This window comes from Cygnus olor, chromosome 4 (genome assembly GCF_009769625.2).
Source record: "Cygnus olor isolate bCygOlo1 chromosome 4, bCygOlo1.pri.v2, whole genome shotgun sequence".
Lineage (NCBI taxonomy): Eukaryota > Metazoa > Chordata > Aves > Anseriformes > Anatidae > Cygnus > Cygnus olor.
In genome coordinates this window covers 47567975-47681749 of record NC_049172.1, presented here as the reverse complement: position 1 = coordinate 47681749, position 113775 = coordinate 47567975, and the positions used below count along the sequence as shown (strand labels likewise).

The 113775-nt window shown below is 41.3% G+C and overlaps 5 protein-coding genes and 1 long non-coding RNA gene across 19 annotated transcripts; 5 read left to right on the top strand and 1 right to left on the bottom strand.

Annotated features, from left to right (window-relative positions):
* The first annotated feature begins 685 nt into the window (after positions 1 to 685).
* On the top strand, positions 686 to 11708 carry LOC121069336 (alpha fetoprotein). The gene is given in 13 exon segments (XM_040555435.1): positions 686 to 1085; positions 1773 to 2266; positions 2808 to 2955; positions 3873 to 3970; positions 4668 to 4797; positions 5387 to 5601; positions 6485 to 6617; positions 7573 to 7670; positions 8534 to 8672; positions 9458 to 9520; positions 9522 to 9682; positions 10333 to 10465; positions 11439 to 11708. Coding segments are annotated over 13 exon segments (1989 nt in total). The 5' UTR covers positions 686 to 953; the 3' UTR covers positions 11484 to 11708.
* A 2244-nt stretch (positions 11709 to 13952) lies between these two features.
* On the bottom strand, positions 13953 to 107710 carry RASSF6 (Ras association domain family member 6). Of its 13 annotated transcripts, none has more exons than XM_040557061.1 (14): positions 107579 to 107710; positions 47155 to 47253; positions 41609 to 41757; positions 29448 to 29537; positions 28585 to 28656; positions 23506 to 23584; positions 22515 to 22666; positions 20438 to 20529; positions 19818 to 20002; positions 19343 to 19444; positions 18441 to 18492; positions 17314 to 17432; positions 17129 to 17226; positions 13953 to 16274 (listed from the first exon to the last, which is right to left on the bottom strand). In XM_040557061.1, the coding sequence occupies exons 4-14, from the start codon at positions 29516 to 29518 to the stop codon at positions 16199 to 16201; spliced, it is 1098 nt and encodes a 365-aa protein (XP_040412995.1). In that variant the 5' UTR covers positions 29519 to 29537; positions 41609 to 41757; positions 47155 to 47253; positions 107579 to 107710; the 3' UTR covers positions 13953 to 16198. The 13 variants fall into 13 exon arrangements, with proteins under 13 accessions (XP_040412995.1, XP_040412989.1, XP_040412988.1 ...); XM_040557055.1 differs by lacking the exon at positions 107579 to 107710 and adding an exon at positions 57623 to 58120; XM_040557054.1 differs by lacking the exon at positions 107579 to 107710 and adding an exon at positions 57821 to 58023.
* On the top strand, positions 63419 to 66551 carry LOC121070226 (interleukin-8-like). The gene is made up of 4 exons (XM_040557068.1): positions 63419 to 63569; positions 64008 to 64143; positions 64950 to 65033; positions 65756 to 66551. The coding sequence occupies exons 1-4, from the start codon at positions 63506 to 63508 to the stop codon at positions 65784 to 65786; spliced, it is 315 nt and encodes a 104-aa protein (XP_040413002.1). The 5' UTR covers positions 63419 to 63505; the 3' UTR covers positions 65787 to 66551.
* Positions 68329 to 75077, top strand: LOC121070229. The gene is made up of 3 exons (XR_005819952.1): positions 68329 to 68562; positions 71284 to 71539; positions 74213 to 75077. It is a non-coding gene; the product is annotated as an uncharacterized LOC121070229 (long non-coding RNA).
* On the top strand, positions 78444 to 81669 carry LOC121070228 (interleukin-8). The gene is made up of 4 exons (XM_040557069.1): positions 78444 to 78608; positions 79443 to 79578; positions 80177 to 80260; positions 80810 to 81669. Exons 1-4 carry the CDS (start codon positions 78548 to 78550, stop codon positions 80838 to 80840), a joined length of 312 nt encoding a protein of 103 aa, XP_040413003.1. The 5' UTR covers positions 78444 to 78547; the 3' UTR covers positions 80841 to 81669.
* Positions 107711 to 111642: 3932 nt separating the features above from the next.
* LOC121070224 (growth-regulated alpha protein-like) lies at positions 111643 to 113092 on the top strand. Of its 2 annotated transcripts, none has more exons than XM_040557052.1 (4): positions 111643 to 111800; positions 111910 to 112031; positions 112121 to 112204; positions 112288 to 113092. In XM_040557052.1, exons 1-4 carry the CDS (start codon positions 111731 to 111733, stop codon positions 112360 to 112362), a joined length of 351 nt encoding a protein of 116 aa, XP_040412986.1. In that variant the 5' UTR covers positions 111643 to 111730; the 3' UTR covers positions 112363 to 113092. The 2 variants fall into 2 exon arrangements, with proteins under 2 accessions (XP_040412986.1, XP_040412987.1); XM_040557053.1 differs by having other exon boundaries at positions 111910 to 112036.
* The last annotated feature ends 683 nt before the right edge of the window (positions 113093 to 113775 follow it).

Below are 113775 nucleotides of genomic sequence, written 5' to 3'. Positions count from 1 at the left end.
AATCTCTGAAAATATTCTCTAATGAACGAGGAACTCAAGAAATTATTGGGTTTAGGTTTCGCCATTAATAAATAATCCACTGACAAAAGAAAAACATTTGCACATAATCTTCAGGTAGATTGAGCACACTTGTTTTCCACTGGGCCATGTGCAGAGCTTGTACAGAAGGATGTGGCTGTGTGAATTTTTGTGGAGCTTTGCCTACCAATGTAGCCCTCAATTTATTCCATGCTTTCTACATAGAGAAGCCTTTATCTGCAGCGAAACAGTTGTCAAGTACACCCTTAAATAGCTAAAATAAAGCTAAAAGGTATTTTCTAAGGAGTGTAATCATGTGACTTGCATCATCTAAGTAGCTGAACACCTTCTAGGTTTCAGCATATTTCCCCCACAACACTTGAATGAGGCAGGGGAACTATATTGGCCCTGTAGTTCAAAAACAAATTCACATCATACATAAGTTGAATAGGTAATATGAGCTTATGCCTTCCAAACCTAGTGCTACTACCTCAGACTACCTCAGCCACTGAATTATGTTTTTCTGAAACTCCAGTGTATATATATATATATATATTAAAAAAAAGCATTTGAAGAATTCACTTAACATTTTTTTTTATTCAAAGACCAATTATCTTGTTTTTCAGAGGAAAAAAACAGCATTGGCCAGCGTTTTTCTCAGCTGCAGGAGAATAATTTTAAAGCCATGTAAGTTGTCCAGATAAAGAGTCTACTTGCAAATTTGCTGCCAATGAACATCCCTGTGGTATTTTGTGTCATTTGCAAATGAACACATACTGTGAGTCAAACACTCACCTCTTCCACCAGCCCATGCAAACTCAGTCTGTGATGACAGAAATCATAGAATATGATCATCTTACTGTCTCACACTAAAAGTAATGTGGAGTTTTTAGGTAGGCAGCAACATCTTTATCACTCTGTGTTCTTGTAGTGCCATGATCATGTTTGCTCAGTATGTGCAAGGAAGCACATTCACCAAAGCAGTTAAAATGGCTGAAGCTGTAACGGACCTTGCCAAAAGGTGCGCTGCTGCAGATGGAGACAACCCAGATTGTCTGAAGCCTTTGGTAAGCATGTCCATTCTTCTAATATGGCACAGACCTTCAAAAGTGACTTATAATTTCAGAGTACTGGTACGTATTTCTTCCAAAAAGGAACACGTTATTAGGAGATGTGACTTCTTTGTGTATAGATTTGCTTTTACCGACGTTTTTCCCTCTCCATGCTCTCACCTATAAGGCATCTCAAGATGAATGGAGGAAAACAAAGTTCCACCCCCCCCATATATCACAGTAACTTTTTAATTACTTCATCTCTATCTTTCTAAAAGACGTTTGGAAAGTTGTGCTTTTATGGCTGCTGTAAAAAAAAAATCAGTAGAGCCTAATTAGATGTTTCCAGCAAATATGATGCTTATAGATGTTTGTTCCACTCCATTAACTCACACTGCTAGTTTTTGATGGTGTCTGCTCCAACCCACTTTTGGAGCTGGCAGACTGAATCACAAAACAAGAATATCCATCTGTGTTATGACACATTTCTATTTGTTAAACTTGGGTCTGAAGCAAACCCTGAATAAAAACAGTTCCCAGCTGATACATGACTAACAGCTGAACCTGAGCATTGCTATTTTATGAACAAGAAACAAGAGACTCATCATTGTACAAAGCTGACTTTAATTAGAAAAGAATAGATCCTGCTATGTTAGAAACAACACTATACAAATCTGAACTATCATCTCAAATGTGATCAAGAAACAAGGGTCTGAATGTTGGTTTAAGTTCAGTGAAAGCTGGACAGTGTGTTCCAAAACCATTTCACTTCAAAGTCTATCTTGGCATAATAGTAGCTATCAGAGAATGACATATCATTTATGTTTTAGAGGTCAGTCTGACATTCATTGCAGTCAAAGCAGGAGGAAAGAAAAAGAGAGAAACTATACATTTATGCAAGTGAGGGCTTGTTGGGTTAACAAGTCTCCCCAGAAAGCTCACAAGAGTAAAATGGAATGCTCACATGCATCACCTTTTTTTAATTTTTCACAGGACAAGATTTTCCTCGATACGATATGCCAGGAGGAAAATCTTCCCAGGTTTACTGACTGCTGTGCTAAAAAGGACCCTGAAAGAAATGATTGCTTCCTCTCCCTTAAAAATTCATCAAGAGCATTCATTTCTCCTTTTGAAAGGCCAAATGCTGAAGCTGCCTGCAAAAATTATTCACAGAATCAACATTCGTTAACAGGATAGTAAGTAAATAAATCATAGATTCGTTGCCTGGATATGATAATAACAAGCCTAGAGACCACAAATGCAGTACCAAACAAAAGTTCAATATGAGACTCTCGGTAATGCTATCCTCTTTTCCTTCTTAATGAGAAACATTTGTATAATTCAGCCAGCTCTGATTGTCCTTATGTGAACCCTGATCTGCCACCTCCTGCTTTGAATATAGGTCCAAATGATAAACAATCTGACCTATTTCATTGCAGTTTATGCAGAGGACTCATCTGGAAACCAAGGACCTCCCTTCAGTCCTAAAAAGGCAAGCAGATGTTTTGCGACCTCTAGGCCAGGACAATAGGGTTTGAGCCCTTCATTTCTAGGAAAATGCTAGCCCCATCAGACTTTTTCCAGGATAAACACTGCACTATACAGCTTATAGTTTGACAGGAAAACAGTCACTTTTAGTAGCTATTATTTTAATGTACTGGCAGATGCTACAATAACACTGCAGTCCCCTGTATGTGGGGGCTTATTCTGAAAGTAAAGACATTGCTCTCGTTTTAGTTTCATCTACGAGGTTTCCAGAAGGCATCCTTTCCTCTATGCCCCAACAATCCTTTCTGTTGCTATCCATTATGATGAGATGATGAAGGACTGCTGTAGAAGTGCCGAAAACCCCATTCATAACCTGGAGGAATGCTTTCGGAGACAGGTATTACGTTGCAGGGGTTTAGTTTAATAACGTGTGAGCAGTGGCTTTCCCATAGCTAAACAAATGCTGAAGCAGGGCCATTGTCTGTTTCTTTTTCAGCATCTGCATCTGATGTTAGAATTCACCTTGTTAAGGATGGGCTGAAATCAGACTTAAATGCTCTCTGAAATTATAGTTTAATTTTTTAAACGATAATACCTGATTTGGGATGTTGGGTAGATGTATATGGAGCCAAGGGCAGTCCCCACACCTGCCATGGTATCAATTCTGACTCTATGTACACAGTGTTTGTTGTAAGGATGCCTGGAGAGAGGAAGTGGTAGTATGCAGAGTGCAGAAATCTGTGGTGTGGTGTTTTTTTTTTTTTTTCCCCTGTTTATAGCCCCATAACGATAGTGCATCACCTGCTTGGCCAAGTGTTTGCACTGTAGAGGTATGCCCCACATGTAACTATAGTCAGAAATTCACAGCAACTTACCTGTAACAGTGGAAAATAAGCATGGGGAACCTGCCCTTGCTGAATATGCCTTTCTTACACTTTGGCTGGGCTGCAAGAGATGGCAGCTAATACCACTAACAAATAACAACTAACATTAGCTAACAGTAACACAAAGGCAGTCCTGTAGCTTCCAGGTGAAGATTTCTTCCCCACCCTAAAAATAGTAAGCTATTGTCTAGACAGGTTCTAGTTTCCTTTCACAGAACACTTATTTAATACATGCTGATGAGTAAATAGCAGGCACAACACTTAGTTCAGATTGTAGCTTGGACAGTAAAAGTCTTTCTTTCACTATTTAAAAATCCCTCCTAAAAAAAAAAAAAAAAGAAAAAGAAAAAAAAAGTTGTCAGTAGTTTTACCCTAAAGCATTGTCTTGTCTTTTGTTCTGTTTTCATGGCCTTTAACTTCTTCCTACCAGGCGCCAAAGGTAGTGAAGCCAGTCAGAGAAGATGGCCTGAGGCAGGAACACACATGTGGAATTCTGAAGAAGTTTGGAGAAAGGACCATAAAGGCTCTGTAAGTCTTCCCCCTGCTTGCCAAACAAGGCTTGGGTTTGTTTGCTTTGGCTACAGAACAGCCAAATTCATCACCAAGATGCAACGCTTTGCTACAGACACTCATTGCAATCCTTCCCGACTGCTTCTGTAAGCTCCATTTGGCACGCATATATTAAAATAAAGCATGGATGTCACATGCTAGCTTAAAAGTGGATCCACACCTGCACACAGTACAATGACCCTGAATACTGGCCACATCATTTTTGTTTGCAGCTCACTAGTGGCATCTAACAAGGCATACAGTTTAAGAATACAAATTTATGCATGACAGTAATCACTGTTTCCCTAAAAGCTGCCAGTAGCTTTCAAAAATTGAAAAACAAAGTTTGAAATGAACCAAGCTCTTTGTGATGAAAGGGTGATCGTGAGCGCAGTACAGCCCAGCTCTAAAATCATAAGGTTATTCCTGTAATTTTATGTTCACCTACCACGTCTTTGTTATCTCACACTGAATTTCACCCAGCATCCTCAGATAACTTCAAGTACCTCAGCTACCGGCTTCAAGGGACATTTTTTTTTTTTTTTTTTGTCACCTTCAGCGGGAGCAGGAGCCGACCGTTTCTGACCAGTTTGCATAACGCCCTCTACAGGAAAATGGTGCGAACTCTCAGTCTCGCATTGTTAATATAAGCAGTATGTATTGTTTTTCATTCCAGGAAACTTGCTCAGATAAGCCAGAAATTTCCTAAAGCTGATTTTGTTACTGTTAGCAAACTTGTGATGGATATTGCTAACATGCACAAGGACTGCTGTCGTGGAGATATGCTGGAGTGTATGCATGATAGGGTAAAATTCATTTAATTTTTATATGGTTGGAAAAATTAAATGCCTTTTTTCTTGTTTTCATTTTTTTCCTCATGTGAGGTTGTGGTTGCTTGACAAACCTGGAGTTTGTTTCTTCAGTCTAAAAATCTGCTTGACTCTCCCATTTGACTTTTTTCAGCATCAAATCATCCAAAAGGGCAGAGAGAACCACTTTGTGACTAAAATGTCCTAACACTGCTTCAGTGCCATATATTTTCCACGCAACTTTCAGCAAAACATAATATCTGCCTGTCCTCTGTTCTTTCTTTTCTTCTAACAACCAAATCCGCTTATCTCACTACTTGTCTGTGCCGTCTAGCTAGAGAGTTAACTTCTCTGTTTAGGTAGTTACCTAGCACCTATCAAATGGCAAGCAAGAAGCTTCAGCAAATAGAGCAAGAGGACTTCAGTCTTCCTTGTTCTGCTAGGTGACTGTTGCACAGCATTGGCCAGCCACCTCCTTTCTTTGGGTTTCGCCTTCTCTGTCTGTAAAACAGAGATAAGAATACTGATCAAAAAATAGAGACCAAAATGTGATAACATTTCTTTCCTTTCTTTCTTTACCTTTCAGGAAGAGATTCTACACTATGTCTGCACCAACCAAGACATCATATCAAGTAAAATTAAAAAGTGCTGTGAAAAGCCACTGTTACAAAGAAGTGAATGCATAATTAATGCAGAAAATGACGACAAACCTGCAAACTTGTCCCCCCATGTCAGGGAGTTTATAGAAGACAAAGGAACATGTGAACGCTTTGCTCAGGAAAAAGATACCCACTTAGCCAGGTAACACATCTTCCTCTACTCTTCAATTTTGCTGTTTTGCTACTTGGGTCTAAAGGAGCCAGTTTGAAAGTTAAAGTTCAGCTTATTAGTCTCAGATGTCTGCTCTGTGAGCATGTGGGCATGCGGTACCGTACAAGTTTATCTGAGTAAAATACCACTCAAACCTGGAGGATATGGAATGGGAACAAATGCTGAACAGGGCACAATGGTTATTTCAGAGAAAACTGAAGAAAAGCATGTGAAAATTAGGCACTATCAGTTCTGATCTCAGAGTCAAAATATAGCTTTGATCCACTCTTAAATGAGAATTAAAAAACATTTATCTAAATCAGGCTCATGTCTTGATCCAAACAGGTTTCATCTATTTCTGTTCCAGCCATGTTCCTTTGTGTGATGATGCCCGATCCTATTAGTATTAAACTTGGGCAAAAAATGGCTGCAACAGAAACAGTATAAAGTCCCCAAGAAATAGATTAAGCACAACTACTCCAGGTGAGGTGACTGCTTTTAGTAGAGTTATTTTTTTTTCTCTCTCATTGATAAATGGCTTTGTTACTGGAAATTATTTCATTATCATTTAGATAGGATTTAAAGAAAAACAAAAATACAAACCATACAAAGTTGTAAGCTACACTTGACTCAAGCTGGCACTAAACTGGGAGCGTTACATGCACAGGACTTGCTCAGGCAATGCTGTGCTCAGTCAGTCAGGTTTTGTTTTAGTTGAATCCCAGCCTGTGATTCTGTGAAATTCTCCCCGTTACATGCAAGGTCAGATGAGACCATCCCAAAAGCACCCTGCTGTCCTTACCATCCCTGATCTCTTGAGGGCAGTTTTGTTTTATTTCTAATATCCGCTACATACATACTCTGCATATTGCAGGTTTCTCTATGAATATTCCAGAAGACACCCTGAATTTTCTGCTCAAATGCTTTTAAGAATCGGTAAAGGATATGAGGACCTACTGGATGAGTGCTGCAAAACTGGTTCTCCACAAGACTGCTGCAGCAGAGGGGTGGGTGCCATCATGCTTCACACAATATGTTGATGGTTACAGGCACATGACCATAGGACTGGTTCTGGCTAAATTGTGACTATCCCTACTCCAGGTATAGAGCAAGTACCCACAGTTCCTGTAACCAAAATTGTGAGTCCCAAATGATTGCTGTACAGAAAAGCATCAACAGAGCCATCACAGCCTTCAGTTACTGGAGGCAGACGAGGGTTGCTGGGGAAATGAACACGGCATTGCAGAGAGTGGGAGCAGGACGCACCCCTGCAGCAGCACCTGGAGGGACTGGGTTCCTCAGGCAGCCCTCTGCTTTCCTCCCTGGTATTAACCTCACACTGGGGAGAAGGCTGGAAATCAAAAGAGCTGGTAGGTGAGAAAGACTTCAGGCCCTCTGGGTCAAGACGACTTTTTTTCTGTGGACAGGACAAGAACCAACCTCTCTTGTTGCAAACATCAGCTCAGAGGTACCCAACCTCCTCTCCCTGCAGATGTTTTGTAAGAGACTGCATTGGTGCTACAGTGGTACGCCAGTAATTTATCAGAAATAGACAGACATGCTGGGGAGATGGGTGGAGCTGGCATTTCTGTGAGCCACTACCTACTCTTTTAGGCACCCTTGCAGTGCCAGTTGCCCTCTTGCAAATGTGAAAGACGCTTGTGGTTATTGTCTCAGATACAGACATTTAGCATTGTACTTGTCTGAAGTTTGGAGCCACCCTGAGTTTCAGACCTAGCCTTCCGTCCATTATACAAAATTAAATGAAGATGTTTCAATTGGACGTTAGTCACATTCAGGCAGTTTAGAGGTTTTAGACAGATAAAGACTTCTCATGAAATTAAATCGGTGGTATGTATCAGGCGAGGGGCAGCCTTGGATATCAAGACCTCATCAGCAGGCAGTAGGGCATTCTGCATTCCCCCTGAAAAGTGACTCCTTAAACTAATTTCTTTTCCTCAGGAAGAAGAGCTGAAGAAACACATTTATGAAACGGAAAGTGTGATGAAAACAAGCTGTGACATTTACAAGGAAAAAGGAGACTACTATTTCCAAAACGAGTATTCCTTGTTTTTATTTTATGCTTATATTATTCCCGTACCAGCTGGCACAACTCGGGCCAGAGTAAATCCATGTATGGCAAAAAAGCTAGGCTAAATGACACCACTAGAATGTTTGGTCCAATACGTTAATTACTTTTAAGATTATTTTTTCTTTTCCAAGACAGTGTTCTTGCTTCTTATGGGTTCTGTCCTTATCCAAACTCCTGAGGCAGTGAAATGACAATTTGTTCTATCTCTCACCTATGTTTTCCTATGATTTTTTTTGCTTTATAGTTGCATTTTGAGCTATGAGCTCCAACTTAAGAGTCGTAATTTTGGCCAAAAGGCAGTTGCTGCATCTTTTGCAAAAGACTTTGCTCTATCTCCTGCAGCAGATGTAAATATTAACAATTGTAACAAGATTTAACTACACTAGACAGAACAAAACCTGAGTAGATTAAATGTATGCTACGCTTAAATGCAACATGCAGGCACAAGCCTCTTGGAGGAACTCTGGCCCTGATTTGCAAGGTTAATGAGCACATGCCTAACGAAGTATGTAAGCAATCTCAATGAAATCTGTAAACTGCTTGCATACTTAAAGTTAGGCTTTTGCTGTCTTACTCTGGGGAGATAGAGTAGGCTTTTTGTACTCCTGGGCATGTCTGATCTTTAAAAGACCTTAGGAGTTCCAGGTTTCCAATAAATCTGGTATGCTACTTCTGCCTGTTTTAACAGTTGCTATGCCTCCGTGCTGCCCTTGTATGAATGAATGTTCTTCTGTGGGGTTTGGCTGGAGCTTTACATATGTGAAGGCAGTGGCTTGCTCACTGCTGCCTAGTGGAACAAAAGCACCAATATCAAATCAATTATCATTTCAGGCTTCTCATGAGCTTCACCAAGAAGATGCCTCAGCTAACATCTGCAGAGCTAATAAAATTCACCAAACAAATGACTACAATTGGCTCCAAATGCTGCCAGTTAAGCCAGGACAAGCTATTGCCTTGTGCTGAAGAAAACGTGAGTAATTTTTTCCCCCTCATCTTTGTCTTACTTTTTCTGTGACAATTCCTGCTACTAGCAGGGTCCAAGAACTTAGAGTACCAGTAAATGAGCAAAATGTTGACTCAACTACTGAGCTGCACTGAAGATGTACTACCACGTACACACCTGAAGTAAGCATAATGCAGTGTCATTGAAGTTAATGCTTGAATGATGCTCTGTGAGAATCAGGAAATTGTCATGCCAGTGCTAGGCACTTAACAGTTATGCAGTACAGGCAACCTGACCCTGTTCTTTCTGAAGCTAATGATCTCATCTGAGAGATGGTTTTTCTAGAGGGATCATCCTTTCTAGATGCCTGAAGCCATACTGCTCTGTGAAAGCGATACATTTTGTGCAGCTCTTCCACAGAGTTCTCCAAGCCCATAAGTCAAAACATGTAAGCTTCAGCCTGTACCCAGCCATCATTTGTGAAACATTATGTTTACGAGAACAGTAGAACATACCCACAAAACCTGCTGATCAATACAATCAAAAGGAAGCACCATTTTATGAAGAAATCACATAATATCTATGCACAAAGAACAGTCTCTAAAACTGCATATATATATTCTGATAAATCTGAACCATTTTTGCACTAACAAAAGCCAGCATTCAGTAGAAAAATAAACTTATCTTATAGACAAAGCTTAATTAAATTCTTGGTTATTATTTACAACTTTACTAAGAGCTGCATCTTTCAGGGGAAATAGAAAATCAAGCAATAACATGAGATTGTTTTTTTTTCACCTCTTTTGGTAAAGCTGGATCTTGTGCTTGGAGAAATATGTAGAAGACACCTAACCAACCCAATAAACCCTGGTGTTTTGCCACTGCTGTAGTAGCTCCTACGCTCTTAGGAGGCCATGCATGGGGAAACTAGAAATTGATGAGAATTATGTGCCCTTATCATTGACTCCTGGTCTGTTCACTTTCCACGAAGACTTGTGTACGACAGAAGAAGAAAAGTTACAGCACAAGAAGCAGGAGTAAGACATGCCTGTTTTACTGTTCCCCCTGTTTCTTACTCTCATCCTGGCAATGCTCACCAACATGTTTTCCAAACTGATTTGCTTTCCTCTCGTGTTTATTGTGGTTTCTTTTGCTCTCTAGTTCAACCTATATTTACCTGCCTTTGATTAGAAGAAAGTCATTTTCAGAGGTGGGAATCTGCACTGGTGTATACACCACCAGAATGGAAGCAACAGGTGCCTAAAATTAGTTCCTTGCACCATCCTTTACAGGAGCTGCACAAGACACAGTGTAAAAACATAAAAAAAAAAAAAAGCTCTTTGAGCTCAGCTTGCGCTATGGCAATCCCATACTGCCTTGGACCCTCTGGAATGGTACACAACACAAACCAACTGTATGTATTCATAGGCATTCACGGTGGAACACATCCAAAAATGAGCATTGCCACTTTTTTTTTCCACAGGAGAATGAGGCACATATTGACTCCCCACTGCAAATACCTACCCGAGTAGTGGAAAAAAAAAAAAAAAAAAGAAAAAGAAAAAGCTATAGAAAGCAAGTGGGCAATAAGAAAGACAAGATTTTGCAGGAGTAGTGTTTGAGAAGTGGTCCTAATCCGTGTGCCTACCCTTCCAGGTTCACAGTGCTTGCTTTGCTTTTCTTGCAGAATGCTCATCAACCTCATCAAATACAAGCCCCAGATCACACAGGAACAGCTGACCTCCGTCACTGCGGCTTTTACTGCCATGAGGGAACAGTGCTGCAAAGAAGAAAACCATGAAGCATGTTTTGAGAAAGAGGTATTGTTTCTGTTTTCACCTTTATATTCTCATTCGAAATGAAAATATGCACAAGAGTGTAAATTTCTCCATTAAGCAACAAAAGCAAAGCCTGACTAACCAGAATTCCTTTGGTTCTATTTCCAAAGACCACCTTTATTGCCTGCACAGGTAGATAGGCATGTCAGTTTAGCTGTGAACGACTGCTAGAGAACATATCTAGTTATCCTTGTGTTTCTGTGTAGCAATTTATAGACACAGAACTCAGCTACATCTATTGCTACTGGGGAATCACTGGGACTTGGCACTGTCGAAGGATATATGCAAAGTTCTTCCCCTTGCTAACAGTACTTAACTGAATTTCCTTTTAAAAGTTTCTTTGCAATAGGGAGGGAAAAATATTCCAAACTTTAGGTCAAAACATTTTCTGTATTTATTTGCCCTATTTCTGCTTTTCTCTTGTCTTTCCTATGTTATTTTAGCTTATTGACCTTCGTAACTCAGAGCTACTTTGGTTTCTCTCTACCTTTCAGTAAACCTGCTTTTCCTTCTCATCTCTCTGATATATTTCTTAAGATAAACTGAAATTTAACATGTTTCCCACAACCCTTGAGCCTTACTCCTTCTTTTCTAAGTCTTTGCATTACTTTGCTTCAAATGATCAAGTACAGAAAAATCTTACTTATGTTGAAAGTTTCCACCTTTATGTCCACCCACAAAGAATCATCCTTCTACCTAATAAAGCTGTATTTCAGTATTTTTCTAACAAATGCCAAACGATCTAAGGCAACCTGAGCTGAAGAGTAAAAACAAAATGTATATTAAACAGTGTCATATGTATATACACACTGTATATACAGTGTTTGTACACAACTTGCAGAGGTTATAAAACATTAATGAATTGACTTCCTGCTGTTGTACACATGTAACTTGTTCACAAGTACATTACCTTCCCAATTTTGTTGCTAATAGAAGTTTTGCTTTTTTTTTTCAGGGTCCGGAACTTATAAAAAGAAGTGAAAAAATGTTGTCAGCATAAAGAGCTCACAAAGCATATTGGAAGGTATTTGCTGAAGGTTATGGAGTCACACAAATTTAACCGTGAGCATATCTTTTCTAAATATTCATGAGGTATAAACAGGAACATAGGAGTAGTTATAGTGGAGAATACCATGTTGTGGCTCTTTACTCACAAACCTAACAAAGTCATGATAACTTAGACCTGCTACAGTTCTGCCACTGTTTGATTTTCCACAGTGAACAAGAAAAAGGGTGCCTCAAGTAAAATATCAAATTTCAGAAAGAATATGATGAGATATAAAACTGTAAATCTCATCCGCCTGCAGAGCTCAGCTTAAGTGAAAATAAGTAGTAAGTATATAAATTTTATTCAGATGGGGGAGAAATTCCTCTTTAAACTTCATATCTGGCTCATACACTTTGATTCAAAATAATCAAGGTTATGTAAAACCAAAACAAGTAAATTAAAACTACTTTAAGTCTAAAAAGAAGCGTCATGTTAAAGAAATTTACTAAAAGTTAACTGGATGGAAATTGAGGTTTTAAATTACACCATCATCCTACGCTAAAGGATACTATTTTTCTTGTATGAAATAGTAACAGGAAAAAAAAGACAAGGTTTCAAATCTTACACAGCATAAAGACAAAAGTTTGAGAAAATCTGTAACCGTTTTTAAACTGTCTGTGAACCACAAAATAATTGTTTTGGCATTTTAAAAGCAATGTCTTTGAAATACAACACATTCATTCATTAACACTGCTGTATGGGAGTTGTAAAATTGCTTTTAAGCACAAAAATATTATCTTGGGCATCTCAAACAGAAAGGAAGAGGACAGATGAGCAAAAAGTCATGGAAAAAGAACATGAAATGCTGAAACTTGGTCAGCAGACAAGTACTTAGAGAAAGCACTGGAAGAATGAAAAATTTGCGTTTGAGGTGATTTTACACTCAAACAGCATTTGAGTTTTTACTTTCCTTTTGCTTAAAAAGAAATAAGAGAGCATGTTAAAATCCAATGTCAAAACAGTATTAAAAGAAAGAAATTTTTCTGGAAGCCTTGGTCTTGAAGCAAGAGATTACCATATAGCAGATCCTTTTCGTGAACAAAAGAATTAGAAGTAGTTACCCAATGAGCATCGGAAAAGATTAGTAAGATAAAGAAACATTCACCAAACAAATCTTTTTTAAAATGCAAACCTAAAGTGCAGAGATTGACCAAATGATGTCCCATCAGAATCCATCCTATATATACTCTAGGCATATTTTCCTTAATGACAAAAAAGGAAAAACTAATCGTTTAATTTGTGTCTGACAACAGGGTGTACAGAGAGAGTTGCAAATCCCTTTGCAGTGTTTTTCATGTCAAAATCATCTTGGCAAATTACAGCAATAGCCTAGAAAAATAACAGTTATGTTCTATGAGGACAAATTTACCGTGACAAAAGTATGATTAAGCAACCACACTAGCACAGAATAGCACAGAACAGGTGAAATACACGTTAGGGATTTGCATGGATAACAATGCAGTTAACAACAAATCACAAGCTGACCAAGAGACACTGATATCTTGCTGCTAACTGAAGTCTAATGTTGTCTAATGTTGTGCTTGCACAGTAGGAGCATAAACAATAACAACAGATAGAACAGACAAATAAGATACATAACATACACATTGTATTTCTGCTTTCCTCACCTTTGATAAGGACTTTGCTGGAGTATTAGAACAAGTCTTGGGTCTCTCACTTGTAGACAGAATTTCACTGTAAAGAAAATAATGGTTAGCAGTCAAGATCTGGAAAGAATGGAAAAAGAAAGCCAGAATAGACTGGAGTTGTGTAGTTTAATAAGAAAGACTGCAAGAACTTGAAAAATACATCGAAAAATGCAGGTCCTGGGACAAAGAAAAGCCAGTCATCAGCACCCACTAAGGAGAACAAATATAACTGACATTCTGAGAAAAGTTGGAAGCTCCAAAGGAAAGAGACACACTTAACACAGACAATCCAAGTGCCAGTGATGTCTTCAGTCAGAAAAAAAAAAAGGAAACAAAAGACAACAAAAAAATAGATATAGACAACCATCTGAAGTTTCTCTTAGTGTAGTTTTCTCAGGAGTTAATGTTCTGATAAAGATCAGTTCTGGAATTTGGGGGGGGGGGGGAGGCTTTGGGTGGTTTTGTTTTCCTCCTCAAGGACTGGACTTATTCACTGACTTAGATCCAGTGATGACTTAGGATTTTTCTCACTGGATAGCTTAGTAGTACTAAAATCACATCAAATTTTTATTCTATTGTCCTTTTTGATAATGTCTTAGACCCCGAATTAAACATAAAACCACACGCATATTTCCTCCATCATCTGTTTCTCATGCTGTTACCTTGAATATCCAGTATTGCTTGGAATAAATTCTTCTGCTGTTCTTGTCTGTGTTGTCAGAAACAATTCATTAAAATGGACACAGTATTCACAAAACTCACACCCACTTCAAATGTAACAGCTTTATTTTACTAGTGCTTAAAATCCAATAATTTACAGGTAATCTGTGCTAGGTTCCATTGTTATTTTTCCAGTATCTTTTAGTCCCAATTCAGCAATACAAGCAACCCAATGGGATCATAGTATTTAACACCAGATGACTGCAAAAATGGTTCCATTTAGGAACTGTGTACATACAGACAGGGTTGGAGAATCTGTTCGCAAACACTTTTCCGCATGGTCAGTGCACTGATCCTATTTTATTTTTTTCACATCTCAGACCAAGTAGTTACATTCATAAAACTACAAGCATTTACCAAGTGAAACACCTAACAAATAGCCTATTTACATAAAACCTAAATACTTTTTTTTTGATTAAAATGATGAGCAGGTACAGCAGTGCAGGCAGAGGGGTCTGCATCACTCCCCAGTTTCATGAGTGCAGGCTAGACTTCCCTGCCCATGAATTTGAGCTACCTGAATATTGCTCTGTATGTGATTTCTGACTTGTTCCTTAGAGTAAGTTAGGTAGAACAAAGCCTGAAATCCAGACCAAGAGGTCTGCTTCTGTGCTGACTTTGGCACCATTGCTAGTGTTCTCAGTATGGCCAGCTGGTGCCAAAATATACCAAAAACACCTCAGTGCATGACTCCGGTTCAAGCGGCCAACATCTGCTTGGTTTTGGATGAGAACAATACTTGACTGTGGACTAGTTTAGATGTCATTGAAATTTGAGCTTACCTTGCAAGTCCAACTTGTGATGTTTTATGGTGAGTTTCCTATCTCCTATAATTTGGCTAATCGATATTTGAATGGTTTGCTTGGGTAATTTCAGTGACATTTGTGTATATACATCTGTTGCTTCAGGTAACTGACATTTGGCACAACTAGGGCAACTCTTAATACCATGCATCTTGACTACTGAATTATTTTTATTTCTCCTCTCGATCATTTTTCTGGGCAGGATTATAATAGATTGTACATTAAAGTAAGTACCTGCCCCAAGCACAACAGCTTAATTAGCAAATTGACATCTCATTTTTGACTTATCATCCAAAGTAACATCACCTCAAGGGGAGTACAGCTTTTCATTCTTGATTTATTCCACATGATTTCTAGACAACACATTCTGCACACCAATTCTCTCAAGTGTTTATGCTGTTATCTGCATAAGCCCAGAACTGCTGATGTAAAACACAGACACCACATAAGAAAAGAAACTACTACAGGAAGGCACTTAATTGTGCACAAATTGGATTTTATTTACACCTCTACAATTTGAACTTTACCATTCAGCATGACTCGAACAGACAGGACCAACAGGTGACTGCTGTATGCTTGAGCAACAACCAGACAGTCCACAGATTGCATCTGCAGAAAGATGCAACCCCAGCCTATCATAGCTATGACATTCAGCCTCTCTCACTGAACTCTTTTCCTTTCTATCTTTGAACCAAAACACAGGAAATAACATGGAATAATTTGTCTCATCAAAAAAAAAACGCTAGGGTACATTCCAGCACCCAGTCAAGCAGATACCACAGCACTTAGTGAGAGTTCTTACTCTGCAGCTTAAGATGGACACCAGAGATACATTCACCCATACATTTAAGAGCTGAGTACCAATAAATTGGGAGAGCTTCTCTTTGTATTTTTAAAACTTGTGCTCAAAGGTTATGAGTTAGGAATCTACCAATCTGAAGCCAGGGGACTATCAGGTCTCTCTTGTGTAGGTGTTTTTGTAAGCTGTGAAATGCCTAGCTGCAATCTTGGATACATAAATACCTTTTGCCATTTAACTCTACTGAACGGCTTCCTCCTAATAAAATTTAACATTTCTGTAATAGAAGGAAAGCCATTTTAATTTTTCACTATTTTCATTTTTTTCTTTTTTTTTTTTGTTATGATTAGCAGATTAGTTACTGCAACACTTTGCATATATACTAGACTCTCAGCAATGGTTTGGAATTACTAGGTGGTAAAGCCTTGTGCTTTCCAGGATGGGATTTTTTCCCTATCTGAAGTTTCAAGTTAGATTCAGCATTTGCCTTTTGGACAATTTAGTGCATCTTGAGTGGTTCCCAACTTGTATTCCAGAGCCATACTGGAGCATATGCAGTTTCAGTTGCATGATTGTCTAAAGAAACACTGCACACCCGTGTGCTCTGTGTCTTCTTCAGTCATGGCACATTCAAGAAAGCACACAGACTTTCCTTTGCCAACAGCAGTGGGTGGTATTCGCAATACGCCACGCACATCAAACAGTAGTCTCTGTTTTTTTAACAGTTCGATTTTGAAGGTGCTGTCTTATCAATTGCTTCTCTTTAAGGTATCTGGGGGGGGAGAGAGAGAGAAAGAATGCATTTACTGACAGAATGCTTCAAGAATTAAACCCCAATTTTAACATGCTAGTTGAACGGGTGAAAAATGTTGGAATGAAAGCATTTCTGATAAAAAAATGGCAATTGCTATCTATTTTTTTTCTTTTCATTCCCTAGCGATTTTGATTCAAAATGATTTGATGGTCATTTGATAACAGATCCACAGCTGGTAGACTCGCATTACTTTTGACCTCTGGTCTCATATGTTTAGAAGTACTGGTATATTTCCAACCCATACCCATTGTGAATTTTGAGCTACCGTCAGAAGAACTCATACCATTTTTTGGAAATTCAGTTCTAGACAGACATTAAGAGTTACACACCTATCTGAAGTGAATGCTGTACCACTTAAAGAGTACCGCAGTATTTGCTGCATTTATACATTCCAGAGAACTACACAGCAGCAAGTAGAAACTGAAGAACTAGTCTAAGGCTCAGAAGACAGAATCACAGAATCATCTAGGTTGGAAGAGACCTCCAAGATCACACAAGTCCTCCACTAAACCACATCCCTAAGACATATCACAAAATACAACAGAAGCGACCCTGGGGCTCCTAATTTTCTGGAAAGCTCCAACCTTCTACATATAGTCTGGTATACACTCTAGAAACTTCAACAGCAACAGCTCATTTAGGGATGCAGGATACAGAAACAATTATAATTCTCACAAAGTTTTGTGTAAGCAGTCAGAGCACAGCGTTCTGACTGCACACTGCTACATAAATGCATTTGTCTATTGAGCCAACCCATGATTGTAAATATTCTCCTGGACTTAAAGTGACCCTCTAATTTTACTTCTGTTTACTTTGCAATTGTTTGTTGAATTTCCTGTTCTTCTTCTTCATTTATTCTGTGCAGGATTGATTCCAAAAATGGAAGATGAAATTGAATATACTGAGCAACCTATCAAGAAGATGACAAGAAATGCACATTAGTGAGTATGCTATTGGGGAAAAATATTGTGAACTGTTGGAATGGTGATATACGTACATCGCCGCTGACCTCTTCCACATCCCTGTCCATGAGAAAAAACTTGGCAATCTTCTCCGAGGGCCCCTGCAGAAGTCTGTGCACTAAGGGAACGTCTCCACTCCTCAGCTGCTTCTTCTCTGGGATTTAAAGGTAATGCGATGATGTACAGAACATACAACAGTGCTTCTAAATACCTCATGCCATCAGAAGTCTTCTTTCTTGGCAAAGATCCTATCTTTGTCTGATGTGCAATTACTACAGATACAGCAAGTCTCTAACATTTTCAAGAGGATGTGGTAACTAAATTTGAACTACGCATTTTGAAAGATGTTGGCACATACAACACTAAGGAGTTGCAACTTACGTAGCCAAGTACACATTTAAGAGACTGGCTCCAGCTTGTCAATGACTCATGAATAAAATCTACTTCATAATTTTCAAATATCCTTTCAAATTTCTATTTTGACATTTAAGGCACATGCCCCTCAGTTGTCTCTCCCATTCTTTCAGGTATTGCTTTTAAGAAAAAAATCCTTTTTATTAAGAAATAGAGTTGGACTACATTGTATAAGTGTATATTTTCCAATAAATTTTGAGTACTTTCAGTTAGGCATTTGGGGGAACCAAGACTATGTTTCAAAATTGTGAAGCCCAAATGAATTATGTTTAGCCAGTCTGATTTTCATCGGGTTAACATTTCAAAGACAGCAGCATTTTCAAAGACAGTATCTCCTAGCACTCTCTAAAAGCCTTGTACCATTTTTTCAATTAAAATATCGCCTAACACTGCCAGCTGGAGCCTGGCATCCCAAGGCTGCCATGCAGCCATACAGAACAGAAGTTACAGCAGAAGAGCATCCTAAACAGTCTTTAATTACAGGAAAACCTAAGGCCTATTTAGCTGAAACAGTCATACTTGCAGTACTCTGAAAGCACTCAGGACACAATTATTCAGGTTTTCCTCTCCATCAGAGAAGCGCACATATCTAAGGGTTCCCAAGAAAAGCCAAAATGCCACACTTCCTGGGCACTCTGAGCAAAGACAGTTGCCTGTGATGGATCTTGTTGCTCCAAGATCAGCAGCCCCCACACATATGCAGAGGATAATTAAAGATGAAATGATCACACAGTGATGCCTGGCTTACCTCCGGATGCATGGATAATATAAAGTGCAAATTCATGCGGACTGTTTTCTATCTGTAAACACAAAACCAAAGGCTATTCAGATTGACCAATGTATCTCCTGAGCACTGCATCAGCAGCAGATATAGCCTGCTTCTCAACTCAGATGTTTAAATCAAAGCCTGTAATTAGGACACTGTCTATGGATGAGTTAAAAGGTACTGGATTTGGGTAAGAACTAAAGTTAGGCTGCATTTTCTTTGTCCCTGTACCCCTGCTACCTTATCTTTACTAACACTACCATATTGCCCAAAGCAGCAACATAGCATCTTAGAAAACAAAAGATCTTTCCAGAGTTTCCTTGGAGCATCTGTAACTTTTTAGTTTTTAAAAATTACAAGGAAAATAAATAAATAAATAAATCAGACAAACTGGCCTTGAGTATTATTTTTAACTGTGGCATTTTGGAGCTTTGTATGTGCCTGGGTCCAATATAACGTGTATTCCAGGCACTCGAGCTAAATGAAAGCTCTCTTTTCTTCTAAGAAAAATCTAATTACTAGAGCCCGTCACTAGAGGGAAGCACAGCCATGTCCATTAAACATCCTTTGTGCTGGGTAATGCTGAAGGTGCAGCAGCATTTTCCCCTCCAACGCAAGAAGGTATAAAGAAGACATCCCCCAGTTCTTTCTTCACTGCAAACTGTATACCTGATATGCCTTTTCTAGATGAAAAGCCACGAAGCATTTGGAAAATAAAAGCAACTTTCTCCTTAAAAATTGTACATGTATTTTTTCTAAGCTGTTTCATACACTGTACTTCCAGTTATTTCCTGCCTGTCACACAGCGCTGGTGGGTCACCACTCAAGTGAATTAACATTTCTAGAACATAGCTGTAGTGGCTTCTGCAAGCACGCAGAGTTACCTTGAACTTTCGAAGCAATTGTTCTATTACTTCTCTTGTTCTCATATAGCTGTTAATTCGTATTTTGGTTTCTGATCCAAAAGCTGGAGTAAAAACTGATGTCTAGGAAACAAAACCAACAGCAAAGGGCGTGAATTTGAGGACTTCTGTACTTAGTGGCTGGGATTCCAGAAGATCTAAAACAGCACAGCTCTGGGATAAAGCAAGCTGTCAGGTATGTTGCCACTGTTACTGTAAAGCAAAGGGCACACGGTATCCCCGGGAGAAGGGAAGGCCTCCCCCGGGGAGGAAGGACCACTGCGACCCTCCAAAGCCCAAAGCCCAGTGACAGAGGCCTGGCCACACACAGGAGACCAAGGGGGGAGTGCCTCTCTTTGCTCAGGGGGTGCAGGAGAGGTCCAGAAGCTCGCTGGAGGCTTTATTCTGCTCCAGTACCCAACTTCAGGTGAAGAAAGATGAGCATCTACATTTGTACCTCATAGTTGTAGAAGTGGCCATTAATAGAAAACCTGTGCGTTTCCACTTCTGTTCTTGCTATCATGGGGAACTTGGTCCTCTTCCTTACAGCTGCAGCATCGCTGACCGCCCTGGGCAGGGTAGTACAGTCATGTTCCTGCTCGCTCTTGGACTTCAGAGTGCTGCTTTCGTAACATGAATAACCTGGACAAAATGAAACAAGTGAAACCGCATCAGCATATTGTACAGCTGCACCACCCTCCTTGCCAACACCAACACAGGAAGAAGGTTAGTGGTGGAGGAATTTATTTTATTTTATATTTTTGCGGGAGAGTTGGGCATGGGCACATGACAAAAAGCAGTAGGCTGCCTGCAGTGGACACAGGCAAGAGTTTGCTATTTTGCTTACTTCTTGAGAATTTTTTCTTTTGTGAAAAGACAACCTGTAAGCACCAGTCATTTAAAAATTTATTTGTACATCCATGCTTTCACTAAGCAATCATGTCACTATTTCACTAGCATCTAATAGATGGAGGTGACAGAGACGGAGAAGCATTTCCCTTTACTAAGAGGGAAGACCTAGTATATCAAATTATTATTGCAAAATTTCTTAGTGAATATTAGAGCACAGACACTAACTTTTCTCAGGGTTCAGCTTTTCTTCATTAGATTTCAATGTCTCCCCACTAATACGATGTAGATCATCAAATTCTCCCCAACGTGTCATTCCGCTAAAACACAAAACATATTTACAATTAATTATTCCTCATTAACTCAGTGAATTCAATTTATCTTGTAGCCAGGCTTCATGTAATACATTTCTATCCCTGTTGAAAACCTTACAGAACACGATTGCAGTCTTCAACGTGGAATACAGAGCAAGTAATTTTAGTTCATGTCCTAATAAATTACTGCTCATAAAATGTGGCATGACTAGGGATCCCAAACATAACAAAACCCCATTTAGAGCCTGATGAATGTTGAGCATGATGTCCTTTAAAACAGGTAAAGGATTACTGCAAATAATGCACAGCAATGCCGTGGATTGATCACAGGTAGGAAAACACACAGGCATACAGAAAAAACACTAATTTAAATAGTCACAGGACATGTAATTTCTGTTACACAGACAGGGACAGGAAAGATTATAGTAGCATATACATACACCGCCCTCTTGAGCTTTCCAAACCATTTGTGTAGGCGGAGCAGGGAATTCAACCCAACTCCTGAGATGAATGCCTATTTTAAAGCCAACTTTATGCATAACATTAATTGCATAATTCATTGAATAAAATCTCTAGCCAGTTACTGCTCTGACCAAGAATAAACCAATTTGTAGGAAAACAGTAAAAAAAAGAAATGATTTCCTATATACAGTCACAACAATATTCTTCTAACTCCAATGAGCATGCCAAACAACTATTTCAGCTTTGTTCCATGTGTTTAGAAGGTTCATTTAAGATCAAACAGTCAAGCTGTTCTGCATACCTTAAAGCATGTCAGGGCAGTTTCACATTTGTGTGATCATGAATTAATATTTACCTTAAGATTCACATCTGCTACCAGTCGTATATTTTTGAAGGAATAAAAGGCAAAGAGAAATTGAACTGCCAGACTGGACCATATCACACAGGCCACATGCACCGACCATCAGCAGAGCTACTGAATATCAACCAAGAGAACCAGATCTGCCTCAGACTCAAGTTCCTTGCTGGTTACTCCTTGTTAGGTTACCCATTAATTTCAACAGCAAGAGATAGGGAGAAGACTGTCCCTGGTTTTATCAGGGCTACACAGCTGCAACAACGGGAGAATTAAAACCACAATTCAAACATGTACCACATGCAAACTACGATGACAAATAACTAAGAAAAGGAGCTCTTAAATACAGAATTTATCAGGGATTCAATCATGGTAAACATTGGCTCAGCCTCCATATTGCAGATTGCTCAGCTTTAGTTTGTCAGATGTAATTCCAAATTCACCAATCAAAGCTCTGGAAATCGTCTTAAACAGGAAAAAAATATTCTAAGCACCTAAACCAATTATAAAGATCTGGGCAGTCTAGCAGGACTCAGATCAACACAGAATACTCTGATATAAAAATCTCATAGGCAGCTGCCTGAAGGCACAACTCGTCTGTGTATATTTCTAATGTGTTTTAACATGAGATTTTACACGGAGTAAGTATTTTGTTTCCTGAATTTAACTTAGCCATGAGAAGCAATGATGACAGACTTGAAGTATCTGGTAAGATACCCTAGGACAGACAACCACTTGGCACTAACTTTCCATCTTTTTGCTTCATGCTGTAGAATGTGTACCAACAGGAGATCTTTCAAGAGCTGCATGTTATTGGGTGTACATATGTATATGTGCATACTTTTTTTTTTGAATGATTTCCGATGTACATAATTTTCCCGGTACTTTCACGGGAATTATCAGTATAGACAGGAGCAGCCTCCTCCTTGACTATTCTTAAGCTAGAAGCCAGACAAAGATATGTCAAAGATGCTAGAAAGATTAATCTTTCTGCCCAACAGAAGCTGGTGAAAGGCCTGATCAGTTACACCTGACACTGATTATTGCTGTGCAATCGACCACCACAGCCTTTAGGGAATTTGGGATATGAAATCAGCTACAGCCATTGAAGCTACGTAAATGAGGTGTCTTGAAATGTCAGCCTGTCTCCTTCTTACGGAATTTAATACATTACCTTCTACCAGGGAACAAACCCACATTCTCTGTTGACTTTAAGGTTACAAAAGAGGGTATCTGCTTCTCATCATGAATTTTTAATCGGATAGGATGTCGGAGTCCCCAAAATATTGACAAGATTCCTTCAATAAATGGTACGCTTCCTTCTCGCTGGGAAAAAAAAAAAGAAAAATTAATGCTGCTCAATAATCAAGGTGGAGAAGCAAGTTCCCCTCAAAGAAACAGGAATATACTGAAATCACTGAGGCTTGCACAGTCCTGGAACAGGTGGTGGAATCGCTCTCCTTAGTGATTTCCAAAACTCGGCTAAAGCCACAGCTGACCTGGTCTTGTGTCAGCATTATTTCAAATTTAAACAGGAGGCTGGACTACATGACCCCTCCAGAGGCCCTTCCCTACCAACGTTTCCATAATTTCATGCAATTAGAAACCAAATCCTATTTGTTCTGCCTTGGATGACTAGCTCTTCTGGAACCAGGGTGCCAAGAAGCAGTAAAGGGGAAGAACAAGCACTGGCAAGGAAGGAAGGCAAAGTTAATGAAGTCATCCTCACTAACACATGGCACTGCATCAGTCCAAAACATGTTACCAGAGCCCATTCTTGGGGACATCAAATTTGGTCACTAGGCCTTTGTCCCAGCAGAAAGAGCTGGGAAAGACAGCTGAAAACTGTCCGTTTTCAGACCATTTCTACCCAGAATTACTCTATGTCCTTTCAGTCCTGATATAGGTAAAACAACAGAAACACAGCTTGTGAAGCTTAAGAACATTCAGACTGCTAAACCAGGGACTCTGGTATCAGAGGCATGACTCAGGCCCTCATCAGTCCTTCAGCCATGTGGGCTCTTCTGGTCTCCACAGAAGGGGCATTCCTGGTCTGTGGTTACAAGCACGTTCTCTGTACTAAAGGTTCACGTTCAAGGAGACCCATTAGTGCTTTTCCTGCTATTACTTTATGCTCTTTGTGTTACATTTGCACAGATTCTTACCTGATTAAGTGACAGTTGCAGATTTTCTTGATCAGAATAGTAAGAGTTATAGGTCTTCAGGAGAGAACTGAGCTGCTCTCTAGAATAAAAGATCCCAAACAAAAAAAATCATTTTTAAACATGTATATTGCTGTAAAATCCAGGGCTTAGGTGTGAGAATAACACCCTGTATCTGTGTTACCCACTGAATCTGTAAAGGTCTGTTAATAATGCACCATTTTCCACAAGTAAAATTCCATCAGAAGACTGGGTTGTCCATAAGTTACTTCTTTAAAGACCTGATACACAGAGGAAATGAGTTAGACTTAAGTGACATTAATAACACTGCCGTAGAATAACTTGTACTTTGGACTTCTGTTAGAGCTGCGAGGGGAAAGCAAACAGGAACAGCACTCCCATACACAAGAGTTGCAGAAGATTTCATTTAGGTTACAATTCGTTTCCTCCATGAGATAGTTTTCAATGTTTTTTTTTTTTGTTGTTGTTTCTACACTTCTTCTGACTTCAAAATGTCTACAGTGTGCCTAGACAAAACAGTTTCCTTCCGCGTGCAACATTACAGCTTTGTGTTAAATCTTTGCTCAGAAGAGAAAGGATGGATATGAAGAGAACATCTGCCAACAAGCAAGAATTAATAACAAGCCCATCATCTCAGATTTCAAACAGAAATCCACACTGCAATTAAAAAAAAAAAGCAGCATAACCTTCTGCTGTGAAAAAACTGCACAGAAGGCAATGTGAGGCCCACTGGTGCTAATGAGCCTTGGAGTTTAATATTAAGAAAAACCTTTGCAGAAAATGCCTGTCTCCATCCTTGATAACTTCACAATGCTGCAGAAGAGGGATTCAGAAAACTTCTCAAATTTGATAGCTTTTCAAAGCAATGAAATTAGAACTGCTGAACATCCAAATTTCTAGGCCTAAGCCACCTCCTGCTCCCTTTTGGGACTTGGTCTGTAAAGAAATAACTCCAGCTACTGGATTTTAAGTATGTGCTCTCTAAAGTACAGGGCAGGGGCAATGCCAGCTCTACGCTGACATCTGGTGCAAAAGCTGCTCCCACCTGTGCTGACAGCAGCCACTCAGCAGACAACCCACATCACTGATGCTGCTGCCCATAGGGCCTTGCAAGCAGGGAAGAAACAATAAATGCCACACTGCACAAACATAGCACGGGGTGCAATTGCTTGGGCACTAGCAATCTGGAAAAGCACCTTCTGGTCACTGGTAAGCACCAGTGGGTCTCAAGGGCACAATGCCATGCTGCTGGGTAAAAAGTAACCACCGCACAGCAGGTGCTCATGGGAACACCCTCATCAGAGCAAATTTGCTTGAATTACAGCTCAAGGTTGAGTTTGGTTAAGGTACTCTGCTTTTTAGCACAGCTTTTGAAGAAGGATACACACCACACTGACAAGAGTCCAAAGGAGAACAGGTGGAGTGATAAGTGGTATGAGCCAATATCATCAAGAAATAAGCACTCTTCCCCACACCAATTCCAATTAAAGATTATTTAGACTATAATTCAAGGACGTAATTTCCATCAGCATGAGTAATTAAGCATGGGAAACAATTGCATGGAAAGGTACAAATTCTGTCTCACTGATAATCTTTAAGAACTAAATGAGATCACTAACAATCAAGATAGCTTAAAGGACTGTCTTTCAGTCATAAGTGAAGACACCAAGTTTATTTCCTACTAGAGTCTAGTATTTCCATGTTTTGTTTAATACGAAATATTATGACAGCCCAACCATCAGCAAAACAAATGGCATCTGAAAGCTCATCTCACAGTGAAGTCCCACAGAGACTTAGAGAAATTATTCAAGACCCATGTACTGACAGAAGTGCTGTTACAACTCCTACACCAATTTTGAGTGTAAGTAGAAAAACTACAGAACTGACTTACAGCGGTGTCACTGAAACATATCACACACTGGAACGATGCATAGTAGAAATTGCATTTTAAGTATTGTGACAGTCACAGAGTTCACCAAGAAAATCAAACAAAGGAACCTTCCAGGTGCAGGACTACACTGACAGAGACCTTATGCAAAGCATTAAACACCTGCTTGTGTGAGAAATACATTTAAGGAGGGAATTAACAATACAACCTTGGGGAATAGGAAACACTGGCACAAAGAGTTTCAGGAGAATTTTTAATGTTTGTTTTCCTGTATCGGTCACAGCACACCCACGTCCCAGAATACACAGGGACGTTATCAATGGTGACAGCAGCGCCCTTATCAGAGATGACAAGCCTAAGAGTGATCCCTCCTAGGAGTGTGCCCAGCCTCTCAGTCATTGCAAGGCAGTTAGGAAGGCCATTTTCAGGGATCAAATGAGTATTAGTTCATAGCATCTCTATGATCAGATTGTGACATCAATAAGTGCAATAAAAGACAGCATTGCTCAGGGTATTGCACCTAAGAATGTAAGAAATCCAAGAAATCAGTACAAGAAAATAGAAGAATAATGGATTATACAAAGAAATACATGCAGGTAGAAACTGGTGCATATGATTTTAAGTGACAACAATTAGACAACAAAAGCATCTTCTCCTGCAGCTCCATCATACAGTCTGACTACAAGGGCATACATCACCCTCTTCTGTGGCTTGTGACACCTGCCCTCTTCTTCCGTCTTCAGCCTCTGCTGTCCACAGTCTCCCTGAGAGCTCAAAGCAGCTGCCTCGTGTCTCAGTCACCTCTCACCACTTGTGTATCCAAAACATCCGGCCAAGAGTGTCTCTGAACAGCACGACGTGGAGCTCTATTGCAGTGCCCACACGGGGCACAGACCTGTAGCACCTGCCTCTCCCTTCAGTGGATGGGGCAGTGCTCGCACAGATAAACTCCTGACACTTACTGAAGCAGAGCGCTGGTGGTGGGACCAATACATGCCACTGGGGAGCATGGCCTTCCCCAGCCAGACTGCTGAATCACAGCACGGTTTGGGCTGGAAGGGACCTTAGATCATCCAATTCCACCCCCCTGCCATGGGCAGGGATGCCTCCCATTAGGCCAGGCTGCTAACACACCGCAGAGCAAGCTGGGGGGAGCAGGGGAAATGGTTAATGTGTGTGTGTTTGGAATGGGGCAGCAAGCATGTGAGTATCTTTCCCTGTTATAGCTTATCTCCTGCTTGCTCCACTTAATAAATTGAACTTGGCTGTGCCCTGCTGCTTGGTGATCCTTTTCCATCCCTGTGAGAGGGAGGGAAAGGGAAAAGAGAAACAGGGCTTTTATTCAGCAGGTCATATGAGGGCAAGGTCTGCACCACTGAACTCAGCAAGGTTAACTGCATTCCCTTCTGAGACTGGATGTAAATTATTTACTTCATTAACTTACTACAACTTCCAAAATATATTTTGAAGTGGCGTTATCAACCCTGTTGGCCCCTAAAGCAGCATTTTCAACATCTTCAAGTCACTTCAATTTTAAATCCTATAAATACGGGTGGTGAAAGACCTTCTTTCCATTGTGTTGGAACAACTCATTCCTCGTTCCGTGAGCCGTGGGGGATTATATTCATGTCATCCCTCCGAAATGGAAAGTTGCCACACACTTCGATATGAATCAGGTACAAGCAAAATTCTCCTCACACTGGCTAGAGGTAAGCAAGATTAAGCACATCTTGGCCTCATACACAGGCAGAATCCAGATGCAACGCAAGACAAAGGTCCAAGTATGAGATCCATATTTTTGATTGACAGATGTTGTGATAGATCTGCTGATCCTGCTTTCAAGATGCTGAAAACTTAAATCTTTTTATACTTCACAGCCTAATATCTTGGGCAATCATTTCTCTGACAGCTGTTATTTAGCAAGCTTTTTCCAAGTGGAAAGTTGTATAAGTCAGTTCCCCAAGGACAGACGAGGGAAAAGCTAAGGGCTTGAGTCTGCCTCTGAGGCCCATCTCATAGGCCATGTCAGCTGCAAAGGCAAAGTCCCAGGCTAAAAGCAGAGTGATGTGGTAAGGGTAATCTGTGGGACAGGCTCTGTTCAACCTTTAGCAGAGAGAGCTCTGAGATTTTTTGTTTCTTGCCTTCCTATTAACTTCCACAGAAGTTTGCATAAACAAATCTTCCGGGTTTCACTCTTGCATTAGTGCAACAGACAGTGACAAACCAGGCAAGCCATTAGAAAAGCCCCGAGGGAGAGATTTGACAGTAACCCACACAGACCTCTTTGTCCTTGTGTAATAGAGAGACAAGGATATTTTCTTCTTTTAGCCCCAGAAAGAATTAACACACCTACCAGTCTGCTAGTTCCACAGTGAGTCTCAGTGTAGCCCATCTTCACTAAGCAGGCCCCAGGACTGCCCTAATGGAGGCAGATGGCCATCTCCTCAGAGTTACACTGCCAGAAAAATCAGTGGCTCCCTTGTGTTGCAATACTGCTCCTCAGAGCATGCCTTCGTGACAATAGCCAAACACAGCGATTAATGAAGCCAAAGCTAAGTAACTGGAAAAACTACTTACTGCCAAACTCCCAAAAGGTGGCATTTACTGCAGCCTCACCAGTTTCTTCAGTAATGAAGGCAGGATACAAGGGAGCAGTAAGGTCAAGCGCCCTTGTGGTAAACCACAAGAGAAAGCATCACATGTTCACTCCAAACACTAATCCCGGACAGTTCACTTGTGTCCTCCTCTCACCTGAGACCTATGCATTTACCCCTGGATATTTATAGCAGTTGTGCTCAGACACATGATGTTTTAGCCAGCCAAGCCTTGGTCTCCCTTTTGATCCAGCCATTCTGCAATCCTCAAACAGCAGGCCTGCCACATCAGCATGATTTCCATGGTACAGCTGGAAGAGAGGTTGCATGAAAGCCAGTTCAAGGTGGAGAAGGACAAGAGTCTGCAAATTGTGATGGAAGGGAGTTTGAAGTTTGAGCGTGCACGGAATACCTAGAGATATGAAGACACTGCTTCATCTGGAACACATCCAAATGCTTTTGTATACCAAGCACATGAATATTAACACAGACTAATTACCTCTGACATGAAACCACCATGTGCCAAAGCAGTAGCAGCATAAAGGGAACAAGCATTTAGGAGAAACAGGCTGCACTTACTGCCTGCGTGCTTTGGGCAGAGCTCTGATGACCTTCTTTAAAAAGGGAGAAATCAACAGCACTTCACATAACCTGTATAAGAGTATCAAAGTTCAGATAAAAATATTTAGTGCAGTTAGAGAAATTCTACCACGGGCCCCATCCCTGGGTGCATTTAATTAGCTTCTCCCATGCTCCCACAGTAATGTCAAGAGGGATAGAAATGATGTGAGAAAACTGCCATTTATTCCAGCTCCTGTGCTCTGGACAACAGGGGAAAAAGCCATTCCCTAACAAGGTGATGGAACCATACACCAGGAGGCTCAGGGTATATGGGAACATTAGGAAAAATTCCTAACAGACAGATTTAACTGTGGAAAAGTATCCCATGAAATACAGTTCGTGTACAGTTCCAAGCCTTTTCTAAATAGTTTCAAGAACTTCTGCTCGCCACAGAACAGAACTGGCAGCCTGATACATCTTTCTCTGCAAAGAAACCTTGCCATCGGGGGCTCGAAACCAAGCCCCATGCTTCAAACTAGTAGAACTCACATTAAACACTGGAATCCACGTTCCGTTTCAATAAATTTCCAAGACAGGAAGGTCGTCTTCCCTAATTTGAAATTTTATTTCAGTACCTTTGAAAGTGCTGTTCTACCTAATAAACATAGTCCACAGACCAAAAGATTTAGTGCTCTGTTTTTTGGAATCAGTATAAAAGGCCACTTTGTTCTATAGACACTTCACAGGAAGCAAGCTGCAGGCATTGCTGCTGGAGCTGCCCATAGGCTCAGCTCTCTACAGAATCCTGTTAATGAATTAATATAGAGTAACTTGAGTAGAGCGAAGTCATTACTTTATTACTATTTTTTTTAGTAATTTACCTGGTTATAAACTTCTCCTCATTGATGGCAACAGAAGGTAGATGCTGTGCTTTCATAGTCACTTTCTTCATTTATTCAGAGGAGATGAAACTAAACAAAAGGAAAAAAAATTACATCCACCAATGTCACTAAGACTGAATGGTAAACACAACAACGAAGCCTTAGCTTGCAAAGCAAAACAGACCCAGACTCTCAAGCTATGGGCTTAAATATACATATTTCGGCTGCTTTGTATTTATCCTTAATATCCAAATATTTTCCACTCCTTAGTAGACTAAAACCCATTTACTGCTTAGGATTCATTTGTTAATTATGGATAGAGCATTGCCCAGGGTCACCAAAAAAAAAGTGACTCAGCAAGCCATGCTTAACCAGGTTTGTAGGACTAGGCAAGAGAAGAAGTGTTGCTCACTGGCAGCATCCTGCAGCACACAAAGAAGCCAGCTGCAATATTAAAGCAAGAACAAGGCTATAATTAAAGTGATGTAGCAATACAATTTACAGATCTCCGCGCAGCGATTTCAGCATATTGTGTAGGCAAAAAGCCAGGCTCATGAGACTCCAACAGTACATTCTTGAATACGCTTAATTATGGAGTCTTGGCTGCTTTCATCCACCCTCAGGTATTAGAAGAAAAGGCAGACAGAGCAAAGGAACCAAAGAGACTCAGAGACTCAAGATTGACAACTGGTACTGCACTGAAAAAATCAGCCCTAGAAGTGGCAAACAGGGAAAAGTGAATCACATCACAAGCAGTAGAAACCCCAAGGACTGCGCTGCAAGTCAATTACTCCACTTTTATTTCTCTCTTACTCAGGCGCTGTGACAGAGGAATTTGTCCAGCAGCACTTGATGTCCATTTGCACTTATGCCAGGAGATGGGCTTAAGTCTGGTGTTAGACTGCACAGGGCAGCCCAGTAAAAGCCATCTGAAAATCCGTTCATTGTCAACAGTACCAATGACAAGTAGCATCCAGGAAATCCATTTAGAAAGGAAATTAAAGCTTAAGAAGATCACAGCTAGCTGAAAAAGGGAATAGTTTATGTAAAAAAGATTCTACACCAGTGCGCTGCTTTTTTGAAGTTACATGTCAAAGTTGCCATAGTCAAAGATGCATGACTTCTGAAAAAAATGTGGACAAATGACATGTTCTGCATAAAAATACATTGTCTTCCACCTACAAAACATATAGAAGAGTGCTGTCAGAAGCTATTTCACAACCCCTAAAATCCAAGTGCACTACTGAAATGAGCCTTACACGAGCAGATGGGGGTTCAAACAGTGCTTGAGCAAAGGCTCATTGAAAACAGTGCGACGGTCCCCATAAACCCACTGCGCTTTGGGTGACATCCACATAAAGGTGAAATTCATCTGACTACTGAGCGGGCCCAAGGACTTTTGTCCAGAGATGCCTTTGTATATACAGAAAAGATTGCTGCACCCCAGACTAATAATGTTGTTTCTTGGCCTCTCAAGTGAGTGCAGTAACCACTGGCCACACCTTGAAATCTGCTTTTACACGATTTACTAATACCTCTAGCTGAATCAACTGCCCATGCCAACCTCATTTCAAAATGGGTTTAAAAGATGCAGAGGAGTTTGTGTACATTGGCACCTGAATAACTGGATATAGGCTCGAGCGTCCTGCCATCTGTCAGGAAGCAACTTGTGAAGAAGAGCAGGTAGCCAGGTGGCTAGTGGCCAGAGCAGTGACTCCGGCGAGCTCCACTGCTCAGAGCTGCATACTTCTGGGTAGAAATTTGACCATAAAATGATTCATATGAAGGAAAAAGCTTATCTCTATGGACTGAGAGGAGTCATCTTTACACAAAAAGGAGATTATTGCTGAACTACCTATTCTGCTCAGTAGTGCCAGGTTCTTAACTAAATTTGCCTCAGGAATCATTGAGCATACCTTAAGTCTGCTGGTTGCCACTGAAGCACTGACACTGAAACCAAAGTGGATTTGGTGATGGCAATGGCCCCTCACCAACGCCTCCCCCTTTTCCTTCCCTCACTGGACAATTGCCATGGACAAAACCAGGCCTCTTCCCAATAACTGGTGCAGAAGCCCAGCAAACACTCGTTCCACCTTCCTCACTCTTCTGACCACTGCTGCTCATCAGGATGGTCCAACACATTTCTACCTGCACACCCTAGAGCTAACACACTTCCCCCCCACGTGCCCTTCCCACCAGTGTGTTTTGGCTGGCGCTTAGAAGTTGAATGACGCGGAGACTCCAAACCAGGAGCTCACCCCTGGTGCTGGCTCCTTGGCAGCAGCAGGATCGAAGGGACAGCCCTGCCCAAAAAGCCAGGGGGCTTCCCTGGCAGCTGAATGAATTCATGCATTGCCCTCGGAGTTACATGTGACACGCTCCTGTCACAGAGAAGGAGTTCCCCAAGGGATCAGCATGTGTCCACGAGCTATGTTTATTCACTTGGTGTTTCATGCAAGGTATTAACACCATTTAAGCAAATAAATGTCATTAAAACATCCTACGGCCCTGATTTGTAATTATCCCAGAAACCTGTGGCTTGAGAGCGTGCAGTGACTTCCCCAGCACAGTTACATGGCACTGCAGCTGACAGCATATTTAGACTTGCACTTCCTAAATCCACAGGGCTGTCACATTTTCTGTCACTGCCTGGTATTTTGTTGTTTTTCTTACATGTCACTTCCCTGCAGCTATTTGAGGAAGCAAGCTGAAGAGATGAGGGGGATTTTTTTTTCCATTGTTCCCTTCAATATGAAATAATCAAAAATTGCTGATTTTCCAGCTCTTCCAACAGTGTAAGACCATGGCCATCTATCCAACCATATCTCCTGACTTGCTTCGTATCAAACAGGTCTCCACATTATGTTAAATTGGACTAGAACCACAAGATCCCCTCAGATAGGCAAGGCCTTGTTGTCAGACCCTGTCTGGGCCAACCTCATGGCCTGAGACTTAACTAAGAAGAAATTTCACACGTGGAGGAAGAATGAAACCTAAAATACAACTGGAAGGAAATGAAAGAAACAGAGGGAAAACAGGAGTGAGAGGTGAGGCAGATGCAAAATGAGACATCAAAGATTGCCACTATCAGAGAAATCTAGGTAAATAAGGAAAATCAGGCTGCTACACAATTCCAAAGTTATGAGAGGATCAACAGCCACATCAGGGTACACGACAAATCTAACAACCGTATGGGATTTTCCTTTGGTATAAGATTTCTCTCACTTGAAATGTTTCTTCCCAAGAAAAAGTCCAACTGTTAGTGGAAGGGAAGATGACAGGTCTTGTTTCGTGTTATTAAATGCAGTGATTCTAAAGTCTTTTGCTTCAGGGGACAGCACAGGGACAGGACAGTGGTTCAGTGACAAAGCAAACGTAAGAGCAAGCATCCACACAGATTTTTACACAAGGATAAAAGGAGGTGGCTGCAGCAGGAGGGCTGGTAGGAGAGGGCCACCCAACCCCCAGAGTTAAGCCAAGGAGGAGCAGCAAAGCAGCATTTGAATTTGTATGTAACAGCCTAGGGAAGAGGCTGGATGCTCCTGCCTGGATGTGCTTTTTGGCACATCTATATATTAAGATGGGGACTGCAGAGCCATCAGTGTGCTATACAGCGCTCCTACCAGTGTTAAAAAAAAGTAAACCCACAAAAACATCTGAAGATTTCTATGTCTTTTGACCCTGTGCTTCCCAAAGCCATTCCAAGAATACAGGATATCAGGATGGTGTGAGCACTCTCACTTTCTCATATAGAAACCACAAGGCTCAGCTTTCTATTTACTTAGCTATCAGCCAAACATACATATAGCATTTTGTACGGCACAACCTTTGCACTGCAGGCATGACGGCACATACAAATACCTAAGTCATCTTCTACACTCGGTGGTGCCTGTTACTTAGCATATTTTTGAACCATTATTTCTAAAAAAATATGAGTTTAGGGCTTATTCATGTACATAAGACATTCAGTATCAGCAGAATAAGGTCTTTACCTAGCCACAACTCTAATTCTACGAGCCTTTATGCTTTTGAGTTTTTTTTTTTTCTGAAATTATATGGCTTTACCCCAAAGCAAAGGTCTAATCAAAAATAACTTATTCCCAACACTTGCATTTTTCCCAGCTGAAGATAAGTTTTTTTTTTAATATTCCAGACTTCTTTACACTTCAGTTAAAAAAATGTACTGTTACAGCACAGAACCCTGCACCACTCGAACACACAAAACAGTGCAAGCCCTCTGCTCAGGCACTCTCAGAACTGGCTTGGATTACTGAAACCCAAAGTCAGTCGTTGTTTATCGGGGAACGCGGCCCCTCAGCATTCAGAGGGAAAGATAACACAGGCTCCCTCCCTTTGCACCAGCAATGATTACACAGCTGGGCTTGCACCAAACGGATTTCAAACATGAAGCACCCGTTACTACGAAGTTACTTGCTATTTCAGGTCACTTAGGAAAGGTAGCTTCTACTCACTATAAAGAGCAGACAAGGTGACCGCCGTAACCTTTACAGTCCCTCTGGCGACTGAGCGACGGGCAGCGAAGGCTCGTGCCCACATATGCAGCGAGCAGCAGCACTGCCTATTATCCGCCTATTTTATCACAAGTGACTCATGCCTTGAGATTTCGGAACTTTTTATGAGAATTTCTGACTGACTGAACATTTCTCCTTCCCTCCGGCACCCTAATTACCTGAAAGGAATTTGACTCGAGTTCTGGATGACTGCGAAGGACCTTGCTTTCTACTGACGCTGCAGGTTACACAGCGAGCAGAACAGCTCCAGCCTCACGTTTCACTTACCTGCGCGTGTGAGCAGAAGAGAAGCAGAGGGGTTTCACGTACCTTGCGCTGAGCCCTGGGAGAGGCATGACAGCACGGCACTAGCTGACAGCTGCCTCTGTACCTTATGGAACCCACAGAGCTGGTAATTACTATTTTGCTCAACAAACTGAGAGTGCTGGTAACCCAGGACACTCCCCGCACCTCGGTGCATGTCGGGAGCATTTACCTACCCACTTTCCTTCCTCCCAGCCTCTGACAGGAGCACTCCCTGAGTCACGGTTACACCTACAGGGAGGCTCCGGTTAACGCTTTAATCACTAACTTTGTAATGAGAGGCAACCTGCTGACTCTTAGCAATTATTTGCTGACAGAGTTCACCCTGAAACATCCTGTGCTGAAAGCACTGTCATGCTTTAAACTCTTGTCATGTCAGTTTTCTAATCCATTGGATAAAGTGGTTGTTCCTTCTCTGGATATGCTTAAGTCTCTAGTGTTTAGTGGAGTAACAAAAGCATACAATCAGGTGATGTCTAAGTACATGGGTTTATAACATTATGACAAAAATTGTGTCAACATAGCTTGATCACTTAATCATGCTCAGCTATAAACTCAATTTCTTGCTTAAGATACCTTACATTATTCACTGGGCAAGAGTTGAGTCTGTAGGAGAGAAAGCACCGCTACTCAGCTTAATTGCTAAGCAGCTAATCATATAAACAGATGTTTGAGCTGTAAAAAAAAAAAAAAAAAAAAGAACACAGACCTTTGAAACTCCCACTGTTTGCCCATCCATTTTTAGCAAGCAATTTATTCAAAGGATCAAGCCTAAAACTGAATATCACTGGGCCACAGAGAGAAGAGCATGACAAATACTGAACCTTAATTTGTCTTCATACCAGTCCTACTATACCGTGAGTAACATCGAGTTACTTCTGGCTTGTATCATCTCATGTTAGAGACAGGCAGAACAGACCCATTAATATTTGATCTCTGCTCATATCCTTATCCTCTGGTGTACTCCTCTCAAGAGCTAGACTCACAGCTATACATGCAACAAAATGGACTTAATATTTGGGATTATAGTCTATGCTGTAGAGCTTCTAGCCCTACACCCGGAATAAAATGTTTAAATAAGAATTTTATTGGTTTGTATAATAGAAAGAAGTTTCTCAAAACACACGAATGGGTGAACATACAGGGATTTTTGCTCAATTCACAACAGCAAAGCAGCTCCATGTTGCAGTGAGCTTGGCACTTCACATCAAGCTCCACTTCTGGAGCTGCTCCAGCTTTTCCTCAATGACTGAGCACAAACCTGTACAACTTCAACTTGTTTAAATCCAGAAGTGTGATTTTTTTTTTTCCTGTCAACAGCTTGAGACACCTGAGCACTCTCCCTGACAGTCCCAGATTAGAGCAGAGAGAAAGCACAGCCTCCTTTCAAATTCCTAAAACAAGATGAAGTCAAATCGATCTGTAGCTGACAACTATGCCACCCTGCTGGACACTGACATCATGAAGCTGGCCAGTGCCAAGAGTTAACCACGTATTTTGGGAGCTGAGGGCCAGGTCAGCAGCTTATAATTGAGCAATGTGAGGTTACCCGTTTGGTGTTCATCCTGATAACCAATATTTAAAGTGTTTGGTGGCAGTGTTTTCTTTTTAATGAAAAGGATTCATATAAATGAGCAGGGGGGTTGAAACTAGATGATCTTTAAGGTCCTCTTCAACCCCAGCCATTCTATGAAATTGTTATAGATATGTTAACATTTACAAGTAAGTTTTGAAAACCCTATGTAGTAATTACTTAGGTTCATGCAAAAAATGTCTGTAATATACTAAAGCCATAATAGAAAATGTTGTAATAAAGGGCTATAGTCCTCACTTCCACTTAAACCAGATGGATTGATTTTCATATTGGATTGGTGAACGTGTCTCAGGCTTGCGTCTAGTTTTTATTCTCACACTTAGCTACTTGCACCCATGTCCCACTTCTGATCTCATTACATGCAATTAAGTGCTAACTACTTTGTGGAGACTCATCAGTGCAGGCTGGGAATAAGTGTTACATAGGAAAAAGATGTCTTTAGGACCACAAAGCAATGGTTAGCTTACAGTCAATTACAAGAAGGAGAGAATGTTCCTATTCCTCTCAGGAGAAATAAGTCAGCTCATGCAGAGCAAGCATCGTTGCTCATCCCTCTTAGTAACTGTAGTTCATGTGCCTTGGATAACTAAGAATGTCATAACTTGATAATATTATTTCAGCCCTTAAATCAAAGGGTAACCATGATTTTTCTTCCAAACAGGCAGATAATACAGTGATCCTTGAGTCCTTAGGGCTGTGGTACTTTTCTGGTTCCTTGCATGATTAATGTAAATCATTTTAAGTTAGTAAATAATTGGAGGTTGGAGTTCCAGCTGTCTTATAACCTGGCCTCAGATCATTAACTGTCCAACTGCTAGAACTAGAAGAATATTTCCAACAGTGGGAAAAAAAAAAGAGTTTCTTCTCCTGCTTTTACAGGATGCAATCAGAGTAAACAAGCTGGCCATGGCAAGATCATACAGCTATGCTGGACTTCAGTGACAGTGTTCTGAAAACACAATAGGATATGCATGAGATCACAAGAGATTTCTCTGCTTCACAATGAAAAAGAAAATCACCTGTATCATTTGCTAACAGCTGTTCCTGGACAACTTCAGACCAACATTGATCCCAGTTGGGGAAAATGCTGCTTGGACCTCTTGAGCCAGACACTACAAGGCAAAGATGCAGCTTCCAATGACAAGATCAGAATTTCACGTGAATCAACAGGTATCAGTTCACAAATGCTTTGCTTCACATTACAGAAATTACCATGAGGATTGCACTGATAATAGCAATAAACCAAGGAATTCAGAACAAGTGGATTTGCCCTGCAAAGGGCCTCCTGTTTTTTAACAATATTATCTTCTGTCATCACACCCTACTGCCAACAGCAATATTCCTGTGCCAGGACATGTCTCGCTGGCACAGCTGATAAGCATGGCCCAGAGCAGAAACTAGGAAACAGATGATTAGCTCAAATCACTAAATACGCAAAACACACATCCACTACAAGGCTATCTCCTGTGGGCCATAATCCCTTCTACATACCATTATATGACTTTTGAGGGCCAGAAGTTCTTAATTTCAAAAATAGTACAGAGAAGGAAGAGCAGACCTGCTGTTTGTGGTAGTACATGTACCAACAGTGATGGCTTTCTACCCAGATAAGAAAGCAGGAATGTTTCAGGCACTAATCTTTCTATGAGTAAAAAGCTACCTGCCTTTGCCCTCATGAGCCAGGGCAGGTCCAACTTCAGAGACTAAAACAGCTTTAGTCATGCATCATAACTTGATCCTATATCCCATGAAGTCATCCATTTGATAACACAGTCTCATAAAGCCATACACACATTCTCACTGCCTAGAGCTAAACAATATTGTTAAGGGCAGAGGACAACCTGCCACACAAAAGAGCAGCAGTCACACAGCTTCTCACTACATTACAGCCCACTGGGAGAAAAACCCCAACCCACTCTCACAGTGCTTCCAAACTCAATTCTTTACTCTCAAGATTTCCAGATCTAAACCAAAGTCAACTACAGAGTTTTCTATAAAACACTACTTCCTCTGATTTGTTCTTAAGTATCTTTCTATCTATGAATGTCTTCTGCCTTCAAAATAAGACCCTCAAAGTCTGCCTTCCTCCACCACCCACCCCTTTAGTTCTATAATCAAGACCTTACATATTCCCCAACCCTTAAAACAATACCAACTCTTCCTCACATGCCCCTTATAGGATGTTTTTATGCTCTGGTCACTCCTCTGTAACGATCATTTGAGGGTCATCTGACTATAGCACCTGACTGCCATTTCCAATATGCTAATAATTTTCCTTTAGTTACTTCTTTGTTAAAGAAGCTGAGTCATAATGTGGACTGTCCCCTCTTTTCTGCTCATTTTAAAAATACCCTGAGCACACGCAGGTCTCTGGCAAATTTCACAGAAAAGCTCAGCAGCAAGGTTGTTTTTTTTTTTTCTCTGTAAAATGCAAGATATATTTGAAAGTAAACTGCATTTCAGGAGTGTCACTACTGTACGCTGTACTACCAAGATATAGTGCAGCATACTACTAAAATAAGATAAATATTGCTGCTTCATAGTGATTGAAGCTGAACCATACTTATGAATCAAAAAACCTCCTAATGTTAAATTAGTTTAATGTTAGGTTGGATATGGGTGAGATAATATTCATGTAAACACCTCATCATCATTTATGTAAACACTTTAGTGGTTAAAAAAAGTAGTCCAGATTTCTAGGCATCATTCCGTTCATACTTGTCAACAGAAAATACGTTTTCTTCAGACATTCTGCATAGGGACACCAAGTGGAAGCAACATGAACAAAGACTGACAACCTTGCTACCCAGCATTATAAGAACTTACAAACTTCAAGAAAATCATAGAATCATAGAAACATGGGGTTGGAAAGGACCTACAAGATCATCTAGTCCAACCATCCTCCTATCACCAATACTACCCACTAAGCTACTAAATCATATCTCGTAGCACCTTGTCCAGGCGCTTGTTGAACACCATGAGGGACGGTGACTCCGCCACCTCCCTGGGCAGGCCATTCATGTGCCTGACCACTCTTTGAGAGAAAAGGCTTTTCCTGATATCTAATCTAAATCTCCCCAGGCGCAACTTGAGGCCATTCCTCTTGTGCTATTACTAGTTATCTGGTAAGGACAAAACAAGATGGGGAAACTGCAGATGTTTTACTGAGATTATAAATTAATTTTATTAAAAAGCATGTGATATAAAGGTATTTGTTATCTCCTCCATATTTTACATGACTGTAATTTACTCAACCAAATCTCCTGATGGCATAAAATGATGAAACTTCATCAATACTGAGGGAAAATAACCTCTTAGTAGACACAGTGTCACTAGGAGATCTAGGAGATTGAACCACAAGTCACCTAGAAAGAGATCAGCTACCCCATTGTCTTCTCAGGTCAGGTACCCCGATAAAAAGTATGAAGAACATGCTGACACTTCTAAGTCATTTGTTCAAGCACCTGTTCTAAAAACAAGTCAGATTTTCTTAAAGAGCCATTACACACCACAGCTCCTCCTGTACAGATGAGGACAGAGTTTGCTGTTGCAGCAAAGCGCACTGAAAGAAGTTTCATATAGCCTAATATACATAATAACACCTTGTGCAATGAAAGTGTCCAGGTTGAAAAGGAATAGCATGGCAAGTAGCTCTCTCACATGGAGGGAATGCACAGCAATTGCAGCCCGCCTCTGTGTCTGAGCAGCCCACGCTCCCTTGCTCAGTGCTGCTGTGCAGCACAGACATTCTTCACATTGCGTCCTGGGGTCTCTGCACAGTGCACAGTTCTTCGTTGTGTGCCGCTAAGCACGAGTAACTTGAATGATACACCAAGCTGCTGGGAAGGTACCACGTGAAATGTGAGACTTAAAAGCTTTCATTTTCGTACTGACTATTGACTTCATAATCCCTGAAGTACACCATAAAAAGCGTTTGGAGAAAGAACCAACTTTTTACCTGTTGTACCGCATTAGATATCTAAACAGACAGTAAAACAGATGAACTATAAGCATCTGTCACCTTTATTTATTATTTCACTCTTTAAAATCTCACATGAGCACAGAGAGCACTGTGAAGGGCAGAGTGCAAAGCAAAACAGATGGGGCTGACTCCGTGAAGTTCTGGCTCATGTCTGGTGGCCTGAAGAGACCTCTGTGACTTTTCAGTTCTCTTTAAGAAAATCTTCCCTCTGACACTAAGACATTCCTCACCTTTACTCACTCTTCTTGCAGAAAATCACCTCGTAGACACCATAACTGCTTGTTAGGAATCCCTTCTGTCCTTCTGTCCTTGCACAATTCTGCTTTTTGATTACAATACCAAATAACCATTCTAGCATCCTTTGCAAAGAATAAATACATTTACATACTTACTGTGTCATTTCTTATTCTTCCAAGTGTTTGACGTTATGGATCACATTTTTCTTCTCGTTCAGCTATCCAGGGCCCAAACTCTTCTAAGTAGGGTCCTGGAGCACAGTGAGTGCTGTGTGCTATGGCAGTGCAGCTCTACAGCAGAGGCAGTGGCATTTCGGTGGTGTTGGATGACACAATAGTGTTTCTATCTCTGAAGTGCTAGATCTTCTCTCGGTGCATGGCTAATATGTTTACAACCCATGCTAGAGTTTCACAGGAATTAACAAGGCTAAAATTTGATCTCATTGTTGAGAACATGTGAATATCTTCCTGGTTGAGAGGTGCTTTGGAACAATAAAGCCAGATGACAACGGAGGCAGATGGAATACAGCAGCATGTAAAATTACTGTCTGATTTGGACTATGAACTATGCTCCTGTGTAAAGCAACATAAACAAATCAATAGCTGTTCAGGAAATGCTGAAATTCTGGAAAGATTCTTCCCTATGCAGTTGTTCAGAGGGTGTGTCTTCCAGTCTGGAATTTGATCCATCTGGAACTGTCACGCAGCCCTGAGGGCGATCCCTTGCTTCCAGCCCATACACATGTCCCTGCAAGTGAAAAATCTGAACAAGCTGCCCACTGGAAATGCAAATTCAGACTCTGGGACTGTGCTGTCCCAGCTTCCACTGTGCACTCCACACCAGGAAAATGTACCACGCTTGCAGGAGGCAGTTCTCACCTCAGGAAACCATGGGCTGGTGGGGGACACAGGCAGTGCCTTACTAGAGAAAGTTCAAACAGCTAGAGAGAAAAATCAAAAAGCTATAGAGAAACGGGAGTGTCTTTAGGACTGTAAGTTGCATGGTATACTCCCCCTGCTTTGTGCAGAAAGCACAGGTTCAAACAGGTGCAGGAATTGAAGCAATTTCAGGCGTGAAATTTTATGCAAAAGATATTGAAGAAACGGGAACCGCATCTGAGCGGTAAATGTCCAGCATTACCGGAGGCATGTAAATGGGAAGCAGAATGCTTCCAGAGCACCCTGTAGCTGCACAGATCCTCTTGGGTCCCTGTGTTCTTCTGTTGCAGTCAGTCTGGCAGTGCGGTAGGAGCTGGCACTAAGTTTTTATGCTTTCGCTTTACAGCAATAAATGTCAGAATTTCAGAGACCTTTGTGAGAAATAAAGGAATATCTACTAAAATACCCTGAAACTGAGGACTCCCAGACCACTGGTCCTTTCTACAATAGTCACCTGGACATTCAGCCCGGTATGACTGTCTTGGCATAGGACATCATCAATTTGCACTTAAATAACAACAGTATTTTTGAAAAGGGACGGCGCTCTGCTGTTCACAGACAGCTGCCTTTGTTACCTGAAATGCCATTAGTGGTGATATTCTTCTGGGGCTGGATCCTTCTGCTTTGTCTACTCCACAGCAACGGGCAAGGCCCTGCCTGGTTCAGAATATACTTTTTGCCAGCATAATGGACTCTGCACAGCAAACACATGCATAACTCCATGCTGCAAAATGAAAAGCATGATCTCGTTCAGTATTAGGGCTCTAACAGCAACAATTGGCCTTAATGACCCTGATCTGCCTTACCTGGGATCTCCCCACCCCTGATCCCTGACCATTGGTCCAAGACCCTATTTAAGATCAAATTGAGGGGCCTTTGTTCTTTTTGCTGAGCTGTGTTATAGGAGGGTTTGTCTCTGTCTTGGTGGTAGTAATGTTTGTATTTAGTTGTGGATCCTATTGATAGTGATATGTCGACTGATTTCCTTTGATGTTGTTGTAGACTTAAGTGGGCAATTGCTATGTGACCTGATTTTGATCTGTGTGGATTTTTCAGACCTGCATCATCACTGTAATCTTGCCTGGTAACTGGATGTGTGGTTCAACATGGCTACAATCTGTGGTTCTGCCTGGCTTGTTATGCTAAGGTACAAGGGGACTTGCTTTGCAGCTGGGGTGACCAAGAGGTGTTGTGAGCCCAAATCAGTGTCAGGGAAGCAGTGGGGCAGAGTGTCTGCTACTGTTAGCTGGGCTTTTGCTGCAGGCAACCTGCAGCCCCATAGGGTGAGCTTGCACTGGCCTCTTGTGGTTTCTACAACAAAATGTGCACCTGGGATTTGCATGACTCATTGCTCTTGCTCTGCTCCATCTTCCAGAGTGACTGGGACTGCAATGCTGGACATAACATCTATAGTGTATTCATTTAAAGGACTTCACTTTACCTGTGCTTTTTGCCTTCTTATCACAAAACACAAGCATAGCATCAAATGTAACTTAAAATGGTTGAGCTAAGACACTCAAATCAAGGAATTTCAAGTTCTTTGTACCCTGGAGCTTAAATCTGTGGTCATTGTGCACATACCTGCAACACTTATATAAACTGATGGGGCTCTGCATTACAGTATAATAGTAATTTTGATCATTTGCTGTAAAAGCATGTTCAGAAGGGATTTTTTATTTTTTGGTCTGAATGTAGTATCCATGCAAACATATCTTTGGAATTAAAATGTTTGAACTTAAAATTTCTTTTGTAAAATGAATACAAGTGTAATGTAGCAGCCAGATGAAAAAAAGACTTTTTTGTCAGAGGTTTTCGTGAAATTCAAACTTTGTCAGTTCTCACTTAGGTTGTTTACCCTGCTGCTTTCTGATTTTTTTCTATTTTCATTCAAGTCCATTTTGAGAAAAATATCTTACTGCAAGCCTTCTTTGATATATTAACTCAGAAAATGGTATTGAATTCAAAAGATTAATCTAAGTGCTATATGTTAACAAAAATAACGTGATATGTTAACTACTTTCCTACATTGGGCTTGTTTCTTATTTCTTCATTTTATTCACTCTTTAGATGATGAAAGCTCCTGATTATACATTTGAGCCTTTGTGCTGGTCTCTAAAGAAACAGAAATGCCATTCCAATATAAGTACTAATACTAACCGTCTTATCTAATTTCTGTCAACAAAATAACACAGGTAAACACCTATGAGCTTTTGAGTAATACCTGCCCTGTAACCCTTGGTTAATAAAGATGCAGTGGAGTAAAAACACCACGAGGTGGTGTGGCCCCAAGGATGCTACTTGGCTGATGGAGTTACTCTTGACAGAAGCTTGTATTTCACTTGGCAAAGCTGGAATAAAATTGTTCTCCTGCTGGTTGAGGGGATGTCAGGCCTGTCAGCATCTGTGTATCAGAGTAAAAGGCACTGCTGAGAATGCTCTAGTGGCTCTTTGTAGTTCAGGGAAAAACAAGTTGTTTGTGTTGGGAAGATGTTTTAAAAGCCTGTGTAATTAAACTGCTAATGAGGCTATTAGACCTTTCTAAAAGTAGCTTTCAAAATTTAAAGAAACATCAAATACAGAAAAGATGAAAGGAATATGGAGTTTGGTATATGAAATGTGTAGATACAACCCCAGATGCCAAACCCCTCACTTAAACCTGTCTTGGTACCACACTTGAAAATGGCAGCTGGAAGCCCATTTTGAAAGCTAAGTCTTCTGTGAGTCTGGGAAATTACAGACCATTAAGTCATTTGCCTGGATGAGGCAAATTAGTAGAAAAGAATGAAGATGAGTCAGTGAATTGGGGGCTAAACCTATAACATGGGCAAAGGGTTAACAAAGCTTTTGTCTGGGAAAGCTGTGGATTGGGACCTCCTCGGGTGTCAGCATGAATTGGTGGGTGGGCAGGCAGAGGACCCAGGTGATATGGGTACTTTTTCTGATATTTTCCTGGAGGAAATCAGTGTCCACCACATGTTCCTCAGTAAAGGAGAGGAGAAAGGGCTGATGTAGAAGAATAAAATATTAGAAACAGAAGGCAGGATGCAGTAGTCTCTTTTCTTACCAAAGAGCTGGTCTGAGTCCCACAGCTCTACTTGGGGGCATGTGCTCTTTGAATAAGGAAAACAAAAACTTCCAGTTCAAGAAGCTAAGTTACATGCTGTAAGTACTTTACAGCATGTATCAATTAAGTCTCCCATCAGTGGCCTTTTGAGGATATAGGATCAGATCTAATAACAGTAATGTGATGACAGCTGGGGATAATGGTGGGGCACAACTACAGTCACAACAGCCATAGCTTTCGGGGCAAGAGCAAAATCTTGCACACAAATAATGGTCAGGTAGAATGAACTCAACATGCTAGAAAAGTGCATGGCTAGACTAAGATTTTGGACTTGGTGTTGGACTGCTTCTTACCGTTAAGGTCAAGCTCTGAATGTCACTGACAAGAGGCTGCTGTGTCTGACTTCGCCTCAAGGTGGAACTGTGGGCCTGCCTGGACCCACAGGGAGGGTAAAGGAACCACGGAAAGGGCTACCCGCGTTTCTCCTGCGGTGTAAGGGTCTGCAGTCACTACGACAGAGCTGGGAATTGCTTACCTTGCTTTTATTCGACCAAAGAAACGGTGGGAGGCAAAACTTTGAGTGGGTTTCTGGGAGCAGGGTGTTCCCGGCTAAAATATCTGTGGGGGAAAAATTTGACTTCCTAATGAGGTCCTAAAATTTGAACCTAATGAGGTTCCTAAAATTTGACTTCCTAATGAGGTCCTAAAATTTGAACCTAATGAGGTTCCTAAAATTTGACTTCCTAATGAGGTTGCTTTAAGAAGTCCTATAATTACACTTATTGTGCTGTATTTTATTGGGGTGACTGGGCCAGAGAAGAGGGCAGGAGAGGAGACTTGGATACATGGGTCATAAGCTCTCCCCAGCACTCCAGTAGCCAGCTGGCTGCACCTGAAGACCTATACTTAACACTTCCCTACCAAAGGGGTACCTGTGTTGAGTTTGAGGCTGGGGGAGCTGATGCGGATAGGAGGCCGTAGTCAAGGACATCAGGAGATCTTCATGGGCAAGAAATAATAGCAGAGTAAGGCCATGAGATGTTCACCTTCAGTTACAAGCTCTACCGTGGTTCCAGTGACAAAAATAAATAAATGGTCATGTACAAAGCTAAATGATACTACAGTCTATGAAGCACTTGCAAAGAGAAATCAAAATATTCCTAGTAAGGCCAAGTACTACTAAAGCAAATAATCTGGAGTAAAAATGTTGAGGCCCGAAGAAATAATGTTCATTGTAGGCTTTTCTGTCAGAAATGCACAAAGCTGCTTCTGCCATTGTTGTGAATAGGTAAATATCCTTTCTTTGAGCTTTCAGATGAACGAGTGGCTTGACTGCTAAGAGGCTAAACATCCTCCCATCAGATGCTGCAGTCGTATAGAAACACAAGGTTGGAGAGGACCTACAGGATCATCTAGTCCAACCGTCCTCGTATCACCAATACTACCCACAAAGCTACTAAATCATATCTTGTAGCACCTTGTCCAGGCGCTTCTTGAACACAGTGAGGGACGGTGACTCCACCACCTCCCTGGGCAGGCTCTTCCAGTGCCTGACCACTCTTCGAGAGAGAGAGTTTTTCCTGATATCTAATCTAAACCTCCCTAGGCACAACTTGTGGCCATTTCCTTGAGTCCTATCATTAGTTATCTGAGAGAAGAGGCCAACTCCTTCCTCATCACAACCTCCCTTCAGGAAGTTGTAGAGTGCAATGAGGTCTCTCCTGAGCTTCCTCTTCTCCAGACTAAACAATCCCAGCTCCCTCAGCCGCTCCTCATAAGACTTGTGCTCCAGACCCCTTACCAGTTTTGTTGCCCTACTCTGGGCACACTCCAGGGTCTCGATGTCCTTCATGTAGTGAGGGGCCCAAGACTGAACGCAGTACTCGAGGTGTGGCCTCACCAGAGCCAAGTACAGGGGGACGATCACCTCCCTGTTCCTGCTGGCTACACTATTCCTGATACAGGCCAGGATGCAATTGGCCTTGTTGGCCACCTGAGCACACTGCCAGATCATGTTCAGCCGAGCATTGGTCAACATTCCCAGGTCCCTTTCCTCTTCACAGTCTTCTAGCTGCTCTGCCCCAAGCCTATAGCGCTGCATGGGGTTATTGTGGCCAAAGTGCAAGACCTGGCACTTGGCCTTGTTAAACCTCAGCCCAGCAGTCCAGCCTATCCAGATCCCTCTGAAGGGCCACCCTACCCTCAGGCAGATCGACACTACCTCCCAACTTGGTGTCATCTACAAAGTTACTGAGGGTACACTCAATCCCCTCATCTAGGTCATCAATAAAGATATTAAACAAGATAGGTCCCAGTACTGTATGTAGCACTGAGCTCTTGCCTGCTGGATCTATGAGCACAAAATGATTGAGATAGTGGTGTGCTGCAGTCCTTAGGAGGCTTGCCAGCATGGGATCACCTGCTAGAGGTTTAGATGTGGTGAGATCTTCCCAATTATACGCTAGTCACTGAGGCTGATGTGTGACGTGTCTCTCTAGTAAACGTAAGCTTCTTACTGGTTATGACCCGTAAGGATAATCTGAACTTCCAGGACCAGGTGGATGTGCCTGAAACTGACACAGCAAAAACACTGCATGCACGAACTCCAGAACAGGCTTTACAATACAATGGAGCACCTGTGTGGAAAAGAGAACTCTCAACAGCTTGCTATTTCCTGGGTGGTTTGTCTATGCGTGCAGTAACTTGTCGCTGCTTATTGCTTTCAATATTGTATCATAAATGATGATATTTCTCATAAAATAGAATGTGAGCACCTCTTTGTCACGTTGTGAAAATCACATGGACATCGGATCATTCTCTACTTTGGTTCAAAGCAATCCTAAAGAAACCAATTTAGTCCTTGTATTGGGACAGACCCTTAAAATAGGTTGCAAAGCTTTTAAACATACAATTGAAAATCTCCAGGGGAAGTGGGATCATATTTCAGGCATTCTACATTTTTCATTTTTCACATTCATTTAATTGACGACACTTTTGGTGTTATCAAAATGTCTTGCTAATGTACTGTTGTGTCTTGCTCAAAAATAAATATCTTACCAAATGTGGGGAAAAATGCTTCATCTCTTTCTGCATCATGTCTCGGGGCACATGCTTCAGCATTTTTTCTTTTCTGCTACAACAGTAGAAGCCATTGACCTAGAAAAAAAAGAAGTGAGCAATGGTTATTAGTGCTAACAAGCTGCCTCTAGGTAACACCTCTCATTGGGCAATGTGAATAAATTCAGTCTAAAACCTCATGACTAGTGGCACTTTTGAGCTTTCAGCAAAACCAAAGGCATCCGCAGCCAACAACTAGACCATGAAACAGCTCTAGGAAGTTTTGCCACTGCTGACAAGCTGACAAAGGACACAAGATCAAGCCCATAGAAAGCACTTGTGATTAAAAATCCCTTCAACATCTGGCACTGGGCAGGTATCCTCACAGAGTAAAGGACTGTTTACACTGAGAGGTGTGTACTGGATACAATTCAAATAAAGCAATATATCTACAGCTTGCCTGCTGTTTGAAGATGGGAGGCAAAGAGATTCTGAGAGGTCTTTACTGGTGTGCCAGAACTGGAAGAAAAACCTCTGTAGTTTTCCCTTGCTTTTCAGAAATGATTTAGTTTGAATTTTATTTCTGTTTATTAGACCGGGGAAGAAAGCAAGCCTTCAGGAAAAGCACAGAGGTCCCTTCTAAAGCTGAAACTTGAAGGAAGAAATGCTGTTGATTATTTTTTTGTTCCTTCAGAAGATTTGCTCCTTCAGTATTTCCAGCTGAGTCCTTCAAGAACCTCATGAAACCCCTCTAACAATGACTAGCAGGCCAAAACAGCTTTTCTAGCATTAGTGATCTCATTGCACCACGGATTGCCTGCTCTCGGGGGCTCTGAGGGTGCCAGTGATCTTGGAGGTCTATTCCAAACCTTAATGATTCTATGATTTTAATTGGCCTTAATAGCCTTGACTGGCCCCATCTGCAGCCTCCTCCATACACACCCCCATGCCCAGGGGCCCTGAAGCTCATTTAAGCTCTGGCTTTGGTGCTTTAGCTTTTTCCTGGTAGGTGTCTTGTTCAGCATCATCTGTGGACCTGTATGGTCAAGGACTGTGTTGTTCTGCTCCCCTGTGCTGTGAACTGACTTTCCCCTTTGACCTTGGACTTAGTTTATTGCCATGATCTCGACTCTGGGTTGAACCTGGCTGTGATCTCTGGGCCTGCCTGGCTCACCTTGTTCAGTTATGGTGGGATGGGGTCTGGGCAGTGAGGCTCCTGCCCTGCCTGCTGGGTTCTTGTACTTGGCTCCATGTTCCCTGGGGAGCAGCTGGCTCTCGGGGCCTTATATCAATGTGTTGTTGACTTGCTTTACTACATTTAAGCCCTGATTCCTGATGCTAGTGTCTGGTTGCAGTTTCAAGATAGATATTAACTGGAAAAAGAAGATATTTATATATTGGAATTCAAATAATAACCGGGAAGACTCTTTACTTTGCAATCCATGTTTATATAAAGAAACACTCAAGTGGATTCTGTTTATTTCCAGTGTTACTAATAATTTCCTTCAGTCAATACCATCCTAAAACATTTCTTTAATGATGTCTACTTCTGTAGAGCATGATCTCAGGCTTTTTGAAGTAAAAGATTACAGTGGAATATAATGCTCCTTTCACAGCTGGACCCCTGTTATGTTTGCTTATCTTACACGCTCTGAGAGAGAACAATAAAAACTTCAAAAGGACCGCTGAGTCACATGTATTTAAAAGGAATTTGATGCTGTAGAAATGGCAGTGGTGGTAGGACTTATGCAAGGCTACAGGGTAGTCATAAATATCTTTAATGACTATGCATTTGAAATGTGCACCAAGTCACATACCGGCCCAAAATCCTTTTCGTATTTTTAACTTAAATGATATTGTTAAGGCATGTGAGACAAAGGAAAAAAATCTTAGATTTCACAAGTGAATACTGCAGTAGGGAAACCATCCCAGTGACTTCAGTGGGATGAATAAGACCCTTGTAATCTCCAATCATGGATCAGGTCAAGTAATGCAAAAGAGAAATAAGTCATCGAAATCCTACATTTGACCTGATTCAGTTTCTAGAAGGAAATTCAGCTTCCATCTAGTGTCTATCACTGCCATTACTGTGAAGACAAAACAGGTTGCAATGAAGAACAGGGTGTCAGCTGTAGCTAAATTTTCTTGCTCTAAGGTGTGGAGCAAAACCATAATCCAACATAAATATTATTTTTTTGTGTTAGTTTATTAAATGCAGTGAGGGTGAAAGGTATTGCTGGAATCCTTCCTAGAGGATTGTAAGGTAGATAGATTGTAGAAAGCAAGAAAGCAAGCTTTTACATTACTAAATCCCATATTCAGCTTCAATTTGAAAATGTTCAAGTGCCTAAAGTGTTAAAGTTAAGCTCATACTGTTAAGCTGCCTATTTTTAAGCACAACAGATAGAATGAGGGTGGTGTTTTTCAAAGGTCTTCCAGAAGTCTTAAATTCTACTTGATAACTCACAAATCCTATGCCTGCAAAAAGAAAACCTAGATTTACTTGCCTTGTCTGAAGTCTGTACCTGTTATGTCTAAGAACTTTGTTAATCATTCATTTAATCATGTAACCTACAGCAATCCCCTCTTCCCATTTTTAAAGGTGCACACATTTCGCTAAAATAAAAACATTAATCGTTGAATTCTCATGGCCTTTAAACTAACATTTCTTCATGCTGTAAGCCTTAGAGTGTTTCTTTTTCTGAACCTCTGGAAAAGAACTGTGGTAACTCAAATTCATGTCCTGGGAGACAGGCAGCTTCTAGCTATGCAGCTAGGTAATCTTACAGTGGGGAAGTCAGGCACAAAGAAATAAAGCCTAAATCTTCAAATATAATTAATTTGCTCTGGAATCACCTTAGAGGATGACAGTTGCATCTTTGCAGATCCTACCCTGACCGATAATCCCAGTCTCAAAACTCTCCAGTGAAGCCAAGAGGTGGACTGAAATCTCCTGAGTTCCAGGTTAGCGCTTTAAGCACGATTGTCTTTCCTCTGACTTGATCAATGTTTCACATCATGTAAATGCAATAAATGTAATTGAAGTGCTCATTTTGTCCTGGGTGGCTCTTAACATTTTTATTTCATGAGGGACTTGCCTTAACCTGAAAATTTTTAATAGGCCCATGTTCTTACATGGGCACTCCTTAAGCAAGGTACTTAAATTGTCTTGATTACTACTGTTACAGATATCCAGTAACTTGAGCAGCAATTATAAACGCAGAGCAGATGTGAAAATTAGGTCATTTGTCTAAGTATCCATATGCAGATTCAAGTGTATGACTTCAAATATCAAAGGGTTACCTTGCATGTAGAATGTTAACCCATACCAGATATGGACTAGACAGAAAATACACATGCCCATGTTCTCTTTTCACAAAGCCATTTTGGGTCTTCGGAGGGAATTTCAGACAATTTCTCCAGTCAAACACCGACGCTGGAACGGGAGCTTCAGGTTCTGGTCTTGGTGTTGTGGTTCTGGCTTCTTCGTTGATGCTTAGGACCATGGCCATTAGCAGCTGATTGTGCAAGAGTGCTGAAGGGTGTGGAAAGGCTCCGTGGACTTGGAAGAGCTGTGGCTCTGCAAGCGGGCAGCGTGCAGAGCACGCTGAGTCACTGCCAGCATTATTCATCCCTGCTGTGGCAGTGTGCAAAAGCCCTGCTGTTGGTAAGGGGATGCTGTTCTTGATACTCCTCAAGAGCTAGGAAAATGGGATGCTTGCGGTCAGGTGCTAGAGTTTTGCAACCTGCGGTAAGCCCTGCACTAAACGCTCTCAGATGGCATCTGGTAAGAGCACAAGTGCTGTCAGAAACCGTGTATATGTCCCCTCTCTGCTGTTCCTGACTTGTGGGTTTATGCTGAAAGAGAGGATCTAATGCAGCCTCTTACAGGGCCAGAAAATTATTCTGAACTTGCTAATGAACTACACCGGGACCTTAGGTAGAAAGGTGGCAAAATGCTGTGTTCTCAGAAGAAAAGCACTCTCAACGAACAGAAATGTTAAAATACTGATTACAGCTCCTAGGCAGGAAGCTGCCCTGCTGTCCTTGAGGAGGGACCACCACCGCTGTTTCAAAATGATGGCGTCCTTGTTTGCGTGCCATTAGTGCAGAAGTGACTTCTTACACAGGATGGCCAGGATGACACCATGTAACACAAAGATTGCAACAGGATGTGGTATGGGTTTATTGTCTTGCTGGAAGTCATTACAAAGTTCCTCTCTCGAAGTAAAATGACATGACAATGGCCGGTGGATGTCCCCACAAGGAATGATTCACTTTGAAACAAGCCATGGCTGGCACATCTGCCTGAGGACAGGACCCAGCAAAACTGCCAAAATGCAATTTTGCTGCTCTGCCTTTTGCAGATAAACATCACTGGGAGACATATTCACGATCTGAAAGATGTGAGGCACCTGTTGCTTGCCTTACGCAACTGCTCTTCTGCCTCCAGCCCGCTTGTTTTCTTTTTCTCCTACAGAAGCCACATGCGGCCCAGTGCTCCGGCTGTAATGAGATAGTTGTGATAGTCTTTGTAAACGAGAAGTAATAACAGTATGATCTGACTGCTTCCTGAGCAGTGCTGCGTGCCTGATGTCCTCATTGGTTTCTGTCAGGGTTAAGGGATTGAGCATAGTTGTAGAGATGCCCAACACTTGCTTAATTTACGCCCATGGCTGCTAGCAGGAAAAGCTAACATGACTGAACTTGCCAAGAAATGAGGTGATCTACATGTTAATGTATACGGCTTAATAAAAATAGCTTTCCTGCTGCAATAAAAATGTCATGATGTCTTATAATTCTGCTGTCTTACCACTTACTTGATGGCACCTTAGTTCTTTAAGGCTTTAGAGCAATTGTTGCTAATCCTTCAGATGTTATCTGCCTGCCTGTGCAGCATGCCTGATGTGTCAAACCATGGATTACAGTAAGTAATTTTCTAGGCCACGTTACTACCACTTAAGATGTAGTTTGAGGCATACAACTTTGGGGAAGCCAAAAGAAGACATTCCTATGCCTTTCTTAGCCCTGATCTCTTGTTCATGGTGCTGCAGCATAGCTCTTGGACTGCCTTCTTGGTTATTTCACTGCCACTGTCATCGAGGCACAAGATAAAATGGGACTCCGTCAAAAAATAGGAATCACCCTAAAGATAAAATGACCAGCACTACAGCAGGGAGAGAAAAAAAACAAAACAAAACAAAACACAAACCTCTCTATAATAATGAGCACCTTGGAAATCTCAACCCTTTCTATTTCCAGATCTCAAAATAAGTTCCAGAAGTCCTTCATGGAAACCCGAATTTGACTGCATGTTAATGAGAAATACTGTTCCTTCCTGGATTAATCTGTCCAAAACATAATAAAACAGTATTGTAGGTGTGGATTATTGGGAAATATCTTTGATTCAGAGAAGAAATAAGGAGAGGATAATAAAGGAGTGGGAGGAACTCATCATGGTATGATATGACTTGCCTTAATGTTCTGCTTGAACAATAAAGTATAATTTTGATTGTTTTCAGAAGGCAAGCAACTCATTAGTTGTCTTAACTTGTGCCACCCTGTTCACACTTTGTATTGGCATCAAATCACATTCTCAAACACATACTCAAAAATCAATATGAAAAACTTATTTGCTCTTATTCTTTCTGTAACAGATAAATGCTTTTCATCTGGAATTTCTTTTGGTGAATGATTGCAATAATGTTTGGCATTTCCTTTCGGAATGGATTGTGAAAAGAGTAGGATACGTACTGGCTGATATGGGATAACAAGCATTCCTTTCAGAATGCACTATGTTGATTTTAAGGGATGACACAATTTTTATTTCAAAAGATCTTTAGAAAGAAAAACACTGAACAGTGTCCCAAAACACGGATTTTAAAAACAAGAACTACTGTGGCACAAAGCTTTGGACTTCTTCTTATTTATCATGGCTGAAGTATTTATGCCAGGGCAACAAAATATATCAGCTTTTTCATTTTGAGTGGACCTTTCAGTACACTGTGCTTCAACGCTCAATGATAAATTGAGCCCTATCTTAAACTGGGCATAAAAGCCTAAAAATTTGGATGAGGCTGCACATATGTACTCCTGAAGTCATTTTTTTCCTTCCTTTCCAATTCTATACCTTGAAGTTTAAGCCTTATTAATTAATTTTAATAACGAGGGCTATGAGTGCAAGTGTAATCTGTTGCTATCCCCTTTCACACACTTCTATAGTGTACTTCAAAAACTTACATGAAAAGTGACGTTCAAGTCAACAAGTGCACATCCTGCTCATTTTGCAACATTAGCTGGAAGGAAATTGTAGTTCAGTAACCATTCCTGGTCAAAAATACAACTAAGTTTTTACATCTCCCTTACTAAAGAGCAGAAGAAATGCTTGCAAACCATTAATTACAAAGAGTTTTACTTGTAAGCACTAACTGTAGGAAATGAGACAAAGCATTTGAGCCCCCCTTGCTGCTCCTGGTACATTGACTAGACAATTTTATCATCTGTGATAGTTGCCAAAGTGACTCTCGTTTCACGGAGAAAAGCATTTGAAATTGCAGCAATAGAGCTGAGAGGTGCAGTGTGGTTATGGGATGTTTGCAGCTCCAGAAGTGTAAATTAAAGCTTTCTCCAAAGCTGGCTCCAAATTAACACCATGGTAATAAGTATGAGCTTATTTCAGCCGGACAGCCAAAGGGCGTTGAATACAGTATGAGGTAATCATTCTTTGAGATGCTACAACCTGATTTTTTTTTTTTTTTATGTCATCTGTATTAATTTGCTAGGCCTTCAGTGCTCATGAAGGGTGCTGCCACTCTTCAAACACTCACCACCTGAGGTCAGTACCAAACTTGTGGTCAACCCACAAGTATCAATAACACCTGCGTGCAGTAAGTAGCAGAAGCGTTAAAGCAGCCATGTTGATGTGCTGTAACATCCCGATCTTGTAACATAAGATTTCACACATAAGGTTCCAGCTTCCAATGTCATACGTTGGAGAAGTAACTGTTGTCACTTAACTGCTTTGCCAGCAGCAATGAATCACCCCTTGTTACAGGTGAAACTGAGTCATGGAGTCAGGTTCTGGCAAAACTTGACTGGATCATTTGTAATGGTGTTCCTTACAGGTCTGGGAAATGATGCTATCCCTCTGTTACCCCATCAAAATAATCAGGTTATTTTTATTCCTTTCCATTTCTATACTTTGAAGTCCATAAGGTTGGCTCTATCAGACCTCCTGGGTAATGGCAAAGTCAGAGCTACTTTTGGATCATCAGAAAGATTTTATGGAAGGACGCACTAAGCCGAAGCATGAAGGAGAAAAATTTGTCTCAAAGTATCCGAAGTCCTTAAAGACTGGCAAATTTATAGTGGTTTCAGTGTAACAGATCTCAGCCAAATGCCTTGACCAGAACAGTAAAACCAGAATACATGAGATTGTTCTCGTGTATCTGGGAGAGAACCTTTAAAATCTCACCAAAGCCAAAAAGTAGATGCAAACATGAAGGCTAGCCAGGAAGATGGGGCCCTAAGATCTCTTGAATTTCTCATTTACTCTCTGACAGTCTGTGAGAACCTGCCTGAGATCATCATTCTACCCAAGGAAGTTTTGTCTGCCAAAATTGCAGAAATCACGGAGATTTTGCAGAATCCAGGGAAATGTTTTCTGAAGAATTCATGTGATTAGCAGGATGAACCTTATAAAGACTGTCAGCCAGTGAGCGGTCACGCATACTGCTTGAGAAACGAAATGATAAATGAGATGCTGGAATCAAATTTATAATGACTCTTAACAGGATCCAGACTCTCCAGCGATTATTGCACTTCAGAAGAATGGGGAAGGTGTAGGGTTTTGTGTGGGTGGTAAAATCTTCAGCAGTGACTATTTCTAGTGCATGCCTTACAGTCATAATTGTTTCCTGGTTAACTGTACTGGGACTGGATATCTCAACAGGTAGGACTTAATGAACAGGTATTAGCAGACCTCCAGGAAAGTGCTGACCAAATCAAACCCCTGGCTGCATATTTATGTCCTTGATCCACATTTAAGATTCAGACATTTTTCCTGGTTCAGGTCTGGAACACACCACTAATGGTCCATGTCAACACACAGTTTAAGATAAATTGCAAATGGGTCGATTCTTGTGTTCTAGTTACGTTAATTTATATGACACTAAATTAGGTCTGGGCTAGAAGTAAGAGAAACAATGGTACGTAAAAGTAATTTTTACACCTTGCATTGAATTCCAGTGACAAATATTTTCCCTAAAACAAATAGGCAAAGAAGACTTTTATTCAAAGAACTTGTTCATTAACAGCCATGACTGGAAGCTGGATTCTGTCAGCAAGAACAGCTGTAGCCATCTTTTGCGAAGGGCTGTTTGCTTACACTGTTGCAGTTAAAGGTTGGGCTTGACGATGTCGTAGGTCTTTTCCTACCCAGAGGATGCCCTGATTTCTGCATATCGCAAGGAGGTTCTTGGAACTTGACTGCTACTTCAGTGGCGAAGCACTGTTGCTCTGTGGATTCCTGTGCACAGCTGCACATCCAAGAATCCAAGACCAGAAGGACAAACACTGAAGAACAGTATGAAATTTGTACTCGGCTCTGGTGAGGCTGCACCTCGAGTACTGTGTTCAGTTTTGGGCCCCTCACTACAAGAAGGACATGGAGGTGCTCGAGAGAGTCCAGAGAAGGGCAACGAAGCTGGTGAGGGGTCTGGAGAACAAGTCTCACGAGGAGCGGCTGAGGGAGCTGGGATTGTTCAGCCTGGAAAAGAGGAGGCTCAGGGGCAACCTTATCGCTCTCTACAGGTACCTTAAAGGAGGCTGTAGCGAGGTAGGGGTTGGTCTATTTTCCCACGTGCCTGGTGACAGGGCAAGGGGGAATGGCCTCAAGTTGTGCCAGGGGAGGTTTAGGTTGTGTATTAGGAAGAACTTCTTTACTGAAAGGGTTGTTAGGTATTGGAATGGGCTGCCCAGGGAAGTGGTTGAGTCACCATCCCTGGAGGTCTTTAAGAGACGTTTAGATGTAGAGCTTAGTGATATGGTTTAGTGGAGGGCTTGTTGGTGTTGGGTCAGAGGTTGGACTAGGGGATCTTGGAGGTCTCTTCCAACCTAGACGATTCTGTGATTCTGTGAAAGAGAGGGCAGAGGGAGAATGGCAGAGGGAGAGGGCTTTCAGAAGCTCAGGATGCAATTTAGTAAATGAAAAAGGCATAAAACCACTAGCAATTGTAACTGTGACCATACAGGCTAAGTCAGATCTTGGTTGATGGTGGTCTGGAAAACATCAGACCCACAGTCATACTTTACCAGTCATACAGAGGCAGGATCTGCCTTGGGTTAAAAGTGATCTGCGTTGGAGGTGTTTCGATCAGATTACAAAATGACTACTTTCAATTGTCACTTTATTTCGATGAGTTAAAGAATAGCTTCACCACTTTCCCCAGAGCACCAGGGTGAATTGCAAATGCACAAGAATCATAGGATGTGAGGAGATATGATTCAGAGCATAACTAATCCAGGGTGGTTAGACATATATTTATACTGCTGAACAATGGTCTTTTTAATGTCAGCTTCACAAAATCTGAGATGTTTTACATGCAAAAGGAGTTACTTTTCCAAAAGCAGGCAAACTACAGGGCTTAAAACCCACAAATTCTGTCTTCTTATCACTGGGCTTTAAAAAAACTAGGGAGCTACTTGTGCAAAAATCAAGGTGCAAATTCACAAACTCCTGCCTTCGCAGAAGTTCTGGTCTGCTATTACATGTCTATGAGCAGTGGGAGAAGGTAAAACAGGTCATAACTAAAGCATTCGTTCAACCTGCTGCTGAATGTATTGTTTCTATCTTGTTTCACATCTTTGGTCTGCCATTAGGAATACTCAACTGTTACTCACCCATTGTTGATTTTGAGGCAATAGGCAGTAAAAATGTTGATCCATGGGAGTTAAAATAATCTCTACAGCAGGAGTTGCCAAGAAGTCAGAATAATCAATTTGTTATAGGAATAAAATTATGACATAAGATGAAGAAAAGAAGAAGTAAAGCCAGTGGCAAGAAAAATGAGTTTGGTTCCCCTGAAAAACATAACCTTCCAGCACTGTCTTAGTAATCTAAAAAAGCAAATGCCTTTGTTCTTTTTTCTTGAAGAGCAGGGCTGGGTGGGAAGAGACAGCAGTCGGGGTCTGTTCCCATCTCTGCTGACTTTCCTGACTCCTGCCCAGTGTCTGTAACAACTGCAGAAGCCATTGGAATACCCAAGTGCAACTGCAGTGCAAATCCTTATTTTTAAATATTAATAGGGGAAACCAGCCTCTTCCACAGCAAATACTGAAAATCAACATACCATAGAGCAGAACAAATACAAATTGTTAGTCTGCCTAAACGGATGCCACGCACCCAGTAAGGCAAATATTTAAGCAGAACCTGTACATAAACCAGCAGAATCTATTCCTCAGAAGTTACCTGCCTGGAGTCAGCTAAGGTTTCTGCAGTGTCCTACCAGCAGGGCTGCACCAGGAGCAGTTTCCGTAGGATGCATTTGTTCCAATTTAGCCTCCAGTTTGGCTCTTGGTCAGGAGCATTTTCTCTCAGCTCCAGTGCTAAAGGTCTTTGTTTAAGGAGCTAAAAACTCTGTCTTGGTTTCACATGATGTATACATACAGTCTGCTTAATGAAGATCAGTCCCACGAAGAGCCAGCTAGCTTCCCACGCAGTGGGGATGGGCCCTCATGGATAAAATGCAGACTGCAGTCCCCTTCCTCTCCACGTTCCTCTGTTTTCACCCCTTGCTCTGGTGCAGGCAGGAAGAATATACGTAAGCTCTGTCTCTCTTGTTCAAACTGATTTTTCCTCCATGCAGCTGAAACTTTGGAAAGAAAAAATGCCATGATGATTCACACAGGAATGTGAGGCCAACGCACCCTCTTCTGTCTCCTGGTAGCTGTCATGCTTCACATCATCCCACTGCATCTGAGCTCAGGACCTTGCTCTTTTTGTAATCTGATCTGATGCAGAAGCGTGACTCTGTTGATTTTCACTTATTCCTGATTTACACCAGTAGGCAGATGGTTAGAATTGCAATACCCAGCTAGGATGAGGTTGTTGATTCTGCTTTGCTTTGCAATTTTAACTGGCAGTAGGCTTGAAAATAACTTCAGGAAAACTACCATCATTTTATTCTCCTCCCTCAAGTAGATCAGGGCTGCCTAGAAAACAGATACTAGTTTTGCCAATAGCACAGGTGATAGAAACTTTCAAAGGGGAGGCCAGGAAGTGAGTGAATTTGTGTGAGAACAAGAGCAAGTGGTACTCATACATATTTTATGGTCTCTTTCTTTACTCTTAACTACTGTTTCTGCTTAGTCTGGAAGTCTTGGCTTTGTCACACTCATTAAAATATTTGTTTGAAAAACTCTTTGGTTCGTGTATTATGATTGGTTTTCAGTTACTTAAGGCAATTAATGAAAAAAGGTATTTATTTAATAGGAAAGACAACATATGATGATACTGACTGAAATTCTGGAAAGCCCCTGAGTAATGCTACTGAAATGTTTATTTTTTAGTAATGTAACTAAAGCATGGCGATCACTTTTGTTTTGAAAAATTAGCTGTGAGTAGCATGAATAGCTTGATCACTCTTCAGGCAGCATCCTATCCATTTTTTTATTTTTTACTTTTTTTTTTTCAATACTACTTCCCTTTCTGGAGATGACTTCATTTCCTATGCAGTTACTACATACACGGGGAAACCCCAGGAATATACAAAGACAGATATTTTCCATCAAAACCGACCCTTTAATGGCTTTTGATTGTATTGTGAATAGGTCATAGGGCACAGAAAGGAAGGACTGCAATTTTGGATTCCTTTGGACTACTGAGAACTGTGAATAAAGTTCTGAGTCAACAATAAAAGCTCTGACTGAGGCTCAGGGACTTTGCTGAAGTAATGCTTGACGTTGTCACCAATGAATTTTTGAAGCCAAGCTGCAAGGGTGGAGTAATAAATGCATTGGACTAGGATCCAGAACAGCTAGCAAGATGAGCAAAAAGGGAAACTAAGCCAGCTAGCAGAAACTGCAGGAGAGGGAGAGAGAGAGCAAAGAAGATGATTTTTATTTGCAGAGCAAGAAGTGACAGTGATGGGTTTAGATGTGTTAGATAGGCATCTATTGCTGGAGCACTTGCTTGTGCTGCAAGGAGATCCACATGCTAGGTTCTCTTGAGACAAAACTCAAAAGCTCTTCTCCTGCCTCCAAAACAGAGCTTTCATTATCAGCATAGGTGGAAAAAACAATTCACCAACATAGGTGTTGCAACTGTACTTCTCTGCAGCAAGAATCACCAGACTGCGTGGAAAATCCAGGAACAGGGATGGTCGCCTCCTGCGTGGTGAGGAAGTGGTGCTGTGGGACAGCAGAGCTTGTGCTCTCATACTTGTTCTCAAAAGGCTTAGTGCAACTTCATGCATTGATGCTCATTTGTTAAATCACTTGCACAGTGACCTTTGTGACACATGCCCAGTCGAGGACTGATTTAGGAAACGCACTTCACTCCATGCCCAGCACTTCTAGAAACAAATGAATGCGATTTCTGTTTGTGTTAATGGTGTTAAATATCAAGCATAAACAGCTTCAGGAAGAGGGGCACAGACAGCCACACAAATTTCAGTAAGCCTTTTCTGAGAAGGAGGACTCATCCAAATGCGTTAATCTTTCAGAATTGCATATTACCTAAACAAAAGAGAAAGAGTATTTTGGCAGAGGGCTGATCCAGACACTGCTGAAGCTTATCGGGAAGATAGGTACCAAACATGTATCTCTTGGTTGCATTTAGTCCACATTTTTCATGTGAAAATCATTCAGTGGGACAGCTGGCAAACTTAAAATCTTGTTGTTTGTTTGTTTTTGTCACTACCTAATTAAGACATGGTTAGGGGGAAAAGACATATCCCTATGGTATAGGTAACTATAAGTAAATTCTCTGTTTGGCCCTCTCAAGTCAGTCAAGTTGCCCCAGGTAAAGTTCACAGCAGAGACTGTCTTACAGCCCAGAGAAACTACAGATGACACAAAAGATGCGGACTGCCAGACAAAGATGCAAAGAAGATGAGACATTTTCCCTTTGCAGATCAAAAGTATGCATAGGTTTTGCATACAGGATCACAGAAGTACAAGAAAACACAGGGAAGAATTTCCCTGAAGGAAATCTACAGCTCAAGCAGGGCTACGTTTTCTTGCTGAACCTAATATTCTTTTAAGGAAGAACAGAAATTGTCACATTCACTGACTCACTTATTCAGCTGTTTCTAAATGATCTTTTAAATGTTTGGATCTAAAATTGCAGACCTAGAGGCAGGATTTGTAAAGACACCAGTGAGGAACCACTGGGGGAGATGAGGTCAAAGCAGTGCTAGAGGAACCCCAGGGGAAAAAAATCCCCCACTGCTCACAGGAACATAAGGAAATGTAAAGTTCCAGGTCACTCACCAGTCGGGGTAAGCTGGGGAGAAGCACACAGAAAATAATCTGAGAAACTCCTTTTTTTCACTCAAGTGCTTTCCTGCCTTTTGCTGTGTCATAGCAAAACTGATGAGAAAGCCTCCACTAGCAGAATTAGCTAATTTTAGGCCTCCAGTAGCACCTACAGATTGATTCAAAATACTCTAACGTGTGCCAGTTTGCGATGTGACTTGGGCAGGGACTTCTGTACCACACATCAATGTCAAAAGTCAGATGCAGGATATTAGATAGTCTCTAGCCAGCATTCAGGGGTGTCATATTGCTGACAAGTCCATCATTTCTCAGAAACCTTATCACCAATAAATGATAAAACTTATGATAACAAAAACGGTTCTGCAGCTGGAGGCTGCCATATGTTGTTTATGATAGTCATATTTAAGGCTTGGGAAGTATTCTTTTCGGTCAGAGACTGTATGCTTTAAAAATTCAGTAGCTTTTAGTTCATGTCATTACCTGCCTCCCATCTTCCAGACTAGAAGCTTGTAAATCAATTTAAACAGCAACTCCTCTCTTGCACCCAAATCATGAAAGTTTACAATAAAACATGTGATGTTTTCATTTATGGTTCATCTTTTCTGACTTCTCTCTGTAACCACAAAAGAAATTTTACATTTGTTGGTTGTGGGTTTTTGAAGGGTGAGTCTCTGCTCACTACTTCTTGCTTTTCTGTCTTTTAAAAGATAATTTTTTTAAACTTTTAAACTTTTAAAACTTTTTAAAAGAAGATTTTTAAATTGCAAGTCAAAACACAGGCTCCAGAACTCTCTGCTCAGTTGCTCTCATTGCTTCATATCAAACTTGTTGACCTGTAGTCATTGCATCAGATGTAAGGCATCTAAGCCCTTTCTTTGTGTTTGACTAGTAATGAGGTACAATAGCCACAAACAAATTGTCTATCTAAATCAAGAAAGCAGAAATACTGTTTCCTTAAAACACAACAGGCAGTAAGCTTTACACAAAGGATATCACCTTCATTCCATACGCAGTACAGAAGCAATAAATTTATCTCTGAGTTAATGAAAAACTTTAATGAAATTAAAGACAAAGAATAGTTTCTTGGGTTTCTTTGGAAAAGGTCTGCACGCCACAGGCAATGTCATTCTTACTTCCATGTTCTCTCTGTGTGTAGGCCAGAAGACATTTCCATTGATACCTGAGTTTACATTTCTGTAGACTGTTTGCTGCTCACGGAAATAGTGTGTTGGGGGGTGAAAAAGTCCAGATAAGGGAATGAGCAACCCAACAGGACAACAATTTGTATCGAGATCATCTGGAGGAGATGTGATAGAGGTCTATAGAATTAAGAAGATGGAAATGAACAATAAGGATCAATTCCTAACTCCTGTTTTCCCATCAAATGAAACCAGGCACAGCATGGGACAGTACTAGGGATAAGTCTCAAACACACCTAACCTTTTCTTACATGTTCCCAGACACCTGCTGATAGCCACAGTTGAAGAGAGGATACTCGTCAGGCAGACTTCTGGTTTCACAAAGAAAGGCTGTTATTAAGTGCTTAGATGCTCACATTACCTAATCCAGCTACGTTCACTGCAAGATAAAAGTTTACGGGAAAAACAGGTGCTTAATTCCATGTCTACACATCTTATTTGGCTATTAATCAGAACACATCCTCTATTTATATAGCTTTGTACAACTACAGATGCTGATACTTATGGTAATATTAAGTGGAATTCAACCTGGCATACATAAATCTCTGTGTCCTTCATGATGAGTCAGAGAACAAGAAACATATTCATTCATATTTGGTCCTATGTTTTGTTCTTTTGATTGTCTCCTTTAACTGACAGAAAAACAATAAAAAGATTCCTTAATCCTTTAAAAAACAAAAATCTCATGCTTGTATTTGTGTTATTTTCTATTGTTAATAAAAATGGTTGTACATATCTGACTTTATCTGAATAATCCTCTTTCATGATCCCATTACCAGTTTTTCTTTAGTTTTATCATAATAGAAGAACTCTTTTCTTTGCAGGACCAAATTTGAATTTACAAAAATATCTCAATTAATGCCAGAACCAGAATACCACAGCAGCTTTTGGAATTTTCCTCTGCCCAAATTCAAAATTCAACATTCTCAGTAGCCCTCCAAAGTCATTCTGTATTTTGTTGCTTATTTCAGTGATGCTAGGTATTAATGTATTCAAAAGTACCATAAGTAATCTCAGAAAATATTTTTTTTTAAATGTAATTGCATATCAGTAGGAGAGCTCATTAAAATCCAGTTCTAGTACCCAGCATTTCTAAAAAACAGTAGTCTCTGGTTCCATCATTTCTTCTAATAATGATAGTATTTAAAACACACATACACAAAGCCCATAGACACACAGGTGCAAAGTCACAGATCAAATGTCCTCCTCTAGAAGGGAAAGTCACAACAAGTAACACAATAATAACAGCAAAAGTATGCAGGTACAGAAGAAAATAATCACAAGAAAATGAGTATTACACAAAATATACTGATTACACAAAGCTAAGTAAAGGGCTATTTTGTATATACTCTATGTTTTATCTTGTTTTAATTAGCAAAGTGTTTTCTATTGATGAAAAGCAATTTTGTGGTCATTGAGGGAAGGGGGTTTACACGTGCCACTGTGACTCATTCTACAACAGCATCTTACAGGTTCAGGAGTTTCCATGTGTATGACCCACACATGACGCTAGAGGACACGGGGGGGCCAGGGCAGTATATAACCAGGGCACGTACCAGAGCACAGACATTGGCCACCCTCAGGGCTATAGGAGCTCTCCTCACCTCACCACACGACCAGACGCCGGTGACACCAGGGAGAAACACTCTCTCATCATGATGGGCAAGGTTGTGGCTGCTGGCATGGCTCTTCTCCTGATCTCAGTGATCGGAACCGAAGGTAAAGAAATCCTTCCCAACACTCTCATAAGTAATTGCTAGTGTGAATGCCGGTAAGGGAGATATTTTGTGTCTTAAAAGTGCAGAGAATAACTCTGTGTGGAGCTAGATCATGTTCTCAGATACAAGGTGTAACTCCACGTATAATCTGATGTAGCCAGGTGCAGAGATAAGCCAAATAAAAGCCCAGTGTTAAAACTGCCGGTGCTCAGTCATTATCATTTTCCATTTCCTTATACCACTGGTTGCTGCAACAGCAGTTTTTGGATAGCTAAAAGCTTAAGCAGCTTAAAAGAATGGGTGAAAGCAAATTTTTCAAGTCCTCAGGCTCCTAAAGAGAATTATTTCTAATACTCTAAGCAAAAAGAATATGTTGTGTTTCCTGCATAAATAGTGAAACAGTCCATACAATACCTCTTTTTTTCTTCTTGTCTTACAGGTATGGCCCTGGCCCGTTCAGGGATTGAACTCCGGTGCCAGTGCATAGACACCCACTCCAAGTTCATCCACCCCAAGTTTATCCAGAACGTGAACCTCACCCCCAGCGGACCTCACTGCAAGAATGTCGAAGTCATGTAAGTGCTTATGCAAAATCCTCCCTGTTACTTAACAAGAAGGAAACAGATTTTACATTAAGGGTGATGTAAGGGTTCTGTGAAAGATGTAACAAGCCAGCAGGCGTGGCTACTCAGAATCCAAGAGAGCAATGCGTGATGCTCCTACGAATGTTCTACTATGTGTCATCTGTTGCATCTTAGTTCTGCAAATCTCTGCTTCATAAACACTCCTTGCAGTATTTTAACTTAAACCTGCAGCCATCAAACAAGCAAATAAATTTCTAAACCTCAGAATTTCACCAGCATAAGAAAAGAGAATTAAAGCCGTTGAGCTGTAGTGAGCAAATTATCAAAATATAAATTTTAATGGCTAGGTCAAAAATATGGTCGTACCTCTACTAAAGTCAATGAAAAAAACACCATTAGCACAGAAGTCATATAATGCAGTCACAATTCCAGAAATCTTACTGTGACAAAATTCCTATGGACTACCCAGTTCAGTTTCTAAACCAAGATGGAAAGATTCAGCTCCTCAGTTAAACAACATCACAAATACAAATGAGGCAATGTGAAAAAAGAAGCAATTTTGAAAACAGTGAGTCTATGTAATAATTTGATGCATTCAAATAAAGAGATGTGAGATGATAAGAACCAGTATAAAAAAAACAACTATGTATTAGACTACAGCTTCAAATGATATGGTTTAAAGGAGATCGTGCGTGTCAGTGTATATCTAGAAAACTCTGATGTTACAAGAGGAAAGAGAAATTGCCTTGGAATTCACTAAATAGACCTTTTCCCTTCCTTTTTTCTCTGTTTTGCAGAGCTACTCTGAAAGACGGCAGAGAAGTGTGCCTGGACCCAACTGCTCCCTGGGTAAAGCTGATCATCAAGGCAATTTTGGACAAGTGAGTCATTTGTTCTCAATGAGCACAGTTTATTGAAAAGCAGTGTTTTAAATAAGCTAGCAAACATTCACTGCATAAATAGTTCAAAAACTCTGTCTCTTCAGACAGTTGCTACCATTTCAGTTCACTAACTGGGACAAATATTGTGACTGCTTTGTGGTTTAAGTATGGTGTTAGGTTCAGTTCCTTGCAGTGACATGCCACCCACGCAGATATTAGCTACATCTCTCATAAGGCACAAACATATTGAAAAACTAAGCTCAAGAGCTCAGTCCTCTGGAAATTCAGGCATTAACTGACTGGTTTTCTTTTGCTTGCAATGGTAGAAAGCACCAATACTTTTTCAGAACTAATGGCATTTAGATAAGTGGGGGAAAATCAGTCCCAAAAGGTATTAAGTGAAGCATCAAAATATGGAAGCCCATGGAGTTACTGAATACTTGTGAAAAGGTGACTACAGACCAGCGTCCCTTAGCATCTTATATAACAGCTTTTAAGGGACTTAGACACAGAAGCACAAACCCTTAGTGGCTGACTTCATGTGATTCCAGCAAGGGGTACCCAGTCTGGTGGGAGGTGTCCCTGCCCATGGCAGGGGGGTTGGAATTAGATGGTCCTTAAGGTCCCTTCCAACCCAAACCATTCTATCATTGTGTGATTCTATGATACTTGTTCCATGGACTACATTTAATTTTCTCCTTTTCCATTTTATTTCCTTCTAGGGCAAACACCAAGCCCGAGAACGTGTCCTAAAGCAAAGAACAAAACTGTCTTACCTCCTCCAGGAAGGCAAAAATGGGAGATGCCACCGCACAGCTTCTGGCAGCTCATTTCCTCCTGCCTCCTACGTTCACATTTTTATCAGCATCTAGAGAGTAGGGATTCCCTGATTGTGTAGTTAGTTGACAACAGTACTCTAAGTCTTTTAAAGAGGTCTCAGACAGGAGAGAAACCACTGAAATCAGAAAAAGCAGGCAGAAAAAACAGCTTGTGAAAAGTGATGGAGATGATTCTGGAGTCATTTTTACTAGCCACAGCTGGACCAGTGCAGTTCACTCTCATCAGAACCTTCTCTAAAGGACATCTTCCCTTTTCGCTAATTGTTTAGGAGCTGACCAACAGCTCCTTTTCTCCAGGAATGCACTGACAGGGAGCAACAACTGTGCCTAGGTCACTGCCACTTGCAGTGGGCTGCTGACCATAAGGGGGGGGAGGGGACTTTCAAAATTAAAAAGCTACAATTCTGAGGTACCATTTTGTGCCATCATTTTCAAGGTATTATTTATTGTGAATTATTGCTGTGAAGCTATAAGCATCTATTTTAAAGACATATTTCAGTTAGAAAAAAGCACCTTATTTATTTATTTGAATTATGTTAGACTTTTGATATTGTTTCTATAAGTAATTACTTAATTTATATTTTGGCATGAGAATGTAGTTGGTCTTCATGCTTTCATTATTTATTTTTTTATGGAAAATACTGAAGTTTATGTACCTAATAAATGCTTGTTGAAATGTTTTTATTTCAATATTGTGTTATTAATTTCCTTATTTAAATACAGAACTGAAAAAGAGGATGCGTCTACTTTCACTGTGTATCACTTAAAGGGTTCTTACAAGGGCGAATGGTAGCTGAGTTGTGGGGACAGCTGATTAAAACAGCAAATGCTTGCTTCCAGTGAGCGCAGATGATTTCCAGTAGGAAGAAATATTAAAGCCATCTTCGTGTTTTCAGAGGCCTGCGTGCTAAAAGCCACAGACAGAAACTAAAGAACAAACAGTGATGAGTCAAAGAAATTCCAGGGTCACAGCAGTGGTGGTGCTCAGACAGCATGTCAGCTGCAGATCTGGCACAAAACAAGGTTTCTCATTAACCTACAGTTATCAGGGATACCTGATAAACTTTAAGGAAGTCTGTGAACACCCTCCCAAATTCCAGTGAGGAGGGAGGACTACATCAGGAGCAATCCTGAAGAACGCGCTCCAGTTGGGCAGCCACGTCTTTCTGTGACACAGTGATTTACACAGAAATGGCTGTAATACCAGCAGTGAGCACTTGAGAAAGTGGGAAAGTTGAGCAAATGTTTTGATTTTGATTCTTCTCTGGTCTTTTCCAACAAGGAGCCACTCCATATTCTGCACAAACAGTGTATGTTTGCTTATGGTGCAAGGAGATAAAAAGGGAATTTCTGTTGCTGTTTGAGCAAGCTCTTGTGCAACAATCCCAACCACGCTTTGTCTTCATCCCTATCTCTGCTCCTGTCCCTGTGCACTACAAAGACTGCTAGACTTCATCCTCAGGATATAAAGAGGAGAAAATTTCTCATGGGACCAGGTTTTGTTCAGACTCATCTTACAACAGTAAGACTTCTGGCTTCTGAAGGATCTTTACAAGCTGGCTTCCTTCAGATCTCCAATTTGGAGGCAAGCATGTCTGAAATACTAGCCAAAAAGTGGCAGCAGTGCAGAAGAAAGATTTTATATGCACACCCATAATAGCATGCATGTATCCTAAAGGTTTGGCACCCATTTTACTGCTCCACAAATATTTACAGTAAGCGCACAAGCTCTATCACCAGTCAAATTCCAGTCACGTTACCAGCAGCTGAGTCATGGCAAGGAACGTCTCTTCTCATCAGTGCTTCTGTCCAAAATGTCAGCAATTGCTTACGCCCAGGAGCCCGGGCAGGCTATCTACATAGAAGCTTAACCATATCTCTTCTTTATCCATAGGTGAAAAGTGAGTCAGAGGCTGGCTAGAAATGATAAAATATTGAATTTCTGTTCAGCAAGTAATCACAAGATACCTTTCTTATGAACATAACAATATGCAGAGTCAATTTCAAGCTGGTATGTGGTTAGGACACAGAACTGTCCTGATAACAAATTCTAGTGTGTGCATAATGCTCAGCCACTTTCCATCCTACTAAATTTCACTTGTTTTTCCTCTGGTTACTATAGCCTGCATCCACCTAAAACATAGGCTGGGCTTTTGCTAAACATCTGAACGTTCAGGTCTTCTTCAGATACAGATGGCACATAGACATCTTGTTAGAGCGTTATCAGGGTAAACTGCTTATCAGGACTGTGAATTAAAATGACTTTACAGTACAAGGCTATCTCACTGTCTGTAATCAGCTACCATCAGATCAAGTGAAATACCTTTGAGCAGGGAGTGCCCCAGCAGGCACTGTTAAACCCTAATGGCCTTGATCAGCCTCACCTGGGGCCTCTAACTATTCACCTACCCATAGGCCCAGGAGCCTCATTTAAGCTTAGCATGGGCTGTTTGCTTTTTTTCCTAGCTGTATTGCACAAGCATTGCTCTTCAGCTTAGTTATTGTTGTGCTTGGTCCTAACCATGAACCCTACTGATCCAGACAATGACTTGAGGACTTTTGGCTTGGTCTTGTGTCTGCATTGCCACCATGGGCCTCTGTGGCAGTCTCTTAAGTACATCCTGTTCCTGACCTGTGGATTGACTTGCAGACCTGATCTTGGACCTGTCTCATCATCAGGAACATGGCTGGTGAGCTTAATTCCTCATTGAGTTTGGATGTCATCTTTGGGTGGATTCTGCTTGTCCTGCTCGGGTGGTGTGGGATGAGCCCTGGCTGTTGTGTATTCTGCCCTGGTGGATGTGGTGTCCCTTTTTTTTCCCCTGACCTTTAAGGAGCAGGTGTTCACTGCTGTTCTCTGTCTTAAATCATCATTCTAGTCTAGGAGTTTAGAGAATAATTCTATCAAGAATGTCTTTTCTCTGGCTGATCACAATTTCTATAACTGACCACTACATAAAGGGAGAAGAAATAATAACCACAGGAGGTAAAGAAAAGGTTACGTTGTCAAGATACAGTATATTTTTTAAGTTATTTTAAATTCATCACGTTGACCTTGGTAAGAAGTTGAGTGATATAGCAAGTGACTGGTGCTCCCTCAAGATGGCGATGCCGATCATCAGACCTGGTCTGGGAACAGTCCTTTTTCCAGCCTGTTCTTTACTCCTGTGGAGTCATCAAGACCAGAGTTAGCTAACTGGTCTACATTTTGCTGTTGTGATGTGGGACTCTGGAAACCAAACAGCTTTACATACCAACTCCAGAATGCAGGGTATGCTTTGCCAGCCTGGTATGCCATTTGACCATCAGGTCTAGCTGAAGTGATTCTCTCCTCATCACTACATTATAAATAGCTGGGGATGTTTACAAGCGCACCTCATAAATAGAGCAGGCTAAGTGATGTGATATGTCCCGACTACAATCGGAGCATCACATGTTGACATATCTGAGCTAGGTTCATGTGAACTAGTTAACGGTCTGAGCTAATATATCCCAAGTGTTGTCCTGCTCCTCAGTGAGCAAAAGCTAGGCACTATGTATGTCCAGGATAAACTATAACCTGTTCTCCACACAGTATCAGGTTTTTCATATAGTCAGTGCCTTCTTTTCCAAAACCCAAGTTGTTTATTAATTTTAGAAAACTAATGAAACTTATTTCAGATGGATGATATATTTTATCAGATCAGTTTTTATCTGGTTACTTTCCTCTAGACCACCATTTCCTCCTTGCTCCCCCCCACCCCCCCCCAAAAAAAAAAGCATATCAATATCCTAGTGAGCAAACAATACGCAGTCAATACTCAAGAGATTTCACTTCTGATGTGTTTTCTTCTTTAAACACCTATTATTATACTAGCTGTGTGGTGTTAGAAAAACAGGTGACTTGCTAGGTGCTTATTTGAATCAGGTGTTATTACAACTCTTAGTGTCAGATAAATCTTTCTTTCATACTCAGAACAAATGACATTTTTGTAAGAGTTTAAGTGCCTTAGGTGGTAATTCTTCAGTCATTTTAAGCTGCTCATCTTTTCCTGCTCAATGCATAGGGAAGCTTTTCAGAACGAAGTGTCTAAATCTCTTTAGCCCAGCTGAAAATGATAGCTGAAATCCTTTCACATAACAATAGGAACTGATTATGTCTTGCCTTCATAATACACTGGCTAAATAACTACACTAGAGCTGTATCTAGAGATAATTCACAACATTTAGGATGAAATCTCCCAGTAACTATGTTGGGTGCAAGTTTTTGTGCAAGGCATTTAAACTCAATGCAGAGAGCTCAACAGAAATCCCAGATTCAGAGAGGGGCAGAAGCCACTTTATTTTGGATTGGGGGGAGGGGGGGGTGGAGGGGGACAGGGATATCCAAATGCAAATGCAATCTTGCTAATTAAAACTAATGTTTCATGAAGTGCAAACAGAATGAGGTAGACAATAATCAAAATGTAACAAAAATAATTAACATACAGCAGCAGAAGTAAGTTATTGAATTTTGAAGTGCTACTGAGCAGATGGCACAGAAATCTGGATTTATTTTGTGATGCTCTTGGGTATTAGGAAGTCTGCATGTACAGAACCCACAGCATGTGTTAACCACTTCGGCTGGTGGGAGCACACCTTTCCAAAAAGCCTGACAGGAAATAGAAGTGCAGCAGGAAGTCTGTCAAGAAGAAAACTTGTGAGTAGTAATGGATAATAAATAATAAATTTTCTTTCAGCAGCAAAAAGTATCACTTCTATCTGCATAGATGCTGGGGGTGGGCTGGGGTGGAATATGCCTCTGCCAGGAAACTAGCTATTTGTATGTCATGTTTTAAGTATGTCAAACCCTAGATTTTAAGCTATGTTTGATTGTCTTAATCAAATCTTTTTTTTAAAAAGATCTTTTTTTCTAATCTTTTTTTTCTAAACATGTCCATGCATGTCTTTTCTGAACAACTTTCTCCTATTTGTGCTTTTATTCTTGGTTGGCAGGATAATGAAGGTGCTTCCTTGATGTAAGAATCATGCATTCTGCGGAAGAGAATAAACAATGGGTAGATGATCATGGCAAAACATAGTAAAGAATATGTGGGCATACTTAATGATGTTCATCCAGTTTGTTCAAGTGCTGTAACTTAATGCGTTTGTGCCTGGCCAGATCCTGCACCTCTGAAAACATAAGTATTTATAATTAGAGAGGTGCATGATCAGTGTTAAATGAATCTGCCTCCCAACAGCTCTGAAATGTCACTGCTGCTGTTGTGCAGACACATGTAAATTTTGTTATCTGCAAGTCCTGAGCAAATCAGCGTGCCTATAAATAACATGAACAGGGGTGATGGGAAAACAATACTGTTTCATTCATAAGATCAAAGAATGAGATGGTTCATTTAAGTAGACGCAGTTCTTATTTACTTATATATTTACAGGTAAGGCCCTGGCAAAAACAGAGGAAAATGGCTTCCAGTGCTCGTGCATGAGCAGTCATTCCAATTTGATCCCTCCCAAGGCAATTCAGCATGTGAAACTAAGCTGAAGAGGACCTCACTGCAAAAAGGTGGAAATCATATAAGTAGCTTTGCCCAAGAGCACCCTGCTCTCTATAAGAGGAAATGACTTCGTGTTTCACACCCTACTTACTTACTTGGAGTGGAATTTTACATCCCCTGCAAAGCCTCCTAGATGGTAAGTATAACGTAAAAGGTTTTCAATGGAAAGTAATGAACTAATTTCCAAACAGTGGTATAAGCCATGTCAGAAAACATTGTAAGAGTTTCTTTATGCTAATATTCTAATTAAGACCAATGGCAGAGGAGAAAATTAGATCCCCATAACACATTGATGGCATGATTAACAATTCTGATGATGAAGAATAAAAGACAAAGTCTTGATCCTGTTGATGGGAATTCGAAGTATTTCCTCTAACCTGGTCTCTAACCATGTGGCAAAAGTTGGAAGTGGCCCATGTTGTTCCTTATGCTGAAAATTGCTTACTGAGCACTTTGTTTTGCATGGAATTTAAATTGAAAAATTCACGTGAGTACCAAGTCAAAGATGTGATGAGCTTCCTATAAGTTGACATCAAGAACTATTTGCATTAATTGAATCAATGCATACACATGAACAGAAGGGGACTTTCGGGTTATGTGGTTTTCATTACAATTTCACCAGCAAACAGTACATGAGTGATTGTACCCTCTCTGCAGTATTTTGTGTCTTCCTCACCAGTAATTGATAATTCAAGCCAAATTTCATTAAAATAAATAAATGAACACTTTGCCAAGGTGAAGAAGTTCCTGAAAGATGTGTTTAACTATGACCAGATAGAGATGAGAAACCCAATAAAAATCCCGCTAATGCTTAAAAAAAACCACTTGCATCATAAGCTTATATAGAGACATAATTCATTATTTAAAAAAAAAAAAACTTTAGTATAGAAAAAGTATAGGAAAACTACTTTTCCATTGTTCTCCGACTACTAGTTGGAAAATATCCAAGAACTTTAACAAACAGAAGTTTGTACCAAGTCCTCCAGACAGTTCATTGCCAAATAGCCAAGAATAAATTTGATCATGTTGGGAGAGCTGGAGAGATCCACCTTGCCTGAACTGCATTGTTTGTTTCTTGGCAGAGCTATGCTGAAAGGTGATGATGAGCATGTCTGGAAGCCACTGCTCCCTGGGTCTGGCTCACCACAAAGGCGATTTGAGCCAACTAAGTTGTTTTCTTTACTAGAACAGCTTCGGTTAAAAGCTATTTTAAAAAAGCAGATTTAAATCTAAATGAAATATATTCACCCTCTTCAGGCGCTGTTAATTCTTTCCAACAATTGTCTCAAAATCAATGTTTTTAAATGCCTGAGGATCAGTGACGGGATTAAAATAGCTTTGTGTAGCTCTGATATAGTCCCTGTGCATTAAGCCAGGCAATAGGCCGTATTTATGATGCACCTAAATGTCTGTTAAAAGATGCCTCAATTCTTGTGTTTTGACACTTACAAAAATCAGATTCATTTCTTCTTTTGGGATATATAAATCTATAGGTGGCATTTCTAAGTTAACTACCTCTTACAGGTGTAATTGGGGGCAGGCAGGTCCCTATTTCACTCAGTTTGGACACACATATGGGAGTCGATTTTATTGGAGCAGTATTTGTGTAAACACAACTTGCACATATTTCAATTGTTTTTTGCAGTAAAAATTGCTCGTTATTGACTTGTAAAAATGAGCATGAATTCTTACCCGTTGCTTTCCTTGTAGCTGGTGATTTTTTTTTTAAATGAATCTTTCAGTTCACTTTATACTTCCTATAATTACAGGGACAGAGACTATAGACTCATCAGTCTAACAGAAGTCAAGGAAAAATGTCATGGATTTTTTTAAGGATGCAAAATGAATGAGTTTTTCAGGAGAATCATAGAATGTCACAACAGAATTCCTTGTATGTTACTACCTTTTTTTCTGAGACTTGCTAATTCCACTTATTTCATTTGTTGTATCTCTAAAACTATATCTGCAATAGACAGAGCAATTCAAGCTTAACAAGAGTTTTTCAGTGTTGTAAGGACAAGAATAAACAAGAGGAAGTGAGTTAGCTTTACATGGCCCTACTGAAAGTAGAAGTATAAAGGATAAAATTGGTAAACATATAACTAAAACATGAATAAACATACTGAGGACAAGTCTACAAAATTTTGTTGAAGGAAATTGTCTTTCATGCACCTCTTCGAGTTGTTGGAAGATGACAACTAGCTTACGGATATGGAAGTTCCCCTAGGTCTAGCCCAACTGTCTTCCTAAAAGGGTTTCACAGCCCTCAACAAGCATTAGAGATAAGACATCAGGGCTAAGAAGTCTTGGATGGGGTAGTTAACAGATGGTTACACAGAAATGAAGGACAAAATTTGGAAGGTCAGTTCTTTGTGATGAAGGGACATGGCTTGGAGATTACTACACCAGCTTTTGTGGGGTCCTGTTTGGGTTTGTATAGCTACAAGTGGTCTGGGAAGGTAATTCTCCATGAGCTGTGGTATTCTCATGCCACTAATTGAAGGGTAGGAAAGACCAAGATCAACTATGAAGAACTACTGAAAGACATAAGGAGACTCATGGAGTAGGCTGGGTGTACCTCCAGCACTCCTGGCAAGGAATGGATAGGCATGGATTCTCTGCTACTGCCAGAAAACTAGCAATCAAACTATGTTCTATGAGATGCTTCATGATGTCTCATCAGCACTTCTAAGCTGCTGTCAGCCTCAGGGTAGCCTAATGACTATGAACTAATGGCTTTTGGAAGGAAGAAGCTAAAATTAGTGATACTAAATTACCTGTTATTTCTGAAGTGATATTTGTGCTCTAGTTTCCACTTATAGATCGGAAGATGCTGACATGCAGCGAGATGGAGGACAAAGGGCTGTGTGGCTACAGCGTGACGAAGCCTAGCACTCCGACCTGTTTGCAAGCTGTTTGGCGAGGCTCGGGCTAAAGTGAGCTGCTCCGACCGCACTGCCAGGAAGCATTCATGCTGATATCTGCAAAGCTACACTGGCTGTAGCTTAAGCAGCCAGTAAATTAACAGCAAGTGACCTTTGAAGAACCAGAGGTGAATGCATGATGTAAATAGTCTACTAACCACTTCTAATTTAATCAGAAATTCCCAGGACAACTTCCTCAAACATCTCATATGTTTCTTCCCATTGCTTCCATATCTTACTTCCACAGTCTGCTGGACAGGAAGAAAATGCTTCCTGCCACAGTCATGAAAGGGAAATGCAACTAAAGGAATAAATGTAGCCTTCATCTAGCAGTTAAAACTTTAGCTGCTTGTCCCTATGAATTCCCTAGTAGGACTTATAATCTCTTCTGTTAATATCAAGTAGATCAAATATATATTTAATTATGAAGATTGGTTAATATTGTGTTAATATTATGACACTAATGTATCATTTACTAGTATTACTAGATATTTAATAGTCAGTGACTTCATATTGAATTGGATCAAATGAAATATTGCATTTAGCCCACAACAATCTTTTAAATGACAACTACAATAAAGAATTGACTGTTTGCAAGCAGAGCTGTAACAGACACTTAAATACATACTTTTATTATTGTATTTCTAAATGTACAAATTAAAAGGCAAATCAATTAAAAAGCTGTCCTGCTATTTTATGATTTCAGAGGGATTTAGGAAAGTCCAATGCGTGTGGTGATCTGGGTACATAATCATCTGTATTTAGACACCTAAGTGGAAAAAAGCTAACAACAAAAAAACAAAAACCACAGTTGACCTAAGTTCTTCTTTTTCCTTGTCATCACTTCCTCACACAACAAGTCAAAAAACAGATGCTCAGCAGACAGTCAGCTCTCTACATATCTGTTCCTGACATGTTGCCTCACCGTTAACTTCCACAAGAGTTTGCACAACATGCCCAGTTTTTCAGCAGCAGAAATGATTATTTCCCAACCCCCAGTATTTGTCCCTTCCGCACTCCACAGTTCAAGTGGAATGACAAGCAAGTGCTAAGCCATTGGCAGGAAAAAGGAGGTGACTTCAGAAGACTGGGATTTTTTCTCTTGGAGAAAAAAGGGAGTAGGCTGGTAGAGAGGGCACACAGGAAACAGTAGTTGGTAGAGCTCACCTTGCATTGGTTGAGCTCTCATTCCAGGGAAACCTTTGGCTCCTGTGCCTTTGGGGTCTGGTATTTGCAACTTTTCAAGTGAGAGTTTTGAATTTGTCTAAAAAAGACAGATTCCTAGTTTTATTGGAGACCGTAACTTTATGAATGCAGAGGTTAAAGCATTCACCTGGGACTGTGGCAATTCAAAACAGCAAGGTACTGGAGCCCACCTCTCTCCCACCCCCTCGTGATGGTCTTGGTCACCAGAATACGCCTGAATGCCCTCCACCATGTCCCTTGTGTTTGGGTGTCCTTTGCTACATATGAAGACTCTAAATGATACCAGCCAAGATCCCAAAAAAATCCCTTTTGGCTTGTGTTTTCATTACACAATGCAATGAGTCATGAAAAAGAAGAAATAGTGTCTTCCATCCTGTAGCACGGAGAACACATCCTATACCCTGCCTTAAAGCACAAGCAAGGGAAGTATTTGCTTCCCTTTTCAGCAACTGGATTATTGCATAACTTTTGCTTTCTTTGTTACAGCAGCATGCTTTTAACATGGTTAAGCATGGAAGGTCTCTGCTCGCGGCAGTATCAGCTCCGTTAATGACGTTACCCTTCAAAAGGGAAGGCAATTCCATTTGCACAAGTCATCTGGATGGTGGCGGGAAAACACATGCTGCCAAAATCAGATAATGGGCTTGGAGTTCCCACAGGCAGGGGCTGGGATCAGATACTGGGCAAAGTGTTGAAGGGTTCCAGGGAGAACTTGAGTGAAGCGTGGCACTCCCAGGAACACAGGTTAGGAGTGCCTAGCCTTTGGGCTTGATCTCATGTCTCAACCTTTTTATGCCACTATTACATCTCCTTACATAGTCCTGGTGAAACTGTGTCATATCGGAGAAAAAGTGTAGGTAGAGGCGATGCTTTAGCTCTCAGAAAACATAGTGGACTTCTATTTCATTACAAATATCCTGCTCTTTTAAACTGATACTTACTCTTAGCTCAGGGGCAGGGTTAATCATATAGGTGGAGCAGGCTCTTGGCTTCACTTTTGTCCTGGGGATTTTTTGCGGTTCTGTTACTGCCACACTCAGGAAATAGCTTAGTCTAGTGCTAAGGAGGGCAAGAAGTCAGTGATAATACTAGGGGATTCAAAGGGGATTTTTCTTTTTTTTGCCTCAAATATTAATGACGCTTCAGCGCATGCCATAATTAGATAATAAAGCTGTAAATAGTTACAAAGAAAATAGGATTCCTAATCAGATTTTAATTACCCTGTGTGTGTATGCATGCATATGTAGAGAGTCAGAAATACAGAAAGAGATCCCAAAAGAAAAGAATCAGCCAAACCTTGTTCAAAGTAAGCTGGCTAGAAGTTTGACATCTACAATGTGATCCCAGTTAAACCACACTGTTAATTTAAATGAAACATAAACAAAAAACAAGCTTCAATATCTGTTAAAATCTCCTCCTTTTCCATGCCGTAAGAGAACTACAGGTATTTTTCAGGAAAGCTCTGTAAGACAGACATACAGTTAAGGAGAAACACCATTTGGAACCAGAAAGTGGTATCTTTTGTTGACTCAGTACTCAGAAAGTGGTAGGAGAGTCAAACTTGGTTATATCTTTTCTTGGACCAGCTGATATAGTGATAGGAAACAGATGAATTTTCATCACAAAGTTTCTTTATCAAGGGAGTTAATGACTAATGGTAAATAGTAAAATATAAGAAATTATAAACAAACTGTTCAATTGTTCTTATAAATAAATTACAATATTTTACATGCTAAAGATAAGTAGAGTTTTTACAAACTCCTCAAAGCTAGGGAGAAATATCTCTATAAATCCTCAGATCACAAAAACACGAAGCTTTGAGGTTGGAGATGACAAGCAGCAAAAGTCTTTGTAGTCAAAAGAACAACTTTTCTACAGCATCAGAACAGAATGTCTTCACCTAATCGCATGCACTCCAGATGGGTTAAAAACCATATCTTTGTTTATGTGATAGATCACCATTTGAGCCCAAGTTTTCCCTTGAAATGGCTATTATTTCTACCAGCCACAGTAAATAAATACTCAGCATTCATGCAACAAGGTTCTTTAACAAGCTTGTCTACAGCAGTACCGTAATATTTATTGTTATTTCCCTGTGTTAAGACCTAGGGTTACCGTAACTGAAAGAGAAACAAGTTATTAACAATACCAACATTTATAAAGCAAACAAAAGTCATTGTGTTTGGCAAGTCATGTCACTGTGTTTGCATACAAAGCTTCCTCATTCATTAACATGTGTTACAAGAAAATTGTGGAATGATTTTCAAGGTTGCATAGAATCAAATATCTACATCCCCTAGGAAGCTCTGAATACTACACCCTAAGTTCCTTTACTAAACAGAAAGTATTGGAGATGAATTTATTTTGTAAGATACCACTTTAACAGAAAAAAAAAAGAAAAGAACAAAAAAAGTCAGTAAAATCAAAATAGTGCAGAGGTAAAATCTTGACTGCAGTGGAAAAGCTTTTCACTGATTTCAGCACTATCTGATTTCCATACCAATTGTGTAAAATCAGATAAGTAGAAGCTATCACCACCAAGAGAGAGAAGAAAATAAATATCTCAAACATCCCTACAAAAACAGTTATTACCATGAAGAAAAAAATACAGTTATAACATAAAAGTAATCGAAACCATCAGAAAGTTATATTATGAAATAATAAGCATATGCATTACAGAAAAAGCACAACATTTACAGAAGCCTACAAAGGAAACTGGACTGCAGGGATATTATTTATGTATTTTAATAAACTAATGCATTATATTATTTGCAGGAGAATAATTCATCGTCATCTAGGAAGGAGTTTCACAACAGTCATGTGACTCATTTTTACTGCATCTGGGAAATTCCTCTAACGCAATCTACAAGCTAGCAGAGCACACAAGTCGAGCACAAAACCATATAAAAGCACGATGGATTGCTCAGTTCAGATATCAGCAGTCCTCTGCCGGGAGAGGTCACAGCTCCACAGAACCTGAACTCAACAGCCAAGCTAAAAACTCCTCTCTAATCATGAACGGCAAACTTGGGGCTGTCCTGGCTCTTCTCCTGATTTCCGTGGCTCTGTCTCAAGGTAAGCGAATCCCTGCCGAGACCCACCTGACTGCAGCACTGCCTTGGCATCTGCCAAGACGCGTGTCCTTGCAGAAAGGTAGCTTTATGCTTGTTTCAGCAAGTTGATTTCTTCTGAAATATTTCTCCTACAGAAATATTTCTCCACTGAAATATTTCTCCTCTTCTGAAATATTTCTCCTCCTGAAATATTTCGCTTCTCCTCAGTCAGAAATTTACCCTGCAGCTCTTGTACTGAAGAGTTACTGACAACTTGGGGGAAAAATTTTAAGGATGCTACTGAAATTTGTTTTGCTTCTGTATTTCAAGTGCGTTTGGCTAGAGGCAGGATCTTCTTAAAAGTGTTTGAATGTTCCTCTGCCTTCCCACATGAAGGACAGTATTTTCCAGCTTATCAGTTCATGGTTTTTACTTCTTGACCATGCTGCCTCAGGCAAGCAGTATACAGCTGGCAGTGGAGAACAAACAATAAAAACATGCAGCAAAGACGAGCCTCAAGCTAGGGAAAAAATGCAGGGCTCTATCTTCTAGACAGGTGCCAGCCTGTCAATCCAGATAGTGAAATGATGCAATCAGCAGTGTTGTCAGTGCAAGTAACAACAAAATGTGTGGTTTTATTTTAAAACGCCACGCTAATTTAATTTTAAATGTGCTCAGGTATCGGATCCTCTGAAAAAAATAAACAACTGATTTTTACATCATGAGGATTTAGTCAGCTTGGCCAAATGCAGGACTCTAATCTAGAATGTTGTTAAGACAGAGCAGCCATGCTTTCTGTCAATACAGTGATGATAAAACTGCCTCTCAAAGTGCAATCTTCCTTTTCTGCTTATAGGCAGGAGCCTGGTAAGGATGGGAAACGAGCTCCGGTGCCAGTGCATAAGCACTCACTCGAAGTTCATCCACCCTAAATCTATTCAAGATGTGAAGCTGACGCAAAGCGGCCCCCACTGCAAGAACGTTGAAATCATGTAAGTGCCTCTGCAAGAGACTCTCTTCTGTACCTGCACTCCACACTGTGCTGCGGCTGCAGACTTTCTGCGTAGTCTCCCTGACCTTGTATATTTCTGAACTGATCTGTATTTATCTGTCACGGGACACACCGAGTATTTGTTCTACAGGGGTAGAACATGAATTGCAAGGACTGGTCAGTGCTTAATGCACGAGGGACTAATTTAGTTTGAATCCTGCGTTTACTTGGCAGACAAAACTCACAGTAAAACAGTCCTGTGACCATCTCAGAGAGACAAAATACGTTCCTGTAAGCAGATTTAGGGAGCCCCTGAAACTAACCTGGTTTGGGACAGCATGGAGGAGGGAATAAGATGTTGCAATCTGTATACTGCTGAAACTCCTCTTTGCACTGGAGGTTTCAGCGCTTGTTTGAGAATCTTTACTAATACAAACAAACTCCAAACAAGTACCTATAAATATTGAGGAAGATTAATGGGAACATGTGAGCCCTCTGAGTGCAGGCACACAGACTCTGAAAATGCAGTATTACACTCTGTGCACAAAACAAACCCATGTACTAGTTTCCTGACTTTTTTTTTTCTTTCCTTTTTGCAGAGCTACTCTGAAGGACAACAGAGAGGTGTGCTTGGACCCCACTGCTCCCTGGGTACAGCTGATCGTAAAGGCAATTCTGGCCAAGTAAGTCCTGTTCACTCTCAGTTTGGGCAGTTAAGTTGTAAGCCTCCCCAAAAAGCCAACTTGTAGGGTTTCATAGTGATAGTTTCCATTTGCTCTTGTTGCTTAGTTATAGAAATGAGCTCTTTTGTGGGCTCTGCTGCAGGGTCCTTGCTCAAGCTGCTATGCCGCTACTAAACCGCTAAGTACTGGCAACTCTGTCTGCAGGGAAATGAACATCCTCTGAAAAATGGGGCTTTAGTACAATCCATCTGCCCCTTACTTGCAGTATCCTATGTCAATAATCCATACTTCGAAGTTAATGAATTCCTTGATATGAGCGAATGCAGAAACTCTTGGTGCAGAAGTTTCCTAGCTGGGCACCAGCTATGCAAACGCTGGCACTCCAGTAATTGCTTTTGAAACATCACCTTCATTGTCTCTGTGCCTTGTGCAGCAGACAGAGTTGAAACAGAGCACTCACTCCTTCTTAACTGTTCATGCAATGCTAAGTAATGATAATCATTCTCTGAACCGCCTTTTAAACCACCTTTTTCCCTCACCTCTTAACAGGGCTCAGCTCAATTCTGATGCGCCACTGTAAGAAAAATAAAGACAGAAAAAATCTCAGAACCGCTCCCACTCCTCCGCTGAGAGAAACAGCCGAGGAGAGCACCATCCCGCTCTCAGGAGGCGTGCCACCTTCCTCCTCCCACATCGGTGTTCTTATCTTCGCCGTAGATCACCGTGTCTACTTATTTATTTATTTATTTAACTGCATCTATTTAAGAAAGTCTTTCAAAATGGTCAGCGCTGTCCGTGGGACACGCTGTCCATTGAAACCGAAGACACTGAACAGAAGTGGCTTGCTCAAGGAAATGAAGATCCCTTGGAAGTCACTTCAGTCAAACACAACCAGTTAAGTGCAATGCACTTACAGCACAGCTTGCTTGTACGAAGCCCTACTATTTTGCTATTACAGCAGCAAACCGGTAAATCCTCCTGCTCCCCTGGAGTGCTCTAGTATGTTGTGTCAACAGCAGTTTCCTTAATCACAGTCAGCCCGTGGCTTCACTGTGAGCTCTGACTTTATGACTTCAAAAATCTAGCCTGCAGAATCTGTAAGAGAGTGGCTTTGGTGTTTATTTATTGTGATTTCTGTGGTATTTATAAATATATTTATTTAGTAGTTTCTGCACAAGACAGATAGCGATGATAATTTATTTAATTTCTACTGTATTTTCCATTCCTAAAAATAATTTTTAAAGAAATGTTCACAGACCTGTTACGCTGTCTAAGGACTTGGTTCTATGTCTAATTATCAAATTATTCATCAAATGGAAAAAATTGTAGCTTATATAGACAGAATTTGCTTGTGAGAATGTCATTATTCCTGACAATATTTTAATAAATACTTTCTACAAAAAAAAAAATCTATTTGTTATCTCTTTGTTATTTTACATTTTCATTCACTTTATTTGGAAACAATTTGCTCCAGTTTTGCTATCCTGGTCTGATTTCTGGAACTGAAATGCCAATTTGGAGTCCATGGTACTTTAAGTCACTCTGTTACAGTAACCTGACACTACTGAATGCAAAAGAGAACTCCTAGCTCTGGGAAGAGGGTAGGGTAAAATGCTCACCCACCTCTCTTCTGGCTTTGGGGATTGCTGGGCTGTGGGGCAAGGCTCTTAATTTAGGTTCCTTGTTGTAAGAGAGCTTTACCCTCAGGTGTCTGAATGCTGCCTGTGCCCAGATCAGCCCCAGAGCTGTAATCCTGACTGCATCAAAAGGCCACTATTTGTCTGTCAAAATTTTGGGGTCTGTATTTTGGGCACCCAGATATCAAGCATTTGCCCTGGTGTAACAACAGCTTACTGCTCTGATTGCTGGAACGGAGAGCACTGAGTGCACTATGCCTGCCTCTTTGAAAAGAGGGAAAGACTGAAAATGTCTTGCACCTAGGAGAGGAGAAGGCTGAGGAGAATTTGAGCAAGATTTAAGAAATCATGTAGACAACTGATGACGTGAACACAGGACTCTTTAATGTTACTTGATGAAACTTGCAGGTCAGCGTAAAATAGGTGAGAAGAGTACTTCTTTACACAGTATATAATTATATTGTATAGACCTTCTGGGAGGAGGCAGACAGATTCAGATACTAAAGGGAATATGGAGTGACACACTTCTCACTTCCCTAGAACCTGGCATGGTACGGTGGGGATGGCAACTCCCTGTTGCTGCTGATGGGCACAGGCTGCTGGGCTGGATGGACATCAGCACTGACCCGAAGGGCATTTTGTATGTTCTCTTCTGGAGTAACCAGATCAGGCTTAGCTGATCTGAAAACGTGGCTTCTGTTTTGTTTTTTTTTTTTGTTTTTCTCTTCTTCAGGATCACTTCCCAGAGTGAAAGGCACTTTGTGCAGAAGAACCAGCCGTCCTTGTGCCACAGCAGCATGGGGTTAGCATCCCAATTTACGCCCATGCAAAGCAAATTCTTGACCAATTTGCCCACCTGCTTGCCCATTTCATAACCAAAGGCTGAATGAGGCAAAACAACGGGCCTGCTTCTTCTCTTAAGAGAGGAAAAGGGTTAGGATTTGAAGGACTTTATACCAGACAGGAGGAAAAGAAGATTGCAAGAGAGGTATTGAATGTTTTGGAAACTCTAAATCTATCAGATTCAAGACTTTGTCCTGCTGGATTTGGAACAGGGACTTAAACCCATGTAGGAAGGAGATCTAATATGCCAGTCTGCATGTACTTCTTCCTGTTGCAAATATTAGCATTGCTATAAAAAAATGAAATCTTCATAAGATAAAACAGAATATCAAGAGACTGACTACACAGTAGCCCCAAGTAAACAGCATTTCCAGAGGATATGGCAAAAATAGGTTGGATTCCTGCTTTATCACTGGCACAAACCCAGTCGAAACTCAGGTGAATCCGTATCCTTCAGACCCTGCGTACATTCTTTCTGAAGGTACTTCACCTTTACCTGTGATCTACATATTTTTAAAACCTCAAAAGAATTTTGGCCAGGTAACTTTGTGATTATAAAGCCAGAGAACAGTCTTTGGCTTGCTTCTTCTTGAAGACGCTGCTCAGTGAGATCAATTTCTGTTCTCTACACAACCCACATGAGTTTGGCATCAGGTTGAGGTGTTCAGCCGCTTGACCTCTGAACAGTGTGCTCTACAGTTATCACGTCATGCACAAACAGGAGAAAACAGCATCCTTTGAACACATGTAGACTATTTAATAAGTGTGTATGCGCACGTGTGTGTGTGTTTGCAGATGGATCTGTGTAATACACCAGTGAGCTGAGGAAGACTCAGGACATTTGTGCCACCACTGAAAGGACCCTGAGATTTCATTGCCATTAACTCTACATTCTTGTCCATCTTCACCTTTCTGCAATCGTGTAGAAGCTTCTGCTCCCCTTGGCTACTTCATTTTGCATCTGAATTGTATTCTGCAGCCCTGCCAGAAGGCCATTCCCTTTATAACAGCCGTCTGCATTCATCACCCTCCTTTTGTTTCTCTCCTGCCATCCTCACAATTAAATGCAACAGAGGTGCTTATGTATACTCTCTGTCCTCAGCTGTTCTCATGGTACCTTACTTCACCTTTCTTCAAAACCACTTTCTCTTCCTTCTTACAGCAACAATTTCAAGCTGGGGGCAATACGACAATAACAACAACCAAACAACCCAGCAGCAACCTCACATCATTCCCCTTATCTTCAAACTCTTCCCTCCCATGGCTGGTTGCTGGAAAAACTCCATCGTGAACTGTAATGTGTTCCCTCAAGCTTCATATGTTTCATATGCTTTGTTTCATATGTGCTTTCTTAAAATATCAAAAGTATATTTCTCTCTAATGTATAAGAGTTGCAAACCACAGAGGAAGTCATTGAAAGAAATACTGGAAAGTCCCTGAACAAGCACTCTAAACTCTTCCTTAGAAGAACAGAGAATACAAACATTGGCTTGCTGCTCTCCCCTTTTCTGTCTGTACTGTATATTGACTAATACAAACATCCTGGTCATGTATCAGGTGACAGATACTTTGTCCATGTTTTGCTTTCTTTTGTTTTACAGATTGCTCCCCATTCTGGAAATTATTGCATTTTTTAAGTTGTTATCACTTAACATGGGAAAATCCCAGGAAATTTACACATAGTGCCAGCTTGGTACTGCAGACTTGTTCCAAGCTTTGCATTTATTTTTGTTTGTATGAGGATATTATGACTGACTCCACAGGAAATGGACCCTCTTGGAATCAGACTTCCATGGATGTTTCTGAGTCAGGAAATAGACATTTTATTTCTGTGTGCAAAACTGAAACAAGAATTTTGCCACCTGTAAAATCAAGCCTGTGATGTTTGTTGTTGAAAACCATTGTGAACGTTTGCTTTTAATATTAAATACATTTATTTTTAATAGTAAGTATTAGTCGCAGTCAGTGTACAGATGCCTTCTTTCACCATTTCTATGGATCTCTAGAGAGGAATACATTATAGAATGTAGTCTGAGAATCTAAGTGTAATTTGGAAATTACAATTTTGAATTACAAAAGGAATAAGCTGTTTCCCTTTCATCTGACTGAACTCCTAGCTAAAGTTCAAGTCCAAACACTGTATTATTGCAACTATGTATCTACAGTACTTATGATATGTTTTCTTCAAACCCATCACACTTCTTGCCTTCTCACTATCCTGTGACAATGATTTTTCCATGGTTTTATCATGTAGAACTACACATATCTAGTTGCCTTCAACACGACACACAGGATTTTCTCATATTTTCTCTTTTTTTTTTCTTCATAATCCCTTTCTAAATGCTTCCTAGAACTCTAGATGCCTTTCTGACTGCCATACATTGTACACAGTTGTCTAGGAGCATCAAACCTGTGACACCCAGATCTATTTCCTCAGGGGCAATCACAAAATTACAACTCCTTCTGTACATATACTGTTAGTTATAGGTATAACTAGACATACTGATACTTACTGATGCTGTTACATCGCCCTTTCATTAACAGGCATCATTGTGACATCTTTCTACAACTTTCTGCAGACAGATTTCACTATATATATGTTTTTTGTTGTTTTCATTTTTGTTTTGAACAAATACTATCCATTTTAACCAATTATCAACCTCTAACAGGTCCAACTATCTTATTCATGAGGAACATGATCAATTTTTTTGGAAAGAAAGGTATACCAGGTTGACCAGATCCCACTTGCCTCTGTCTCTACTGACTCAGCCAAGACTCTAGGGGCTATAAGAAGAAAGACTTTCCTCTCCAAATGGCACATTGGCATCTCCAGTATCAGTCTAGCAATTTCTCCTATTCTCTACCAGAGGATGAAGAAACTGTGAAAAATCCAGTACATTCTTCCTTTGCAGATCACTGTTTTTCATAGATACAAACCTTCAAAATTTGTGGAAGTAAAATTTCATTAGACAAGAAGCTTGTTTTGAAAGCACATTTGGACCCAGTTAATTGCTCTTCCTCCAACAAGCTTTCAGCTTTTGGGGAAGGCAGTGGAAAAAGGAGAGCAAAGTAGCTTTTCTGACTCAGCTAACACAATATGCCAAAATGCCAAAATCAGTTTTTAAGCACTGAAGCAATGCTTGCACTGAGCTGCTGAGACTGATGATTTCCAGCTTTTCCTTACAAGCATTTTCTCAAATAATGAAAACTCCATGGCACATATGTGCATCAAATGAATAAGCCCATCTTCTTAGCTTGCTTTTTTAAAATTAAAGATGTGTATTTCATTCTTCCACAGAAATCACAATGACTTCAAAACCACTGACCATTCTTCTTTCCCTCCTTTTTTTTAATTTTTGAGGTCACTTTTTTTTCAAGATTACCAGCAAACTAAGGAATCACAATTCAACCACCCATGCTAAAACGGAAATGTCAATATGATTGTAAAAGTCTGACATACTCAACATTTCTATTTACAATTAGGGAGTTCCTCTGGAAATATTTCTATCACCTTTGTTTACCTTCTTATTGCACAAGGATGTCACCAAGGAGGGAGCCTTCTCTCATATCCAGGGGCATGGATACAAATTTCATCTTTCTCTGCTACATGGTTAGACACCATTAGTTAGGAAAATAAGTGTATTTTTGGTTCTTGGATTCATATCTGTTCTTTCTTGACAGTTTTGTTTTGCTATGAAAGTGGGATCAAGACATGGGTGTGAAGATGCTGAGAGGAATTAATCTTAATCCCAGGATTAAGAAAGAAAAATGCCACGCTTTTGGCACCCCTCTGCCTTCTGAGGTACACTTTTGACTCTTACAGCCTGTTCATATTCCTCTGATGGGATGAATATTATTAGAAGGCTGTGTTAGCTCTGCAGGGGATGCAAGTCCAGCGTTTCTGCAATTAATAATACTGTTGTGAGCATTTGTACTGCATTTTGATGCAGCAGGGAAAGCATTTGTGCCCTTACACCTTTTCAGTGGAGGAGAAAGTGGTAATGCTTGGCAGTAGCTAGGATTACATACTGGGAAAAGCACATGTATGTGGACACTAGGAGAACTGGGGTTGATTTTAGGATGCTTGCTGTAATAGACCTGAGGGGTGCCTGGCCTTTGGGCTTCTGCTCAAATTTCTGCCCCCTAAGATACTTTTAAATTTGTTTCATCTTACTTCAGATAGCTTATTATCACAGGACTCTTGGCAACGTAAAGGAATCAGGTGGTGCCAGGGAGAGTCTCCCTCCAGGAAATACTGAATAACAAAGAGAAAGAAAAATGTAGGCAGATGATAGGAAGTCAAACCTTACTTCTAAGAAATAGGACCATTTTCTTTTCCTTCTTTTTGCTTTAACTCTTTGCAGTGCATTCTTTCCTTCTTTACTGTTTATGAACTGTAAGATACATATTTAGGGCACACATTTGCTGTCTGCTAGACTATCATCGCTCTTCAAGTTATGTTAGTGTATACTCAAAGTACAGCAGTCTTCAGCAGTGATTACTGTTAACTGTTGACAGGACTTTTTTTGTCTCACTTTGCAGTGACCTTAAAATCCAGGTAAGAAGAAACACATGCATTTTCTGAAAATAAACTGTCCTCTTCCATGCACTTAAAGCTCTGCTTATGGCTACGAAGTACCAATAACACAGAAGCACTAACAGAAGACATTCTTGACCCTTATCTAATCATGAATGGTGTTGCTGCAGCCCTGACTATTTCCCTGGTATCACAAGCTGTGTCTGAAAGTGAGCAAATCCTTCAAACCCTTATGACTAAAGCCAAAGTAGCTTTCCAAAATACCCAGTGACCTACCTGTTAAAACCTGAGTGTGTGTTCATACACGTAGGCAGTGACAAAAACACTGACAAATGATTTTCAGTTTCAACAGCCTATGCTCAGTGAGAAAGCTACCTACCCTCAGTACTTACTCTGAACTAAAACCTAGTGAACATTTAAAGAAACAGTCTACTCATGGTAGAAAATAATTGCTACGCAATATTTTCTATTTGTCTGACCTCACTCTGATGCAGGTAAGGTCTTTCTCTACGTAGCATTCCTTTGTTTTTCTTAACTTTTATGGGAGGCAGTTTGTTTTGTGTTTGTTTTCCCAAAATAACAATTATGCCATATAAAAGAAGATTGTACAAATGTAAGATGCATCTGTAGACAGGCTTCAAAGCAATACAAATGATATTTGCAAAGGCATTAATGCAGATTTAATACATTACAACTAACCACAGACTGTGGTTTTATCAGGTTCCAAGTACTTGAAAACAAAGCTTTACATTCTAAATATTTATCTGTTTAGAACAAAGATCAGAGGCAATTCTTCTATCAAGTTTTGTCAATATGAGAACAATTTTGACAAGTACATGTCTGTCCTGGTTTCAGGACCAGATGTAAAGAACGTGCTCTACACCGCAGCCGGGGAGAATGGTCCCACCTGGAGCCTCTGGCAGAAAGAACCTGGGGAGACTCGAGGTCAACCCCTGGGGTTTTGGAGTCGGGGATACAGAGGATCTGAGGCCCACTATACTCCAACCGAAAAGGAGATATTGGCAGCATATGAAGGAGTTCGATCTGCTTCGGAAGTGGTCAGTACTGAAGCGCAGCTCCTCCTGGCACCCCGACTGCCGGTACTAGGTTGGATGTTCAAAGGAAGGGTCCCCTCTACACATCATGCAACTGATGCTACATGGAGCAAGTGGGTTGCACTGATTACTCAGCGGGCTCGAATAGGAAACCCCAGTCGCCCAGGAATCTTGGAAGTGATTATGGACTGGCCAGAAGGCAAATACTTTGGGATATCATCAGAGGAGGAGGTGGTCCGTGCTGAAGAAGCCCCATTGTACAACAAGCTACCAGAAAATGAGAAGAAATATGCCCTGTTCACTGATGGGTCCTGTCGTATCGTGGGAAAGCATCGGAGATGGAAAGCTGCTGTATGGAGTCCTACACGACGAGTTGCAGAAGCTGCTGAGGGAGAAGGTGAATCGAGTCAGTTTGCAGAAGTGAAAGCCATTCAGCTGGCCTTAGATATTGCTGAACGAGAAAAGTGGCCAGTTCTTTATCTCTATACTGATTCATGGATGGTAGCAAATGCCCTGTGGGGGTGGTTACAGCAATGGAAGCAGAACAACTGGGAACGCCGGGGCAAACCCATCTGGGCTGCTGCATTGTGGCAAGATATTGCTGCCCGGGTAGAGAACCTGGTTGTAAAGGTACGCCATGTAGATGCTCATGTGCCCAAGAATCGGGCTACTGAAGAACATCAAAACAACCAGCAGGTGGATCAGGCTGCTAAGATTGAAGTGGCTCAGGTGGACCTGGACTGGCAACATAAAGGTGAATTATTTATAGCCCGATGGGCCCATGACACCTCAGGCCATCAAGGTAGAGATGCAACATACAGATGGGCTCGTGATCAAGGGGTGGACCTGACCATGGACACTATAGCACAGGTTATTCATGATTGTGAAACATGTGCTGCAATCAAGCAAGCCAAATGGTCAAAGCCTCTTTGGTATGGGGGACGATGGCTGAAATATAAATATGGAGAGGCCTGGCAGATTGATTACATCACACTCCCTCAAACCCGCAACGGCAAGCGCCACGTACTTACAATGGTGGAAGCAACCACCGGATGGCTGGAAACATACCCTGTGCCCCATGCCACCTCCGGGAACACTATTCTGGGCCTTGAAAAGCAAGTTCTATGGCGACATGGCACCCCAGAAAGAATTGAGTCAGACAATGGGACTCATTTCCGAAACAACCTTATAGACACTTGGGCCAAAGAACATGGTATTGAGTGGGTGTATCACATCCCCTATCATGCACCAGCCTCCGGGAAAGTTGAACGATACAATGGACTGTTAAAGACTACACTGAAAGCAATGGGTGCTGGGACATTCAAAAATTGGGATACACATTTGGCAAAGGCCACCTGGTTAGTCAATACTAGGGGATCTGCCAACCGAGCTGGACCTGCCCAATCAAACCTGTTACGCACTGTAGAAGGGGATAAAGTTCCTGTGGTGCATGTAAGAAACATGCTGGGTAAGACAGTCTGGGCTACTCCTGCCTCAGGAAAAGGCAAACCCATTCGTGGGATTGCTTTTGCTCAGGGACCTGGATGCACTTGGTGGGTAATGCAAAAGAATGGGGAGGTCCGGTGTGTACCTCAAGGGGACCTAATACTGGGTGAGAATAGCCCATGAGTTGAACTGTAGTATGTTAATTATTATATAATACTGTATGTCATCACTACCATGATTGCTATATATCATAGATGAAAATGGTGATTAATTAGAAGGTATTGGAAAGAGTGTAACCTGAGCATGACATAAATGGTATGGAATAAGGGGTGGATATATGTCCTGGTTTCAGTTAGGACAGAGTTAATTTTCCTCCTAGTAGCTGGTAGGGTGCTATGTTTTGGATTAGGATGAGAAGAGCGCTGATAACATGCTGATGTTTTAATTGTTGTAGAGCAGTGCTTACACCAAGCCAAGGACTTTTCAGCTTCTCGCTCTGTCCTGCTAGCGAGCAGGCTAGGGGTGCAGCAGGAGCTGGGAGGGGACGGACCCAGGACAGCTGACCCAAACTGGCCAAAGGGGTATTCCATACCATCTGACGTCATGCTGAACAATATATAGGGGTGGCTAGCCAGGGTGGGGGGGCCGGCTGCTCGGGGATAGGCTGTGCATCGGTCAGCGGGTGGTGAGCAATTGCATTGTGCATCACTTGTTTCGTACACATTATTATTATTAATACTATTATTATTATTATTATTGTTGTTGTTGTTGTTGTTATTATTTTCCTGTCTTAATAAACTGTCTTTATCTCAACTCACAGGCTTCACTTTCCCATTTCTCTCCCCCATCCCAGAGAGGGAGGGGGGAGGGTGAGCGAACGGCTGTGTGGTGTTTAGCTGCCAGCCGGGCTAAACCACAACAATGTCTTACCAGGTCCAGCTGGAGAGATGCTTTGTGTAGTGGCCTCTATTCCTTTTCTCTTTTCACAGGTCAGACTTGGCAAGAGTGGGCTGTGAGCTCTGGTGTTAGTGTACAAGCACTTACGAGCCCTTCCCTTGCAGGGCCACTCAGGTAGCAAGATGGATTCAAAGCAGACCTCACTGCCAAGTGAGAAAGCCATATAAGTGCCTTTGAAAAATTCCCTCTACTTGTCATTTAAAATTTTTCTTTACAAAACTAATCTACATGTTCATAATGCCCAACCATTGATATTTATTTTTTCTGTATTTTTGCTGCTCCTATGCTTCTCCTATTCAGCAGGCAATTACAGAATTATGCTAAAGTACAGGACAGTTAGGAAAGTGTAATTTGTGAATTACTTTATCAGTATCCTTTTCTTGTTACCTTTCTCTACAGTGTTGAAGCAAATATTCAGACGCTACTTGAATACAAGACAGAAGAAAGCCTATTTTACTCCAGGAGGAAGCATTCTGTAAAAATGTACATTGTGTTAATTTCCTACTGCTAAAGCATCCTTTCAACAAAATCTTTAAAGGCTTTACAGGCTCTGATATATGTTAGTCAGTAGAAGGATCAGACTAGAAAAAAGGAGCTGCTGAGCCAGATGACAACTGCAAATCATTAAGTAAGTTTATCAGTGCCACACACTTGTAGGGCAGATGTACTTATATTATAGTTTGTCTCGTTGTTCTTAAATAAGCGAGCTGGGAAAGATTTCTCCTTTCTGAGGCAGCACTTCTTTCTTGAATCAAAAATATCCTGAGTTGCAGTCAACCTGAGGCCAGAATACTGACCACACATTAATGGCTTATGAGGAAAAAAAAAAAAATACAGCCAAATTCATGAACACCAGTTTTGATGTTATCATTTGGGGGAGCCATTTACTATGCTCTAGGTTAATATATTCAGAGGTTTTATAGGTTTTCTAGGTTTTATATATTCAGAGGCTCAAAACTTAGCTAGAACGCTATCTTTTTCCCTCCTCATTTAATACATTTTGATTCTTGTTGCCTCATTTCTATAACTACTCAAAGTTATTTCTTTTTGTGTGAGAATTTGGCTGGCAGGTCCATTTATTTATTTTGTTTTGTTCTAAAATGTATTGTAGGTAATGCGTCTTCAAGTGTTTGATCTAACCTTCTTGCTTCCAACAAATTAGCAAATTTTTGTATAATAAAAGGCTTAACTCAGATTCACAAAATGTCACCAGACCAGAGCTCCATGAGGAGGAACAGATGCTGGGTTCCAGAAGAAAACATGCTGGCTCTGCAGCGCATCCCGAGCCCTTTGGTTCCTCTGATGAAGGTGTGACTGGATTTGGGCTCTGGGGTCCAAGAGAAGAGAGTTGATGCTGGACCTTGGGAATGGCTTACTGCATTTATGTCTGAGTCCAGGGTAAATGTGCAGAGCTCCAATGACTTTGAGTGACCCACAGTCCGTGGGAGTGCAGGACCTGTGGCCACATAGCTATGAAACTATAGACTGTACATATTGCCCAGAAGGTATCAAATGAACTTTGCAGGTGACAGGTTAAAACAAAGAAAAGGAAGTGTTTCTTCAAACAAGATGTGATTGAGCTGGGGCATAGAGAAAGTGTTCGCTCTCGCTTGTAATATTATAACTAGGGCCATCACATAAAGCTCAAAGAAGCAAAGTTCAGACAAACAATAGGAGGTGGTTCTTCGTGCAACAAATACCAGTATCAGATCAGTATCAATTTCAGATCAATATTTTGGCCTCACAGATGGGAATCTGAAGCCTAACAGTGTTCTTTGGTGCAAATGCAGTAATTGCTTTTAAGCACATAAGCTTAGGCTCTAAAACAATGTGACTCACAAACTAAATTTATTTCCTTTCACAGTAATAACCATCATATATGACTGAAGTGTACTTTGAGACCCTGCAGCACACCTTGAGAGCTGCAGTGCTGGGAAACCTGCATCTTCTGCGTTTAAGAAAAGCTATACATTAAATGGCCACATTCTAAATACATCTTAATGTCAAGTAAGACAACAGCATGGACAGCACAATTTAAAGAAAATATGGCCTTTGAGGGGAAAAAAAAATCAACGAACTGAAAGCTTTTAGTCTGGTTTACAGAAATTGGAGCAGGAACTGAGATATATCTTCTTGTACGTATGATGTTTGTGGGATGAAGATAGAGGTCAGTTGTTCAGCAGAACATCACAAGGGTGGGGTAAAAAAATAGCCTACTTTTAAACAAAGGAGGTATTACTCAGATGTTAAGAACTTTATACAGGAAAGCTAGGGAAGCTTAGACACTGGAATGGGTTATCCAGGAAGATCGTTGAACCCTCAACATTCCCAAAGACACATCAGAGAAAGACTGGGTAGACTCAAATCTCCCAGCTGAGTCTGAACCAGGCCATCCTCCCAGGTCACTCTCAGTGCTACATTTCTGTCTTTGGATGAAAAAAAAATAAATCCAACCCTAAAGACTTCCTAGATGCTGCTTTGCAAGTTTCAGCACATTACACACAATAACATGAGAGGATTGGTAAAAAAACAAAACAAAACAAAACAAAACAAAATTGTAGTTATAATAAAAAGCCATTCACTGTGGTTCCACACTGCTCATTGCCAGTACACATTAGGAACAGGAGAACACTTAAGGAAATGCCTCAAATAAATATCCACAAGGAAGTTCTGCCATGAGGATTAATGAAGTCCAATTTCCCCTGGAGTTGCATAAAGTTTCATATTGAGCTATGTTGAGCTCTGACAGTATTTTTCTTGTAGTCAAGGCATTCATAGCTTGTCTCACATGGGAATATGAGAAACTTTTCTGGTGATACCTGGCTGCCTATTTCCCAGAACTTCCTACAAGCTTTATCTTTCTCATGTTTCTTTTCTGTCAAATTGAAAGGCACAGTTCAAATGCAACTATATATGACTGGAGAGACAGGCACATGGTGATTGCATGAGGCATATTTCCTTAGGAAAAGAGGTTAAAATAATGTATTAGAAGTGGTATAATAAAGACAATGCTAAGCTGATGTATATGGCAATCTTAATTTGCGGAGACTTACAACTTACAGACACTGTCAGAATCTGAAACAATGTGTTCTCAATCCCCAAACACATTTTTTAATGTATTGAATGATATCTATATATAGGAGTGTGGTGGTTTTACCTTGCTAGGCAGCTGAACTCCACCACAACTGCTCTCTCACTCCCCCTCCTCAGAAGAGGAGGGGAAGAAAAGAAAAGAAAAGAAAAGAAAAGAAAAGAAAAGAAAATAAAATAAAAGAAAAGAAAAGAAAAGAAAATAAAAAAGAAAAGATAATAGAAAAGAGAAGAGAAGAGAAGAGAAGAGAAGAGAAGAGAAGAGAAGAGAAGAGAAGAGAAGAGAAGAGAAGAGAAGAAGAAAAGAAAAAGAAAAGAAAAGAAAAGAAAAAAGAAAAGAAAAGAAAAGAAAAGAAAAGAAAAGAAAAGAAAAGAAAAGAAAAACAACTCAGAGGTTGGGATAAGGATAATTTAATTGAAGGAAAAATAACTGTTAAGGAAAAATTATTATTAATTAAAAAATTTAACTAAAGGGAAAAATGGGAAAGGGGAAAAGGGAAAAACAACAACTACAACAACAACAAGCAAAGGCTGTGTGGAAGTGCAGAGGAAAGAAATTACTCTCTACTTCCCACAAACGAACGATGCTTGACCACATCCTTGAAGCAGGGCCTCAACGCACGTAGCCGTTGTTTGGGAGGACAGACATTCTCATGAGAGCCCACCCCTCCCTTCTTCTTCCTTTTTCCACATTTTATTGCTGAGTGTGACACCATATGGCATGGAATATCCCTTTGGTTGCTTTAGGTCAGCTGCCCTGGTGATGTTCCTTCCTCACCTTTTGCCCACCCCCAGCCTGCTGGCTCCGGGGGTGTTAGAGGGAGTCCTGATGCTGTGCCAGTATTGCTCAGCAGTAGACACAACACTGGTGTGATACCAGTGCTGTTCTAGCTCCAAGTGCAGAGCACAGCACTGTATGGGCTGCTGCAGGGAAAGTCAACTCCATCCCAGCCAGACCCAGTACAAGCAGTGATGGTGATTATGCGTGTTACTGCTATGTAACAAGTGTTTAATGTGGCCAGTTCTTGAAAATACCATAAAACATGACAGATGCAGAGTGTTTTCAAGTCTACACTGGAAACATTTACTGGCACAGAAACAGAAGTCAGGACCTAGGGGCTGAGGTCATTGTAAGACATCTAAGGACATGATTTTCACCTCTTCTCATTGAGCCTGATTTTCAGCCAAAGGAGTAGCTTGTATAAGTATGCCTATGAGTGAAACATCTCAAGGGTTTTCCAGTTGCATGGTTCCTTTCTCCATACTGCAGTACTCTTCAAAATTAGGTCCCAAATCTATCTGCAAACAAGTCTGCTGGTGTGGTTGGCTAATTCAAGCTCATACAAAGACCATTGCTGCCAACTGCTAAACAGTGGCCAAGCATCACAGCTTTCTGTTGTTCATTACATAATGGAAAGACACAAGTTTTTCCACATTCAGAAGTAGAGTGAAGTAGGAACAAGATTTGAGCTACAGCATTTAACTGCAGATTTTAATTGCTTGAGTTTGGGACGTGATGATGCCCCATGATGATCTGAACTGGTACTAATCGATGCACAGGCTTTATGCAATCCTTATACCTCTATATTTATCTTTATTTTATTTTTACTCCTGGTAGCTCTATATTAACAGATTACAGAGTCTTTAAAAAACACCCTGTTGTTTCCTCGAGAGCAAAGATTTCAAACCCTACAGTAACTGGCTTTGAAAGAAACAGAAACAGAAATAGAAATTCTACTGCAATGCAAATATCTTTACTGTGGGACAGCAAATAAAAGGTTTAGCAATATCAGGCACTTGAACCCCACCCCTGTTTCTGCTGAAACCATAGAAACTGAGCCTTTTATTTTCTCAGGGAAACTCCGAAAATTCAGAAAATGGCCTAGCCGTAATTAGCAGAGCAATTCAAAACGGTGCCATTGGGCATTTGGTACTTTGCACGAACACTTCTGGCTGATGTTTTCATGCCAAACGTTTGCACAAAAGCACCTCTCCTTCCACTTTGAATGCCCAAAGCATTTGGAGACAGTGTGCAAGTCCTTTTCAATCCATGTGCCACAATTCCTGCCCTGCACAGGCTCCCTGAGCTGAAGAGGCACAAGGCAAAAACTGTCTGCCTCCTTCTTTCAAGGTTGGTACAAAATTAAGATGTAGCTGATCCTAACTAGGTCTTTCCCTCCCTGTCCAGCAAGTTTTTTTCAGTGGGAAGGAAAGGCAAAACATCCCAAGAGGAGCATGGAAGGACATGGCATAACCACAACAACACAAGGGCAAATCCACCTATAAACCAGATCAACAGAGCTGCAAATGACAGCCCATCATGTGGCATTACACTTCAGAAGCAAAAAGTAATGCATCCTGATTTTTTCCCTCCTTTTTTTTTTTTTTTTTGGTCCCTCCTTTATACATCAGCACTATTACTGTGTCTGGAAGTGCTTTTTCAAGCTTTGCTCTGAGTTCACAGATCTCGTAAATGGAGAGTAATGAGCGGTTCCTAGGTGGTCATGAGACACAGGTTCATCTGAGTCATTTTCTTGTTCCCAGGGGCACTTTCTGTTCTCTGAGCAGTGCTGTTATTGCAATGATTACAAATGCCAAAGGGTAATGCCATCTCCCTCTGCACCATTGCTTCCTTGCGATTCTTATTTTGCACTCTCTCTCATCCTGCTCAGCATCACAGCTGCATTATCTGTAGAGAAGCTCTGTCAGCTACGACCTCAGTGCCTCTACTCCATTGCCCATTGGTAGCCTACAGACAAAGGTTGCATCTAAGGATACCCAAAGATGCTTTCATATTATGTTTGCTATAATAATGACTTTTTGCTTTCCTGTTACCTGGGCCAAGATGAAACTGAACCAACTGTGAGTACTACAGGTTTGCAAATGATCTGTCCAGAGACTGCTCCACCCCAAAGCATAATAAAAATACCTTCCTGAGCATTTCCCAGGTATGTGCCTATCCCCTTCCTTTGGTGTAGCATTGTACTTCATCTGCCTGTTTCCCTAAAATATGCATTAGTCAAGTTTTCATCACCAACTTAAAAGGATGAGTAATAGTGTGTTTAGTTTCTGCAAATGCTTAAACTGGAATTACATCCCATTATTATCACAAATCCAAGTGTGTTCATTCAAAGCATAAATATAATCTCAAAGCATAACATAATCTTATTCTAAAATTCTGAAGATATTAAAATAATTTAAACTTAACAAAAGAACTGACCAAGTCAAGGCTATTTCTGAAATGCTTTAAGCTCTGTTGTTCTATTTTCCTCCTCAGAAACAATGATTGATTCACTAAGAAATGACTGTGTCAATAAAACGGGATGAAACTCACATTTACCCTTTCCCCTACAAAAGGCTATCTGTCAGAATCGCCGCGTTTTTCAGATTTACAATCATTTGTTTCTGAATTGTTCTACAGATGGAAGTAATAAGCATCTCAAAATTCCCTGTTTCTCACCAGAATTTCTCATTTTCTTTTCAAATCCTCATGCTCATGCATGGTATGTCACCAGCAGGAAACTCAATGGAGACACGAAGAGCTAGGGCCCCCACTGCTCAGCACAAGGTGGATGTGCATTCTGCACGAGCAAAAATGGTCTTTTGAGGTCCCCTCAGAACCATTCCCAGTTCAGACCAAGGCAGCTGTTCTTCTCAGATCAAGGACAGCTGTAAGATTGAAGAGCAGCTGCAATTTTTTTGATTCTGTGCTGTTTTTCAACCCAATTGCCTACCTTTAGCAAAGAATTTAAATTACTGCATATTTACAGTGATGTTTTTTCTTCTCTCAGCCTTCTTATTCAGTTGTTTTTTCATTATAAAAAGCTTTCTGTTTTCATCTTAGTTATAAAAAATACCAGCAATGTAGGCTGACATTGAAATATAATTCCTCTTCCACAAAGCCATTCATGACGTAGCTTCCCCAGAGGTGTAGTTGTCGAAGAGACTGGGAGATCGGTCTTCAAATCCCATGTGTCACTGCAGAGGAACCACTGAAGCCAAAATTTTAGTGACGTCCTGACAGGACAAGGACAGCTGGAAAACATCCCACTTCCTTTTTCTCCTTTTTATTTTCAAATAGTTTCTTTAAATCTCCCCTTCACCTCTTGGGTTTCCCACCTTCTCACAGTAATTTGTTGAGGACAAATATCAAGGGGCAGCTCTGCTTCTTCTGAGCTATCTTCTGTGGTGTCATACACTCTCGGAGGAAATAGGGCAACTACAGTACCTTGTTTGGCAAAATTACCATGATATGCTAATTTGATAATAGCCATCCGTGACCTTTCTGCAGAAGCAGATATTTTTACTTCTCCTACCTGAGGCTCCTCCCATCTGCAGCTTCTACACAGCTATAGAGATGGCATATTTTCCCACAGAATTAGGAATCCCTGACCGCCCAACATACTAATATAAACCAAAAGCAAAGCATCTCAGACTAACACGCCAGGTTGGAAACTGCATGTGCTGCCTCAGGAGTAGCCTGATATGTGGATCTAGTGCACATATTTCAAGGACGGGAACCTTTCTCTAGCTTTTCAGCGAGATTGTTGAACACATGAACTATGTCTCTGGAATATTTATTTTCAAATGACAAATCTTGCTTAATGAGAAGACTTGTTTGGATTAGTTAATCCACAGACATCTGGCATCCGTGCAAGAATTAGCCTCTAAGTATATACCTGCCTTCCTGAAACAAGCGCATTCTGGGTCTGTTCCATCCTTAACAAGTCCTGAGACTGGGCCTGGGCTGCTCTTTATACCTGCTATGCCAATGGCTCTTGTAATTACCGTGGTTAGCCCTGCAAATGCCACAGAAGCAATATGTGAGAAATGGCTATCATAGACTTAAATAATCTGCAGAGAGTTCTAGATGGGTATGAAGATTTCTTCAGCATGTGTCCATAAAGCACTGGTTGCCTCACACTGAAGAGACTTGTAATATCCACATTAAAACTGGTATGAATAAAGAATAAAGGGGAATGTCCAGGTATGGATCCACTGCGAGGAATGGCAGAAGGATGATAAGAATAGTATACACTCACGCCACCAAAATTCCAACCACAACTCCCTGTGGCTTCTGAGATACTGGATCAGATAACAAAGGACAGGACATAGAGTGTCATGGGTTAAGGTGAAATCATACTGAAACTAATAGATACAATTGCTGTCCTTCATTAGTAATAATTTTATGAACAAGTACAATGTTTTCCAGATGAAAAAATTAGCAACAAAAGCACATTACACTATGCAAAACAATGACATATGAAAAGCATATGTAAGTAAAGGGTCACTGCTGATTGATGAAAGCCAGACTAATAGTCATTTCCAGCAGCTCCATCTAAAATGTTAGGTTTGAGACCACTTCCCAGCTCTTGGAGCTGCGCAGATGACCCAGCTGCACCCTGTCTCCCTGTCAGGACAACATGTGGGTTTCTGTCATCCTCTGCCACATCCTGATCTTCATGGGAAGGAAACCTCGACACACAGGGAGCAGAATCAGGCGCCAGGTTGGAAAACTTCTCTTTCCCATATACTAGGGAAACAAAGTTGGAGATGGAAATGAAGCAGGATACAACCAAGGAGGTATATCCTGACAAGAAGAGCACTGGAAATACAGGCTAATTGCTGTCTGGAAAGAATAGTGCAAGCATAGTTTTGGTATTTGCATTCAGGCAAAAACAACATTGTGCTATCTTTACAAGAGAAACAATTTAATCAAAGCAATATCTGACTTCATGTTGACTTTCTCCTGTTTCCCAAATTTACCCCCTGAACCCAGAATTTAGGTCTGCCACTTGGATCAGTGAAGGGTGGTTATTTTCAGCTCCCAGTAGATTTTCTGCAGTTCCTACAGTGAACTATGGAGGGAAATTTTGAGGGGGAATCCAAAAACTAACTTATGCACATGGCCTTGGGATCCAGAAACCTAAGCACATGGACTCAGAGTCAGTGAAAGAGAATGACTGTGTACCTCAAAACAAGCCCTATGAAAATTATGAAAATTATGAAAATCCTGCTTGTGGATCTGACCCTCAGAAACCCCTTGGACCTTGACTATCTACTGGATAATGAAATGTTATAGGAGTTTTATAAGCAACAACATGGATTTAGAATTCCAGAAGAAAGGAATTTTGAAGACATTGAAAAAAAACTTTTAAAAAACCGATCTTCTGTTTTTCTGAGGTCACGTGGGGTAAGTAGTTTAGAAGTTAAATATAGTTTGCAGCATTGTTGGAGATCAAATATTGCACAAGGAAATACAGTCTGTGTATTTATAGATAAGCAGAATATTTGAGAACAGTGAAGATCTCATGAGTGCACTCAGCTGTGTTTTGCATCTGGAAACAAGAAGATGAGCCAATTTTTTTCAGTACTTTACAACAAGGCAGTCTGTTTTTATCCCGTCTAATATAATCTGCATCTAATTTTTATCTGCTGAGATGGGAACACCTAAAACATGTTTTCTTCCAGTTAGAAAATGCCATTAGCTGCAGTTGTCACTCTCATCCTGAAATGCTGTAAAGCACATAAAATTTATTTTAACTTATCCACAGGATACTGTCACAGTTGTCATGCTGCTGGGGATTTGGCAACTATGTTTGTTTGTGTGCATCTGTAATTTGTTTAAGTAGCATTTACAGTTTTTCCAGACCTCAGCTCTTCATAAACAAGAGCACAGCTGAATTCTTCCAAGCAAGCTAGAGTTCTCGGGAAGCTGACAGGATCTTACAGATGTACATTTGGGGGAATATATCTATTTGCTGCAGGCTTGTCAGGTACCACAGGATCTACCCAGTAGGATCTCAGAAAAATGGTGGGGATTGTGCAGCTCGGAAGTTGATGTTTGCGGGCCATTCCTCCTACTAGAAAGAACTAAGTAGGGAGGCAGACCACTTCTTGCTCAGACTTCTGCAGAGACAGGCAGCTTTTTATTAGGTGTGTGTTCAGTGTAGGTGAACACAGAAAGAGTAACTAAAAATGAAACAAGATCCTCCACTAGCATTTACCTTTCACTGAATTATTACACAAGACACTGCCTGGAATTAATAGCTTATGGCTCCACGCTTGGTGCCTAACAGAAAAGGAACTGTACAACTGGGCAGGAGACAGCCCTGCAGGATACGTAACAGTGTCCCACTGGAGCTCAAACAACACAAAACCCTTCCACCCAGCAGTTTGCCACTCCAGCCAACAGCTTCTTTGATGCGATGTGTGCAAACTCTCAGAGACTGCCTGCACAAATGCAGGGTGTCATTAAACAAATGTTTGGCTGGAGACGTTTTGGGTTCTTGGTTTGGTCTAATTGTTGTTCCCCACTGGTGGGAAACTCATGCCTATTAGAGCAAACATGCTGAAAAAAGCCAGTGTGGGGTGTTGACAGGAAGACACTGCTTGTCCTCCCTTAGAGGCAAACCCATTGGAGTTCAACAGTCCTGTCCCCATGTTTAGTGGGGGAAATGGCAATACCTCCAGACTATACAGGGCTTAAGGTGCAATTATGTAGGTAATCAGCTGATTGCAAACTCACACCTCTTGTAATCCAAATACAGGACACGAGAATACAGAAATGCCCAGAAAATAGGATCACAAAGAAAGGCTGGGAGACATGCCTCAAAGATCTGGTTTGTAGTGCAGAGTAGGCTCCAAACATTAAGCCAAAAAAAAAAAAAAAAAGTTGTTTTTGGCCCATGCAGTCCTCCTGTGACTCAACAAGAGACGTGCCAGCATTTTGTTAGAGCCACACACCATCACTTCACAGCCCGGCTGGCTGATCCTGGCTCAGCACATGGGTTTGCATCAATAATTCCTGCCCGTGGCATGTCAATGGGGAAGGGCAGGGATGACAGGGGGCAAGCACGCACTAAGCTCCCAGACAGAAGAGCCCAGCACAGATGGAATTAGTTCAGTGGGAAGAACACCAGGACAGGGCTTTTGGCATCTACTGGACAAAGGGAATTTGAAGTGGGGAAAATAAATCTGGCCTTCAGCTCCTCAAGAAAGGAATGTTTTGTTCGTTATAATAAATTTATGGGATTACATTAAAAAAAAATCTAGTTCTATCAACAAATCTATCTTTTCTTCAGACTGAAAAGGCACTTTGAACCCCAACATTTGATTTAGTACAAATAACAAAAAAGGATGCTGCTGCTATGAGAAGCAGATTCAGTTTTCAAAGAAGATACACTGCCATCTAGGATCCCTTGTGGAAAAAGATAAGATAAGCAAAGGAGATGGGCAAATGTGTGTGTGTGGAGGGTGGCTGGAAAAAAATAGAAGGAATTAAAATAAAATCGAAAGAAAGGGAGACTAGGACATCCAAGAGATGGAGAAGGTTCAAAATAAGCCATGATGTTCCAAAACTGAGGCTGGAAGTCTTCCACAGAAATCTAGAAGATATGTATGGTTAGATATGAAAACATTTTTGGAACAGCAAACATTAAAGATTTGCTCTGTGGGAGAAGGCTAGCTGCAGACTTGCCAGTCCAGAATGGTGCAGAAATTAAGGAGGAGAGAGGCAAAGTGATCCTCCCCTCAAAAATGTATGGGACAGTATTTTTGTTTGTGCGTTTCAAAATCACCAGATCTAAGGTACTGGTGGAAGACATCACAATGGAAGTCCCTCTCTAGGATGGAGAACTGTCCCATTTGGATAAGACCAGACACTTATAATAGCTTTTGGTCCTCTTTCTGGTCTACAGAGGTCTCAAAATGAGAGGCTGCCTGCACCCAATACACAACTTTTCTCTCTATAATATGTCCTTCGCTAAGCTTGGAGTCTTTGTCTATGTGAATGCTTGAGAAGAACTGAAGGGAGCTTCTAGAAGCAAAGTTAAGCAGCTCAGTTTGGACATGGCAGCAGACTTTGCTCCCAGAAAAGAGATCATGTTATTCAGTGCTATGAAGAATCCAGTCTGAGCCGCCCAAAGCAATGTCAATGCTAGCAGGACACAAAGAAGCATACAAATCTGGAGACTGATGTATCCTTTGGGGTAAAGTGATAATGGACAAATTTGGGGTACTCTATTGGATTCTTATAGGGAAAGATGAAAAGCACTGAAAGAAGGTAATGACACTATAAAATATTGTTAAATTTACTGTAGGACTTGGGTCCTCAGTCTTTGCAGTGAAAGAAACGGCAGCCATCACCACAGAAAAAGAAAGCTAATTGCTATGCCTTGTAAGTCCAGTTCTATCTCAGCTATTTGAGGAAAAGTGAATCCTCATCAGAGTCAGAACATTACAGAGTCATTAGAAAAATGAAGGACATTCACAGTAATGCAACAGCTGATCTATGTTTTAAGGCTGGCATTGTGAAAAAGGCCATTACAAGAAGTGTTGTAACTTGTGTGGTTAAGCAACACAAGCCAACGCCAAAAGCAAGAAAGAAAAAATTCCTGGCATCTCAGGATATAGAGATCCCAAAGCAAGGGGACAAAGCTGAGAGGCTTGAGGACCATTCCCACAATCTAGTTCAGACATCAGCTAAAGAACTACAGGAGTTTGTTCACTGATTGTATATTGAAGACCAAAAACTGTGGAGTTACCCCACCATCAGTACAAGGACGTGAGTGATGAGATCAAGCATGCTATCAATGTAGGAAACAGGACATCCTACCTAGTCTGACACTCTGAAAGGTTTCTTACCATCATCTCCAGTGGCAGATGCTGTGACAGCTTCCATCCATCTTCCCACCATGCTCTAAACTGCATACTGACAAATGGGTCTGACAGCCAAAAGAAAAGACATTTTGCAGCAAGGTGAGGCTAGTGGCAATCCCTTGAGAGCTTTTGGTTTGCTCAAGGTACTTGCCCCATTGGAGAAAGCTCAGTGGAAGAGAAGAAAGCACCTCTCTGCTGTTTGTTCGGACTCCACTGATGTGTAAGCATGCTGATGCTTTTGAACCTGAACTAACACACAGACAAATTGCTTGCAATAAACTTACAGCTCCAGGTCTGAAACTGAACCCAAATAAATAATAATAATAAAAATAAAAAAAATGAAAAAGTTAATTTAACTCAGTGAGAAGGGGATTGCCACTACAAGGAGAAATTTGAAGGTCTGTAGAATTGGCCAAATCCCCAAACAAGTCTGGAGGTGCAGTCTGATAGGTTTCTCTTCATGTTTCACAAGATTTATTTTGGGGTTATTTTTATTGCAAAATCATTATAGTGGCTGAGAGAAAAAGGGAAGCACTTCAATGGTCAGCACCATGCTTACTCAGCATTTTTGCCAACGAAAGGAGCTCTTGAACTGAATTGCCCAGGTTTCCGAATTTCTTTTGCATCAGATGCAGATGCTAATGCCTATGGTTAGGAACAGTACTGACTGAACAACCCAAAGCCCAAGTCTAAGGTTTCCTCCAAAGTAAAATTTCATCCAGCCTGTAGTTTTTATTAACATTTTTTGTTACTTTTTGCATAGAAATAAATAAAATTAAAAACTGTGGTCAGGGTAAATCTTACCCCCTATCAAAAAATTAATAAAAATGGGACAACCCACCAACAAGTTGCAAACTGCACTGTTATGTTCCCAGTATTATTCCTAAATCCAAGTACAAGCATGACAGTGGTGGTACCTTGCTCAGCTGGCACCGCTGCGCTAACTGCTTCACTAAGCAGCCTGGCACCGACTCCCTGAAAGGTTTTGCTGCTGAGACAGTAGCAGGTGCTCAGGGAGAAGAATTACTCATCATACCTGGACATAGAGGTGGCTAAACAGTTGAATGAAATCTAGGTTCATGTCCCATTTCATGTCTGCATACCTGTGCTTTGATCCGCTGCTGGAAAAGCTCAACAGCTCCTGAGGAAAGTGAAGCACCTGCCTTTGCAGGATGAAACACGGGTGCAGGAGATGGCATATGCCATCACTTTTAAGAGCTTACTGAACATCAGTCAGTAAGGATATAAATCATGCCTCAGGACAGCTTGAGTTTGGGCTTCACCCAGCACCATAACATAATGACAGCAGCGTGAAATGGGTGCTAATGAAGTCTGAACATAACCTGCATACTCTTACTTCCTTATTCCAAATCAGAACAACTGTTCAATACATTTGCAAGCAGAACAGCAGAGCGAAGATTTCATTTCCACCTCGTTGTGCTGTGTGGAATCTGGGAGAAGTATGAAGACATCATAATGCAGCTGGAAGTGAAAGGACATGCTTAAAATCGAGCACAATCCTCTGTGTGAATTTTCATTAAAAGGACCTCGTATTGCACCTTCTCCAGACAGATGTGAACCACAGCCTCAATTTGTGTTACCCAACACAAATAAAGAAGAGTGAGTGACTTGTCAGGAAGTCTGACACCCCAAAAGCTTTGTGTTTGAATGATCAATAACCGATAAATGCGCAGCAATCCGGGCTCGTGCGTGGATGACTAAGTCAGACACTGACAGCAGCAGACCAGTAATGACGACAACAATAACATTTGCTGATTCACTACATTTCTGTTGTCAAAATTCTATCAACTTAACTTTCTACTAATTCGTTTTCCAGAAAGTTAAGACAGGTGGAGTCCCAGAGTACTCAGACTGCTATTGTGAGAGGTGGAGAGCATAACGCTGCCTTAACCACATTTATCTGGGGTTTAGGGGTACAGCTCTCAAGTCTGCTGCTTCTTTCTCGCTCCCCTCTGGTACTTCACCTCTGACAGCAAAGATGTCATTCTACAAAAAAAAGGCAATTCACATGAGCATTGCCCACCATGAACCCAGTTTTCACTGGAAGAGAGCCAAAGAAAACTGACATTGTAGCTGATTCATACTGAACACTGTAGTTGTGAAACTTTCACTCCTTGTTAAGATTAACATCACACACACACACACAAAAAGTGTTTTTTTGCATACCCACATCTTTCACTGAAATCATCAGGGGACTAGATTGAGAAAGAAGCGTGGGAAAGAACTGTAAATCTGTCTGCGCACAGTTGGCCTTCTGGCAGGCCAAATCCTGCAGATAAATGTCCGTGTTGAAAAAACCTCATAATACTGTTCCTACTTGGAGGAAAGGATGTGAAGAACATGCAAGTGTCTTCTGATACTAAAGTGGCTACTAAAAGAAACAGAGTAAGTGTTTCGAACTGTAAGGACTCTAAGAGTGAGTTCTCAGTGACAGGTACTGAGTAGTTTGTCTCAAATGATGCATACCATGAATACAGCTGGAGCCCTGCAAAGGGAAAGCGTGCTGATGGATTCAAACAAACTGAAAAACTTCACTAGAATGCACGTTTTTTGTCAAATGCAAGCGTATATTCAAATGCTAATGGGAAACTGCTTATATAAACTAAGCTACTCTGATCTCACAGCAACACAGTATTTAGGGATAAGTGAAATGATTCTTTTCAGTGTCCTGATCAATTGGGTTTTGGGGGAATTTAGGCTATTTAGAAGAAAACTAAAGGTAAAAATGCTGAATTGCAAGCAGATCAGAAGTTACTTTTTTCAATAGCCTCTTTGTCACAGACTCCCTGCAGCTTTCTTACTTTTCTGCCCTCTGTGTGTGCTCCTGATATGATAAGCAAGACGATGGGGAAGACAGCCATTGATAAGATAACTGGGAAGTAACCTCAGGGGTGATCTTAGTTATCAAAAACGTTATTAATACTTTCCCTCCAAACACGTCCTTCTCTAAACTCCTCCCTCTAACCGTCTGAAATGAATACCCTTCCCTCTTTCTGTTTTGTATAATACTTTGCATAATTCACCAAGAATCATGCAAACTTACCAAGATTATCTTTCCTTCCTTTGAACTAAGTAGCAGGCATCGTTTGTTGCTGGGAACAAGGTAATTGATTTTACCACTGCCACCAAGTAGGCTGAAGAATAAACATGTATGTAGCGCTCAAAAGTGTTTTAAGAAAGTATTCCCTGAGATAACAGCTTCGATATCTTCTAGCCTATAAGTTAAATACAGCTTCTTTTTTTCCCTTCATTGCAACACAACCAATGAAAGTAACAGAGCATCAAAGTATGCATGTCGTAAGAGAAACCTTCAAAGATTTTGGGATGATTCCAACAACTGTCCCCTTTTTCACATGAGCGCACATTCGGTTCCTCAACTGATGTCATAATTTCAGCCCAAAGACCACAGCTATCCAAAGCACCCGCAAGCATTACTCAGCTCCACTGAACCCAAAAACTTAATTGGATTAAAACCCAGGTTTGGGATAGGGGTAATTTTTTTCCTCTTCCTTCTTTTTTCCTGGTGTTTCTTTTTTTTTTTTTTTTTTGGTTGGGTGAATGGTTCCGTTTTTAACTCACATATTCATACCCACCACTACAAAATGTTAACACCTAGAAAGTATCAGCAGAGTGGCAGCGTACGAGTGTCAGTGGCTGTTGCTGGTGCCACATCCTTTCTGGAACAACCACCAGCTGTTGCAGGAGGCGCTGTACCACGCCTGTACAAGCCACTGCCAAAGTACAAGTCCTGCTCTCAGATGTTAGAGTCAGACAGCAAGCAGCAGCATCCAGAGATGTATTCAGTGTAGTTATACCTGAATTACCGTGCAAACCACAAACCTGCCCCTGCAATCAAAAAACCTGGTTGCTAATGACAGGCAAGCAGGGCCTAAAAGCCCACAGCAAGAGATCCTCTCCACCTTCCGAGCAAAGAGTTGCTCCTGATGCTTTTACAGAACCAAGGGCAAAAACGCACAGGAAGTTTGCACAATTTGCAGCATTTTCAGCTGTTTGCAAGGCCAAAATGAACTCATAAAACCTTTTGGGACTTATGATGACTTCCAGAGCTTACCAGATGAACAGCTCCAGGGGAAGGGTGTCACCAAATTGTAGCCTTCATCCAGGATGAAGCCTGCCACCGAAAAGCCAGGGTTTCTTCCCCCTCAGGGTGAGGTAGGCAAGTGTTCCCTTGAACAAACTGCTCCCAGCCTCAGAACGAAGCCTCTCTTGCCCTTATATGTTGGGTATGAATTCCCAGAACCAGACAGTTTACACACTTTTGAAACACTTGCATGTGTAAGGGTCACACAAAGCGAGGTCCAAGTGTGGCAGTAACTGCAATCCCGGTAGTTACCTTAAAGGGGTAAATTGCAACTTGAAACTGTACAATGGAGAAATGATTACCGGACGAATTGATGTCGAAGCCAAGCATTTGTATTTGCTAAGGTAATGCTTGAGTAATATAAGTACATTCCTTTGCAGCTATTAACACTGTGTGTTTGTTCATGCTTTTATTGCCACCACGGAGAACAGGAAAAGGAGAACCTCTAACTCTGTTAGGAAACAAATGAAGACCCCAAAACTCCAAAGTGTTAAAAACAGTTGAAGACCAGGAATAGAGCTAAGAAAATACTGACCATCAGTTTGCTATAGATCATTATTTTAAATGATAGTGTTAACATCTCACTTGGCCATACACCTGTAGCCAAGGCATGATGGATCCATAATGAAAGAGGCAAGAGGCAGGGAAGAACCTGGCTTTCTGAATTCTGGCTGACATGATTCTCTGTTTCCTGTCTTTTCTTTCCTTGTAAAAGGAAATGTGCCAAGGACAGAGAGGGGACCAAGAGGAAAAGGCAGAATCCAAGAGGGCTCATCTGCAGCCCAGTGTTATCTGGACTGAAAAGAGTCTACCCACGTTCACACGGAAGGCAGCTAAAGGTGATCTGGAAATCTACAGGTACAAAGCCTTGCTCATGCAGATAGTTTTGGCTCCTGGAGAACTCCCAAAGATCCCCATTTCATGGGCACCGGGCCTGTTTGTGTATGTCCTGACTCACAGGATCAAGTGCTGTATTGCCCCCTGCACCTCGGCATGCTCACAACCTCTGACTACTGCTCATTTCAGCACACGACTCTCTGGGAGAGCTGGTTGCTGAATTTCACACATTGCTGCTCTGCATCCAAAACAGCCTCACGCTTCAGACCCCTGGAGACTTCTTCTGGAATTTCCCCAGCAGTAACCACTGTGGAATGAGCCTGACGGTTCAGATATTGTGGACAGTCATCCAAGCATAAATCCAAGCACTGTCACGTAAACTGTCCTTACTCATGTGTACGGTCCAAGAACAACATGTAATCTGACTGTGACAATTTCTTACTCAACAGATCTGCTCTCTGCGTTTATTCAGAGCAGGATCTTCTGATGAAAGCTTCAGTGACCTGCACTGGATTATCCGTGCATCATCCTAACTGTTTATTGCCTCAGTTGGCTACAGCTGGGCAAATCCTTCTTCCTGGTAACAGCGCGCTGTTCAGCTCGCAAAGGCTACGCGTAGGCGAAAACCACTTACGGACACACACGGGGATACAAGGGTGGGCTAGGGGACTGGCTTGCTGCAGATTAACATGGCTGAAATGCATGTGTTCCTACCAACATGCATATGCAATTAAAATCTGTGTTCATTAGTGTCATCTTAACAGCTGTGTTTTTATTGTTTTCTTTAGCAATCTCTCTAGTTTTTGAGAAAAACATGTCCCCTGCCTCTCAAAGGCTCCAAACTCCTCAGTTGATATTCTACTGGCTTGGAAAAAACAAAACAAAACAAAACAAACAAACAAACAAACAAACAAAAAAACACATACAACACTGTTCACTGGGGTCTATTATTACTACTGCTACTTAAAAGAGGTCACAAAAATACAGCCTGGAAGAGCACCTCTGCTACGAGGCCTGAAGCCACAGTTACGATGCATCAGTTATGCTGAATTTCATACACACATCAGTGGAGAATTCATCCTCATTAAAACTAATTCACTAAACTAAAAAAAGAGATGGCGTTCCGTGACTCACGGGCAGTAACAGGCCCAGATTTAAAGAGGTATTTCCTCCAACCCACCCAATGCAACACCCACTGGACCTCATGCAACCCCTATGCCCTCTACAGACTATGGGTCCTCTTTGTGTCCACGGCTGCTCCCTTTCTCCCTGTGCCTGTGTAAGTGCCCCAACATTTCCCCAGCTGTGCTCATGCTCTGGGGACGCCGAAGCAGCTGGGCGGGAGGCAGGCAGGCCAAGCTATGCGCTGGCTGCAGGCAGGAGTGGACAGACTGGCCAGCTGGCAAGGCAGGGAGCACGACTGACGCTGCACTTCTCCCTTAATGGCAGCGCTGGCTTGGCTCACCCTCCCACCTTTACACGACACCGACTCGCATCAGCTTGATTGATTGGAGCCCGCAGACCTACAGCTCTTAGACAAATCTTCCTGAGGTTGGCCAAGTGAGACAGACTTTACTGGAGGGGTGAGGCTGGGGAAGCAGGGAATGACAGAGCTGGACAGAGAGATCTTGAGCATGTAATTTCCTTCTAAGACTCAGCTAAAAGCCGCCAGCCCAAAAAGATGACATTACCATTTGCGCCCCTTTCCATTGGAAAGGGGTGCAAATTAGTCATTAGATATTTCCTGCCTACATGGGGCAATCACCATTTGGTTATGACGTGCAATCTTCCTGCACTTCTGGTCTCCTGTGGGACTGAACGAGGAGCTGCACAAGCCATCTGGGCTGCAAAGAGGACAGAGCTCAGGAGAGAGCCTCTGTGTACCCCTTGTCCCCTCAATCGGCTCACTAGGGCTCTTCCCTCTGCTGCATCCCACCTGCTTTCAGTCCTGAGCTTGGCTTTGTTTTCAGACAGGAAATTTTCTAATGGGATTGCTGTACTGTGATCCTTGTGACTTTAATAATCACTTTATTTTGCTTTCCATGTTGGCATCCCCACCAGTATAGCTTTACCTGCAGCTAATTCCTACTCTGTCCTATTACTGTCATTAAAATGCATACTTGGCTAGTCACTTAAAAAAAATAAATGTAACCTATGTATCTCAGCTGCAAGAAGCAACCTCTGTAGTGAGTCTTCTTATAAGGAAACAATACCCATTTTCCCCTGAAAATCAAGTCAAGCCAATTCAAAATAGCCACTATAACATGCTTGATCTCAGGTCAGTCTAATAATGATTCATGAGCAAATCTCTTCTGTATAAACCAGGAATGTTGTGCTGAAATTTGTTTTTATGGGATCTTGCTTTAGTGCTTCAAGTTGTAGATGTATATTCCCCAGCAAAGAATTTATTTATTTAATAAATAGAGATTAGAACACTGCAAGGGGAGGGAGATCAAAGAACACCCTTACAAATCTTTAATGCTTGTATAGCCATAACTGTGTCCTGAACCAAAGCAACAAATGGTACAAAAATACCAGCAGCTCTAGAGATAAACTAGAGCTGATAAACTAGATAAACTGTGAGCTGTTGGAGCAAAACCCATGGCAGCAATTCTGGAACAATTCACTTTGCTGAAGTCTGTTCACAAACATTCATGGAAAAGAGAAAAAAGCATCAGCTGCAAACAAAACAAAACGAAACCCTGCAAAGTGATATTTCACGTCAAAGCTAATTGCCAATGTTTTTATATCTCTAACTAAATCTATAAATAAATAAATCTAAATAGCATCTAATTCCTTTTAAAAACTCCCAGAATGCTGCTTTTTCGCTGCTTCAGGGCAGAAGTTAGCAAAATTTGTTGAGTGTACTGAACACCGAGAGGGACCTATCTGCAGAGAAGCGGAGTAGAAGCTTGCAGGAGGGGATTTTAGGTATGCAAACGCGAGTGCCACCTATCTGCAGGCAACACCGCTTTGCACCCTTCAAACGGCAGGTGCAGAAAGGGGTGAGCAGGGGGAAAAGTCCCCCCTGGGTGAAGGCGAGAGGTCGCCAGCAAGGCGAGCTCCAGCCCCTGGAGGCCCCTGTGGACGGAGGGGACGAAGGGGACGGAAGGGACGGAGGGGATGGACGGGGAGCCCTGTCCCGCCCAGCCCCCGGGATTCCTGCCCCGAAAGCGGTGAACCCGGCCCCCCTCCACGCCGGGGAAAACCCCCGGCAGCTCCCGGCCGGGGCATAAAAGCAGGGGCAGGCAGCGGGGCGGCTCAGGCGGCTCCGTGGCACCTCCGATGGCATTCCGAGCCATGAGCCCGCACCTCCTGCTCCTGCTCCTAGCCGCCAGCGCCGCGCTCTGCCGGGGTGAGAGCAGCGGGGACGTAGCTTACGGGGGTCAGGGGATGGGGGACAGGGGACGAGGGGCGGGGGGGACGGCCCCAGAGCCTCGCTGAGGCCGTGCCCCCCGCCCCAGGTGCGCCGCTGGCCGGGGAGCTGCGGTGCCGCTGCGTGCAGGCTGTGACGGAGGTGATCCCCCCGCGGCGCCTGGCCGGGCTGGAGCTCGTCCCCGCGGGGCCGCACTGCGCCGTGCCCGAGGTGATGTAAGTGCCAAGTCCCTGTCCCTGTCCCCGTCCCGGGGTCCCCCGGCTCGCAGAGCCCCTCCTGAGTCCCCCCTCACCCTGCAGAGCCACAACGAAGGCGGGCAGGACGCTGTGCCTGAGCCCCTCGGCGCCCTGGGTGCAGCTGCTGGTCACCAGGCTCCTCCGCAGGTACAACGGGATGGGATGGGATGGGATGGGATGGGACCAGGACCAGGACTGGCCCTGCTGAGCTCCTGGCCCCTGGTTTGCAGCTCGGAGCAGAATTGATGGGGAAGGGGCTCCTGCGACGCTCTCGTCTTCAGCCCTCAGTGGACGACGCCTCCTGAGACTCCGTGCCTGGGCTTGGCACCTTTATTTAACGCCGTGGTGTCTGGATGCACTTAAAGCCCAGTTTTAAGTGTCCTACTCATTTTCTGCCTTTAAATCCTTGCTGAGAGGCGTAGCGCGAGGAGACTTCCAGCAACCACCCTGCCGCCTTTCAACGCGTGAACTTTGCCAGGCTGCAGCATCGGCACGCTGCTGGTGGGGCTCGGGATGTCCGCAGGCAGCGATGTCCACCTTAGACATGTGCTGGCAACCTTAGACAAGTGATGTCTTTTTTGTATGGCATAATGTCATAATTTATATTGAGTCACGTAAAACTGACTGTTGCACTGGTGGATGTTTACTTGCTATAGTCCAAATCCCCTTTGGGAACTGTACATATGTATTTTTCCCCACTCTTCATAGCTCTGTCCAGCAGAAAGTGAAAACGAAGGGGGAATCTAAGCCTCTTTGTAATTACTGGTAATTAACTGTCTTCACAGTGAGACCATACGGGTTCTATTCATCTGCTAACTGTAACCTTTCCAAATGTCAAAGAAACTCTGCTAGTTATTTATGTGTAATTAATGTGTAGGTACATCATCGTACAACCAGACTGATTGTAATAAGTGCCTGTAACTTAAACGGAAGATTTTTCTAATGTGTTGATTGCTACATATGTTTCCTAATTAAGAGTTTTTCCTTTGTTATTTATGGCCTTTTGCTTGTAAAAAATAAATATTTAGTTAAATATGCCTGGTGTCTGTTCCCATGTGTTCACGCCATGAGATAACATCACGGATGTTATCTGGATAACATCAGATTTTCAAGTCCATTTAGTTAATGGCTTATCTAGACTGTGCCCATCAGTATACTGTCACCGTTCCACAGTTACAACCCTCATCGTGCCTTTGCCTTAGTGGCATTCTGATGTGAGAGCACTGGGACTGAGCCTCTTTTGTTTGGTCCCATTTGTAGGGAAATGGAATCATGTGAGAGGCTGATGTGAAAAGCATTGAGGCTCCATCATCTGCTTAAATTTCACAGCTGTACCTGAAAACAGAACTAGGCTTGAGACAAGAGGGGTTGGAGCTATAAAACAATGTGTTTCCACATACCAGCCTGATTTTTTGTACTGCCTTCTGGTTCCTTGTCAAATGAGGGGTGCAGGACTGCGTGGAGGTCAGCCAGCACAGCTCGCAGGTCACATGGCGACGCTCTTTGAGGTGTGAAGCTCTGTGTTTTTCTCAGGCTTCTCAAAACCAAGTGGCTCTTTGGCCCTGCTGGTAACACTTCTGTCATTTTGCCTACTGCAAAGGAGCAACAGTGTTTTTATTATATATTTTAAAAACACACTCTGTCCTGTGTTTTCATGAAGGCTGTGAGTAAAGCAAGGGCGATACAACCTATTTCAGCCCCAATTAGCCAGCTGCTAA

Excerpts from the sequence above, each read along its gene's own strand:
- RASSF6 (XM_040557061.1), bottom strand. The coding sequence starts at position 29,518 with ATGAAGAAAGTGACTATGAAAGCACAGCATCTACCTTCTGTTGCCATC. Across the intron at positions 19,445-19,817 it reads GCCACTTCTACAACTATGAG|ACATCAGTTTTTACTCCAGC; the intron begins GTACAAATGTAG and ends TTTGTTTCCTAG. Across the intron at positions 17,227-17,313 it reads TGGAAGAGGTCAGCGGCGAT|GTTGCTCAGTATATTCAATT; the intron begins GTACGTATATCA and ends TCTTCTTGATAG.
- LOC121070226 (XM_040557068.1), top strand. The coding sequence starts at position 63,506 with ATGATGGGCAAGGTTGTGGCTGCTGGCATGGCTCTTCTCCTGATCTCA. Across the intron at positions 63,570-64,007 it reads CTCAGTGATCGGAACCGAAG|GTATGGCCCTGGCCCGTTCA; the intron begins GTAAAGAAATCC and ends CTTGTCTTACAG. Across the intron at positions 64,144-64,949 it reads TGCAAGAATGTCGAAGTCAT|AGCTACTCTGAAAGACGGCA; the intron begins GTAAGTGCTTAT and ends TCTGTTTTGCAG.
- LOC121070228 (XM_040557069.1), top strand. The coding sequence starts at position 78,548 with ATGAACGGCAAACTTGGGGCTGTCCTGGCTCTTCTCCTGATTTCCGTG. Across the intron at positions 79,579-80,176 it reads TGCAAGAACGTTGAAATCAT|AGCTACTCTGAAGGACAACA; the intron begins GTAAGTGCCTCT and ends TCCTTTTTGCAG. Across the intron at positions 80,261-80,809 it reads GTAAAGGCAATTCTGGCCAA|GGCTCAGCTCAATTCTGATG; the intron begins GTAAGTCCTGTT and ends ACCTCTTAACAG.
- LOC121070224 (XM_040557052.1), top strand. The coding sequence starts at position 111,731 with ATGGCATTCCGAGCCATGAGCCCGCACCTCCTGCTCCTGCTCCTAGCC. Across the intron at positions 112,032-112,120 it reads CGCACTGCGCCGTGCCCGAG|AGCCACAACGAAGGCGGGCA; the intron begins GTGATGTAAGTG and ends CTCACCCTGCAG. Across the intron at positions 112,205-112,287 it reads GTCACCAGGCTCCTCCGCAG|CTCGGAGCAGAATTGATGGG; the intron begins GTACAACGGGAT and ends CCTGGTTTGCAG.